Raw genomic sequence first — 144,179 nt, forward strand, 5'->3', positions numbered from 1 at the left:
AGGACTCCTTTGATTGTCATCATCCTGAAAGACTCATGTGGCCTGCCAACGACATGGACCCCTACTACGTCTGCCAATTGGTATTGTTGTTGTTTATGTTTTATAGCATGTTTTTATTCACCCACAGGTTGATCCGAGCTGCTCGTTTCAGTCCGTGGCTGACTGAGCTCATTGAGCTCACCTGTGAGAAAGGAGGAGTCCCGCGCATTCAGCCGCAGCCAGCCGCCTGTGCAGATGAGCAGAGCGGAGAGGAACAGGGCCACTCCCGGAGCCAGTGTTTTGAGGAATGGATCGAGGTGCTGGGGTCGAGTTGAGGGGGTCCAGCTGAGGGGTTGAGCAGGGTCAAGCTGCGCAGGTTGGTGCGGCGGCAGTAGTTCTCTCCTGCTCCCCCGCTCCCCCGGTCTCAGTTCCTCAGACGCGCTCATCATCCCCTCTTCCTCCCTCACGCAGCATGACGGGTAAGCGGTGCAGAGCAGGGGACTAGAGCCCCGCTCCCACGGTGACCCAAAGCAGACCTGGACTGGGCCAGACTGGACTGGACACAATCAGAGGGGGGATAAGCAGCCAGCCAGCCAAACAAAGGGTTTCATTACATTTACTGGATGTATCCTGTATGGCCGCAGCAATCAGAATTTACGAGGACTCATGAGGAGTGATTTACGTGCAATGATTCCTGCCTAGACTGACACTCCGGCCAGTGTCTGGCGCCTGGCATCAGCCAAATGCGAAGCTGACTTAAAGAAGTAATAAGGTGGTGAATGGTGTGGAGCAGAGCTGTGCAGAGTTGGGGTAGAGGGTGCTGCCACACCGCCACCTGCCCTCAGCACATGAGAGACGCCCAATTGTGTGTCAGGCAGCAGGGGAAAAGGCTGCCCTTCATCGTCTTTAAACCCTTTTGAACCTCCTCCACGGCTGGTTTATACATCCTACCACTGGACTGTAACGCCCCGCAAACATACTGTAATTGGGACAAGCAACAGCTATCGGCCCAAGCCTGTGTCCATATGAAGGCCATTTGGTGGCAAGGAGGTCGAAGAGGCCTGCAAACGCAGGAGAGTGCTTGGTCCAGCTTACCCAGCTTTGCTTACCCATCAGCAAAGAGGGGAAAGGAAGGCCTTGCAAAATGCCACAATTGCCACAAGCGCCTCGGCTGGCGGTAAGTGAGAGCCCCTGACCTGGGGATCCGCCTGCCTGTGCCCTCCACCACCACGCCATACAGATGGTCTGCTTACAACTACAGCTAGTCTGCCACCTTCACTGGTGTAAGCAATCATTGGACAGAGTGCAGAGGTGTTGCTGACAGGGAAAGAGCAAGCTCCTGGCTGCTAATCTGCAAGCAGTACCTCCCATGTGCTTTATGGAGGGGCAAGTCACAATGCCACTAAGGAAACTTCCCCGGAGAAAGGGTACCCGCCCTTCGAGCTGTATCCCCTGGGGAGGCTCCACAACAGTCGCCGTCACTGCAAGACAAACTATCATACCCAGGTGGCCAACTTTCACAAGCACAAACACGGATCAGTGAGTTTTTCAGTAAGGCCACTTCTCAAACTGTCCCTGCCCCTACCACGACATCGCAGTGCGATGTGGAAGGCCAGGACCATGACCTGCTTTCCTCCCACAGCCCCAGTCATATCAAACGATCACTTTCTGAGAGTCCTTGCTTGTGCTCACCTGAGTCTCAGGTTTCACCTGAGAATCACCAGCCGTACAGACCTTTCCAGGAGGATGTCATCACGATCCAGGACACTTTTATTGACTCACTAAGAGTTCACCCCGTCGGCACTGGAAACCTTTCTGCACCAGACCCTGGCTCAGACTTTACAAAAACTACTGCAACAACTACTGCAGTCAAAGTACAAGTTCAAGTTCAAGTTCAAGTCCATGACGACACCTTGTCATCCCCTTTAAATCTTCATTAAAGCAGCGGAGACCTGGCAGCAGCTCACTCATCATCTAAGTCCGCTCCCTGCTGCAGTCCGGATACAAATCAAATTGAGCCCAATGATTCCTCATCTCTAAGGAAGGGCCCAATGTATGAAAGCCTCTTTGGTGTCTAAAAACCTATCCAATCGATTCTTGGCCTCCCTAGAAGCCCAAATTGAGGCTTCCCTAGCGTATACACCGGGCTTCAGCCCTCATTATAATTCTTCCAGTATTGTGCAAGAAGACAAGGTACCACCTGTGCCCACGCCCTTGGGGCCTACAATTCCTTTCTCAAACTCGTTGTCGTCCCTTCATGTAAAACAAGACTCAATTGCAACAGCTCTGGTATTGCAATCCCAGAAAATTGAACTACAGATTGACTTAATTCAAACTTTGGCTTCAACATTGTCTGACCTGGTCTCCAGGCTATGTTCTCTCGAAAGGTCCATAGGGCCTTCCAAAAGCTCGAACTCTTGTTCCTGATTTCCATTAATTAACAAACTTTCATCTTTTCCAGAAATTCTGGGCTCCCTTATGGACAGTGTGAATCTCACTACCAACAGCAACGGGAAACCGAAATCTACTCCAGCGGCTCAAACAGGTTCTCCCTCTGTAGAGTTCTTGTGCCTAGCAACATTGGATTCTTTATCACCAACGAGAAGAACTATCTCCCCACCCTTGGAATCAGACCTCAAAAATTCAACTTTCTCGCCTTGGCTGTCATTGGCGATCGGCTCAAGTGATCGCAAAGCTGGCTTGGAGACCACTAACATCTGCAGTCTAATTACCATCCCATTAGCAATTACGCAGTCTGATCTCATTGACCCAGCCTCTTCAAACGTCACCCACCTGCCTTTTAATCTCCCCACAAAACCAACATTGTCTAGGAGGGAGAGAAAGAAACTTAAAAAACAAACCAAAAAAACCACGTCTTCCAAACGGAGATCGGGGCTTGATGGGACAGGGGCCACGAAGTATGCCACCTTCTGAAGCAAGGGGGCTCTCCCACTTCCCCATTTTTAACCAGGCCTCAAAGCTCAAAATGAAAACCCCATAGACTAGAATGTCTCTCACTGACAACAATGACCCCATCGATAACCTACGGTCACTAACACAGGAAGCACCTAAGGGGACCCCCCGGCCTCTGGAGCCACTGAACTATACTCTACAATCACAAAGCATGGATCTTTGTCAACAAAAATCAAGGGGACAGCCTCTCAAGGCCAAAGCCTGGGCAGGCAAGACAGCTTAGCTCAGGCCCTAGCGGAAGTCCCAAACACATGGAACGACCCAAACAAGTGCTCGGAAAATGCAAAACAAACCAACGTCGTTTTCCAAATTATAACAGACGGTGTACTGAGGGGTCCTTCTTCATGTTACTCATTAGGTGACCTGGCTAAAACTCTTCGGGACTACCCTGTACAAATGAAGAGGCCTTCTCTGTCTCAATTGTTACATGCCTCTGGAGGGCAAAGCCAATTGGTGGGTAATCGTCTATCTAAAGTTACACTCCAACATCTTACGGTCCCTTTGCCTCCGCCTGAAAAAGCTGGGAGACAAAAATACCAAAGTCCTAGAAAAGATGCAGAACTTGTTTTTTTTCCTCACTTTGCACACAAGGGCATGCACGACATTCTTAATATAAACAACCTCATCCGCCTATTCAAACATGTCCCAGTGCTTTCTGGGGTTACTTCTTCTGACCTTACATCATTCAAGTTTGCCTCAATACCAGGCAAAGTGGCTTCAGAAGCAACTGTTAAAACATGGTCACAAGAATCTCCAAGGGATTCCATTTTTGGGGAAGCCAGCCTCTTTGAAGACTGGGGTATAGAACTTTGCCCCCCCTCCCCGCACAACAAAAATATCCCCACGTTCTTCTTCAGGATGATCCAGTGAGCCTGTACACCAGCGTACTGAAGGGGACTCGGGGTTCAACCCATGTTTGGCTGCCAGACGCTTCTAAAGCGGATAACCTCATAAAAACTTCATGTAATAACAGTCAATGTTTGGTGAGCTGTAAACCCAGTCTCTCTGCCTCCCATAATACTTACAGCTGCCATAGGTACTCCCATCGAGAGCCTCTAACCGTCTGCTACCAGCAGTATTCTTCCTAACGGCTCAGCCAAACGGTCAGATTCCAAACTGACCATTTTTTCTTGGAACACGGCTGGGTTAAAGTCAACCCTTTCATCCAAATTAGCAGTGGAATATCTAAGCAAAAGTGACATTATTTGTTTTCAAGAGACCTGGGGCCCGATGTAGGTAAATCTTTTTTACCACTTCTTAAATACCGATTCATACCGAATCGGTATTTAGGAAGTGGTAAAAAAGAGGAGGGCAGATGTAGGTAATTGTATTTTTACAATTACCGATTCGGTAAATACCGAATCGTCGGTAATGCCCATTGATTCCTATGGGCATTGAAGCCCATAGGAATCAATGGGCATTACTGAATCGGTATTTACTGAATCGGTAAATACCGAATTTTGCAAGGGTGCAGGGGGTGTCACTTTGACACCCTCTGGCACCCCAATTACAGGCATGTGTGCCATGTGGCACACAGACATGCCCTAAGGGCATGTCTGTGTGTCACATGGCACAGGTGTGCATGCACAGATGTGCATGCACACCTGGATTCGGTATTTCACCACCCAATTGGATTGGGTGGTAAAATACCGAATCTAAAAGGCCTATAGCACTGGAAACAGTGCTACCTACATCAGGAATTTTCCGATTCGGAAAAGTTACCGATTCGGTATTTTACTGAATCCGTAAATTTACCGAATCGGTCAATTTACGGATTCTGTCAAATATAGCCCCCTACATCTCAATGACCCATTTACCGGTCGGTAACGGCCGAATTCGGCCGTTACCGACCGGTAATGGCCACCTACATCGGGCCCCTGGTCTCTATTTCCATCGGCTCTCCACTGTTATTATGTACTCTTTCAATCAGCCTCCCAGTCTAATTCATTTCATTTCATTTCAATCTTTATTTCGATCAACTTTAGATCATAAAAGATGTACAGAGCATATTCATTTTAAAATAACAAGAACAACCAAACATGATTAGGCTACATTTAAAAAGGTATAAACAACATTGTCTGGGTATTACAGTTTCCTAAAATCAAAAAATTAGAATTATGCCGACTCTTGGTCCAATTTTAAAAAGCGATTACGGATATACCACATCGCAGTTAAAAATGTTGCCACCCCGAATACAATAATAGGTGAAAGGTCCGTTTTTAATATCCTGTAAGCTGGGAGGTAACGAGTAAAACCCAGTTGTTTAAAAAGGGGGACAAGCCAGTTTTTCCTCGGTCTTCGATAGGCCTTACAGAAAAATATAATATGAAGATCGTTCTCCAGATGGTACTTGCATGACGGGCAGTGCTCTCTCGATGCTGACTGGGCCCAGTGTTTTGTAAAAGCCCTAGTAGGGAGTGTACCATAGCGCCATTGTAAAAAGATTTTCCTTGTAAGGACTGGGAAGATGTCATCTAATACACGCTCGAGTGAGTACACTTCTTTAAACTTAGAAACAATTCTGACAAATACCCCTCCCACAATTTTCCCATTGTAGCGAGGAGATTCATCTCATGAAAGGCTCTCACTAAGAGTTTACGTGGGATCCGCGTACATTAATTAACTGGGTCTAGCCATAGTTCTGGTCTACCTAATTTCTCACATGTTGATTTGATGTACTTTAACCATGGAATTTGTCTTGATTTAGGTAGACAAAGAATCTCTTGGAGCTCGCTCCTATAGCTCATAAGTTCTGGCGTGCTCCAGATACGGCCCCAGAAGGTGATTGGTCTTAGTCCCAGTTCCTCATCAATGGGCCCCAAGCCTAAATCAAGTCTCAACGGGATGAGGGGAGTACTGACAGGTAAAGCCGCCATCTGCCTAATAAAATTGTTTTCAATGATTTGTAGTTTGTGGTTAGGACAATGACCCCACAGTTCACCGCCGTATAAAACCGTATGGCCTGCATTTTGTAAATTTCAAGGGCAGCATTAAAAGGTTTGTAGGTCGATCTACTTATCATCCTGGAAATACCTCCAGTTAATTGGACCCATTTCATATGGGCCTTTGCCCGGTGCGAGTCCCACGTCATGTCCTGGTTAATTGTTACCCCCAGGTATTCAAATGTAAAAACCCTCTCTAATCTTGTTGAGCCAATAGTGGGATTGGGACGTGTTAAAGGGGGGGGGTTGAGAATCATGAATTTGGTTTTTAACGCGTTGATCTCAAGCCCCCGTTCCACACAAAACGCTGAAAACCCGTCCAGGACTCTTTGTATTCCCATTGGGGATTTGGACAGCAGCAGGGTTTCGTCAGCAAACATAATTGCAGGCACCCTGCTGCCGTTCAACTTGGGAGCATCGATGTCATTGATCCTGGTCAGGTGATCTATTACCCCGTTGACAAAGAGGCAGAACAGGGTCGGTGCGAGCACACAGCCCTGTCTCACCCCCCTGTCAACGGAGAACCTGTCGGAAAGTGCCCCTTTTCTACCACACCTGACTCGTGCAAAGGTTTCCTGGTGCAACCTTATAAGGATAGATAAAATATCCCCTGGAATACCCAACTCGGACAGTACAATCCAGAGTCTTTCTCTGGGTACTAGATCGAAGGCAGCACGCAAGTCCACAAATACTGTGTACATGCTACCGCCCTCGAGTACCGCTATCTTCCAGTAAATGAGGTTCAGACGGAATATCTGATCCATAGTGGAAACCCCTTTTCTAAATCCCGCCTGGTAAGGACTAAGAATGGAATTTTCTTCCATCCAATTTTCGAGGCGATCCAAAACCAGCCTGCCAAATAGCTTCTGGGAAACATCTATGAGGCTAATAGGCCTGTAGTTAGCTGGGAGCAGAGGTGATCCCTTCTTGAATATGGGAACAATCTCTGTGCCCAGCCAAGTACTAGGAACCTCCATGTCCGCAAGGACAGCATTGAATATCACAGCCAAGTATGGTGCCCATACATCGGGCTCTTGCTTGAATAGGTCGCCCGGCATACCATCCAGACCCGGCACTTTGCCTGTTGCCAGGCCAGTGATGGCTGCTCGGACTTCCGTCTCTGTAAAAGGTTCACCCTTAATTACTGCATCAATGTTAGGTAGGGTGTCCTCATTAGCGTCATCGAGGGCCTTGTATAATGAGTAAAAGTGATCCTGCCATGTCTTAGCCGAGATGTTGGGCTCAATTGCCGAAACCAGCTCCTCGGACCCCGTATTAACAATACACCAAAATTTACGGGAATCCCTAATGGATAGTGTTCTTAAAAGATTTTTCCACTTTTCATGCTCCCATTCTCTTTTGGCATTAGTAGTCAGATGTTGTAATCCCTTCAAAGTGCCTGAACAACCTGTCTATCTGAACCATCCTTAATGGATGTCAGAAAGTCCTGTTTTGCCTTCCGGCAAGCCTGGTTGTACCAGTTGGGACGATCATAATGCCGGCTCTTTGCTGTGGTAAAGAGAACCTCTGCCACAGACTCAGTGAGGTTCTCGTGTGCCCTCCCTAGCTCCTTGTTTGTTTCCTGGGGCACGGGGGATTCCATTATCATGGACACTTTTTCAAGAGTCGGTATGAGCCGGGAGTAAAGTTCCCCAATCTTCTCTGGGTTGGAAGCCAGCTTCTCCCACCTCACTCGCCGTCTGTTGTTTGTCAGTTTCAACCCTGGGGCAGCCTCATCTATTTTACCCCCTCGGTCCTCCAAATCACGGACCGCATATACTAGTTCTAGGGAGTTGTGATCACTATCCTCCCGTAATGTTACATGGAAGTCTATGATATTCGGCCACATGGAGAGGTGAACCATAATGTAGTCCAATCTGGACTCCCTACCCTCTCTATGATAGGTACATTTTGATGGTATATCTGAGCCTACGTGTCCGTTGCATACCCGAATGCCCCACCTCAAGGTAAGGGCCGTAATTTGAAGGGCTAATGGTGTCCTGGCTCTAGGAGGAGGGGATACCGAAGGAGGTATCAGCCAAATCGCATCCTCCTCCTGGGATAGTCCATCCAGTATGCCTGGAAGGGGCTCAAATTGACTATTAAAGTCGCCGCCCACCAAAAATGGTATACCCTGTGGGATGTTATTTAGAAAAACCGAGAGTTGGTCAATGGTATCAGACTCAGTTGTGATGTTTACTGGTCTAGAGTAAATGTTTATCACAATCAGCCTACTCTCGTTTGGCCACTCCAACAAAACCGCAAGGATGTCACTGGAAACTGAGGGAATAAGGGATGCCTTGCATCCCAGGTCAACCGCCACCCAAGTCGCAAGGCCTCCCGAGGGACGACCCTTCCCTCCCCATTTAGCCGGAGTCGAGAAAACAGCAAAGCCTGTTGGAGGTACTGCTTCTCTGGACCACGTTTCCTGGAATAAGCATACATCCTTTGCCTCAACGAATAAACTCCAGTCAGGGCAGTTCAATTTATTCCCTAGACCAGCGACATTCCAGGACAGTAAATTAAGTGAGGATGGTCTAGAGTGGGAAGTAGTTGTATTGGATGTCAGCGTAGCCCTTCTGATCACCTGTGAAGACACACTAGAGGATTCATCCCAAACCTCAGTTCTAGAATCTTCTGGGTTTGGAGGAGGGCCCGTGCTATTTAAGAAGATTCCCGTGATCTTATTATCTACCTCATCCCGGGCGTTTGTCTCCAGTGAACTAACAGAGCTTATAGTCGGAAGATAGCTGTTCCCTTCGGTGTAGACACCCTTACAATCACCCATCTCCCCTCTCTTGCCCTGGTTGAGACAGTCCACCATATCCAGACTGCTATATCTATTAGATGACAACAAAAAATGGTCAGGTTGATGCTGCCGAAATTGTATAGGATAGTGGAAATCAGTCCTAGCTCTATCAACCCAGCCTCTTCCCCTCCTCTGAACAGTCAACCAGCCCTCTTCCTCACATTGGTTGTGCACTGGTGGATAGAAGAAGGAAAGGGGTAGTGATTGGATTACTGTTCCCTGATCACGCAGTCGCCAACTACAAATATGAGCGACTGTCCTGGGGTCTCTAAAATTGACTATGACACAGTCACCTTCAATCGATTTGTTTGTGTGGCCCAGCCATGGAATTCTCCTAGCCGTAAGGACCGCGCTAGTGGTTCCGTCGGGAAGGGGTCTATTCATGGAGAGCCAACTGATGACCTTGTTCCTGAGGGCCAATGCCGACTCTTTTGAATCCGGCCTTAGCTCAGGGACACCGGCCAAGATGACTGTGTAAGGGCAGGACTCTGGCGGCAGGTTCACAGGCCTATTTCTTTTTGAAGCAGCGCAAGCGTCTTGTTTAGCCGCAACCCCCATCGGTGAGCAATTGGGCCTTGGTTTACCGTCATGCCCCTGTGCGGGGGCAGTTTGTGCTAACAGCGATGGGGTTTGCGGAACATGATCGGTAATGGCAATATTCGCTAAAGAAGTTGGTATTGGTACTTTATCTGTTACTGTCACTAGGTCCTTAGCAGGGGGCTTAGATATAGCCTTCTTACCTCTAGGCTCAGCTCCACCTTTCGCTATAATGGTGTTTAACTTTTTAGCCTCTGCAAGAGGTAAGGATGTTTGTTCTATGGAGGCTAACCTGCCTTCAATCCTTGTTAGGCGTGTGACTAAAGGGCTTATATGTGTCTTAAGAAGTGCTCCCATCCTAGCTAGAAGCAAATCATGGGCTTCTAGATTTTATGACAGGGGTGGGATTACCACAGTTGGTGTCAATGATAACGGCGAGACAGTGATAGGAGGCAAAAGTGTGTCTGTGGGAGTGAGCCCCTTTTTACTTTGGCCTGATTTACGTCTCTCTAAAATTTCGTTGGGTTTGGGGATTTTCGCTTTTCGTCCTCTGCTTTTCTGTGCCCCTCTCTTCCGTTTTGGTATCGCACCTTCCCTTTCCCCCTGCGTAAGGCAGTCTATGGTATCAATAATCACATCTGTGTTAGGTGTGATGTTAATGGGGGAGGGGGAGGGCTGTGGTAATTGGGTATGTGGTAACGGTAGGGTTAAGAGGCTAAGATCATCCGTTGCACTTGTATCGTTGTCGGTATTAAGCATAATTGAATTGCTTAAATTGGGTAGGGATGACATCCCACCCGTCACATTTTCCCCAATTTCTGAGACGGCATGATTCAATCTGTTCTCCGGGGTCTTTGCGAGCGCTAAGGGTCCTATCGAAGATCTCCGGACCCAATCGATTTCCTGTGATATACGTCTTTCTTGAAGAGTTATTTCATCAATCAAGAGGGATCCTGCTTTGACAAAGTAATTGTCTATAGTACCTTTTGCTGCTCCTGCAGCCAACGTGCTCTTGTTCCGGGTTTCTCTGGTCGCCATGGTTCGTTATCCCAGCGGGGCTAAGGAGCCAGGAACGAAATCCAAAAGGAAATGGTGTAGCCCAGTCCCGGTCTCGACCGTTCTCGAACGGCCTCAAACGGCCCGCCCTTTGCCCGGGCTTCGTCCCGCGCGCGTCCCGCAGGAGAGAGGCGTGTTATATAGGGTGGAGCAAGGAGCAGGGGGCGGGAAGAGACACCAGCTGCGCTCAGTTGATGGATGCGCGATGCTCGCTGGGTCTCGCAGTCCCGGCCCCTGCAGGCGGTAAAATTCTGCCTCTGGCTCGGAGTTAGTTCCAATTCCCAATGTCCAGTATCAGGGAAAGTGTGGGCTCCGTGGTACATTTCCCCAGCAGTGAGAATCCGGCAGTAGCGGCTTGCGAGCGGCTCCCGCGGAGCGGGGGCCGCGAGCCGTAAATAGGAGCAGGGAGCAGGGGGCGGGAAGAGACACCAGCTGCGCTCAGTTGATGGATGCGCGATGCTCGCTAGGTCTCGCAGTTCCGGCCCCTGCAGGCGGTACAATTCTGCCTCTGGCTCTGAGTTAGTTTCAATTCCCAATGTCCAGTGTCAGGGAAAGTGTGGGCTCCGTGGTAGATTTCCCCAGCAGTGAGAATCCGGCAGTAGCGGCTTGCGAGCGGCTCCCGCGGAGCGGGGGCCGCGAGCTGTAAATAGGAGCAGGGAGCAGGGGGCGGGAAGAGACACCAGCTGCGCTCAGTGATGGATGCGCGATGCTTGCTGGGTCTCGCAGTCCCGGCCCCTGCAGGTGGTAAAATTCTGCCTCTGGCTCGGAGTTAGTTCCAATTCCCAATGTCCAGTATCAGGGAAAGTGTGGGCTCTGTGGTAGATTTCCCCAGCAGTGAGAATCCGGCAGTAGCGGTTTGCGAGTCTAATTCATTTGGAAGACCTTATGGGGGCCTCTCCATTTTCACCAAACACAGGAGCAAGATTGCAGCTACCACCTTCTATCAGAACTTAACTGCAGGGAAAATTGTACTAATCATCAGTCTTTCAACTTCAATCAGGGCCTTTCCTTTACTTTTAATAAACTGTTACCACAACATTGCTAAAACATCAAAATCACTGGCAACAGTCCTATTGGTCAAACATCTGGAAGAACTTTCATTGGAATTCACTTCTGCGGAAGTACTGTTATTAGGCGACTTTAACATCAGAGACCTGGGATCCAACACCCATTCTTTTACCAAAACTATAGAGCAAGAAGTCATGACCACTTTTTTAACCAATAACAATTTACGTTCTGCGAAGCAAATTGCATTGGAACAGGATCCTGGTGCCCATCTGCCTCCAACATTTAAGAATCTTTCGACCATGGACTACATTTTTTTATCTCCATCTCTGGCAAGCAAATTAATCATGATGGAAATCCCCACTTGTACCGAGAGCGACCATAACCCCTTAACTGAAACAATGGACCTGCAAGTGCCTGTTGCTGTCGTAATAACTGAAGTGGGGCATTCAACGCAGGTCGAACTCCACACTCTAGTCAGACAAATTAAATGGGACGCTTTCAGCGCCGATAAGGTGGGCACTTGGTTCATGGGAAAAACTCCACATTTTACTCACAATCCTCCCACAGACTTCCATCACCAGTAGGACTACGCCATTGCCAAATGACAAGACCTTTTAATAGGCCCTGAAGCCCGCCACAGATTCCCAGGCCTCGCCCGCAGCGGATTTTTGACCCGGTGCTAGCCATCCAAAGAAGAGCTCTAAGGAGAGCTGTGCACCTGCACAAATCAAAAGGCACAGAGCATTCTACTAATAATATGGCCTCACTGTGTAAAGCCTATAAAAAAATCAACATGGGAAGCCAAGAAACAAAAAGAACAGAATGACTGGCTAAAAATATTTGCCCTGTTAAAGGAAAAAGCCTGACCCAATTTTGGAACCACATAAACATGCTTCGTTCCTCCAATAAGAGCAGGGGGAACGTCGTCCGTGAAAAAGTCTGGTCCTAGTAGGTGATTCAACAATACTACAGTGATACCCTGGATCATGAGGAGGGTGAAATTTGAGATCCAGCCAATACTACGCAGATGGAAACCCATGAGATGACTACTCCGGCTGAGGTCTGCAAGTATTTGAAATCCATGAAAAACGATGGCGCTCCTGGGCCCATCGGCCTTCCATCTGCGTTATTCAACTGTGCGCTGGAAGATTGGGCTAAGCTGTTAGCCCCCTTATACAACTAGGCGTTTACTACCTATCGGTTACCATACTAATGGAAAGGCTCAATCGTATGCCCAATTTTTAAGAAAGGAGATCCCTCTCTTCCAGCTAATTACCGACTCATTGCCCTATTAGATCTTGAGGCTACGGTATATGCCTGGTCGCTAGAATAAAGGGTAGTGGAAAATAACATTCTATCATACTTTCAAACAGGGTTTCGATCCTCGGCCTCCACAATAGACAACAACACCACCTTAGCCATCTTGAGTCAACAAGCAGCACAAAAAATTCATCTCCCCTCTATTGCTGCTTTATAGACTACAGCGCTACCTTTGACAAAGTGTCTCACACCACCTTATGGAGGAAACTGGACAAGTGGGGGATCCCTCAGAGTCTGCTAGGAGTCCTTATCTCCTTGCATAAGAACACATGGGTACGAGTCAGAACTGGCCCAATGACAGTCTCTGCAAAAATTACAACCTCAGACAGCCTAAAGCAAGGATGTGTTCTTGCTCCCCTCTTGTTCAACCTTTACATCACAGATCTGGGGAGATTCCTGAGAAAAGCAGTCTCCGTCTGCCAAAACTGGGTATCCCAACAATGAACCAGCACATTCTGCAATACGCTGATGATATTTATATAATGGACCAAGCAAAATCTGGGCTCCAAAGAGCCTTGAGCACGCTCCACAAATATACTACTGCTAACGTTCTAAAAATGAACCAGGATAAAACCAAGGTCTTGATTTTTGGCTGTTGCAAGAAAAAGAAAAGTTTAACGTGGAACATAGGGCCCGCAAAAATCAAAATAACATCAAAATACAATAACCTGGGGGTCTGGTTTAGCGAGTCTTCCAGATCATCAGTCCACTTGGCCACCTTGAAAAAGAGAGCAGAAGCAATAACATACTGCCTGACCCAACTCAACCTGTCCCTGAGTAGTCCTTCTGCCGAACCCATTATGAAGGTGATTAAAGCCACTCTACTCCCCACCTTAATTATGGGCATAAGGCCTTTCCTGGCGCATGCTCGGCCAGTCTTACCATGTCCAGGTTTCCATTTATAAAAAAATCTTCCATCTCCCGAATTACATCCACAGGGCAAGACTACGACTGGAGCTGGGCCTTCAAAGACAATCTATTTTCTGTGAGGCTGATACCCTGAAAAATGTTGTAAGGACATTAAAAGACGCAGACAACACCCTTAAAGCCCGGTTAGAAAAAACTCTTGCCAGCTCTGGGAATCCGTGGAACCGTAATTGTAAAGACCATAAGAACGCTACACATTGACGAATCATTACTAACCACAGACACTATTCCATACACAGTCTGCAAAAGGGTTCTCAACAAGCAGGTCAGACACATTTCCTACCAGATGGACATTCAGGTCCTAAAAACAACAATTATCCAATTTCCCTTGCATAACTCATACCTCCCTGGGGTACCTCAATCTTACCTCCTGGAAAGTCTGAACGCAGTGGCCCGGATGAATATAATGTTCATGCATCTCTTAGGTTTGCCCTCCACTGCCTTCAACCGATGGGCTCCAACAAGTGAGGAGGGGGCCTGCAGACTGTGCAACTACAGGTCTGAATCATGGTTGCATCTTCTGTGCTGTTGTCCCACCCTTGACGCTCCCAGAAGACTTCTTTTAAAACCCTTATATTTAAAAAGGGACATCAGTACATGTTGGGGGGCATCAGCCCTCTGCTTTACTTCCCTAGATACTCAAGTGCTTGCAAGGTCTGGAAAATATGTGAGCCTCTTGGACAATCTGTTTTTACCCCTTCCTGCCCCCGCCCTTCCAGTTCCTCCCCCCAAAAAGTTATCACAGACTTTTTTTGCCCCCTGTCCTAGTATCCCTGTACCAAATTATTTTATCCTTGGCTTTGGAAACCTGTCACATTGTTATAATAGCAACTACAAGACTGCCTCGTCAGTAATATGTATATGAACTTAAATTTGATGGTTTTCTTTGTTTTTGCGTTTAACGTGGTAACAGCGCAATGATAACATTTTTTGCAATGGTTTTAATTAACTGTGCTAATTTAATAATCTAAGAAACTAAACTTATCCACCCACGCCCATACACCATCTATACTCAAGACCATCCTGACCCGCTAGATATAGGAGAAGCAAAGCTTTTCTTTTTAGAACCACCGCCACATTCCACTTTAACACTTAATCATGATGAAGGTGGTTAGCCTCAATGTGCGGAACTACACTACACTGACACCAACACAGTACAGGCGGGCATGGCTTGAATAGGTATTTTGTTTATTTGAATTATCAGTGTATATTGTTGGTTATTGTCCTCCCCTATAGTTTCTCGCACCCCCCTTTTTCTTTCTTATTTTTCTATCTCCACCGACCATTGATTGTTGGTTGTAGGCGGAAGATTTGTATAATTTTTTTTATTCACTGTCTTAAAATTAATAAAAATTGTTACAATCCGAAAATATACACATAGGAAACAAGATATAAAAGTTCACTGGTTATGTATTTACAATGAAAAACACATGTGTATGTCCCATCAAAACTTGTGGAACAATTACTTTTCTAAACAACCAAGAGAAACCATTTTTGACATTTCGACCCCTGGTGAATCTCTGGTCTCCTCAGGACAATAGTTGTCTGACTTATTACCAGGAGATTTCTATACACTGGTCAAGGCGTGGGTCAGTCTGGGGACTCATCTAGCTATTCTGCTTAATTTCTCAGTGGAATACTACTTTCAAGGGGTGATGCCAATGTAACCACCAATACTGTTGGGCATGTCTCAGTTTGCCTGTGTGTTCTTCCAAACTTTACCCGTTCTTCCAAGTCCTGGCGAAGCAGAAACACGTAGTACATTTATTTTGATAGTTTGAAAAATACGGACACAATATTTGAAGACTCCATCTCTGTTCCTAGCCAGTATACAACTGGACCACTTGGTTTTTAGAAATATTACATTAAATAGAGGCTGCTCCAAACTGATGCAAGATGGTTGCCAATAGTAGTCTGAAAAGAGTCCCACGGTGGACACTGTTTTGCTTATGACCTCACACATGACATCACTCATGACATGGTCAGTGACATCACACATGACAACTCAAAGGACATCCCTGATCACATCATCCAGTGACTGTGAGCATTTAAAAAACGTTTATGAGTGTTAAATATACATTCCAAGGTTTAGTGATGAATTAGTGGGTGTATAAGTGCATGTATGGATGATTCAGTGGGTGCATGGCTGACTGTATAAGTTAGTGATTAGGTGTCTCAGTGAATGTATGGGTGAGTGACTAGGTTGTGAGAATGTCTATATCAGTCTATAAGTTGGGGTCTAAGAGGCTGTATGGGTTGGTGAGTGGATATGTGAGTGGCTTTATGGGTGATTGGTTGGTTGTCTGAGTACCTGTATGGGTGTATGAATGTCTGTGTGGGTGGTTGAGGGGGTGTGTGACTGCCTTCATGGATGAGCGAGTGGGTGGGTCAGTAGCTGTATGGGTTAGTGAGTACATCTGTGAGGGGCTGTATGGGTGACGGAGTGTGTGCATGGCAATGTCAGTGAGTGAATGGATGTGTTAGTGGTATATGGGTGAGTAGGTGCATATGTAAAAGGCAGTATAGATAAGTGTTGGAGTATACAAGTGACTGTATGTGTGTGTAAGTGATTGTGAGAGTGGCTGTATGGGTGAGTGTGTTTGTGTCAGTGACTATATAGGTGACCAAGTTTGTTGTTTAAGTTAAAAATATATATATTTCCTAACTATAATGTCCCTGTAATCTTTGGTTTTTCAGTGAATTTCTAAGTTTTTTAAAAATGCTAACTCTTAACTGTAATGTCCCTGTACCCTTTGTTTTTTCAGTTTCTAAAGTTTTTAAAAATTCTATTTCTTAATTGTAACATTCATTTTTTTTAAGTGAACCTCTAAGACTTTCGTATTTTCTTGCTATAATTGGATATTGTGTATTTAATTTATATTATATTCCTCTCATTTTTTGATTTTGTATGTGTTTATCAGAAAGTACATCGATAACTGGTTTTATTTTTAACAATTTTTTGAGTCGACACAAGATTGTCGCATTTACTGCGGAGAATCAGTGACCAGTAAATGTGTTTCCCATACTGAAAAATACAGTCCACAAGAAAGGAAGGTGCACTCTGATTGGAATCAAACAGGAAACACGCTAGTAATTCAAAAAAGTTCTTCTTTTTATTCAATGTTGTTTGGTTAAAACCGGCACACAGCCATTGCTTTTCGTTCCCCAGTGCCACGGGAACTTCACCAGGGCAGTAACAATTATATAAAAAATCTTTTTACACATAGATACACATATATATATATACACACATTAAAATTAGACAATGAATAAAATGATAAACAATACAACATATTGAGAATACAATGAAAAATTGTAAAAAATGAAAAAAGGTGAGGGAGAAATTGGAAATGAGAAAAAGAAATAGAAAGAGAAAATGACCCAAAATCAATATTTAAATAGAACAACAAGGCAGCAGAAAACAACCGCAACAAAACAATATAAATATAGTCTGCATGGGTAGTGCCTGAGTGAATGGATGAGAGCATTCATTGTTCCTGAGTGAATGGATGAAAGCATGGATAGTGCCTGGGTCAATGGATGAGTGCATGGGTAGTGCTCAAGTGATTGGATATGAGCATGGTTAGCATCTGGGTGATTGCATAGTGCATGGGTAGTGGATAAGTGAATTAATGAGAGCAAAAGTAGTGCCTGGGTGATCATATGAGTGCATGGATAGCACCTCATTGAATGGATGAGTGCATGGGTAATGTTTGGTTGAATGCATGACTGCATGGGCAGTGCCTGAGTAAATGGATGGGTTTATGGGTGCTGCTTGGGTGATTGGATTAGCACATGGGTAGTGCCTGGTTCATTGTATGAGTGCATGGGTAGTGCTTGGGTAACTGAGTGTGTGCAAAAAGACCACCTGGGTGATTGGATGAGTCCATAAGTAGTGCCTTATTGAATGGATGAGTGCATCCAAAGTGCCTGTGTGATTGGATGAGTGCATGTATAGTTTGTGTCTGATTGCGTGAGTGCATGGTTAGTGCCTAGGTGATTGGATGAGTGCATGGGTAGTACCTCAGTGAATGGATGAGTGCATGGGTAGTGGCTGAGTCGTGGGATGAGCACAAGGGTAGTGCCTGAGTGAATGGATGAGCACATGTGTAGTGCCTAAGTGAATGGATGAGTGCATGGGTAGTGCCTCAGTGAATGGAGGAGTGCAAGGGTAGTGCCTGAGTAAATGTATGAGTGGAAGGATAATGGTTACGTGAACGAATAAGTGCATGGGTAGTGCATGGGTGATTTGATGAGTGCATGGGTAGTGCCTGGGTGAATAGATGAGTGCATGGATAGTGTCTGGGTGAATGGAAGAGTAGAAGGGTATTGTTTGGGTGTTTGGATGTGTACATAGTTAGCATCTGGGTGATTGCATAGTGCAAGTGTAATGGATGAGTGCATGGATTCTGAACACTGCCCTGCATATGTTACTATACACATACTTTGCAAAGCATGTTTAAACTCATATTTTTGTACTAAGTTTCTTCGGAAACTATCTTTCAGAACTATTTTCTGTTTTTGCGGTTATTCAGGACGTTGCAACATCACAGCTAACTGCGAGAGTTACACCTTTTCCATAAAGTGAAAACACATATATACACATATCTTACAGTATTGTACACACTAGGGGTTTATTACGGTTCACTTCAAACTCATGTTTTTGTAGTGTATTTCTAAAACAACCCTATGAAACCTATTTTCTGATTTCTCAGTGAGGCCGGAGATTACGATGACTTTGGTCATTATGATCCCTGCGGTTACTTCACGACAGTGGAAAGCAAAAGCAGGAATTCAATAGCCACCACCACATTAAAGACTGATAACTATATAATTAATTCTAACCATCACAGTACTATATAAATAACTCTATAAAAACATTTATCAAAATCTTGATATCTCTATAAAAATGTGTATTCATGATTCACTGATATTTTTTATATTCCCACCAATATTCGCGAGATAGTTGCGATGTCTCTGCAAAGGTACACAGGTGGGGTTCACTGGCAGTCGAGTCGGCACCATAAATATTGCACATGATTAAACAAATACATTTTGGACACATAACTTGTGTCACTATCACCCCCATTTTTCAAACATGGGGTCAGAGTACATCTACTCTGACCCCTTCTGTTTGTTTTCACACAAATGTACAACCCATGGGACCATTCCCGATAGATAAAACAGTGGCCACAACTTTCTGTTCAGGTGTTGTCCAGCCAATCAGAGCATTCCCATTGGTGCATGCATTTGCAATTACTCGCAAAATCACCACAAAATATCCACGGCCGAAGATATCACTATAGGTTTTGGCTTAAATTTGGGAAAAATCACGGAACAGATTTACACCTACTTTGCTATAAGTCTATTCAGCGGTTCGAGCAGTAGGTGTGGCTAAAGCTTTCTATGGGAATTAACATTATAAACACACCCTTACTTCGTGACCACAATTCTTTTCCCCACTGCATGGATCAAACCCAAACATTCCATGACAATCAGAACTTACCTTGACATTTTTTTGTAAAATTTTGGGATGGCACCAAAGTTATAGGCACGTCCAAAAATGCTTTTCCCTTGGAAACACGGTTCAAAAGATAACTATATACTGGCGTATATATATATACAATGTTGTAATTAATGTTATGCTGGCATAATCTTACACAATCTCTGGAATTACGCTTTTGTAATTATACAGCTCGGCATGGACAGCACTGTGTTAGTCCTGTGCTTAATGACTTTGCTGTAAAAAGGCAAAAGAATGTGTCCCTTTCTATCTTGGCGTGGATGGCATTGTGCTAATCCTATTGCTTAAAGATTGATGGAAAAGCAGACATTTGAGGTAATGCAGATAAATAATCAGTTTATTGATTGTGACAAACTTCCCCGCAGGCAGCAGCAAGACAAAGACATCCATTCTTCTAGCAGCCAAATGCGTTTTGTCAATGGCATTCTGTTAACTTTAGGCAGCTTCTCAGGCACACGTATAGATTCCAAGTGCGTTCCCCGGTAGGCGTGGCCTTTGCAATGGCCTATGGTACTTGAAGTGCCAGTTTCGTGAGTCCGTCTTAAAAACAGTAGTGAAAGTCTATTAAAACCCAAGTGAGTTGATGCAATGTTTTGCTGAAACTGACTGTTCTGCTTCGTTGTTGTCAACCTCGGAGCGCTGCCTCCCGTGATTCAGATGGCCCCATCTTGGCGCCATTAGACAGGACAGCTTTCTTGCGGTGGGCTCCTTCAGCGGCTGAGCTTTGCCGCTAAACATCCAACATAACAGGTAGCCCAGAAAGAAGAAGCCAGCAGGCAGGTAAATAATCTGTTTATTGATGGTGACAAACTCACCTGCAGGCAGCAGCAAGACAAAGACATTCGTTCTTCTAGCAGCCAAACGCGTTTCGGGAATCCGTTCCCTTTGTCAATGACATTCTGTTAACTTTAGGCAGCTTCTCAGGCACACTTATAGATTGCAAGTTCGTTCCCCTGTGGGCGTGGCCTTTGCAATGGCCTTATGGTACTTGTAGTGCCAGTTTTGTGAGTCCGTCTAAAAAACAGTAGCAAAAGTCTATTAAAACCCAAGTGGGTTGATGCAATGTTTTGCTGAAACTGACTGTTCTGCTTCGTTGTTGTCAACCTTGCAGCTCTGCCTCCCGTGATTCAGATGGCCCCATCTTGGCGCCATTAGACGGGCCCACTTTCTTGTGGTGGACTCCTTCAGGGGCTGAGCTTTGCCGCTAAACATCCAATGTAACAGGTAGCCCTGAAAGAGGAAGCCAGCAGGCAGGTAAATAATCAATTTATTGATGGTGACTAACTTGCCAGTGATCACCTGTAGGTAGTTATAGTTAGGACCTTGTTTCTAATCAAAAAGCATTTTTTCTTTTCCCAATAACTTTGGTGCCGGTTGACAAAATTTCCAAAAATAGTGGGGCGCTCCGGTCAGCTCCTATCTTTAAAGTTTCGGGGTGATTCGGCAAGCGGGGTCAGAGAAAAAAGGGGGGGTCCCAAAACGTGTTTTCTCCATGTTAATTTCCATAGGAAACTTTAGACACGGATACAGCCTGAACTGCTGAACGGAATTACACCAAATTTGGCAAAAAGGTAGCCCTTGGTTCAGAAAGAGACCTTTCTTTTAATGGTGTAAATCCTTTCAGTAGTTCCTGAGAAATTCAAAAAATAGAGGTCGGAAAATCAATTTCCCATAGAAAACTTTAGACACGGTTACAGCCACAACTTCTCAACGGAATTACACCAAATTTGGCACAAAGGTAGCCCTTGGTTCAGAAAGAGACCTTTTTTCAAATGGTGTAAATCCGTTCAGTAGTTTCTATGAAATTAAAAAAAATATAGGTCGGAAAATCAATTTCTCATAGGAAAATTTAGACACGGTTACAGCAGAAACTGCTTAACAGAATTACACCAAATTTGGCACAACGGTAGCCCTTGGTTCAGAAAGAGACCTTTTTTTTAAATGGGGTAAATACGTTCAGTGGTTGCTGAGAAAATAAAAAAATAAAAGTTTCGATATTTAGAGGCACGGAGGATCCGCGCACCCTCCCGACCATGAGCCTTATGCTAATTGGCTGTCAACGCTCCAAACCAGGAAGTGTTGGCAGCCATCTTGCGCCTTGTAACCAAGGCATAAGAAAAGCAAAAAACAAAGTCCGGCCGAAAAAAATAACCCAAAGCGCGGGCTCCCACGCTTTGTTGGATTGAAGCCCCCGGGTTGACCAGGTCCAGGGGCAGTAAAAAAATAAGTGTAGGGGGCCCCATTCCCACCTCACTGCCCCGGGAACCGCCACCTCCCCGGGGCTTGGTTAAGTAGTTGCGGAGTTGCAGAGAGGTGTAAAAAGGGGCGTGGCCTCGGACCACCTCTCTGCAACGCAGCTCTGTGGTGTTTACTGGAGGTATATGGTGGGCTAGCTGGTCCCCAGGGACCCTCAGGATTCAAAGGGACTTAATCACCCAACTGAAAATGTGCCACTGGGCGCGTTTGCACAGTGGTAAAGGGAGGGGGTGGGGCCTGAGGTGACGTGTGCAAACATGCGCTCTGGCACATTTTAAGTTGGGGAAATTAATTCCCCTTCAATCCTGAGGGCCCCTGGGAGCCAACTAGCCCACTAGGTACTTCCAGTAAGCGCCATAGGTCTGCGTTGCAGAGTGGTGGCCCAGGCCACGCCCCTTTTTACACCTCTCTGAAACACAGCTCTGTGGCGCTTACTGGAGGTACCTGATGGGCTACTTGAACCCCAGGGACCCTCATGATTCAAGGGGACTCAATCCAGTCCAACTTACAACGTGCCAGGGGTCGCATTTGCCGAGTGGTGGAGAAAGGGGGCATGGCCTTTGTCTACGTCTCACTAATCCCATTGCGTGGGGCTTACTGGAGGTAAAAGGTAGGCTAGTTGGCCCCTAAAGGACCTCCAGCAGTGAAGGGGCCTGCAATCCCCATCCAAGAGCTTGCCAGGGAGCGCGTTTGTAAAGTGGTGGGCAAATTGGGCGTGGCCTGGTATGAATACTTACCAATGCTGCTGTGTGGAACTGACTGGAGGTAATAGTTTGGGAAGTTGGCCCCCAAGGATGTCCTTGGGGGGCAACTACCCCTCTTGTTACCTCCAGTAAGTCCCACAGAGTGAGATGGCTAAGACGTCTTTGGAGGCCATGGTCTGCTTTCTCTACCACTCTGCAAACGTGCCTCGTGGCAGACTATGGGAAGGGGATGAAGTCCAATTTAGTCCTGAGGGAGTGTGGGGGCCAAGAATCCCTCCTGGTACCTCCTTTAAGTCCTACGCAGTGGAATTCCTGAGAGTTGGTTGGACACCCAGCACCCTTTCTCCACCACTCTGCAAGCGCGACTACTAGTTAAAGTAGCATATTTCTGCACCTCTGACTTAGAGGTAGGTTTAATCCTCCTTCTCTATTATGTACTAGGGCCTTACAGAGGAGGTCATGTTAATCACAGGGGTACCCCAACGCATAGTTTTCCCTAGTATATGTAGATGTTTTCCCTGTATTCTAAGTGTCTTTTAGCACAGTACTGGCTCTAGGCCTGGTTAGTAAGAGTCAATTACCACCAGTACCTGTCTGAAAAAGTTGGAGGCACAGGATGATTTTGCAACAAGGCCTCTTTCTGCTTCTCTGTTGGTTCATTCTGCACATGTCTTGCTTCGTCCTGCACTTTTCTTCGTCTTTGTGGACTTCTGTTGCTTCTTTCTGCATTTTTTTGCTTCTTTCTGTGCGTTGTTTCTTCTTTCATCACATATCCTACCTCTGTAGGCATAGTTTGAAACTAGCATTTAAAAAACCTATGAAATTCAGCTTAAAAACCATAGGTTTCAGGCACGTTATAGTTAGAAATTAGCATTTAAAAAAACCTTTGAAGTTCACTGAAAAACTGTAGGTTTCAGACACGTTATAGTTAGAAATTAGCATTTAAAAAACCTTTGAAATTCACTGGAAAAAACATAGGTTTCAGGGACGTTATAGTTAGAAATTAGCCTTTAAAAAACCTTAGAAATTCACTGAAAGAACCATAGGTTTCAGGAGTGTTATAGTTAGCTAGACATTTCACTTGTACAAAACCATAGAAATTCCTCTGTTATAGTTAGTTCTGCTAACTATAACTCGCGCACCCGCAATGCACTGCTGATGATGTCACATATTACATCATTCATGACATGGTCAGTGACATCACTGATGACATCACTGATGATATCTCAGGAACAAAATAACTGTCTCAAGCATGACCAGTCCTTTAATGTGTACACAGTTAGAAAAACTTAAAAATTCATTTCCAGGTATTTTTTTTTTTACCTGAGTGTACTGCTTAGGTAATCTGTGAGTGCAAAATACATTTATATTTACAAAGGAGGTATCATAAGGTTAGGGTACTGTACATATGATATCAATGTGTTCTTCCTATTATGTAAACACTTTGCTTTGTTATGCCCTTGGTCATTTTGGATTTAAATTTTGGAGGGGCAGCATCACTCTTCCTTTTCCTGCAATCTCTGTTGCTTTGTCAGACCTTAGAATACTACTGTTTTGAAAAAATCTAGAAAGTTCAGTGCAGTTCATTGCAAAATGCAGATGTCTCTCAGCACTACAGTGATTGCATTCATGGCTGAGAGCAGTGAATTCAAAATCAAATGATCCAATCAGAAAACTGAATAGTCACAGGAAACTCAATGGCAACTAGCGGACAGGTTTAGCATTGTTTCATGCAGCGCGCCACCTTGTTGCGCTGCATGAAAGGGAAGGGGAAAGGGCAGGAATGTATCGTATTTACCATTTTTGTCCTTTCCTACTGCTGGCGCACTTTTGGCTACCTAGCACCAATGTAGACACCCCTGTATCATGGTGCTGCATTGTAGGGACACCTCCCTTCACAAAAACTATCCTTAGAGTCAATTTCCTCTTTCTATGTGTGGTGCAGAATGCAGCACATGTAGAAAGAGGAAAGAATGAGGAGAAATTAAGATATTTGTTCTCGTTACATCTGACCTGGGAAGGCGCAGCATTTTGACACATTTCCAGGTCTACCACTAATGGTAAATCTGAGAACGCAACAAAATAAATGAGTGGATGCTTGAGAACAACCAGATTCAATCCATAAAATGCCTCCCTCCCATCCCGCAGAGTAACACAAGGCAGTGATGTGCACTGCTTTGCTTTACTTTAGATCTATCAATCTATTCAGGGCCATGCAAGGTGGCCTTGCGTTGCTTGATAAATCTCACCTAGGTCTAACGTCACCCTTTCACCCCTTTCAGGGGTGCAAGGGCAATGCAAAACTTTGATAAATGTTGCCGTTCAACTTCAGAAGGTAGGAGCAGAGAAAGAAGTTGAGCTTCCTGCAGAGAAGGTTGCTTTGACTCTCTTCCATCGAATATATTGTCTTCACTAGTATTCATTATCTCTGAAGAGATATCTCTAAGCCCCCCATCAGATGATCTTGACTTGGTTGAAACTCTGACCCCACCATGAGAGAAAAGGGAAAAGGAAGGTTGCTGAAAGCCCTGGAAGCAAAAAGGATCAACCTGTTATTGCTCATGGCAGAGTGTAAGTGCTTAAAAATAAGTGTGACTCATTACCCAATTACTGTCATAATTTCTAGTAATATGCAAGTCAAAGTATGAGATTAAAATACAACTCATAAACACAAGAAACACCACCTGAGAAATTGTTTACCTGTTCTTTTTATAAGTGATTGTTCATCCTAAGCCTATCTCTGTACACACACAAAAATGTGTCTAGATGTCCTCACACACCACCAGGTGTCATGCTTCATCATAGGAATCCCCTCACTCTTCAGAAGCCCCACTTAATGAAGAGCTGGACTACACTTTACAGTAAAGGAGGCACTTCTACCTAACCCTTGAACGTGATGTGAGTATGCTAAAAACCAATGTGATACATCAAACTACCTCTTATTCTAAGTGAGATATCACTTGGTGTTAAGAACCAGTGTGGAAACTAGGGGAACCAATACCCCATCACCCCTCAAATTATCAACATGCTTCTGCCTCTTGGCTCAAAAGAGTCAGCAGCATTTGTCAGGAAGGAACATGGAATCATTTTGTGGCATACACTCCTGTCCATGACACTATAAATAATGGCTGACCATTGTCATCCCTCACAATTCTTAGGTCCCTAGATCGCCATAGTGTTTCAAGGTACAAGGCGTTGCTCTCTTTTAAAGTCGGAAAGATTTACTTGCAGTGGTGACTGGCACGGATCAGAGGTGGTGTGGCGGGGGGGGGAACAAAATACACTTACCTTTTCACCACATCTCTCCTCCGTAATTTATCTCTGTCTCTTCCGTCCGGAACGGAAGCAGACAGTGGGATCCTGTGCATGTTCTCCACCCAGGCTGTGCATTACAACCGAAGGAGAACATGCAAAGTGCGCATAACTGTTTGGCCGGCCCAAGACGGCCTTCCAAGCTATCATACACCCTGACATGGTGCACTCACCACTCCTTCCCCTGCTCTGTGGGCAGATCAGTAAACTTAGAAAGTAGGGGGCTCCTGTATACAAGATGAACTAGCCACTAACAAGGAAAACATAAACAGGGGCAAGAAATCTAGGCAAATCACATTCAATCTGTATGTGCAGGCAGAAAAATCTAGAGAATGTATAATGCAATTACATGTATGCTAAGGCATATATACAACGTGACATGTGTTATTATTGTTGAGTTGTTTATTCGTCATTTTTTTTAGTAAAAGATTTTAATTTTTTTATGATAAATATATGTACATTTATTATTGATATTTTGTTTAAATATTTGAAAATAAATGTTTACAATATTTTTTCAAGTGGCCAAATTCACAGTGAATACATAGATAATTGCATGTATACTACATTGAACAATCTTATCAGTTCTCTCTTACTTTTACATCACATCATTGTGTGAACCATAAATGCTCTTTATATACAGTGCTTAATGCGAATGGCTAAACGATGGACACAAGCTGGCAGTTTGTTGACACTACGCGCATTTCGGCTGAGCCTTCATCAGGAATCCATCGTAGTGAACACTATTATAATGATGATTCAACTGGAGAAAAAGGTATAGAAATTGGGTAAAATGTTGTAATGTAACTAGAACATTCCTTGCGTGTTGCATAGTAAATATCAGGGAACTGAATGTTGTAGCCTTGCCTCATAAAATGATTAATGCAGATACACCATGTATATATTGGCGTCTCTGAGGATACAGCACTATTGTGGGAAAAATGGCAACATATGTCCAGGACGCAGAGGGTTTTCGTGGGATCACTATATGTCACTGTCAAATTGCATGGTGTGCATATCAAAACATCTGGGGATCTTATACAATACTGCATTATTCGCAGTTCTGTTATGCTTAAAACGATTGGGACACGATCTGATGTGGAGAATTAAGCAGTCAGCACCGGAAACTATACTGATGCTTGCAAAGTAGCCCAGCCCCGACACGCCCTGCAAAACTACTTCAGCAGCAAAAAATAAAATGATAATGGGCCATATGTGTCAAACTCTGATTTTGCGAATCTCAAATTGCGATTTTTTTGCGAATCGCAATCTGAGAATCGCAAAACCCAATGTAAATAAAAGTTTGCTAATATTTAGCAATTCCCAAATATTCACATAAAATTAATGTGAATACCTAAATTGCGATTCATTACTTGCAAAATCGCAAATCTGCTAATCGGAAAGTCAGGTGCAGCTTGATGACATCACAACCAGGAAGTGTTACTGCCCATGCTGCACCTGATTCCCAGAAGTAGAGTGAAAGGCTGGGAGGAGAGCTGAGGCACTAGTGCACTGCTACTGAGTGAGGAGACATGGACACACAGGACAAGCAGCAAGTGGAGAATGCCAGGAAGAGAAAATAAAAGTGTAGTGAAATGGAGCAGGAGGTGCTCATACAAGAGATGGTGGTGAGCCATGAGATTCTCTTTGGCAAACAATCCTTGCGTGTGCCCGAGGCACGCAAATGGAAAATCTGGGCAGACATCCAGGAGAAGGTCAACGCCATTGGTGTTACCCACCACAACGTGATTTCGCAAGTTGAGAACTCATTAATTGCAATTTTTGCAATTGGTTTGTCACAGATTGCAAGTTCACAAATATATTTGCAGAATCATTGCCTCGCAAAATAGCTAATTACCCCACTGTCCCCACATGGTCAACTTTACCAGGATTAGAATGAGATCATGGTGCTCATACAAGAGATGGTGGTGAGCCATGAGCTTCTCTTTGGCAAACAATCCCTGCGTGTGCCCGAGGCACGCAAATGGAAAATCTGGGCAGACATCCAGGAGAAGGTCAACGCCATTGGTGTTACCCACCACACCGTAGAAGACATCAGGAAAGGCTAAAAAAAGGTGGCTGCAAGGCAGGCTGAGGCTAGAAAGACCGGTGGTGGGACGTCCACTGCCATTGATTTTTATGCCTTTGGAGGAGTTGGTTGAGGGCACCCTGCTGCTGGAGAGTGTGAGTGGCGTGGCTGACCTTGACAGCTCCGACCCCCAAAACCCCAGACAAGGTAAGAAGCATGCCATCACACCCCTGATACATCACCACATCACCCACACACCCAGGAAAGACCCAGGCACCAAAGAGGAATGCAACTCCAGTGCATGCACACAAGCACACACAGCAATGCATTATGGGAGATGTAGTCACATGCACCAAACAGTGGAGCTGTGACACCCAGCAAGGTACAATCAGTATGTGTGTATCAGGACTGGCAAAATACAGACAGATAGGACCCATGTAACTTCAAACTGTTAAATTTATTGCATGACCAATGCGAGGCAGGACACCAAATTAATGTGTGGATTTACATTCACAGCACCACCAGAAACACAGGAACACATGACAGGAGGGGAGGATGCATCACACAGCGCGGAAAAGTCAGGGCAAGAGAAGTAGGACGAAGGCAGCCCAGTGATCCCAGCTAAACACAGACGGCGCCTAGCAGTATCACCACTGCTACCACTGGAGGTAGATTCCACTGGACACAGGTGTGGAGGAGCAGCAAGTCCAGGGCCAGTGTGCCTCACTCCACACAGCACAGTCCCCTGCACGTCACACTCCAGGAATGTCATTCAGGCACAGGGCACAGCCGTCAATACTAAATAGAAGGGGGACCCCCAGTCAATTCAATGCAGGTAGGCGGGGAAAAGAAGCAAAAGACAATAGGAACAGAGAATACCTGCCAGTAATAATCTAGAGTAGGCCTAAAAGGTCCTTATATAATTATACTAACCTTGAACCACAAGTAAATATCTCACTGCATGATTACAAAGATATAAAGGTTTTATTACATAGAGGAACAAACTTCATCAGTACATAATTATAAAGTCACAAGGCACAGCCATCCACAAGCTCAGCTGACACAGGTGAGGACACAGTATTTGGAGGGCTTGAGAGCAACATGCTGGAGGTACAGCACCTGCAGGCAAAGATAATTAAATCAACGCAGCACCAAACGAGGGCAGGCATCATGGGCCTGACTGGTGCACTGGAGGCACTGTGCATTGAGATGCGGGAAGTCCGTGCAGCCAGGCGCAGAGAGAGACAGTGCCGCCACACTCGCCTGGACATTTATACTAGGGCTGTAAACCGGCTGTCCTCTGCCACATCAGTGCTGGCACGTCGCTGTATCAGCATGCAGAATGAGTTAGCACACTGCTGCAAGGATGTAGCCAGGGGACTAGTGCAAGGCACATGTGCGGTGGACCAGCTGCGGGCAGCAGCCACTTGTGGCAGAGGACCCCTCAGTTCACTGGAGGAGGATGGGCAATCGAGCAGGAGCAGCAACACTCCACCCATCCCACAGGACAGGGGTCATAGTGCGCGTCAGGGCAGAGCTACCGATGCCTCAGGAGAAGGCAGTGGGAAACCTGAGCGAGGGGCAACGAGCCATGCACGCAGATGGTGAAGAGCCCTGAGTGACAAATGGCAATAGGTGAGTTAACCTATTGCACACTGACTCATGTTTGTGAAGACGTATTGCACTGTGTGTTCAACATGTGCGAGACATTTAGACTAACATAGTGTGCACGTCAGGTTGTGTGATGGTAACTTTCCTACTCTTAAAGAAATAAAAACACAGTTTTGCATCAATCTGTAGCATTGTGTCATCATTACTCACCTAGAAATAGTTCTGTGTGATCTCATCTTGCCTCTGGCTCCTGGCAGCCACACCAATAACACCGACTTTCCTGCATCTTGGAGCTGGCCCCTCCTCATCTGATGAGTCTGAATCTGTGAGCTCCACTAGACTGCCTTTCCTGGTGGTGATGTTGTGTAGCATGGCACACGGAACCACGATTTTGCAACAGGTCTCGGGGCTGTATTTTAGTGCTCATCAACTCTTATGTAGGCAGCGAAAACGGCTCTTGAGTATTCCAAATGTCCTCACAATGGAACAGCGGGTGGCTGTGTGGGCACTGTTGTACCTCCACTCCCCAGCGGTGGCTGGAGTCAGGTACAGAGTCAGGATGAAGTCACGGACAGCATATGCGCTGTCACCTGCAGGGTGAGAAGAATCAGGTTACATACTGTCCTGCCACTTCTGTGCTTTACTGGTGTGTCCTCGTGACCAATGCATTTACCTAGTAGGTAGCCCTCACCAAACTCCTCATTTGTGAATTGTCGGTGAATACCACTGTGGCGAAAGATGAATGAGTCATGGGTGCTGCCTGGGTATTTCGCAACTATGTCAGTGATGATATGTTTGGCATTGCACACTACCTGTATGTTCAGGGAATGGTAGGACTTGCGATTCCCAAACACATACTCATTCTGTGAGGGGAGAAGTAGCGACATGGGTCCCATCTATGCAGCCAATTATGTGGGGGTATTGTGCTATCTGGTAGAACTCCTGCTTCGTCTGGTCTAGTGCCTGTTGTGTGTTGGGGAATTGGATGTGGTGATGCAGCCTCTGTACCATTGCATCAAGGAATGCATGGAAGAAGCACAACAGTGCACTCTGAGAGACCCCTCCTGCTGTGGCTATCACCCCCTAAAAACTCCCTGATGCCAGTAAGTGCAGTGAGCACAAGTCCTGTGGGTGGGGATGGTGTGTGTCTTGCATGTGGGGTGTTCAAGTATGGGTTTGATCTCTGCTATTAGGTTCAGGATGCTGTCTTCATCCACCCTGTAGTTCACATGGATCTCCTCCACAATCCGCTGGAACAACGTAATGTGCGCTCAGAATATCCTTTCCTGGCGTCTCCTTCTCTGTGCAGCAGCTCTGATTTGCAGCCTCCTGGCTATCACATACAGCCCAGCCATTGTGGAAAAGGTCTGTGGCATTGTGGGCCTCTTTAAATAGGTTGCACCTGGTTACCACCTGCTCAGATTTGGTGGTAATTGCAATTACCAAAATTGCGAATTTCGAGAAATCGCAATTAGCAATTTTTTCATACATTTCATTTTGCGATTTCGCAATTTGAGAACTCCTTAATTGCGATATTTGCAATTGGTGTGTCACAGATTACAAGTTAGCAAATATATTTGCAGATTCATTGCCTCGCAAAATAGCTAATCGCTAATTTTGCGATTAGCAATTTTGCACTCACGATAGCTCTCATACATAGGGATTCTCTGTTTTGCGATCGCATAGACCATTTTTTGGTGATTCGCAGTGTTTGCGATCGCAATTCAGCTTCATACATATGGCCCAAAAACATTGGGTTATTACCATTTTATCTTTCTTTTTTTACACTGCTGAAAAGCAGTGGGACGAGGCTCCTCCAACTTAGTGGAGGAGCCATCACTGTTCACTTGGCCACAACATTATACAGAGGAGATACAAATCTAAGGTACAATCCAATTTGGACATGCTGATGATTAGTTGATGGTCGACTTAGATCTTGAACCTGGTAAAGAACTGTTTAACTATTTAAAAAACTGTTTATACATGGGTAAATGTACTATTCACCCCACTGTCCCAACGTGGTCAAATAGCTTTATGGCCATCAGCCTCATGGCACTTTTATATATTATTAATAAATACATGAGCAATGCACAGTGAACATGGTTAACACAGCTGAGAATCAGTTTGTCTTTGCAATTTTCTTGACTGTATAACTCTGTTCATTTATGAAGTGAGAAGGTGATTCATTGTATGCATTTCCTATAGTGTTTTGTGTTATGTCAATTTTCCGTCTGTTTATATATTGGTTTTAAAGTATGCATATAATCTATGTGTTTTTTAGCCTTGAAGAGGTCCAGTTGGGACGAAACGCATTGGCTATGACAAAATAAAAGAAGACTTTTCTGAAAAATTAGAAGGTCATGAATAAAGAAGTCAACATTTTAAGAAAATCTATCTGAGTCTGTGCGCTGTATGATTAAGTTGTGGTTTAATCTCATAATTTGAATTGACTTGTATAATATTAGAAATCAAGTGGGTGCTGAGTTTTTCCTGTGTCCTGTGTGGAAGATTATGATGACTGGTCTTCCAGACTCATGCACAACTGTATTAGTAGCATAACCACAAGCCACTACAGCGATATGTGTGATTTTATTTTGCCTCAGTCTCTCATTATAAATCACTTAGAAAGTAAGTGCTGATCATTTTATTCAACCAGCTCCAAATCATTTACCTCAACCAACACCACCTGCTTCCATCTTTTAAAGAATCCCACGACTTGCAGCAACCACCATCCCTACTGAAATTAACACAACTGTCTAGTTCCACCACAAGTTGTTGGGAATTTTGCTGCATAAGGAAGATCTGCTCTCAGGTTTGGCACGCCTTGATGTTTAGGCAACATGACAAGCACATGGAAGATTGCACAATTTGCCATAAACTAGTGCAGGTGGGCATTACAGTACATGGGGCCAATTGGTCCATTTGAAAAACCAACTTGTTTTTTGTGAGAAGAACACCTCAAAAGAATAGCTGCTGCTGAGAAAGAAGCCATCCATCAGATAGAAGGAGGTGGTGGTGAGGAAGAAGAAGATCTCCCCATCATATGAAGAGGCCATGACGCTCCTAGTGTGAAGTCATCACCTGCAGCAACTTTGGCACAGCATACGAGAATGAGAGATATAGTCACCCTAAAGCATCCATGCAGCCTATCTGTTCCCTCTAGGTCACTTGAGTTGGTAGCCTCATGAATAAAACAAATGAGTCATTTACCTCTTGGCTTGGGAAAAATCAACACTGGACAGTACTCAGTAGGCTGGCAATAAAGTATCTATTATGTCCTGTAGCCAGTATGTCCGGTCCACTGAGTGGGTGTTTAGTGCAGCTGTAGCAATTGTTATAGTCAGAAGGAAAATGATCTCCCTTCAAAATGTGGTGAGAGTAACAATATTTAATATGAAAAAATATCCCTAATTACAGGACTCCTCAAGACACATCCATTCATGAGGTTAATTTCTTGGACATCACAAGCATGGTGAGTGATTATCTTCAGACAACCTCCTGGTATTTGAAGAGGAGATGTACTTTTTTGGTTTCGATTTCTTTTATTCGATTTCAAGTAAACAAAACAACATACAATGCCATCGAGCATTATGTTCAGCAGGGTACAATACGGTAACCGGATTATGGCTGTGGCAGAGCATACAGAACATGACAACAGAAATGAAACAGAAACCTTCCCCTCCCACCCCTCTCCTCCTCCAAAAGAAAAAACATGATAAGGTATGTTTACTCTAGGCCTCCTGTCCCAGCAAGAGGCTGCATAAGAAAGCAAGGTCTTTGTTGTAGCTGGATCAGTCAAGGCTGACTGTACAGGTGGGTCCGCAAGTCTCAGAAGTTGAAAATATTTGGGGCATGTGAGTTCTGTGAAGTCAGTAGATAACAAAGTAAGCAAGGGTTCCCACAGGTCGTGAAAGGAGGCGCCAGGGTGAGTAAGTGATAGCCAAATATTTTCTAATCCCCAAAGTACCCCAGAGTCTGTGGAGCCATCCCAGCAGGGTAGAAGTCATCGAAGTACCCCAATGGGAGAGTATATTTTGCATGCTACCCCTAAGACTTGGGCCAACTGTTTACCCCTCCGGGATTTAAGAGGGAAAATGATAGGGTTCGGGAGGCCCATAAGGACATACGCTGGAAATTGAGGGATTTGTGTGTTAAAGTGAGAATCAATGTAATCTAAAATCTGCGTCCAATAACTTGTGAAGGAGGAACAGTCCCATAATAAATGGGTGAGTGTGACCAGTGAACCACGGGCTCTCCAGCATTGGGGACTGCTAGAGGGGTTGCTTCTGTGGAGCCGGGGATGGGTAAGATACCAATACGTAACTATTTTGGTGGCTGTGTCGATGGAGGCAACATTGCGTGACAAATGTCCCGCCCTGAAGAAAACATTCTTTCTGTGTTAGTGTTCGACCTAGTTCCCCTTCCCACCTTATCTGTCCCGGAGTTTTCCCAGTGTTGTGAAAGTGATTGATAAATTTGTACAGATCGAAAGTCAAGTGGGAGTCAGTGTGTCGTGTAAGTAGCCACTTCTCAGATGTAGTAAGGTGCCTCTCAGCCCCCTCCCACACCCCAGTGTTCAGCACCCAATGGCGAATCTGTAGGTCATGATACCGTTCAGTCTCTGGAAGATCAGGGTCCTTGTGGAAGTCGGAGAAGGCTCGGGGTCCTGTGCTATCAAAAAAATGCCCTATGGAGCGATGCCCCCCTAGTCCAATGCCCGACCCCCACTTGATCCAATCCTGGGGCAAAGTCTCAGTTGTTAACTATAGGCATAATCAGTGACGGGAATGTCGCGAGGTAGCAACCTTATCTAAGCTAAAAGAGTAGGATGGGTAACCTTAGACAAGTACAAGTTCCGGGGTGGCGCATGTTGAGAAAAGAAGAGGACAACCCACAGTGGCTGTCCAGCCGGGACGATCCATAAAAAGCCTGTGTTTTTTGGACTCTGGGCGGGACCATTCGACCAGGGCTCTCCATTGTGTCGCCCACCAGTAGGTCTTCAGATTCGGGACCCCCAATACGCCCTCCACTGGGCTCCTGTATGCTGAGCCCCTAAGTAGTGAAGCTCTCTGATCTCGCCAAATGAATCATTCTATATCTCTCTGTAGGGAAAGTATGACTCCCGTCGGTGGCACTAGAGGGAGGGTTTGGAAAATGTAGATTATCTTAGGGAGAATCATCCTCTTTATGGCTCAATGCGGCCCAGCCATGACAACAAGTGCGGCCTCCAGTGCCGAAGACAGTCCCGAGCCTGTCGCAGGAGTAATGTGTAATTTGTTATGTTAGTGACCTGTAGATTGTCAGACAGTTGCAGTCCCAGGTAGGGGACGGAGGCTGGGGTCCAGTGAATGCGGTAAGACCGCTGCAGGAGATCTAACGCCGCGGGATCAAGTGAGAGATTAAGAGCTTGTGACTTATTCACATTGTTCTCAAAGCCCGAAACAAAGGCAAACCTATCTAATTCTGCCAGCAGGGCAGGAAGAGACTCCCTAGGCTGCTCCAGCAAATCTACCACGTCATCCGCGTAAAGACAAAGTTTGTGCGCCGACCCTCCAAATTGCACCCCTGTTATGCAGGGTTGTCTCAGACCCTTGAGCCATAGGCTCCATATAGAGGGCAAATAAATGCAGAGACTGGGGACACCTCTGCTGCATGCCTCGCTGTATGGAAAACGGCTGTGAAACAGTCCCATTAACGCATACTGAGGCATTGGGGTTGGTATAAATACTAAATATGCAATCAATAAATTGGGAGGGTATGCCGAAATAAGATAGCGTTTCCTTAAGATACGGCCAATTGAACCCTGTTGAAGGCTTTCTCAGAGTCAACAGAGAATATCATTCGCTCAGCAGGGAATCAGTTTGACCTGTCCACAAGATGAAGGAGTCATTTCGATTTGTCAGAGCACTAACGGCCGGGGACGAACCCTGATTGGTCCAGGTCAATCAGCCCGGGAAGATGAGGAGAGAGTTTCTCCACCAATATTCCCATAAACATTTAAAAATCCACGTTCAAGAGGGAAATGGGGCAAAAAGATGCACACATCCTGTTATCTTTGCCTGGTTCCGGTATAACCGTGATCAGCACGTCCAGCACTGAGGGCGAGAGAGTGATAGAGGGCCTAATTGAGTTATAGACCCTTACCATTAGTGGGGCCAGAATATTGCAGAAGGTTTTATAGAATACAGAGAGGAATCCATCCGCACCATGTGAATTGTGGGGCTTTAATTTTGAGATGGCGGAGATAAACTATTCCAATCTTAAGGGGCAGCAAGCTCCTCAGATTGGCAAGGGAGCAGTTAGGCTGTGGATATGCCCTGTACATACTGGTCTGGGCCTTCCTCCGGTAACGTCTGGGCTTCGCACAGAGCTGAATAGAATTGTTGAAACACGTCCGCAATTCCTTGATTGGTAGTGCGCCTTTCTGATCTGCCTCAAGGGGAATAAGGGTTGCTTGCCTTTGCGCCAGCAATCTGTTGGCAAGAGCTTCCCGCATCTATCACTACCAACAAAAACAGCATGCTTAAGCTGGAGGGCGACATACTCAGCTCTATCAACATCTAATGCCACTAGTTGGGCCCTGGCCATTTTACGCACTTTCCATACTCTAGGGGCACCTGTCCTCTGGTGTATGTCTTCTAATTCAACAACCTCTCCGGTTAATTGTTCCCTCTCCTCCCTCCTGAGCCTATTGTCCGCTGCTGCTATTCCTAAAAACTTCCCCGTAACCATTGCTTTTAATGCATCCCACAGAATAGCTGCTGAGATGTCCGAGGAGTCATTTATGTCAAAATAGTCAGAAATGGTGTTAGTGATTTGCTTTATCACAGATGGACATTGTAAAATCGTCTCCCGCAGTCTCCAAAAACAACGTGAAGGTCATTGACAGCTCAAGGACAGGGAAACCTGCACCTCAGAATGGTCAGATATGGGGCATGGGACTATCACCGCCGCCCGTATCTACTGTGTGAAGGTGTATGTTGTCAATATATACTCAATCCTGGCATTAGTTTTATGGGAGTGGGAGTAAAAGGTGTATTCTCTGGACCGCGGGTGACACAGTCTCCAGACATCGGTGACACCGGCCTCGGCCAGCAGACGAGTCCCTGTTCTGGAAAGGGCCCCAGTCAGTCCTAAACGCTGCACAGATCTGTCCAGGTCATTATCAAATGCGAAATTGAAATCCCCCCCAGGAGCAGAGATTTATCTGGCATACACAACAGTTCTTGAATCACTTCTCTGATAAACCCCTCCTGCCCTTCATTTGGGACTTAGGCAGTAGCTACTGTGAAGGCATGCTGCCCCAGTGTGAAGGAGTAGGCTAGGAGTCTGCCTCTTATATCGGCCTGCTTAGAACCGGTCTGTCTCCTAAACCCTGCAGAGACCAGTATAGCCACCCGCGCCATTTCAGAGGGCCGAGAGGAAAACATTTGGTAAGGGAACGTTCTGGACCGCAATATGTGGGTGTCTTGTGCCAGGAGATGCGTCTCCTGGAGGAGGCATATCTGAACGTCTACATTTTCTTAAAAAGACAAAACAGCGTGCCACTTAATCAGTTTATTAAGGCCCTTGACATTAAGGGGTAGGATCTTGATGTCAGTGATCATTATAGTGGAGAGAAAGGTGCAATAGAGGAAGTGGCAAGCCCAGGGTGGATACTAACCCAATATGTCACCTAAACGCGCACCTGCCTGCAGTAACAAAAAAATCAATACTACCTACAAATCCTAATGTATGTCCCTGAAGGAGGAGGAGAGGACCCCTTTAACATTAGCGAAATTAGAACGAATAACAACAATTCAAGATGTCCAACTATGTCCTGGGCTATTAGCCCCATGGTGAGACCTGAGATGTTCAGTAGGAATCTCCCACCGCCCCGCCCCGCCCAGCACCCAGCTCCACAAGGTATAAGTGTGCCCATTAGCAAAATGTCCCCAGTTTACTGGATCCACATGCCTTCAGTCCTCATCTGTGGTGCACTCCACCAGAGTATCAAGAACAGCTTTGCGCTCCTTTGCCATCGTCGCTGGATCTGGGACATGGGCGGCTCCATCGTGCTGTTCTGGACTGCCGGCCTTCAGAGCCACCCATATCCGGGGAACACTGCTTCTCCTCCGGTAAGTTAAGAAGCGATGTGGCGTCCTGCAGCGATTTAATCTGGTAGAGCCTGCCTTCCCACTTAAAGATGAGTCTGAAAGGGTGACCCCAAGAATAGGAGATGTCCTTTGAGCGCAGGAATGCTGTGACCGCCCTGAAGTCCCACCGTTTCTGTAATGTTGAGGCAGCAAGGTCCTGAAATAGGAGGGGCCAAGTTGAGCAAAATTCGAGGGGGTGCTTGGCTCGCAACTCCCAGAGGATCCGTTCCTTAAGCTGGAATTCATGTACGCAAGTTAAGATGTCCGGGGGTGCAGTGGCCGATCTCTTAGGCCCTACCTGATGTGTCTGACCCAGCTTGATCTTCTGCTCCAAAGGGGTGTCCAAGATATGGTGGAAAAGTTCCTCAATAAATGATGCACTGTCATGTCCCTCAAGGCCCTGAGGAACTGCCCGGATTCTAATGTTGTTCCACCGTGAATGGTTCTCGAGTTCTTCTGCCTGAGCCTGGAGGTCCATTTGGTGATCCTGGAGGCGAAGGACTACCTGATGAAGCTGATGGATCTCCTCATCCCATGATGACTTGTGGGTCTCCAGAGCATCCACTCTCTCACCAATTGAGTCTATGTCTCTATGCATCTCACGGAGCTCCGAGGTGATTTATTTTTTCATGGCGTGGAATTCTCCGGTCAGAGAAGCAAATAGAGACTCAAGGACGCTATGGGTGACTGGGTCCTCTGCCTTTGTGGGATCTCGTTCTGCTGAGGGTCCCCCAAATGTCCGCGCCGTTTCAGCCCCACCAGTGCCAATCTTGTGGAGGAGGTCCTTCACTGACCGTTCCTTCTTGGGCTTATTGGAAGCCATGGTGGGGCACGAGGGGACCGATTAAGGTCCATGTAGCAAGAAGGCTCAATGGGTGAGTAGAAGGTGCTTGGCCAAAAGGGGGAAGGAAGACGCTTGCCAATCAAATCCCCTGCTGTGCATGCTGCCCCTGGTGAAAGTCTTCCAAATGCTATCCGTGCCCCTCCTCGATCCCTGCAGAGGTCAAGTAGGCCCAAAAACTCCTCTGGGGAAGGCAGGCGCCAATCCAAGAACTTGCGCCCATCAGACCCGGATCTCCCTTTTTCACTCCCCCTTCCTGGGGTACAGGTTGCTAATAGTGACACCTCCACACCACCGTGCAGACCAGGTTAACTATCCCAGAGGCACTGTCCCTGATGGCCCCCACAGTAGCCACCCCGTGGCCGCTGCCTCTCTCGCCCACTGCAGGGACGGATCCCCTCATTGTAGTATGTTGCGAATGCGGGGGCAGCTGCAGAAAGTTTAAAATGATGAGGGTACCCGGCCACCCGGCAGTGTGGTCCCACAGTACCAGTAGAAACAGCGTCCTCGGCTGTCCCGTCGTTGTTGAGGCCCATGTCTCAAGTCTCACTCCATGCTCCCGGTCCAGACCCAAGTAGCGAACTTCACCGCTCCCCAGAAGCGCTCAGCACGTGGCTCGGAGAATGCTCTGATGCTAAGGGCCGGAGCGGCTAGCAGGCACATCCTACTTGGCTGCCATCTTGACCACTGAGATATACTTTTTGAATTAATAAAAGAAGCGGGAACACAGCAGTAATGTCTGCTATGAAAACGCCAAAAATAAAAATCACTGCACTGGTAGAGAATATGGGAAGATAAAACTATTTTAGCCTGGTGACAAAGTGGGGAGGAGGTGATACAGAAAGAAACAAAATAATTCTTAGGGTCAACCATACCATTTGCAGTGAGGTATCTAGATCGGCAGTGTAAGCCTCCAGGCCATTTCCTACAAAAACAAAATGTATTCCTTCCATGCTAACCTTGCATTCCCATGCTCAGCTATAACTGAAAATGCACTGAACTGCACAGCTTATATATGTCATTTCTGTGGGAAAACAGAGATGTCTATATAGGTAACCAGTCACCAAACATGGAACAGGTAGCTTGCATCAATGAATGTCAAATGATTTAGCAATGTGAATCCTTTATCGCAAGAAACTGTTCAGATCGAGTCCAGAACAGACATAAGGGCAGCTCCAGCTAATAAATCTCAGTCCGGAGATATTCTTAATACGATCTTAGAGGGAATAAGGGAGTTGAAAAATGCACAAGAAAAGGCCCATAGGGAAGTTACAAATCAACAGGATACCATCAACGACAAAATCTTGCAAATAAACCATAGACTGACGCTTGCAGAAAAGAGCATATCGGATTTCGAAGATGCCCAGATAAACTTTGAGTTATTTCGAGCAAAGCATTGCCAGGATATGTCTGAAACTTAGAAAAAGCTAGATGAGTTTGAGAATCGCTCTAGATGGTCAAATGTAAGCTTTATATGTATACTGAAAGGCCATGAGGTGGGACAAGATCCCATAAAATGTATCTCGGGCCTAATCCAGGATCACGTCCTTCCAGGTGATGCACTTAGCAAAGACTGCCATGCGATCATGAGGGCCCCCCGAGTCCCATTTCATCAACAGTAAATGCGAAATATCCACGCACATTTCAGGTTAATTTTGGCGATTTTGAAATAAAGGAATCAATTTTAGCATCAACCATCAAGCTAAAGAGTTTTTAAACACCAGACAAGTTTCGATTTAACATGTTTTCGGACATGTCAGCAAAATGTCCGTGAGAGTTCAAGTCAATGTTATTACACTTTAGGAAACAGGGAATACAGGCGGCCATGGTGCAACAATCAAAATTAAAAGTGCTGGTAAGGGGACACTTCCATATCTTGAATTTGATCCAACAGGTGAAGTAACTTTAGCAGCAGCCAAATCATGACAGGTAACTGATGGCATGGAAATATAGGGAAGCAGGATTTTATTATTAACAAATATTCCATCTCAGAGTCTAAAGAAAAGTGATTAAATCCATAGTGTTTTTATTCTTTTTGGCTAAGCAGCGGGTAACACCAGAGAGTAGACCGCTAGTGCCACACCAAGGCACAAAAGAAAATAAACAATGAGTGGGAGGGGAGTTAGGCTGACAATCCCCTCTACCGGAAAGGGGTGTTTTCCAAGCGAGCACTGGGGTTCCTGAGGCTGGGTGCGCAGGGTTGAGAGGGGTGCCCTTTGGCAAAAAGAAAAAAGAGCAGAATATATTGAATAGAAACAGTACCAGTAATAAATAGGACAAGCTTAACTATGTTTTTGAATAGTGGAGTCGAACTAAGGCAAATTCTTCTTGGTATGGGGGTCAAATGGGGATTTGAAAGGAACCCACATGATGTCTTCTCTTAAAAGGTTGGAGTTTGAGATTCTCACGGGCATTGTCAATGGTATAACCAACAAACGTAAATATGGTAGCCTAATGAGGCGGCTCTCATCTTTTTCGCCTGTAGTTATTTTCTTACAAGAGACCGACCTCAAGAGCAATATCCAAAAGATGTCTATTACTCATAAATATTCATATGTATTTTTTGCGGTCGCACAGGCGGCGGTAAGAGGAGTCGCAATATTTTTAGGACGAGGCATTGATTGGTAGGTACGAGGGTTGATCCCTGATCCTCAAGGAAGACGGTTGTGGGTAAAAGCAGAGGTCAATGGGAGGGGCCTAAATTTAATCAACTACGATGGCATTATCAGTGATGCTATTGACTGTCTTTCCCAGAACTACGATATTGCCTTGGGGGCCGAAGGACCATTGATTTGTGGAGGTGATTTCAGCTTCATTCAAGATTTGTCCAAGGATATATCAAATAGGACAAGAACAAGTAAAAACCTAGAACTACGGAATTACAGAAGTGTTTAAGTCTAGCTATCACCTGATAGGTCCCTGGATAGAAGGTCACCCAGATTTTACACATTACACTTTTTTCTCACTGTGTTTTAAAACTGCCTTAAATCATTAAGTAGGGGTGGACCAATACTTGGGCCAATGCTTTCTTGGACTAATCTTTGGTCTCTGTAGTAATAGATCCTGGCTAAATTATCAGGGATAGGCCTAGGTGGCAGCTAGATAGCGCTTTGTTGTCAAATCCCCAGTGGGTAGCAGGGTCCAAGAGTTTTTTCCATCAATAGTAAAACGGCCTCATTGTTTGCAATATGGGAGGCCTTTAAAGCAACATTAAGAGGAAAGATCATTGCTTTTAAAGCATATCAAACAAAAGGACGTACCCAGCAGATAATGGGCCTAAAGGCAGCATTAAGCAATGCCAGAAAAGTGAGGGAGCATAACAATGGAATAGAGCTAGATTGAGGGCTATTAGCTGCACCAAGTCAGAACCTCAGAGAGTTTCACATGCTCAATGAGATTAATAAGTCTAACATCTATAAGCAACAAATGTACGAATGTAGGAAAGTTTTTAGCCTGGTCGACTAGAATAAAGAATGAAAAGGCAATATTAAAATCTGTAGAGAATCCCCTCACTGGAAAAATAGTATCTAAGCAGATGCCAACACAGCGGCAAGCAACCTCCACCAATGGATCGCCAACTGCACCAACTCTCCCACCCCCTCGAGAACACCACGGGGCGACACAACAAAAAATCCAACTGGTTCACCACAACTCTCCAAGAATCCAAGCGCTTCTGCCAATGACTGGGAAAGACATGGAGAAATAGCAAAACCCAGGAAGCATACTCCACCTAAAAAACAGCCATAACAGCACACCACCTACTCATCAAATCCACAAAGAAGAATTTCCTCCAAGACAGAATCCTCTCCAACCCCCACAACTCCAAACAACTGTACGCGAAACCCAACAGCATAACAACTGATGTCCCTCCCTCCCAAGACCTCTGCAACAGACCCAGGTCCTTCTTTCACCTCAAGATCAAGATGCTCTATGACAACTTTGACAACCAAGATCCATGCACCAACACAACCCCCACCCCTAACAATGCCACCCAACAGACCCTTTTACCCTGGACCCCTCTCATGACAGAAGACATCCAAAGACCATAAAGAGCATATTCTCCAGAACCCCAACGGACCTCTGCCAACCACACATCTTCCACAGGGCCACCACTGCCATCGCGTCAGAGCAACATCAAACTATCAACTGCTCCCTTGAGACAGCCACATTCCCCGACAACTGGAAGCACGCCAAAGTCAACCCCCTCGTAAAAAAGCCCTCCACAGACCCGACGGACCTCAAGAACTTCAGGACCATCTCACTGCTTCCATTGCAACTAAAGTCATCGAAATTGCCACCAACACCCAGCTAGCACACTTCATGGAAACCAAAAACATCCTAGACACTTCTCAGGCACAACACAGAGAATATGACTCTCAAAACCGACAGAGATCAGGTGCGGAGTACCCCAAGGATTCTCCCTCAGCCCCACATTCTTCAAAATCTACATGGCCCCCCTCGCAACCATCATCAGAAACCACAGGCTCTACATCGTCTCCTACACCGATGTCACCAAGGTCATCGTCTTCCTCACCAAGGAACCCAAAATCACCATGCACATTTCCCAAGAAGGGATGAAAGACATCGCCACCTGGATGAAGAACAGCAGCCTGAAACTCAACTGGGAGAAAGCAGAAGTACTCATCCTCGGCTCCACCCTTACTGCATGGGATGACACCTGGTGGCTGATAACATGCAACAACAATAGTAAGTACAACGCACACAGGAATGCACAATAGAATAAGTGCAGTGAGTTGCTGGTGAACTCCACAGACTGCCAGTCCAGTAGAGAAGAAACAAAACTGGCCCCTACCACACCCTGCCCCACTCATACCATCAAATAACCAAAAGAAGCAGAGGTGAAGTAAAATGAGGACCTGAAAGTCAAGGTGGCGCCGAAGACTAGGAGGAAGTACCTGGGTGTGCCTCACCAGATTGAAAAGTCATAGGAGTAGTAGACAGGTAGTTGTTCAATTGTCGGCAAGGGTGGAAATGGGACAGTCTCCCTTGGAAGTGAGCCTGGACCGTCAAAAGCCAACCCAGCTCAACGCAGAACTTCTGAGATTGGGACCATGGCCTCCCCCCCCCCCCACCATGGTGGGGCAGCGCCTGAGACCGCTCCAGTGGGTCTTCAGATCGGAGCAGTTCGGGAATGGCCGTTGCCGCAGCAGTCGCAGTTTCATCGCCCATTCCCAGGCCTGATCCAGCGTGTCAAAGAAAAGAGTTTTCGATTGAAAGATGACTTTGAGGCAGGCTGGGAAGAGCAGCATGTAGCGCAAGTTAAGTGCACAGAGCTTTTGTTTCACCTTGGCAGATGAGCGTGGTCGCTGCTGCACCACTGTGGTGTAATCAGGAGAAATAAGCACTTTAGAGTAAGAGAACTGCTACTCCGGTCGAGAGACGGGCCTCCTGTAGGATCACGGCCGATCCTTAAAGTTAAGAAGATGCAGGATCACAAGTCGATGGGAGCTCCAGATGAAGCCTTTGGCACCATCGAGTGGTGTGCTCTCTCTACGACAAGGAAAGTGGACAGCTTGCCCTCAGGAACCCAATGTTTTTAAACCAGTCCTTCAGTGCCCCGGCTAGGCCCCGCTGCTCCATGGACTCCAGGAGAACAATGAGTCGGAGGTTGTTACTCCGTGATCTATTTTCAGCATCTTCCACTTTATAAATTAGTGTTGACACCGAGGTGGAAAATTTAGAAACCTGGCTATTAAGGGAGGCGATCTCATCCTCTGCAGTGGACACCCATGTCTCAATTTTAGTCATTCTGTCCACCACATTGCGTAGATCTTGGCACAGCAGGGAGAGACCCACGTGAAGGCCATCAACCTTAGTTTCAGCGGAGTCCCTAAGGTCTTGTATGGCCCTAAGAATCACCTCCAGGTCCGCTGTTTCCTGCTGGGGTGGAGTGGACACTCTGGCCGACGGGCCCTCCACATCCTCCCGGTACTCTGATGGTGGGACTATGAATTGGTCCATCTTGGTCTGGACCGGGGTCAGAAGAGGAATCTTCCCAAGACATATCCTAACAGGACCAGGAGCCCACTAGTGAAGGAAATGGCCCGATTAGGGTCACCCGGGTCACTCAGGACCACCTCTCAGCCTTCCATACCAAATGAAGAGTCGGTCAGGTGGTATAGAGAATACAAACCATTAACAGTTTATTCAGATACACTCAGAGCGGAGCCCTGTCTGCCAAGTCGCTAGGCGTACTGCAGAGGGACTGACATCAGCAAGCATAACAATACGAATCACTGACAGAATATCGACCTACAGAAACATCGACGCTGGAATATCGAAGGTAAGTATAACGACATCCTATCTGCAACAAGGTAAGTACAAAAATATCAAAACTAAATATCGATGTTAAAAATATCGTCGTTAAAAAATTAGTTTTTTTTCAGTTAAAAATAAATGTGTAAAATAAAGGATATAATACTAATAAATAAAATAAACATAGTTAAAAATATGTATTAATGTTTAAAATTAATAAATGATACATATATAATAATAAAACATTAATTAAACATATACATAAACTATATAATATATACTTACTTAATAATAACTTTTAATAATTATTTTAATTACTTATAAATTATTTATAAATACTATAAATTACAAATAAATTACAAATGCATCTACACACATAAAATAATAACAAATAAAAAGTATAATTATTTAATAAATTAAAAAATTAAATATACCTTCAAAATATTCAAAATTAACTAAATACTACATTATCTAAAATAATACAAAAATATTAAATAAAAAATGAATAAAACTACTATTTAAAGTCCAAAAAACTACAGTAATTAAAATATTGGATAGCATAGAAAGTAAAATTACTATATAGTGTAGGGGTAAAAATTACTATTCCCACTCCAGTGAGTGCAACAGTAGGGAAAGCGTTGGATAGCGGGTGGGTAAAAATTACTATTCCAACTCCAGAGTGTGAAACAGTAGGGAAAGCGTTGGATAACGTAGCAGTAAAAATTACTATTCCCACTCCAGAAAGTGCAACAGTAGGGAAAGCGTTGGATAGCGGATGGGTCAAAATTACTGTTCCCACTCCAGTGAGTGGAACAGTAGGGAAAGCGTTTGATAGCATAGGGGTAAAAATTACTATTCCAGCGCCAGAGAGTGCAACAGTGTAGTGTAGTTCCTATTATCCCAATAGGCTCTGCGCATTGGAATAATATCTTCAATAGTATAGACGTAGGACTGTGGTTAACTAGGTCTTCTACTGACGATATTAGACTTAAAGTTATGTGTGCCAGCTAGCTCAGAGTTCACTAGAAACTTTCTCGAATAGGCAAGGAGGAGTTTAACCTCCCTGGATAGACAAGAAGGGATTTAGTTTCTGACAACCATAGAACATGACAACTTTGCTCTCCCCTAATCAAGAGTATATCTCTAGAGTCGTGTGAAAACAAAAGACAACTATTTTACTCAGTCAGTACGTGCATTCTTAGTTTCACCAGTTTGTAGAGAAATAAGAGATGGGCGTGGTTCAATAAAAAGATGTTATTTATTGATCAGTCTCTTTTCTCAAACAAGAGAAATGAATCGCTAGTATTGCAATACTTATAGTTAAGTAAAGTGCATACAGTAAAAGCAGAATTATAAAATAATACTGTAAAAGCATTTATATGGTTTCTTAGCCATATGATACTTTAAAATGGATAAAAGATATACATACATATATACATTGACTAATCGTACTCAACTGGTGCTTCTAACTACGCCTACCCCGGTGTACCTGACCTAAGCCTAATACTTGGGAGGGAGTAAGTAAGAAGCAGTTTAAGTTAAGTTTGTTTTGCCAAGAATCTGACTCAAGAATTCTCTGTAAGGGGTTAGTCAGTTCAGTACCTGGGATTTAGAAGGCTGGAGGGTTGGTATCTCTGTCTCAGGACTCGATATCCCAGTTACCCGCGAGGGCGGCTGGAAATGCCGGAGGCTGGATTTCTCGGCAAGAGAAAAGGCAGCGTCTCTCTCTCAGCGCGTCAAAAGGGAGGGGCAGCGTCCGTGTGCTTTTCTGCATCAGCTGGGCTCTCCGGCAAGTAGTGCTGCTCCAAGCTCGTCACCACCGTGTCTTAGCTTAGGGCTGCGTCAGTATATTTATACCTGAAAGGTGCCGTGTTTGACGTAAGGATGGACATAAGACGTCAGCAAGAATGTCATAAGGACTGGTCGTTCTTACATTCTTTGCAGGAGTTCTCGAGTGAAATCAAAACAATAACTGCGGGGGATTTCCCAGGTCTGTTGGAGGTTTGATTTGTTTTGAGAACTCTGTGTGCTTTCTAGGGGGCTGAAGGGATAGTGCTTGCTTAATGTGACAGCATGCGCTATGACCTAATCCGAAAACGGGTTTCTGTGCCGGTGTATGGACATTAATGAATTAATAACCGGACAAGGGTCAGAAATAAGAGTATCAATATAGGTACCTAGATAAACACACTACACCCACTCCACGATTTTATGTACATATTTACTAGCCTAAGCAATAATAAACATAACTAACAGTGCATGTGTATACCGAACCACCCCAAAAAACTTTTTTTTTTTTTTTAAAATGGCGTATGCAAAATGCACGAAATGAGTATAGGTACTGTATACAGTCAAGCAGTATAATCATTCAAAAGGAGATGCACATTTTATATTGGCATGAATGATTTGCGAAATTACACATGAAATGGCTCTTGATACAGAAAAAAAAATTGCGAGACCATCTCATCACATATAAACACAATTAATTGCATATAAACTAGAGGTTGAGGTAATGTAACGTCTCTAGTATCCCTAAGAATAGAAGTTCTGTTCTCTAAGAATAGTTTTACTTTAAGCAGAAGATAAGTGCCAAAAAATGTAAATATTTTGGAATTGGAAAAAAGTTTTCGCTATTCAGGGGAGAAGAGAAAAAATAGTTCACAGTCACTTTGTTTTCAAAAGACTGAAGGCCAAATTCAGAGTTCAGGGAACGCCGTGTGCAAGTTTGTTTAAAATCATTCTCTCTGTTCCGGTGAAAACATCATTTCAGACAGATTCTCGAAAAAACAGTCTACAGCTTCTGGTGAGGGTTCGACTAGGTTAGAAAATGTCGATACCATGCAGTCATGCGCATGATTGCTTTCACTGATGGTTTGATCAGAACTGCTTACAGAAGGTCGTACCTGGTCGATGCTGCTTTCATCTTGTACTTCACTACCCTTCAATCGTAGTGGTGAAGTCTCCACGAATGCCGTCATCAGGATAGGTAGCCGCTGGGGACAGCACAATGCATGAGCCTTTACTGGACCCAACAAAGTATCTGCATCCAATGGTACGTCTGATTGTAGTGTAAGACAGGTGTCCAACACGCATTCATCGCCGCATAGCATGCACCTTAATACAGGCATGACACAATTCTGCCAGATGGGTCTGAATGAAAGAAACCAGGTCATATTCAGATCTCGTAGCCGGGCTAAGCCAAGGACTTTAGTTATGCGGTCCCGGTAGCGGATAGCTAGGATCATTTCTTCCATTGTTGCTGGAGTCTTGTCTGTGACATGGCTTGCCATAACGAAGCAAGAGTAGCAAGAATAAAATGCCTGCTTCGAGTCCCAACAGGAGTGGAAGTCCGCCAAAGATGGAATGGACGAAATTTGGAAAAATACCCAGGATCGCTTTGAATGGTGTTAAAGCGCCTGAAAAAACTGTCTTAAATACACTCGCGATACCACTTGTATCAGAAATATTTAAGATTTCGTTCAGCATTTCTGCGAAGTGTAGGGGGCAATTTGTTGATAACATTGAATGAATCTCTGCCGTTGTTCTTGCAACTTGGAGATCATATGTTTCTTTTCATGACGTCAACTGGGTTGGCGTCTGTAGGAGCACTGTCTTCATTCTGCTTAAAGTATCAATTCGAATAGAAGAGATTTGTAAACTGGGCCATAACCTTCCCTCCCTGTCTGGAGCATCATTCGGGAACAATACTCTTTCACAGCACATGACCCTGGAAGTCACGCTTACGAGATAAGGTTTTCCTGGCAGCAAGCCACAACATCTGTGATCTACAATTAGAATGTAACTCCCGTTCGAAAGTCTTCTAAAGAATGGTTCTATTTGTGTTGCAGGTGTGCCTAACTGGTGACATGAAAGGTTATTTGAAGTCCCTTCACAGGCCCCATCCAAACTAATACCCTGACACAGAAGTATGCCACTTAGTGATTTTTCACAATTATCACCACTAAGAAATACACTCTGTCCGTTATTACTGACACATGTGTGTGTATAGGGCAAGTTCCATGTGGACTTAATGTATTCTTTACCCAACCTTTCATACTGGCCTGCCTGTATATATTTTTGGCAGTATTGAAACTGGAAAGTTGTTATCGGAATATTTATTATCCCATGTATTATCCATTCAATGACAGGTCGTTCTGACATTGTCAATGGTAATCTCTCAAGTTTTTCAATGCTCAGAATTGTATAGTCAGCACCCTTTTGTGCCAAACTGATTTGTTTATCAGTAAGGTTAAAGATATTAAATAGTGACGTTGTGTTGATTAAACGCCAAGGCACATAGCCTGAACGCAGATTTTGTAACGTCCAGCCAAGCTGTACAATAGAAAGTAATTGAGACTGACCGTGTTGCAACATCAGTAAGTCTTGTTCCATTATATCGATTGCAGAAGATACAATACTGTCCAGTGAATATATTCTGGAAGACAGAGTCATTAACCCATTGTCCACAACAGAAAGTGATTTTTCCAAATTAACACGGTCAATTTCCCGTATTTTTTTTGCTGTCTCAATTTGAGTTACTTTCCAAGCTTCGTTGTAAGCTGCATATATAGAGTCCGCTATGAAACGTTTCTGACGCTGTTTGCGTGGTCCCATGATGAAATCACGCAAGTCAGCACCTTCTTTAAGTAAAGTTAAGTGTTGCTTAATTTCTGACAGTGTGGATGTATGTAGCCATTGAAGGCAGAGTTTCCCCACACTATAAGTAGTTACAATCCCTGGATGTTGTCTCTGGGAGTATCTTGGGTCTGGCCTGGTCAATGTGAACCCCTGTATTTTGTTCAGGAATCTGTCTTGACAGTTATTTGTGTCTGTGGGCCAGATCAACCATTGTTTCCAATCAGTATGTGTTCTGTTTTGGTTTAAAATATAGGATATGTCTATCTCAACATCCGTAGTGCTATTACTGGTAGGTGTTGGTTTTGGAATAGACGGGTTATTCAAGTCTTTAATTTTGGCTAGGCCAAGACAGGATGTTTGTTGAATTGTATCATTCAAAAATATAACTTGTTCTGGGATCATGCAGGCTCTGAATAATGATTCTATACCTTGCACTTGCCAATCTTTTGTGCCCCAGATCGTTTTCGTTTCAATGTTATTGTTCCAGAAATCAAAACCGAATGTATTCATTTTTTCAAAAAATGAGTCTGAATATATCAATTTTGTGTTTGTAAGCATGGTTTTCACTCCTGTCTTATTTAACAATTTGAAATAAAATGATTCTGCATTACTTGTGTTGAACCCTGAAAAGTATGAATATTTATCAAAATATGTCTTTGAACTGCCTTTTGGTGGAGTTGCACAATGTTCCCATTGGTTAAATTTTAAAACATGTCTATGTTGAGTAGATTTATGCAGATAATGGTTATAAAAAAACATTTGATCGTAATTAGATGAACCTTGCAAATAATCATGTTCTGTAAATTTAGCTAACATTACTAGATCAGACATCATATCATTAATACTTTCAAAGTCCCAATCATCAGCAAATGTGCTTGGTTTTACAAAGTCACTTAATGAAATCTTGAATTGATGAGGATACTTCAGGAGTTCAACCGGACCATATATTTCGTAATCAGTTTTGTCCCGTGCTACCCCGCCGGGTATAGGATTGGCTGTGAAGTTTACTGAAGAAAGTTCTCTTTTCTCTATGTGTGAAGACTTGTGTGGTTTCAGGACCAAGTTGATTTTCTGACTTGCTGTTTCTATTGTAGCATATTTAACCTCAATGAAACGTCCCAAGCATAGTACCATGATGAGCCAAAGTATAAGAATGAATACTCCTAGTGCCACCCAAAGTTCAATCCATGGAGAAATCAGATAGGTTTCTTTTAGTTGATGAAAGAGTTCCTTTGTTTTATCCTTAAAAGTTTTTGTTGTCCGCTGTTCCTCTGGTTCACTCAGATCTTCAGAAAAATCATCGAAGTTGATGAAGTAGCCTGATGCTGTTCTGTCAATTGTTTCAATTGCTTCTGGATTCCTTTTTGTTTTTGGAATTTTCTTTGTTTCATTAGCATAGTCTGTGGTTACATCATTGTAGACTGGTGTTTCTTGATTTAAGATTTTAATTTGGGTTTCAAGAGGTTTAAGTTCCATGGCCTTGTTGCATAGTCCTTGTTTTACTGTAGATTTATCAATTGTGATTAGTCTTTCAGTTTGAACCTCTGTGTTTGTAGCAAACTTTGGTGTTCTGCTACTTCTTGGGAGTCCACTTGGCCTACTACTTGTTATCGGCCACATGATTGTGGTTTAACCAGGTCGATGGATACAACTCGGTTCTCCTTTTTACCAGCAAGGGGCGGTAGTACTACTGATCTTGTCCGGTTGACAGACAAGACAGGAACTGCTTTTCTGTAAGAAGGCCCAAATTCCTTCTTCACCGCGATCTTTTCTCTGACCAGATCCCCGATTTTTGGAATCCAGACAGGCCTTGCTGGGACAGGTGGTTTCTCTTCAGTGGTTATTGGCTGCTGTTTCAACTTTATGTTGCTCAGGTCTTTTCTTGCTTCGTTTAAGTCCTGTAAAATAGCCAAACGGTCTTTGATATCAAAGCATTTTTCTTTAACCACTGAAGTTTGACTATCAAGGTCCTGGATTAACATTCTAGTCCCAAACAATAGTTCGTACGGACTGAGACCTCTCAGAGAATTTCTTGGCAGATTATTAAGACTACGTTGGACACTTATTAAATGTTTGACCCACCCAGCTCCTGAACCTAATACCTTTGCTGTTATAGATTGCTTTATGTCACGGTTTTTTCTTTCCACAATTCCGTTTCCCTCAGGATGAAAGGGACAAGAGTACCGCAATGCAATGCCCATGCAGGTCATGGCCTCCTTGTAAGCCCGAGAGCTAAACGCAGGACCCTGGTCAGAATGTAGCATGCCAATTGCGTGCCGATAAAGACTCGCAAATCTTTTATAACAGTTCTGGCGTCAGCCGATCGCTGGGGCCACATCCATATGAATCTCGTGCATGAATCCACTGCGACCATGATATATTTATAGTTGCCGTCCCTTTGTAAGGGACCGCAGTGGTCCAGGTAAACACAGGCTAATGGTTTATCTGAGATTAGAAGGGGCGTCTGGGCTGGTCATTTCACTGTTGATACCTTCATTCTTTGACATATTTCACATTCTAGAACATAATTCCTAGTTTGTCTCCTCATTCGTGGCTACCAGTATCTCTGTTTTAATAATGATACTGTGGCTGAAACGCCAGCATGTACAGAAGCAAGCCCTTCGTGTGCCGCTATAATGAGTCCTAACCTATGTTCCATGTTCGGAATTGCCCTATCCCCCACTCCAGGGATTCGAGCAAATGGAACGTTATTAGCATCAGTTATGTATGAGTACTTTACTGGAAAGCCTTTCGGGAGTGTTTCTATCGCATCTTTTACCGTAGCGCAGACAGCCTGTAATATTTCGCTGTCTATTTTTGTTTTTGACCGGGTGATGGCAGCTACGGAAGCCGTTCGCACAGCTGCCTTCGCGGCCTCATCAGCCAATGAATTCCCTGCAACGTGAACGCCATCACGTTGATGACTCAGTGTATGTATCACGTGAGTCTTTTGTAGTTCTTTTTGTAAAAGAACCACTTGTTCTCAAAGCATTTTATGCTTGATTGTGCCACCTTTTGCATCTTTAAAACCGTTCTGAACCCAGATCTGCAAGTATTCATTGTAAGACTGAACGCAATAATATGAATCGCACACTATTAGTGTGGGGAATTCGCGATCGGTATTTTCAAGCGCCATCTTAAATGCTAGTGGTTCAGCTCGCTGAGCTGTACAATCTCCTAGAGACTGCGTTTTAGTGACCAGTGGTTTAAATTTTCCTTCGTGCCAGCGACCTTTAACAATCGCGCACGCAGCACTGTAAGCTTGTTTACCCCCAACTGCAGGCTGTGCTGATCCGTCCGTATATATTATACAGCCGTAGCGTTCTAGAGGCAGGATTTCAGTCGGCAGAGGACATTCGAATTCGTATTGGAGAAATTCTTGTGTTTTTAAATTAGGGTCAAATTCATATACCACGTCTGTTGCAGCAAGGGAATTAGCCCACTGTATCCATCTCGGATGTAGTGCTTTAGCATTCGGAATGCTTGCCTTTGTTACCGCCTCCAGGGCTGGTATTGGTGTCACGATGATTATTCGTTTACCTTGTGCCAGAGCTCTTTCTTTCGCTACAGCAGTCTGTACCGCGGTTAGAATTTTTTCCGTTGGGCTAAATTTCATTTCAGCTTTTGTGTACAAATGTGATTTGTATGCTATTGGTACCGTTTCTCCCTCATTAGAGGTTAGGTATGTGAATCCGCATCTTCCTGGGATGACTCGAATCACAAGGTTGCGTGTGTTATCGCGTGTTTGCAGTTTTGTTTTAACTAACATGTCTGTTTGTAAAGATCTCGAAATTTCTGTGTGTTTTTGAGTCCAATTGATTCTTTTAAAATCTGGTTTTATTAGATCATAGAGAGGTTTAACCCTCTCTGCATAGTTTATAATGTAAGTTCTTCCGAAATTCAGGAAACCTAGAATTGATTGCAAGTTTCTCAGTGTTCTAGGTGCTTGGATTACAGCACATTTCTCTAGGAAATTGTCAGCCAGGCTTTTGCCTTCACTTGATAATTCATATCCTAAAAATAGGACAGTCAGATGGGCAATTGTTGACTTCTTGAAGTTGAATTTATAACCCTCTGCTGCGAACCCAAGTATTATGGTGTTCACTCTTTTCAAGTGAGTATCCAAGTCATCATCTGTTAGATAGATGTCATCGACATAAGATAATGCCTCATCATCATATATTTGTAGTGACTCTGTTACTCTCGCTGAGAATAATCCCGGGCTGTTCTTGAACCCTTGGGGCAAACGACAGAAATTTCCTGCGAGCCATTTATTGAGAAAGCGGTCAAATATCTGCTTTCCGGTGCTATATTTTGACAAAAGAATCCATTAGAGATGTCTAATGTTGTTTTGTATTTTTTGCGCACTATGCTATTCATTAGTGCTGCACTGTGTGAGTTTTGTACTGCAAATGTTTTGCAGCATGAGTTAAGGTGTCTGTAGTACAAAACTAGACGATATGAATCATCTGGTTTGGAGACAGGAAACAAAGGATTGTTCATTTGTGAGGTGCATGTTTCAATCACCCCCTGGTATTCAAGTTGATCTAAGATCTCCCTGACCTGTTTTTTAGCTTCTTGCTTAATTGGGTACTGCCTTTGTGCAGTTGGTTGAGATTTTACCTGGATCTTGTGAGGAGGAGAGTCCTCATCCCATCCCACATGATTTTTATATAATGCAGGAGCCTGGGCTACTTCCCACTTTCTTGCAAGTGTATATTTTTTATGAATTGGAATATGATTTGAGAAGGCAGGCATAATCATTTCTTCGCCATGAAGGCACTCCCTTACAAACTCCGGTGGCCAGTCTTTTTCAGCTAGGAGGATGTCATAGCCCTTGGAGAGATTATCCCAAAATAGACCCTTATTTTTCTAGTCTTATCTCCCTCTATACGTAAAGTTATTTCATATATTTTATGAGGTATGCTAACTCTGGTATCTGCAGTTTCCACCTGAATGTATTAATTCGTGTCCACTGTCTCCAGATGATTCATCAGGATCTTGCGAGCTATGCTCACTTCTGCTGCGCTGTCTAGCATTGTCTGAGCCCACTCTCCGTTTTTCAGCTGAGTCCTCAGGATCCTCTGCATGTTTGATTATTTTAATGCTGGCTACCTTCTTCTTTGGAAATTGTAACTTTTTACTTTGATGAGCAGGTTCTTTGTCTTTGGACTTGACGTGCTCTTCCCTGTGCTCTGATCGTCCTCTTCTTTCCGATTTCTGCGAGGAAGTCTGAAAAGATCGAGAGTGACGTGTATCAATATCTTGATATCTATCAGGTTTTTTCAAATTATCCCTATTTCTAAGGTTGTATTTTTTTCTCAGAGGGCTCCCTCTGGGGAGACTTATTTCCTTGGTCCGGAGATCTTTCTCTCCGCTGAGGAGACCTTCCTCTGGACTGGAATCTTTTTTCTTTGGAAGTGGATTGTTTATTTCCATCCCAGTTCTTTTTTAAAGTGTTTAGATTATTTTTAATAAATACCTTTTCAGGATTTTCTATTAGTTGGGGTTTCACTGGTTTCCCACCCAAACTATCTCTTCCTAGTTCTTCATAGGATTTTTCTATGATTCTGGCAAGTTCAAATGGTTGGTCTGCTATATCTGTTTCCTTCAATCTTTGGCGGATCGCCACATTTGCTGCTTCCCCTTTTATGTTTGCTAGTAATATTACCGAGACCTGCTTGAAGTCTTTCAGTAATTTCATACCCAGAGTTAAAGCAGGTTCTGGACCGTATTCATTTTGAATCTGTTTTAGCACCTCTGGTATTACCACCATGGACGGAACACCATGTGTTTTTGTGTAAATGGAAGCAAAGACTGTACCCCAAGTATCACAGTCCTCCACATGTGGTGCGATCCCCATTGGGAGACAGATAGTCAGAATTCTGTGTTTCTCCACAGGGGTGGTATCTGGAAATACCGCCTCTGTTTGAGTTATTTTTTGAGCTAACCAGAATGGAATTTGTTCCCGTTTAATGGGTACTTTACCTAGACAGGACTGTATGTTCTGTGGTGTGATTTTATTTGTGTTCCCCTGATGAGGGGTCAGATGTGGAATTTTAATAGCTGGTTGGACTGTTGAAGTCCGCATTACATATTGGACTAGTTGTCTGTGTATTTTAATCAGTTGTTTTAACTGTGTTAACAGTTCTGGTATTGACATTTTTTCAATGTCTGGATGTGGTGTGTATCCGGCTAGAACCGGCCACGTTGCTCCTGGTCTACCTAGTGGACCGAGCCTGGTGATGTGATCATTATGTTTTAGGGCGCCTTTAAACCAGGGCAGGTGCTCTTGGTATTTCAGTGGTATTTCCACTTTCTCGAAAGGGGTGTACTCATCCGGAGGTTCCTCTATCTTGTAATAATGGAACTCCTTTGTTACAGCGTTTGCTGCTGGAAAATTTATCCATGAATAGAATACCTCTGTCTGCCGATATTCGTGTGCCTCAATTACGAATATGACTGTACCACCTCTCGGTGTTAGTCCATTTTCTATAAGTTTTATAGTTATAGTTTTTCTTATGCTGACCGGGATGAGTATTGCATCCGGGTCTTGCTGCAGGAGACTTGTGTCGTCCTCTAGGAGTTGAGCTGCTATTCTAGCTGCCTCCCTATCTTCTTCAGTTTCTGACATTTTTACTGTCAAGAAGGGTTTTTGTTGCAGATCAGGTTTTCAAGGAAACAAAGATTAGATGCACAATATTTTGGAACACTGTATCCTTCAACGTTGAATAAACCAAAAACCATACATAGGAGTCTCCTCCTACTAAGTTTGGCGGATTTAACCTTTTACCCACTCCAGACGTCTTTGGAGTTTTATGGGAAAAAAGGGGTCTGTGTGAAAAAGCACGACTGAGTTACTCTAATGTCTTGCGTTAGATTTATCGCCTATCCAAACCGTTGGGCGCCATGTAGTGTAGTTCCTATTATCCCAATAGGCTCTGCGCATTGGAATAATATCTTCAATAGTATAGACGTAGGACTGTGGTTAACTAGGTCTTCTACTGACGATATTAGACTTAAAGTTATGTGTGCCAGCTAGCTCAGAGTTCACTAGAAACTTTCTCGAATAGGCAAGGAGGAGTTTAACCTCCCTGGATAGACAAGAAGGGATTTAGTTTCTGACAGCCATAGAACATGACAACTTTGCTCTCCCCTAATCAAGAGTATATCTCTAGAGTCGTGTGAAAACAAAAGACAACTATTTTACTCAGTCAGTACGTGCATTCTTAGTTTCACCAGTTTGTAGAGAAATAAGAGATGGGCGTGGTTCAATAAAAAGATGTTATTTATTGATCAGTCTCTTTTCTCATACAAGAGAAATGAATCGCTATTATTGCAATACTTATAGTTAAGTAAAGTGCATACAGTAAAAGCAGAATTATAAAATAATACTGTAAAAGCATTTATATGGTTTCTTAGCCATATGATACTTTAAAATGGATAAAAGATATACATACATATATACATTGACTAATCGTACTCAACTGGTGCTTCTAACTACGCCTACCCCGGTGTACCTGACCTAAGCCTAATACTTGGGAGGGAGTAAGTAAGTAGCAGTTTAAGTTAAGTTTGTTTTGCCAAGAATCTGACTCAAGAATTCTCTGTAAGGGGTTAGTCAGTTCAGTACCTGGGATTTAGAAGGCTGGAGGGTTGGTATCTCTGTCTCAGGACTCGATATCCCTGTTACCCGCGAGGGCGGCTGGAAACACCGGAGGCAGATTTCTCGGCAGGAGAAAAGGCAGCGTCTCTCTCTCAGCGCGTCAAAAGGGAGGGGCAGCGTCTGTGGGCTTTTCTGCATCAGCTGGGCTCTCCGGCAAGTAGCGCTGCTCCAAGCTCGTCACCACCGTGTCTTAGCTTAGGGCTGCGTCGGTATATTTATACCTGAAAGGTGCCGTGTTTGACGTAAGGATGGACATAAGACGTCAGCAAGAATGTCATAAGGACTGGTCGTTCTTACATTCTTTGCAGGAGTTCTCGAGTGAAATCAAAACAATAACTGCGGGGGATTTCCCAGGTCTGTTGGAGGTTTGATTTGTTTTGAGAACTCTGTGTGCTTTCTAGGGGGATGAAGGAATAGTGCTTGCTTAATGTGACAGCATGCGCTATGACCTAATCCGAAAACGGGTTTCTGTGCCGGTGTATGGACATTAATGAATTAATAACCGGAGAAGGGTCAGAAATAGGAGTATCAATATAGGTACCTAGATAAACACACTACAACAGTAGAGAAAGCGTTGGATAGCGGGTGAGTAAAAATTACTATTCCCACTCCAGTGAGTGCAACAGTAGGGAAAGTGTTGGATAGTGTAGGGCTAAAAACTACTATTCCCACTCCAAAGAGTGCAACAATAGGGAAAGCGTTGGATAGCGGGAAGGTAAAAATTACTATTCCCACTCCAGAGAGTGCAACAGTAGGGAAAGTGTTGTATAGCGTAGGGGTAAAAATTACTATTCCCACTCCAGAGAGTGCAAGAGTAGGGAAAGAGTTGGATAGCGGGTGAGTAAAAATTACTATCACAACTCCAGAGTGTGAAACAGTAGGGAAAGCGTTGGATAGCGTAGGGGTAAAAATTACTATTCCCACTCCAAAGAGTGCAACAGTAGGGAAAGCGTTTGATAGCGGGTGGGAAAAATTACTATTCCCACTCCAGTGAGTGCAACAGTAGAGAAAGCGTTGGATAGCGTAGGGGTAAAAATTACTATTCCCACTCCAAAGAGTGCAACAGTAGGGAAAGCGCTGGATAGCAAGAAGGTAAAAATTACTATTCCCACTCCAGAGAGTGCAACAGTAGGGAAAGTGCTGGATAGCGTAGGGGTAAAAATTACTATTCCCACTCCAGAGAGTGCAAGAGTAGGGAAAGCGTTGGATAGCGGGTGAGTAAAAATTACTATCACAACTCCAGAGTGGGAAACAGTAGGGAAATCGTTGGATAGCGTAGGGGTAAAAATTACTATTCCCACTCCAAAGAGTGCAACAGTAGGGAAAGCGTTTGATAGCGGTGGGTAAAAATTACTATTCCCACTCCAGTGATTGCAACAGTAGAGAAAGCATTGGATAGCGTAGGGGTAAAAATTACTATTCCCACTCCAAGGAGTGCAACAGTAGGGAAAGCGTTGGATAGCAAGAAGGTAAAAATTACTATTCCCACTCCAGAAAGTGCAACAGTAGGGAAAGCGTTGGATAGCGTAGGGGTAAAAATTACTATTCCCACTCCTGTGAGTGTAACAGGAGGGAAAGCATTGGATAGCGGGTGGGTTAAAATTACTATTCCAAATCCTGAGAGTAAAACAGTAGGGAAAACGTTGAATAGCATTGGGGTTAAAATCACTATTCCCACTCTAGAGAGTGCAACAGTAGGGAAAATGTTGGATAGCATAGGGGTAAAAATTACTATTCTCACTCCAGAGAGAGCAACAGTAGGGAAAATGTTGGATAGCATAGAAATTAAATATAAAATACTTATAAATAATGTTTGTATTTAAAATAATTAATAATGTAAATTTGAAACCAACATCATTTAGAAATACCCATTAATAATTATTAAAAACATAATTACAATTGAATAATTTATTAACAATAAATTAACAATAAATACCAATAAATATTAATTAATCAATATTAGTTACCAAATAATAAATATTGAACAATGAAATATTTTTCAAAACAAAACACATATTTATTATAAAAAATTGATTAGCAATTAAAAAACTTTAGACAAGAAAACTATTTTTATACCAAAAAATACTTTTTATAAATCATTAATTACCAATTATTAAAAAATAGTTTCCAATTAAAATAAATGACTTACAATTAAAAAAATTAATTACCAATTACAAACATTAATTACCAATTACAAACATTAATGATCAATTAAAAAAATTAATTACCAATTAAAATTAATTACCAATTACAAACATTAATTACAAATTAAAAAATGTATTACCAATTACAATCATTAATTACCAATTAAAATGTTTTTTACCAATTACATACATAAATCACCAATTAAAAAATGAATTACCAATTACAAATATTAATTACCAATTTTTTTTTGCAATTACAAAAATTAATTACCAATTACAAACATTATTTACCAATTTAAAAAATAAATTAACAATTAAAATAATGAATTGCCAATTAATTAATTAAAAATGAATTTATTATCAATACCAATAAATTTAAATACATAATTATTTAATTACAATTTAAATACTTCCCACCCAATTCCCCTATAAACCCAGTACCCGCTACAAAACTTAAATGCAAAAATTCATTAAAATTAATTTATAATTCCTAAAAAATATAAATTAATTTAATATATTTACATTAATTCCCACCTTATTCCCCTATAAACCCAAAACCCGCTCCAGTACTAAAAATTTAATTAACTTTAAAATATCATTATTAATATATAAAAACAGTACAAATGTAATTTAAAACAAGTAAAATACTTAACAAAAAACATATAACACATACATATTAAATACATAATAAAATACATAATAGTAATATAAATATCGATATTAGTAACATCGAAATTAGTAACATTGATATATTTGATATCAATATTACTGACTTCAATATTACTTACATCGATATAAATAAATTCGATATTACTTACCTTAGTGTTGATATTCTGTCCAACGATATTCTTGACCTCGATATACTTTACCTTTGATATTTCAGACTCGATATTTCGGTAGGTCGATATTACAAACTCGATATTTAGACTGTGTACCTAACAATACATTATGTACACTTCGAAACCAATGAAAAAACGCCCACCATGGAATTTTCCAAGGAGATGCAGCTGGACAGTAAATTACAAAGAAGTTAGTTTTGATTCTGTGGTCGGGCACACATTTTCTACTATTAAAGGTCACTTGGCCAGTACCCACCACTAGACAAGTGGGGGACGGCCTACGTCTAAAGGAAATGTATGCCCTAATGAGAACAGTGTTTCCATTAGTGTAGCAAAACTCGGCTTCAAAGAAACATAACCTAGAGAAGGCAGTTTCCCGGAAATGGCAAAGAATTAGTTTTGATTGTGATACAAATTGCTGTCCTTATACAAAATGATGAAGTGAATGCTAACTTACATAAAACAATTCTAATGCATATTTTTCTATTCTAACACTGGTCCATCCAAAGGAAAAGGGGAGAGCGGCTCTAACCCCACTTGAGGCCCTCCAGCTAAGTAAATCCGCTAGTGGTAAAGGGACAGAGCCAGGGCAAGTGGGCAGCAAGGTACAAAACACCAGTGTCTGAGAGGGTACACTGCACCCCGCACACCAAGGCGGGCCCTCGTCTATCGGTGCATCACCCTGCCTCACCGCAACAGGCGACGACAGGGGGCCAGGGTCCCAGTAGCGAAAGCCACCCCGCAGGGCAGTCAGGCACTGCGCAAGCAGTGTTTCAGCCCACTCCGCCCAGAATCTCATGCACCCACTTAGGCACCACCTCCAAGGGACCCGAGACCCAAAAAGCAAAAAGGGACTCACCACCACAGACCCGAGTTGACCGGCCCCTTCACTTCCTACAGGCCCCAGGGGCGTCCCCAGGGTCTTGCACCGGTCCTCGGTGCAGCAGCTGGTGTCTCCTGGCAACCTCCAAATATGTAGGTGGGACGAATACCTTGGCTCCCCGCCACAGTACCAGGTCCACCTCTTCATAGGGTCTAACTCACCAGAGTAGCACTGCCAGTCTCCTTTCGCCAGCTCCCCATGGCATCTACTTGACTCGTTATGTCAAGGCCACAGCAGGCCCACCGCCGCAGCCACAAGGTCGAAGAACATAGGCCAATGCCCCAGGTTCCAGAAGTGGCAACAGGACTCCACCAAGCTGCCACTGTGCCAGCACTCTACTGGTAGTGAAGGATTGCCCCTGGGGCTGGCAGAAATCAGCCAAACAGTTGTGGCATAGATGAGTGTCATTGCTAAGTAGGATTAGGCCTTGGCCATGCCCCCCGCACCCCATTCTCAATTTTTTAAATGTTGTTGTTGTGAGGTTATAATACCAAGGGAAGATTGACTTCACTGTCCATCAGACAGGGGAAATTAAGTGATCTGCTGATTTTAGGGGAAACTGTCGAGCAGTGGGTTTTGCGGATATTGTATAGAAAATTATATGATGATCTTAAGTTGTTTTATAAATTATGTTTGATAGCATATTTAAGAATTGAGAGCTAATGCGCATTTCATTAACAAATTATTAATCACAGACATTTCAGAAGGTTCAAATACTCATTGCAAGTTTAGGGACACCTGGTTTGTAAAGGAGCTTAAGGAAATTCAGAACATTCTAAGCTGAGTGTAGTGGTGATTCTTCCAATGAAATACACAGTTCGGGGGGTGAAAACCAGGTAACAGTTTATTATTAACGAAGTTGATAAGCACTGGACCCTATCCATAAGCATCCTTCCAGCTCAGCTGCATACTGCTCACTGCCAAACTGGCAACCATATTGTGTTGGCAGGACAGCAGAACATGGAATGACACATAAGAAGCACATGGCAAACACATGCGTGTGTGTCACTTGTTTACAATAAAGCGCGAGCAACAACGCAAGCAAGCACTTTCATAAGAATACAACTTCTCCTCCCTTTACAATAACAAGAACAATGTCGCGTACTGTTATCCTCTCCCAAAGATGAATGAGCTGTTGTCCACATTGGAAGGGGCAAGGTGTTCAGTAACATGAGAAAAGTTAGTACCTGAGGCAAGAGGGTTCCTTTTTCTTCCAAGTTTATTTCTAGAACGCAGGGGCTCATGGGAGTGCACACTCTTCCTCTGCATTCTGTCTGCAACTGCCTGAGCAGTGACATTCAGAACTCACAGAGAGAGTGAGCAGTCCCGGGCCATATATTGAACAACAACAAAATTGCAGCTTGTATAACTGTAATGTCAAAACATAACAATACTATAGCATGTGCAAGTTAGACAGTGACAAGTAATAAAGGAAGGACTAATCATATGTACACATCTTTCCATCTTCTTTCCCCATACAAAACTAAAGTACCTCATATGGTAAGCAGATCTTTAAGTGGGATGAAAAAACTGGTGGGTCTCTCAAAGGGGCGTGGCCAATGTAATTAAGGGCGTGGCCTAGCAATACATAAGCTTAAAATCTGTGTTTAGCATAGTGTGCCGCCCGACTTGTATTTTGCTGTTTATGTCACTGCATCTAGATATATGATACAACAAGTAACATCACACCTACATCATACCTACAAGAAGTCAGGACTACTGGCTTTGTCAATGGTTGTTAGTTGCATAAGATTAAAAAGCAGCAACTATGGCTTGTATATAATATTGAAAAAGCTTCCACTTAAAGGTCTGTTGGCACCACGACAATGTTGCTGCTCCTGAGTTTCAGAAAGAGATGGGAAACCCAGGAAGAAAATGACACTCTTTAAAGGATTTTCCTTCCCCCTACAGCTCACCTGGCATGACGTCATGCCGTCACTTACCCCCTAGAGTATAGAGAGAAGTGAGCAGTGATGTGCCTGCTGTCACGGAAGTCCAGAAAAAAAGGACCACGTGCGCCTGTTTCCAAAGTTACACCCCTATAACTACCGAAAACTGGGGCTTCTTGTACCTTTACATCAGGACCACCAGGAGGTGATGGTGTACAACCCACAGTAGCATTGTCAGTGTCCACACAGCTTTCCACTTCTCAGACCCTTCCCCCATCAGAGCAGCCAGCGGAACCTAGAGAACAGTCTGTATTATTGCTGGCTCAATTATTTGTTAAGTTGGCAACACCAGTGGAGCAGGTGAATCCTCCTCCTTTGTCAACCACCCCCTGGGCTCCTTCCAATAAAAAGATGGTAGCGATCGCTGATCTAAGAAAGCAGGTGGAGGCTATGGGGCGACACAGGTTGGCGCAGTTGGCAGTGCTAACACTGCTGTAACAGCCGACGCTCAGACATCACTGACGAGTAGGGTGACCAACTGGCATTGGTGCAAATTCAGGACGGTGAGAGTAAAAATTCAGGACAAAGGGTCAAAATTCAGGACACAAATTCAGGACAGGAGGTCAAAATTCAGGACAAAACTTCAGGACAATAGGTACGTTTTACAGACACATCAGAGGTCGCGCAATAGTATATAAGTAAGCCCAGCCATTTCCAAACATATTCAACCATTTGCAAACCTATCCATCATGTATCCTTCCATCTATCATTTCACTCATCCATCCCTTCATCCATCCCCTCATCCATCCTTTCACTCATCCTCCATTATCCATCCACCCTTTCACCCTATCCATCTGTACACTTATCCATCCACTCTTCATCCCATCCATCCATTCACTCATCCATTCAGCCATTTACCCTTTCACCAATCCAGCCATCCTTTCACTTACTAATCCTTCCACCCATCCACTATTTTAGTCATCCATCCATCCTCCCTTTCTCTCTCCATTGATCCTTTCACTTAGCCATCCTTCCTTCCATCCATCCACCCACCCATCCATCCATCCACTCATCCACTCATGAATCCATCCATTGACCCTATCACTCATCCATCTATCATTTCACTCCTTCACTCATCTATTCATCCTTTTGTCCATCTACCCTCCCTTTCACTCACTCATCCATCCTTACATCCACCCTTTCACTCATACGTCCATTCATTCACCCTTGCACTTATCAATCCATCAATCCATCCATCATTTCACTCATCCACCTACTCACCCATCATCCACCCAACCATCCACCCACCCACCATCCACCCACTCATCCATCCTTTCACCCACCCACCATCCAATCCACTGTTCCATCCTTTCACCCACCCACTCATCCATCCATCCATCCTTTCACCCACCCACTCATCATCCATCCATCCTTTCACCCACCCACCCATCTTCCATCCATCCGTCCTTCCCCTCATCATCCATCCATCCTTCCCCTCATCATCCATCCATCCTTTTCCCTCATCATCCATCCACCCATCCTTCTACCCACCCACTCATCATCCATACATCCTTCCCCTCATCATCCATCCATCCTTCCCCTCATCATCCATCAATCAATCAATCAATCAAAACACTTGTATAGCATGCTACTCACCCGGGAGGGTCTCAAGGCACTTGGGGGAAGGGGTCCGCTACTGCTCGAACAGCCAGGTCTTGAGTTGCTTCCTGAAGGAGAGGTGGTCTTGGGTCAGGCGGAGGTGGATGGGGAGGGAGTTCCAAGTCTTGGCCGCCAGGTAGGAGAAGGATCTGCCTCCGGCGGTGGCTCTTCGGATGCGTGGCACGGCGGCGAGGGCGAGGCTAGTAGATCGTAGCTGGCGGGTGGGAGTGTAGAAGGTCAGGCGGTCGTTGAGGTACTTGGGGCCCAGGTCGTGGAGAGACTTGTGTGCGTGGGTGAGGAGCCTGAACGTGATCCTCTTGTTCACGGGGAGCCAGTGCAGGTCCCTCAGGTGACCGGAGATGTGGCAGCGTCGGGGGATGTCCAGGATGAGTCGGGTGGAGGCGTTCTGGATGCGTTGGAGTCTTCTCTGTAGCTTGGCTGTGGTTCCGGCGTAGAGGGTGCATCCTTTCACCCACCCCCTCATCATCCATCCATTCCCTCATCATCCATCCATCCATCCTTCCACCCACCCCCTCATCATCCATCCATCCACCCTTCTCCTCATCATCCATCCATCCACCCTTCCCCTCATCATCCATCCATCCACCCTTCCCCTCATCATCCATCCTTTCACCCACCCCCTCATCATCCATCCATCCATCCATCCCCTCATCATCCATCCATCCATCCTTCCCCTCATCATCCATCCTTCCCCTCATCATCCATCCATCCATCCTTTCCCCCACCCATCCATCCATCCTTCCCCTCTATCCATCACCTCATCCATCCATCCATCCCCTCATCCATCCATCCATCCATCCATCCCCTCACCAATCCATCCTTCCTTCCCCTCATCCATCCATCCTTCCCCTCATCCATCCATCCTTCCCCTCATCCATCCTTCCTTTCATCCATCATCCATGCTTCCCCTCACCTATCCATCCATCCCATCCATGTATCCTTCCCCTCATCCATCCATCCATCCATCCATCCTTCTCCTCATCCATCCATCCTTCCCCTTCATCCATCCATCCATCCTTCCCCTCATCCATCCATCCTTCCCCTCCATCCATCCATCCTTCTCCTCATCCATCATCCTTCCCCTCATCCATCATCCTTCCCCTCATCCATCATCCAGCTACCCTTCCACCCATACATCCAGCTATTTACATTTTCTCTTCATCCTTCCCCTCACTCATCAATCCATCCATCCTCTCTCATTATCCATTTATTCAATCTTTCATTCATCCATTCACCCTTTCACTAATTCATCCAGCCATTCACCCATCCCTTCACTTACTTACTCGCCCACCTTTCCATATTAATTTTGAGCTGAGTCCTTTTGAGAAGAGGCCCATCAAGAACTTCACCCTCGCTGCAGGGGCCGTTCCAGGACTGGGACAGAAGCCACCCAGGGCGGAGACTGGATCCACCACAGGGGGGGACAAGAGCCATCACAGGTGGGGGTGGACTGGAGCCACAACATGGGGGGACTGGAGCCATCACTGAGGGGAGGGCAGGAGCCATCACAGGGGAGGGAACAGGATCCACTAGGGTGGGCACAGGGGTGGGCATGCAGTATTCTAGTATCATGTTGGGCTCCTCGCCCCCTCCTGCACAAGACAAGGAGAAGACAGGCTCTCTGTCCAAAATGCCATCCCCCACTGTGATGTACAGTACTTACAGGAGATATTCTAAGAGAACTGATTGTCCTCCATACTTTGTTAATCAGTGTGGGTGCGATTCTGCCATTTCTTTATTTTCTTACATTATAGGCTGCATGTTTGAAGAACGTAGGTTTGCTTACAATTTAGTGACAGTAATTACCTCTGTGAAGAGAACCACGTGCTGCCTCGGTGTAATCAGGGGTGTAATCTGGCCGAGTCTCGGATGTTTGGGGCCCTGGGTAGAAATGGAATGTGTGAGCCCCCCTCTAAATAGTAGAGACATGACACATTCAGGGCTGTTTGCATGTGAATAGATGTCGCTGCTCCTGAACCTGCAGCCCCTCCCTCTCAGTCACCTTCGAAGCACCTCTTAACAGCTCATCAAGGGCTGGAGGTGTGAGGGTTGCCATCCCGCTGTGCCTCTCCATTGCTGCTGAGTATCTGAGGAGCTTTGGTGCAGCATCATAGTGAAGAAGGGAGGTGGGTGCAAGCTGTGCTGGCTTTAGGGTGAGGCAACCGGTGCCCTGTTAAAATGACGGACAAATGGCGTCCGTTAAAGAATCCTTCACGGACAACGGACAGACGGCCGAAATTACGGACTGTCCGTGAAATTTACGGATGGTTGGTCACCCTACTGACGAGAGAACCTCCCAGTGAGGACACAGATAAGAAAGCTGAGGGCGCAGCATCTACCACTGTGGGGAAACAGGAAACTTTGTTATCGAGACCGCAGAAGATGGCTTTGCATGTTCCACCGGATGTTAAAGAAAAGATATGGAGAGGGGAATTTGTAGATATATTCTCTTGATAAGGGCAAAGAGAAGAGAATGCAACCAGAATGATAAGGAGAGTAAGGATAACTTATCTAAAGACAAGAGGCCTAAGGTTGAGAAGATTATAACGAATTGGCTCTTTGGGTTTAATGTCAGTTATGTTGGAAAAGAAAGCTGATGTTGCGTCCTCTATGATATTTTGCTCCAACGAGATATTGAAAGCACACCATATTTACAGGGTTACTGCTTGATTGGATTACGACCGGGACCTCAGGTGGACAAGAGTCGAGGATCCAGACATTGGGTGGGATCAGACAGAAGTGAATGTATGTTTGGAGAATGTAAATAGCAAGACTCCCTTACAGCTGCTTTTTTGTCGGTAATAGTCAGGTGAGAAAAAAGGATTCTGCTGGGCCTTCAATAGGAAAGTTTGCACACGTCCAGCTGGACCCTGCATATTTAGGCATAATTGCTCCTTTTGCGGCCACCCATCCCATCCAGGGTTCAAGTGCAATAAGAAGAACAAAGAAAAAGGGAAAGAGGGAGCAAAATCTTCCAATTAGTTGCGGGCTTCCCCCTCCAGTTAAGATTTTCAGGCTGATTCCATTGTTGTATACATACCCAAGCAGAGATACGGCCAAGTTACCGTGCCTGGGATTCTCTACAGGTTTCAGGAACCCGGCATCTTCGGTACTGCCCATCTTTTACTACGACAATTTATTGTCAGCACGCACACATCGTGAGGTGGTGCATAAGAAACTGGTGAAAGAGAGTGTGTTGGGCAGGATAGCTGGTCACTTCTCCGCCCCTCCTTTTGGGGACTTTGTGTGTTCCCTATTAGGGGTGGTACCTAAGAAAGAGCAAGATCAATTCAGATTGATCCACAACCTGTCAGACCCCAAAGGTTCTTCAGTGAATGAGGCCATTGACCCTCAGTTGTGTTCAGTAAGCTATGCGTCACTGGAGCATGCCCTGGCAATGCTGCGCAGTTTAGGTTTAGGGGTACTGATGCCAAAGACGGACATAGAGTCTGCCTTCCATCTTTTCCCGGTCCACCCCAATAACAACCATCTTTTCAGGTTTCAGTTTGAGGGTGCTTTCTACCATGATAAGTGTATGCCAATGGGATGCAGTGTGTCTTGCACATATTTTGAACAGTTTAACTCCTTGTAACAATGGATATTCTCTTCGAGCATGGGCCACAAGGATGTGATCCACTACTTAAATGAGTTCCTAGTTTTAGGGCCGCCAGACTCAGGCATTTGTGCAGAGGCACTAGAAGTGTTGATTTCCTTATTCAGGGACATTGGGGTCCCAATTGCGCAGGACAAGACTGTGGATACTTCACCATGTATTACATTATTGGGGTTTGAAATTGACCCTCTGGCTGGGGAGTGCCGTCTTCCTGTAGAGAAGGTCCAGGATTTTAGGCAGTCCATTGACACTGCACTGGTGTCCAAGAAAGTAACACTCCATCAGCTGCAGGTGTTGGTGGGTCAACTGAATTTTGCATTTCGATTTATCCCCATGGAGCGCGCCTTCTCTCGGTCTATTGCTAGTTCAATGGCTGGTATCAAAGAGAAGCAACACCACACTAGGCTATCTAGTGACGTTAAAGATGACTTGAGAATACGGCGCGCCTTCTTGCAGCAGGTTAAATGGAGCAAATTGTGGCCCCAATACCCAACTTCTTGTTGTGACCTCGGCCTCTTTACTGATGCCTCGGGCAGCATAGGTTTCGGAGCGATATTGGGCTCTGAAGGTGTAAGGGGAATGGCCTATGGCATGGCATGATAGTGGTATCACAAGGAATATTGCCTTTCTTGAGCTGTTCCCCATCGTGGTGGCAGTAACCATTTGGGTGGACGAATGTTATTTTCTGGTCAAAAAATATGGCAGTGGTTGAAGCGATCAATAAGCAAGGGGCTACGTGAAGATGTGTCCTGTGATTACTTAAACATCTGGTCCTCTTGTGTTTGAAAGCTAACATTTCATTTCAAACTAATCATGTACCTGGTATTCGTAGTATTTCTGCTGATGTCTTATCTCGCCCAAGTTGCAGGAATTTCTGGACTTCCACCCACAAGCAGCAGACGAGATGGCGGTGTTCCCTTCATATCTGTGGGAAATTAGAGTCCCACCTCACCGGATCTAGTGGCAGCCTCACTTGGGAATCGCACCGAAGTGTCTTATGAAAAATGTTTTGCGATGTATTGCTCCTTATAGCACAGGCAGAATATATCTAGCATGTTTAGTCCGAGCGCTATCTGTTTGTTTCTAGATCACTTAAGAAAACTGGGCAAGATGGTGTCTTGCGCCAGAGCCCACATCTCAGCCATAAGTTTCTTTGTTAAAATGCAAGGCGCCACTGACCTCAACATTTCTTTCCTCATTCAGAAAGCACTGGCTGGGTGGGGCGGTCTAGAGGGTTCAGAGAAGGACACCAGGTGCCCGCTCAACACTCATTTCTGGGCTGCCTGCTAGCTTTTCTGCCTCAATTGTGCAAGTCCCCTTTTGAAACAACACTCTTTGCCGCAGCATTTACTGTGGCTTTTTATGGCGCATTTAGTGTTAACGAAATAGGTGGGTCGTAATGATTCAGCGGGGGGCCTTCAGTGGGCAGATGTGCAGTTAGACGGCTTGACGATTAAGTTGAGAAGGTCCAAAACAGATCAGGTGGGTAAGGGGGCCGTGATTAAACTCAAGGCAGCCCCAAGCTCACATATCTGCTGCCCTATAGCTAGAGTGCGGTCGTATCTGGCAATTCGTCCGGATACGGCATCTCCAGCTTTATTCCTTCACATGAATGTGGAATGCCTCTCCTGTTATCAGTTCACCGCTGTTCTATCGGCAGCCCTTAGAGAGGCTGGTATTAATCCTGAGGGTTTCTCGTCACACTCCTTTAGAATAGGTGCAGCCAGAGAGGTGGCGGGGACAGGCATGTCAGCCAAATATGTTAAAAGGTTGGGTCATTGGCATCACAGTCATACAAGCGTTATATTCGCCCTGATTTACAATTAAACTGGCACATGGTCTGTTTTCTTTTTCTATGCATATTAATTTGTGTTTTTTCTTTGTTCTTTTAGAAGGACGCCTCACAAAGTTGTGTGGGTGGTTGGTCATTCCTTTATCCATTGGGCGGCCTACAGGTTGCAACTGCTAAGTGGACCAAAGCCTTCCGCCCTGCGTGACATGGAATTCCAGTGGTGTGGGATTGGTGGCCTACATATCTCACATCTACAGACGGTGGAGAAGTGTGGCTCAATGGTTAGAGTGGCAGACCCTGATGCAGAGGTCTGGCCCGGGACCAGGGTTCAATTCCCGTTTCAACGGGTCTTGGGCTCAATTTCCTCTGACCTGATAATTCTTGCCTCGGTGCCTATTCAAATCATGGGTCCCACTCTGCAACTCTGGGCAACAGCTTGCTTAATCTCCACAACGGCCCCAACAGTGCTGGGATGCCTGGCTTCACCTTGGGGGTGCCCAGGAGTGGGCATTTCACAGGGAAAAGCCAGTAAGGATTCCACAGCGGTATGCTTACAGCGCCAAGACACCTCAGGGTATAAGTGCACTATACAAGTACAAATTCATTTCATTTCATTACAGCGTTTGGTTCAAGTTGCCAGGGGTTGTGATGGACTCCAGTCCACGGATCTCATTGTAGTACATCTTTCTGGTAATGAATTGATGAGGTTGGGCCGTAAGGGCCTCAGGGAGGCAATTTTGACTGAAATCGCAAAATTGGGCAAGACTTTTCCTGAGGTGGCTATTGCATGGTCTCACATGCTGCCACCCCGGATCTGGGGGAAGAATATAAAGTCCAGAGTGATTAATGTGTTGGACGGAGATTGAACTCCGAAATGTCTAGGCTGTGTCTGGGACCAGGCCGCCTCTGGAATATCCCCCACAAACTTCTCAAGGGCAACAACATGTTCCATGAGGATGGTGTTCATCTTTCGGATTCAGCAACTGATTTGTTTATTAGCGACATTTGGGCATTTGCACAGCAAATGTTTTGTAGTGGAGAAGGCGAAGGACCTTGGGGCACTGGTCGACCTTGTGGCGGGGTCTAGAATTCTAGTCACCCCTAGTTAGCAGGGGGCGGTACTCCAGAAGCAGTCCCCCCCACCAGGACAGCACTGAGGTTCTGCAGTCCTGAGTCAACGAGAGGATATACACCAGCTTCTGGGCTAGGGTGCACAGATAGATCATTGGGGGTGGGCATGGGGTGCACTACTCCTGCCCACCTTGCCGCAGCCCCTGGGGAGCTTGGTGTTTAGGAGGCAGTGCCCATAGCAAGGACAAGGGTACAGTGTAAATGTAAATGTGTTGTATTTGTAAAGCGCACGGCTGCCCACGCGACGGGGCGTCCAGGCGCTGCACCCATACCGCTGTGGAACCCTTCCTGGCTTTTCCATGTGAAATGTCCACTCCTGGGCACCCCCAAGGTGAAGCCAGGCATCCAAGGAGATTAAGCAAGCTATTGCCCAGAGTCACAAAGTGGGAGCCATGATTAGACTAGGCACCGAGGCGAGAATTATCAGGTCCGGGGAGATTGAGTCCAAGAGCCGCCGAGGCGGGAATTGAACTGGTCCTGGGCAAGACATTTGCATCAGGGTCTGCCGCTCTAACCATTGGGCCACGCTTCTCCAGTGTGGGACCACCCCTCACCGATGCAGGTGGTTGCACCTGTGTGGTCCAATGGCGTTCAGGATTGTGAGCTGGCCCTTGGTGCGTTGGGGGTACTTCATGATGTTGAGGAATGTTCCCCTTCCAATAATGTTTCGCACATGTTCTACTGACACTTTCTTTCTTCACGGTTTGGAGACCGTTATGTGTTCCAAGTGTATTTTTCACATTGAAATTACTTATGACCTTTTCACTTCCACAAAGGTGATATACTAATTTTGATTAAACTGATCCACAACAACAAAGCGTCTCTGTAGATTTGTTGGTACCTCGTTTGGGTGATTGGGGGTTTGACCCGGACTAGAGGTCTCTGGGCCCTAATTTTACCATGCTTTCTGTGACACAATAAGTGTTTTCTCTTGTCAGTGGTGTGATGGTAATAAAATGGAATTTGAACCTTTTACTATAGTAATAACTAGAAATGTATGTTTACTAATAAACCTTTTTCAAATAAAGTGCTTCTGGGTAACACTGACATGTCATAAACGTGTAGAACTTGACAAACCCCCAAAGACCACAGCTAAGTACAGGCGGATCAGAATATACTTCCAGTTGCAATGCAAGCATTTCATTTCCCAGTACCTACTGAGCGATTATCATATAAATATTTGCTCCCAGTGCTTGGAGCCCCTTAACTCTGTCTGCCGGCGGCACGGGGGTGATTCACGGCAGTAACTTTGTGCATGCATTTGACTGTCTCTCCCACCGGGGCCGTTGGCGCCTCTTCTGCATATCAAGCGTGACTGAGGGCCTCTGAGTGAACCTCCCTTCTCATGCGGTGCTAAAGGCCCCCGCCCCCTCCCGTGTGTGGGTAACGCCTTCTGAAAACTCTTCTGCACGCGCCGAGCTTTAGCATTCCACGCACTAACTTTCCACGGGTAGCAGCAACAAGCACAGAATTTATAGAAGCCTTTAAGTGGCGGACGTATAAAAATACCCGAGGAATGGTCTTTGAGATTTTATGCACTCGTAAACTTTTGCTGATTGCTTCTGGGAAGTTGTCAGACATTTAACACTGCATTTATCTTACAGTGCAATGAAAACACATCTGCCCTGCGTCTCGTTACCTCGTTTAATTGTAAGGCAGCCATCCATCGGCGAGCCACGCCTCACCATCGAGACGGCGGGTCTCGCGTGAAATGGGGGTGACGGGGCGTGTTGCGTTTCGAAAGAACCGATGAGTGATCGATAAAGCTGCCACTAAGAGTTTCACACTGCAAGTGCAGGCTGGGCGAAGTGCGTCCTGGGCGCAGCCTGCTCGGGGCGGGGCCAGCGCTTCCTGGCACTTAAGCTCTGCCCTGTTTTCAGTGATTTGTTGTCACGGTCTTCTTCCTTCGCTGTTCAGGTCATAAAAACCAAAAAGGCAGGCGGCAATCACCCCACAGTCAATGTTATAACACATGGATTCAATCCGTACGTGCTTTAGTTTCTGACTTCACTGGGCTCCATCCGATGTGTTTGTTAATTGTTATTCGCCAGTAGCCCATTTGAAAAGGGAGAGTTTGTTAAAGACAACTCAGCGGGTTAGTCGTTTACTGCAGAGATCTGTTTGCGCCCTGCTTGTCAGACCAGTGGCCGGAAGTCCTTTAACAAAAGTCCCACGTTGGCAGTGTGAGTGTGGGGCTGTGTTAACTGTCAGCGGCTTCATAGGAGTATGAACTTAAGGAACAAGCAGACGAATATATTTCATTAATGCGAACTTAACGCATTAATAGCTCCTTAAAACGTGTACGTACAGATGTCTGAATCTTTTTGAAATCTAGTGCAATGCCGTTCCTTTTGAAATGCGGACTATAATGAAGAAACAATGAACGAAAAAATACGTATTGGTGACGTTTTGCAAGTATTCAATAAAGTGCATGTGGATTGGTCCCGTCTGGGCGGAGCACACGTGTGTCTTCAGTGTGCTGCCTGTAGTAGTGTATTCATCCCGTAGGCAGGTGTAGGTCGGGCACTTGGGCGGAGGCGTGGAAATGATGCTGGTGTCCGAGGAAGTGTAAGGGGAGTTGGCGGTTGTTCCAGACAATGCTCTCCACCTTAAAAGAGTGTTTCTATTTCCCTGTTGGTACACTATTTATACTGTTTGTACCGACAGGGCATTGCGCACAACGCCATTTACTAAATAATACACTCATTTATTTAATCTCGGCGGAAAATGCAGCTTTTCGCTCAGGTATCATTCGCAATTTCATTGTTTCAGCTCACTTCAGCCCGAAGACGTTCCTGGCCGTTCAGTGGCCCAAACGATAACTTCAGATGTTTTCTTGTAGGGAATTGTGCCGTTTACCAGCTGCAACTATTCCTTCTATGTTTATTAAATCATACCGTTTTTTTAAAACCGAAATTATGAAAACTAAACGGAGGCACCTGCACTGACTGCACGAAGGGAGGGGCTCGTCCATCTATTTTTGCTAGTTCCTGAAATATTTTACCCGACTGGGCGAAGTTCCAAATTGGAATGTCTGAGTACTTTGTTCGTGAAGGAGAGATCCAAACAGCCCGCGACAGTAAGGGAAGATTACAATTTCAGCCTGCTCCCCTATGGTGTATCTCTTTAATGAAAAGCATTTAAAGTGTACCCCCAGCCACCCACCAAAAAGAATCTCACACCCACTACTTTAAAAACTCAGGAGAGTTCACCGGGCAGGAGACGGGCCGTACTGCCCTGTTTATACATCTGTCAAATGATGTACAGGGAGGCCAGTGGAGGCTTCCACACGTGTTGTCAACGAAGGAAACTGTTGCCTTTGTTTGTACACTTCCCTCGGCTCGTGGTGCGCAATGCCAATCCCTTATTAATCTGCATTAGAGCCGCCAGTCAATAATTGGGCCTTGCGATGTGCCGTGCAACTTTCCTCAAGCCTCCTGCTAATTGGATAATTTCCTCAATATGCCAGAGGCGCACCATCCTGCCCCCTGTCGGGGCTCCTGGGCGGGAGGCAACCGCGGAACCTCCTATTTATGCACAACAAATTGAACCTCGTCGCTGAAATTAGGGTATCCAAGGATACGAGGACATATTGGGCAAATACTTGTTTGTGTAATTATCAGGGTAACACGCTAGGTTATTTTACAGTTCATGTACTTGCGCGTGTTCTGAATCCAGAATGGGCAGAAGTGGCGATCAATTTAACCGTGGTTTCTAGTGGATCAAAGTGGTAGCAGCGTTTTATTTTGGACTTTAATGAAGTGGAATAAAAAAGATCGGGTTAAATTAAACTGAATCAGTGAAATAGTAGTCACTATTTATTAGAGTATATTTGTTTCTCTTATACCGATTATTCTGTGTGTGTATATATATATATATATATATATATATATCTATATGTAGATATATATATTTATAATAGACACAAGTAGCAAGCAGTCCGCACGTTTCAATTAGTGCCAGTGTAAACCATTTGCAATTGGCTAATTGGAATTTCAAGGGAGGTTTTCAGTTTTCTAATTCGGAGATACACTCGACATTTGAAGTTCTTTACTTTTTAAAAATGGGTTTCAAAAGATAGTTTTTTAGCTGCTTATTTTCTTCTTTGGAAACTGCTTCGAAGTGCGTAGTTGTAAATGCCGTAGCGGTATTTTTTATGCCTTTGTCCCGGGTTCTAAACGTTAGATAAGAGCCCGCTAGACTGTCCTTGCGCTCGAGAACGCGCGTGAAAGTTGCCTCGAAACTGCATATAATTACCGTACTTAGTATAATTAAAAATAAATAAATAAGAACAGTGACTTTCGGTAGTCTGACTTGAGCGGAACAATCCACCATCAAATACTTTACAAAACAAATAGTAACCCCTCCAAACGCTAGCAATGGACACAATGCACTAAACCTGGATATTCGAGTTACTTCTGATAATGTTTGCGCCCGGTGCGATTAAACATCAGCTTCACCTACATATCTACTTCAAAAAGCCCTTCAAACAATCATTAAAATCACAAGACCGCCATCTGCTGGCCAACAGTAGTTTAGCTTCAGCGAGCAGTCTGACCGCATAACAAGTGAGACGTTCGCAGTTCTTCAAGCGTGTACGTTTCCGAGCAGTTTAAACACCTGTCAGGAAATCCGTGTTCCTTGTCAAGTGAAGATTAAACCCTGTACTATTTTATAAACAAGACATGCCTTCGTTGAAAAATGTGTTTCTGGCTGCGGAAGAAGTGTGCTGTAGTCAAACGAACAGAGAAACATGGCTCTACCAACAATTGATGAGACTCGCTGGATATCTTCAACCATATTCTAAATACTTCCCTACAAATCAAAACCAGTGTAACCATAAATAGAAACAATGTAGAATTCCCGCTCACAAGTGTGCGTTTAAATTCTATAAAAGCAACGGAGGAGAATATTATTGTTGAACCTGCCCTTCTCTAAAGGGTCACCCACAAATGTTTTGCCGAATACTTTTTGTTGACTTTAAGACTCTGTGGGGCTTATTTACAAGCCCCTCGCATCACAATTGCGTCATTTTTAACATTCAATCAATCAATTAAATCAAAACATTTATAGAGCATGCTACTCACCCGTGAGGGTCTCAAGGCGCTGAAAGGGGGGGGGAGGTGCTACTACTGCTCGAAAAGCCAGGTCTTGAGGTGTTTCCTGAAGGAGAGGTGGTCCTGGGTCGTTCGTAGGTGTGCAGGGAGAGAGTTCCATGATTTGGCCGCCAGGTAGGAGAACGATCTTCCTCCGGTGGTGGTTCTGCGAATCCGTGGGACGGTGGCGAGGGCGAGGCTGGCGGAGCGGAGCTGGCGGTTGGGGGTGTAGAACGAGAGGCGGCTGTTGAGGTATTCGGGGCCCATGTCGGGGAGAGCTTTGTGTGCGTGGGTGAGGAGCCTGAATGTGATCCTCTTGTTGACGGGGAGCCAGTGCAGGTTTCTAAGGTGGGCGGATATGTGGCTGTGGCGAAGGATGTTGAGGATGAGTCGTGCGGAGGTGTTCTGTATGCGTTGTAGTAGTTTCTGAAGTTTGGCGGTGGTTCCGGCGTATAAGGCATTTCCATAGTCCAGTCGGCTTGTGACGAGGGCCTGGGTGACCGTCTTTCTGATTTCGGTGGGGATCCACCGGAAGATCTTTCGGAGCATGCGTAGGGTGTTGAAGCACGATGACGAGAGAGCGTTGACTTGCTTGGTCATTGTGAGGGAGGAGTCCAGGATGAATCCCAGGTTGCGTGCGTGGTCCTAGGGTGTCGGCGCGGAGCCCAGTGCTGAGGGCCATCAGGAGTCGTCCCAGGCGGAAGGGGATTGTCCGAGGATGAGGACCTCTGTCTTGTCTGAGTTCAGCTTCAGGCAGCTGAGCTTCATCCATTCTGCAACGTCTTTCATTCCTTCCTGTAGGTTGGTATTGGCGGTGGCTGGGTCTTTGGTGAGGGAGAGTATCAGCTGGGTGTCATCGGCATAGGAGATGATGTTGATGTTGTGTTTGCGTGCGATGGCGGCGAGGGGGCTCATTTAGATATTGAAGAGGGTTGGGCTGAGCGAGGATCCTTGGGGTACGCCGCAGATAATCTTGGTGGCTTCTGAGCGGAAGGGAGGGAGGCGGACTCTCTGGGTTCTGTCGGAGAGGAACGAGGTGATCCAGTCCAGGGCCTTTCCTTGGATCTCTGTGGTGAAGAGGCGGGTTATTAGGGTGCGATGGCATATGGTATCGAAGGCTGCTGAGAGGTCCAGGAGGATGAGGGCGGTTGTTTCTCCGTTGTCCATCAGGGTCCTGATGTCGTCGGTGACTGCGATGAGGGCGGTTTTGGTGCTGTGGTTGGCTCGAAATCCGGACTGGGATGGGCCGAGTGAGTTGTTTGCCTCAAGGAAAGCAGTCAGCTGTTTATTGACGGTTTTCTCAATGACTTTGTCCGGGAAGGGAAGAAGAGAGATGGGGCGGAAGTTCTTGTGGTCTTTGGGGTCCGCTGTGGGTTTCTTCAGAAGGGTGTGGATTTCTGCGTGCTTCCAGCTCTCGGGGAAGGTGGCTGACGTGAACGAGATGTTTATGACATTCCGGAGATGGGGTGCGATGATGGTGTCGGCTTTGTTGAAGATGTGAAGGGGGCAGCGGTCCGAGGGGCAGCCGGAGTGGATGGAGTACATGACCTTGGTGGTGTCTTCAGAGCTGATGGGGGTCCAGGCGCTGAGGGTGGTGGTTGGGGTCGCTGGTTCGGTGACTGGAGGCGGAGTCTGGGGTCCGAAGCTGTCTTGTATATCTGCGATCTTTCGGTGGAAGAATGTGGCGAGGGAGTTGCAGAGTTCTTGTGACGGTGTGATGTCGTTGTTGCTGGCGCTGGGGATGGAGAGCTCTTTGACGATGTTGAAGAGTTCCTTGCTGTTGTGGGTGTTGTTGTCTAGTCGCTCTTTGAATGATGTCCTTTTGGGGGTGCGGATCAGCTGGTGGTGTTTGCGGGTGGCGATCTTGAGGGTTGTCATGTTTTCTGTAGTTTGTTCGTGGCGCCACGTTTTTTCGAGGGTTCGGCCGGATTTCTTTGAATCTTTGAGGGTGTCTGTGAACCGTGAAGTTTTCCTGTTGCTGGTTATGCCTGAGGGGTTCTTTAGTGGTTCAAGGTTGTCGGCACAGTTGGTGATCCACTGTGTGAGGTTGTGGGCTGCGTTGTTGGTGTCAGCGGTGTTGGCTGGTGGGTTCTGGCTCAGCGATGAGAGGAGCTGGTCTGTGGTGATTTTGCTCCAGCATCTGCAGGGGATTTGTTGTGTGCGATGGTGGGAAGTGTTCTTTTTGAAGGTGAAGTGGATGCATCTGTGGTCAGTCCAGTGTAGTCCGGAGGAGTGGCTGACGGAGACGTGGTTGCTGGCGGAGAAGATGGGGTTGAGTGTGTGGCCAGCGTTGTGGGTGGGGGTGTTCACCAGTTGCTTGAGTCCGAGGTTGGCGAGGTTGTCGAGCAGGGTGGTGGTGTTGTTGTCGCTGTGTTTCTCCAGGTGGAAGTTCAGGTCCCCGAGGAGGATGTATTCTGGTGAGGCTAGGGCGTGCAGGCTGATGAAGTCGGCGATGGTTTCGCTGAATTGTGTGCGGGGGCCCGGGGGTCTGTAGATGAGCGTTCCTCTAAGGGTGGTCTTGGGGTCGGTGTGAATCTGGAAGTGTAGGTGTTCGGCGGCGGAGAGTGTGTCTTCGGTGATGGTCGTGATGTTGATGGTGTTCCTGTCGATGATGGCGATTCCTCCTCCGGTTTGGTTGACGCGGTCCTTCCGGGTGATCTTGTAGCCATCCGGGACAGCTATGGCGATGTCTGGGGCAGAGAAAGCGTTCATCCAGGTTTCCGTGAGGAAGGCGACGTCTGGTGCTGTTGTGTCCAGGAGGTCCCACAGTTCGACGGCGTGCTTGTGGACAGAGCGTGTGTTGAGGAGGATGCACTTGAGGTGGTTGCTGTTGTTGCGAGGTACGGTGGGTGGTCTGCAGGTTCGGAGGTATGTGTATTTGCAGGCTTGACAGGTGAAGGGTCCATGGGTTTGCTTCGGGGTGGCTCAGTAGCAGGCGGTTGTTCGTCCGGTGTTGAGTGCGTTGAGGGTGGTGGAGTCGTATCTCAGTCGGGTGCTTTGGGTGCAGACGCGGACGGGCGCAGACGGGCTTGGCTTTGGCGTGCCAGCGGCGTGTGTCCGCTGCGTTCCGCGCGGCTTCCTCCATAAGAGGCTAAGTGGGAGGGAGGAGCAGCTGGGAGGCGGGAGCGGGGTGGCCAATGGGCGAGGGAAGGCTTACAGAAGGCAAAAGCGGGTGGGGCCGCAGGGGAGCAGCGGCGGGAAGCATGGGGCGGGGGGGGTCAAGGGGTGCAAGGCGATGCCAAGGGAATCAGGGAAAGAACAACAGAGATCAGCACAATGAACCAAACAAAAATAATGCCACAAACAATTTACAAGAATACCAGTCCCAGGGACACACCAGCGGTGGGCTCCAGGCAGCAGGAGGGAGTCACGGACGCACAGGGGGAGCTGTGCGGCGTGTGGGGTGACCAGAGGTCTGGTCATCACTGGAAAAATGACGCAAAAGTGGCGCAAGGGGCTTGTAAATGAGCCCCAGTGTACTTTACCACAGCTAACCAGTGCTAAAGGACCTATGTTCTTTCCTTTGAACTCGGTAAAACTTACACCCAATCAACACATTTAATTTACTTATAAGTCCCTAGTAAAATGATACTACAGATACCCAAATGCTACTGGTGGGCCTGCAGCACTGATTATGAGGAGGGTTAACGGTGTGAGGTTAGCGAACAATCATGTTCTCGCTGGGATTACTGGAATTGTACACCTATTGTACACCTGACCCTGGCAACGCCACATCAAAATGATTTCTACTCATTCCACTGCAATGTATCATCTGCAGTTTGCCTGTATGTAATCATCCTGGTGGATGTTCTGTGGTTGTGCCCAGAAGCCAATGAGTCTGTGGCAGAATTAATTAATAAGACTGCACACTTGGTCCATGGGACTGTTAGGTGCAAAGGCAACATTTTCCCAGAGATTTTTTATAGCAAGGAGAGTGGAATGGGTGAGGAAGATGCACAAATAATTTAATAGGGACTGCATTATTGCCACTTTAAGGGATCCTAGGGTTGCTGGTGATCTTATCTGCAAATGACACACAATTAATGGACGGAATGCAAAACAAATCAAAACATTCACCCCAAGTCAAGAGATCTGGGTTAAATCCATCATTCTTTTGCTCACCATGCCACCCGAGTTTAGACCTGGCCATATGCAAATCAGTCTTGACCCTGTGCCTCATGGGAACAGTCCAGCCCGAACTGCCAAGCCAGGTCCTCCCCGACTGGAAACCAGCATTCTAGGAGCAATTTCGGGGTTGCACCCATCTTTAGCCAGGATAGCTTGATTCCAGTGGCACAGCGAGTCTAGGACCCCCGTCTGGGCATACCTGGCGCACTTAGGGCGAGAAAGAATGGAAAAAGACACTCAATTGATGGACAGAATGCAGAACAAATCAAAACATTCATCCCCAGTCAAGAGATCTGGGTTAAACCCATCATTATTTTGCTCACCATGCCACCCCAGTTTAGACCTAGCCATATGCAAATCAGTCTTGACCCTGTGTCTCATGGGAACAGTCCATCCCGAACTGCCAAGCCAGGTCCTCCCTGGACTGGAAACAAGCACCCTAGGTCCGGTTTCGGGGTTTCACCCCTCATCAGCCAGGATAGCTTGATTCCAGTGGCACAGTGAGCCCAGGACCCACGTCGGGGCATATCTGGCACACTTAATGGCGAGAAAGCAAAAGACACACAATTGATGGACGGAATGCAGAACAAATCAAAACATTCATCCCAAGTCAAGAGATCTGGGTTAAATCCATCATTCTTTTGCTTGAGAAAGCAAAAGACACACTATTGATGGACGGAATGCAGAACAAATCAAAACATTCACCGCAGGTCAAGAGATGTGGGCTAAATCCATCATTGTTTTGCAGAAACGGGTCCTATGATGCTTATTTCCAGTCCAGGCAGGACCTGGTCTGGCAGTTCGGGCTGGACTGTTCCCATTGGGCGCAGGGTCAAGACTGATTTGCATATGGCTGGGTCCAAACTGGAATGGCATGGTGAGCAAAAAAACAATGGATTTAGGCCCATATATTTGTACTGGGGTGAATGTATGACATTGTTCTGCATTCTGTCCATCAATTGTTCTTTTTGCGGTGATCTTATCTGGGCCTCTAGACCAGGGTATGCCAACTCCAGCAAAGTTGAGATAGTCCCCCTGGGCTACTTTTACGTATATCTGGCTATGAGCCCCAATGGAACGGAGAGACCTCTTCTACCCAAGCCTGTGCAGCCCTCCATATATAGCCTACCAGTCCAAAATCGTTTTTCTCACTTAGATCATTTGTCAGAAAATGATTGACTGTCTACCCATTATGTGGCTAAGTACTGACCTGTTGAGGAATTTAGTAGAAAAGAGTCCTTACCAGGACACAAAACCAGCTCTGTGCAAAAATTGATGGCTAATGGTAGCCAGATAGTGAATAACTTCCACAGTTTCCTCCAAACTGGAATAAAGGAAATCCTTTGATACCAGATAGATAGATACATGTTTATTGTTTTAGTTAATTAAAACCATAACAATTTGTCCCCTGTGTCAGAAGAATCAACAAATATGTTTTATATTTCCTTAAAACCATACATTTTTTAAATCAATTATTAATATTCTAGTGTATACAATGTGTGTAATAAACAATTAATAGGTCCTAAGCATTAGTTAGTTCATGTTCCACTGTATAATCAAAATATTATATTGCAGACATAATTCTAAATTGACAGAAGATCTCTTTAGAGTTCCGGCCAACCTTTTTCCATCATTACAGGGCACTTGGTAGTTGTTCACTTTTTAATGCCCACTCGTGTGAGTTAAGGAACTTTATCAATTGACAGTTCATTAAAGTGTCAGTCGGGTCCAGCCTTGCTATTTTAGCAGATCTGCAGGTCCTTATTCTTCTGGTGTTCATTACATTCCTCAATAAAGTGACTCGTGCTTTTAAAAGTTTGAGACATACACAGACTAAGTGGATGAAGTCCTCTTTATTGCTTCCACATAGTCAGCATTCTTTCAGCCCGTTGTGGACCCAGGTTGGCTGATCCGCAATGTAAGGTAATTTGCCGAAACGAAGGGCGATCCGTTGTAGCTTTCTATAGACCGAGAATGTAATGTTTAGGTATGGTGCTGGCTCAAGAGTCTATAATTGTTGATTACCATCCTAGCATGCTTTCTCCTACTAAAAATGTTTTTGCCCATTAACAAAGAATTGAATTTTGCAGTTTTATTCATAGCTTGTTTGAATGATGGGCCGGTCAGGATGGTGTTCCAAAGCTCTCCTGTTCAAGTTGTAAATAATGCTTTCTGGAGATATTGGTTGTATGGAGATTTTTTTCCTTTTCTTATTCCACGCACAAAGCTTTGTCCAATTCTGAGTCAGCTGTATTTTGTTTCAGTCTGTACTATTGCTTAATGGTTGCGTACATCCTCCCAGTGTTTCGTTGGTAACGCCAAATTCTAGTCTCAGCTGAGCTGGAGATGTGGATTGATGAATCTGGAAGACCCTTTTATTTGTTGAATCTTGCAGTTTGTTTAGGAGGTCAGAGTCTTTCCCATGTAGCGCAATACTGCCCTATGTTAATGTTGGTAGCATTTTGGCGGTTACTACTGCTAACAAGGGTTTGAACGATGGCCCCTTCAGTTTTTTTGCTAGAGTCCTGAAGGCAAACAATAGGGCATTTGTTCTCTGCAGCATGTATGCTTTTTGATCTCGATGGTTCTGCCTGTTGTCTATATAAAAATCCAGGTATTTATAGTTGGAGACTTCCTCTAGCAGGTTGCCCTCTAATATGTTCTGTTTGGCCGTTGGGTAACTACTGTTTAGCATTGTCTTGCTTTTCGATGTATTTATTTCTAGCCTATTGTCTGTATAGTCCAACATACCTGTGAGTGACCTATGAAGGCTGATCTTGGTTAGGCTCATCAGGACTACATCTTCCGCATATGATAGGTGAAATAAGGATAACGTTCCCAACAGGGGTGGATGGGAATTGATCGTATTGAGCTTGTGTGCCAGGTCTGCCATAAAAAGAATAAAAAGGTGAGGTGATCATGTTCCTTTATAATCTTGAGCCATCTCCCAGCTTTGCTCTCATCCATGTGTTGGAGTAAAGTTACAGTATTCCTCTGAATATTTTCTAAGGAATGTCCCAAACTTGCAGCTTTCCCATAGTATGTGACGATCCACACTGTTGAATGCCGCCTAAAGGTCTTTGCAATGGAGGTACAGTTGTTGTTTCCTCCGTTTGTACTTACCAGCAATTAGAGAAAGTGATAAAATATTTGTAATTGTCCCGTTATGATACCAGTTATACATTCCCACGTCATTACGGCTCCCATCTGGAAAATTGCTGGACTAGTCAGTAAAATGGACTACGAGAGATGGGTCAATCTTATTCACTGCTTTGATATCATATTTCTCCAGTAGACTTGGATGACCGAAAATCTTTGCTTAGAAGGTATAGCCCTTTTTCTGTCCCTGCATTGCCATCACTGTTGGGCAGAGCTAGGGCTAGCCTAATGTCATGGATTAAAGTCACCCTGTATTGTAGAATCAGTTTGATCCCTTCTGCTTGCACTCCTTTTTATGTGGCCTATTTATATAAATATAGTTTTAAAACATTTTTATAATGGGTTTCTATAGTTCGACAATTTAACACATATTAACAAGTTCAATGATTGTAATGTGGACTTGAAAGTCAAACTTGCTTATTTGCACAAAGGGTGTGATATTATTTTAGGTGGGGATTTTAATGCTAAATTGAGGTTGACACAGATGGGAGAGGACCACAACTTGGGCCCTAAGAAAGACCTAGGACACGGCTCTCTGAAAAGAGACCGCAGAGGCCTAGCCTTCCTCCAAGTGACTAAAATATTTTGATCTGGTTAATGCGAATGGAGCCCACAACCCTACTTACTTAGACATATCAGCCTTTGAAAGGGGCAAATATTCTTCTGTTATTGATTATATTTTAGTTTCTCGAGAATTGTTGGCTAGGGTTGCAGGGCACTAATTGTTCCCAGTATTTTAAAGACAATACTCCCCTAAGTCTAGATCTTAGAGAGTCAATTACAACGAATTCCCAGGGCTTACGCTTGGCATGGAGAAATGCTGATATGAGGTGGTCTTTTATTAGCCTTGGAACTTACACTTGAAGAAGTCTTGGAGACAATTAACAAAAGGCCACCCAATAAGGTACTGGGCCCAGATGGTTGCCCTATGGACCTGTATAAATCGTCACCAGATCTCTGGGCCCAGCTCCTTTGTAACACTTTCAATGCTGTTCGTAACATGGGTCTCCCACAAACCTGGCACAGTGCAGTAATTGTGCCAATTTTTAAGAAGGGTAACCTGCAATCGCCCGGGTGCTATCGGCCAATATCCCTGCTGGATTCAACAGTAAAGCTGGTGGAGGTATTCATGCTAGAGCCCCATCTCATTTGGTTTAAGATCACGGACGCGCTGTTGGAGGCACAATATGGGTTCCATGAGAGACTCGGCACGATGGAACAATGCCCAAATCTACACCAGCTGGTCAATAAATATACAGTTGCAAGGCAGGGCACTGTCTGCCTGGCCTTCATGGATCTTTCATACGTCTTCAACAGTGTCGTCAGGTTGAAATTATGGGGGATTTTGTCTGACATGTCGGTGGAGAGCGATCTGGTGCAGTTCTTGAGAGCTTGCCCTTCACTATGACTTGCCAGCCTCAGTGAGGTTTGGCCTGTCAGGTGCATGGACAGACAGTTTTAAACTAGGGAGACAGGGCTGTGTCCTGGCTCCTATACTGTTTATCCTGTACATTAATGGCCTTAGCACACCCCTCTCAAGAACAGTATTGGATGCCCCCTCAACTGGCAGGAAAAATGTCCCAGTTTGATTATATCCAGATGATGTGGTTTACTATCTAGAACCTTCAATGGTCTTAATGTTTTATTTCAAGAATTTGTATCTTTTACGGAGGCACTGGGCTTGGTTAGTATCAAAGATTTTTATTATGGTTTTGCAAGCTCAGAAGGCCCAAGATGAGGGACATTTATCTGCATGGTCATCCTGTGGTGTTTTCCTACTTGGGAGTAGCCATAGATGTTAGGAGTGACTGAGGACCATGTGTAGCCAAGGTGTGGCAGAAATGTTTAAGCATGAAGACCTTGACCTTGGTGAGACCTTGACCTCGGTCACAGGCCTGCACTCCCCCGACAGCTCCTGTGATCCGTTGCTGCGATCCGTTGCGGCCTCTGGTCTCCTGCCTCGTGGGTTTGAGGCTGCTGTGAGCTACTGCTAATTCTTTGTTCTGATTATTGTATTGTATTGCTCAGATTATGGTTGTGTGCCCCGTATTTTTCCTGAATACATGCCTGCCTGCTTCTTGCCTTATTTCTGCTATTTTCTTTTACCCCATTTGTTTCCCCTGGTGTTTTGTCCCCCTCGCCGTCCACACCCTTCGCTTCCCACCTCTGTTCTCTCGGCCCCTCCCCTCTCCTTGCGCCCGTTCTCCCACCCGTTTTCCCGCCTCCTAGCTGAGCCTCCCTCCCCTCCCCTACAAATGCAGACTGCTGCGTGGTCGTGCGCAGCGGGCACGCCGCTGGCGGGTGGAAGGCGTGACAAAGGCAAGCCTGTCTGCGCCCGTCCATGCCTGGACTGCGCCCAGTGCCAGGACCCCTGGACCCCACACATGCCACGACCACGATGCCCGCCTCTGCTATGACTCCAGAACCCTCCACGCGCTCAACATCAGACGATCACGCACCTGCTGCCTGTCCGCCCCACAAGCGCACCTCCTCAACACCCGCACCGCCCGAAAACACGCCATCGAACTCTGGGACCTTCTCGACTCTACCTCCCCAGACATCGCCTTCCTGACGGAGACCTGGCTGAACCCCTCCTCAGCTCCCGACATCGCCATAGCCATCCCGGAAGGCTACAAGATCACCCGCAGGGACCGTACCAATGGCATAGGAGGAGGAATCGCCATCGTCCACAGGAACACCCTCAGAGTCTCCACCAACACTGACGACACCCTCAGCACCGCCAAACACATGCACTTCCAGATCCACACCTACCCCAACACCACCGTCAGAGGAACCCTCGTTGACAGACCCATCGGACCCCGACCTCAGTTCAGCGACTCCATTGCCGACTATATCTGTGCACACGCCCTTGCCTCCACGGACTACATCCTCCTCAGGGATCTGAACTTCCACCTCGAGAACAACAACAATGCTAACTCCACCACCCTGATTGATAACCTTGCCAACCTCGGACTCAGACATCTCGTTAAAACATCCACCCACTCCGCCGGCCACACGCTCGACCCCATCTTCACCGCAAGCCCCCACGTCACCTTCAACCACACCACCAAACCCCACTGGACCGACCACCACTGCATCCACTTCACCTTCAGGAAGCCCACCACGCACCACTGCACCCAACAGATGCCTCGACACTGCTGGAGCAAACTCACCGCAGACTAACTAACCACCTACCCCTACCGAAGCCCAACCGCCGACCCCACTGACCCAGACTCTGCCGCCCACCACCTCAGAAAATGAATCGACGATTGCGCCAACACCCTCACCCCACTCAAGACATCCTCCAACAGCCACACCAGCAAGAAAGCCACCTGGTTCACCGAAGGCCTCCAAACGAACATGCCGAAAACTGGAGAAGAACTAGCTCCGTGAACCAACACCGGACAGCCATGCAGCCCACAAGAATGCCACCCGCAGACACCATCAACTCATCAGAGCCACCAAGAGGGCCTCATTCAAAGACCGCCTAGATAACAACGCACACAACAGCAAAGTACTTTTCAACATCGTGAAGGAACTCTCCAACCCCAGCTCTAACACCAACAACACCCCGCCCTTGCAAGACCTGTGCGACTCACTGGCCACCTTCTTCCATCGCAAGATCGCCAATACCCTCGACAGCTCCAACACCACAACAGCCCCGACAGCCACAGCCCCCACAACCACCACCTGCACCAACCGCCTGCTCTTCTGGACTAGCATCAACGACGAGGACACCAGCGAGATCATGAACTCCATCCACTCCGGATCACCATTAGACCCATGCCCTCACCACATTTTCAACAAAGCCTGCACAGCCATCGCACCCCATCTCCAGAAAAAAATCAACATCTCCTTCGAGACAGCAACCTTTCCGGAAAGCTGTAAGCACGCCGAGATCAACGCGTTGCTCAAGAAACTCAAGGCGGACCACAAAGACCTCAAGAACTAACAACACATCTCCCTGCTCCCATTCCCGGTGAAGGTCACTGAGAAAATCGTCTACAAACAACTGACCCACTACCTCGAAGAGAAAAGCACACTGGACCCGTCCCAGTCCGGGTTCCGCAGCAACCACAGGACCGAAACCGCCCTCATTGCCACCACCGACAATATCAGAACCCTGCTCGACAATGGAGAAACAGCGGCCCTCATCCTCCTGGACCTATCAGCCGCCTTCGACACGGCTGCCACCACACACTGCAAACACGCCTACACAATGCATCTGAGGGTAGGCCCTGGACTGGACCACATCCTTCCTCTCCGGTAGAACTCAGAGCGTCTGCCTCCCCCCTTCCACTCCAACGCCACCGATATCATCTGCGGCCTACCCCAGGGCTCTTCCCTCAGCCTGACACCGTTTAACATCTACATGGCACCCCTCGCCAGCGTCACCCGACAGCACGACCTCAACATCACCTCCTATGCCGACGAGACCCAGCTGAACCTCTCCCTCACCAAAGACCCTCACACCACCAAAACAAACCTCCATGACGGATTGAAGGCCGTTGCCGAATGGATGAGGAACAGCCAACTTAAGCTGAACTCGGACAAGACGGAAGTCCTCATCCTCGGCTCCACCCCTTTAGCCTGGGACAGCTCCTGGTGGCCGACAATGCTAGGAAAAGCCCCGACGTCCACCAACCACGCAAGCAACCTAGGGTTCGTCCTCGATTCCAACCTCTCCATGACCAAGCAGGTCAATGCCGTCATCTCATCCTGCTTCAACACCCTCCAAATGATCTACAGGATTTTCAAGTGGATCCCCACCGAAACGAGAAAAGCAGTCACCCAGGCCCTCGTCACCAGCAAGCTGGACTACGGAAACGCCCTCTATGCAGGAACATCGGCCAAACTCCTGAGATGACTGCAACGCATCCAGAACGCCATGGCACGTCTGATCCTCGACATCCCCTGCCTCTGCCACATCACACCCCACTTGTAAGACCTGCACTGGCTCGCCGTCAACAAGAGGGTAACCTTCAAGCTCCTCACCCACGCACACAAAGCTCTCCACAACACCGGCCCAGCATACCTTAACAGATGACTCAGCTTCTACACCGCCGCCAACCAGCTCCGCTCCACTGGCCTCGCACTCGCCACAGTCCCCCGCATCCGAAGAATGACCACCGGTGGCAGATCTTTCTCCCACCTCCGCCAAGAACTGGTACACCCTCCCCACCAACCTACAGCAGACCCAAGACCTACTAGCCTTCACACCTGACCTGGCTCTTCGATCAGTAGCAGCAACCCCCCCCAGCGCCTTGCGACCCTCACAGGTATGTAGTGCGCTTTACAAGTGCCTTAAGTGATTGATTGGAGGGCCAAATCTGCAATATGGCTGAACACTTTGGGAGAAAACCCGTAGCCCCTTTATTGGAAGTCTACAAAACGAAGTGCCTTCCAATCCTCACCTATGGATCAGAAATTTTGGGAGATTCAAACATAAGCCCACTCCAAGTGGAGCAAAATAGGGTGCTTTGGTGACTCCTGGGTGTTCCACCTGCATGTTTTACCTCTATTGTACATCTGAAGCTTGGCATGGAGTATGCTGAGGATACCATCAAGTTGTCTCCCTTGCTTTTGTGGTGTTCTTTCTGGACTAATACACACGCTTCATTAAAAAGAGCAATCATTAATGATTTCCTTGTGTGTGTGAGAGTCCTGAAAATCCCCTGGTTTGATCATATCAAAACAGAACTAATGAAGCTGGGTAGGCCATCCCTTTTCACCAACCCTTCCACAATGTGAAACACAGATACATTGTGGGTAAATCCGCATTCAAAGAAATGTCGAGAGCTCAGCGGGAGGACCATGAATACAGTACATGGTCCATTAAAGAGTATGTGAAGATTCACCGTTCCCCTTTCCTGGAGTCTTACCTGGAGTGCATTGATGGCTCCTGCGACAGGTTACCGGTCATTAGCTTCAGGTTAGGATTTGTGAGTTGGTACCTTGGTTTTCCCTATGGCCAATGTGAGCTCTTAAACGTTTTGTTATGTCCATAGGATGAATCCTTTCCACAAAGCCTTTTGCAATGTACTTTCTTTTGCAGGTTTTTTATTGACCTCACAAAAAGTTTTAAATTCCGATTATACGAAAGTGGGGGAATTAGAACCTCAAGATGAGCCCTTTAGTATCTGCAACAACTAGATTATAGTTGTAATTATTAATATTTGGTCTTTTATAAAATGCACAGTCAGAAGAAGGAAAGCATTAATGTTTTAACTGGAAGGTCTTATTTTTTGATGAGTCATGTACTTTAATGAACTCTCTCTGTGATCTTGGCACTATGCTCTGCATTTTATATGTATCCATCCGTAATGCAAGATAACAGTGTGCAATTTACTGTTTATTTCAATTAATTCATGTATTGCTGAGTGTTGTTCGCTGCTGTTTTTCTATCTAAACTGTATTTTAACTTTTTTTATATATATTTTTTCAAAAGCAATGAGTTGTTATGTTTATTATGTGTGCTTTCATGGTCAAATTAGTGCCTGAAATAAAGTGAATTTGATTTAATTTAATGTAATTGTGCCAACCACTTAAGTAGCCTTTTTAACCATGCCTCAGGCATGCTGTTGGCACCTCTAAGCATTTTTAAACTGTCATTTTGACCTGGCAAACAAGCCATTTGCCAGGCCTAAATCTTCCTTTTTAATACATATGTATCACCTGTAGAGAAGGCCTTAAACAGCCCATGTGGCAATGCGGTGAGGCCTGACTGGTGCATATAATAACATTGGCTTGCCTCATTACATTTAATTAGTGATAACTTTTGTTTAGGAGGAGGTAGGAATTTCATGTTTGGTGTTTAAGGAATTTTAATTTAAAACCCTCTTTATTTGTAAAGTTGGATTTTAATTCACAACTCTTAATTTGCCACTTTTAGAATGTTGGCATTTCCTTGTCCTTACCATTTGCAGCATGCAGCCTGTTATGGGGTTACATGACTAGGTGTAGCTGACAATTGGCATTTGTGTTTTCTTTAGAGACAGTCAGTTACGCAATAGAGGGACTGGGTGTTGGCAAGATGGGCAATCCTGACTTGATTGGTGGGGCAGGGCTGTCACCTGTCATACTTCCCCTTCAAAGACACTGCCTCAGCACACACGCAAAAAACTTTGCACTGGCCTTTTGTGACCCTGGACCCAGTGAAGCCAGGGCAGGGAGGCAGGAAATTCCACACCCACACGTGGAGGGAAGTCTAGAAGTTTCTCCCACTTGAACGCTAGCACCAGGTATAAATATTGGACCTTCAGAGTAACTTTTCAAATCAATTCTGGACATGTGGAAGACTCAAAAGGACAGCTCTGTTGCCCTGCTAATGGAAGGATTGCCTTGCTGCCCTGGTTTAAGAAGGACTGTGTTTCTGCACTGCTACATGAAGAAGGAAGACTGAACCTGCTCCTTTAACTCAGAACCACCAAAGTAACTCCAAGGGTTAGCTGACTTGCCTTGTCTTAACACGCTTGAGAGACCTGCTGTGCATCTGCCCAGCTGCCCATACATAATTGGACTGGCCTTTGCTCTGCTGTTAGGCTCTGATGAAGGGATTCCTGATCCCCAAGATGTGCACCCCAGGTCTTAGACCCTTGGGTAGTATCAGAGTGTACTCCTTCTGGAGCAACTGTAGGCTTCTCCAGAATCAAAGCAGTGCAATGCAACTGGACACAGAGACATGCAGGACCTCACAGCACCTCATAGCACCCCAATGGTGGCCTCAACAGAACAGACATAGTATGATGCAACTCAACACAGGATCCCACTCCGTGACTATTTTAACTGTTCATGAGCACAAGTATGCATGAAATGAAAGGTTCCCAGCAAGACCTTTTTTGTCATAGTTGTGGTTACAGCACTCCATCACGATGTGTTGCAATTGTTTGGACACGCTTTGCAGCAGAGTGTTGTTCACACTACCCACCTGATGACAGACATGTGGGCCAGTTGTTAAGCCACTGATTACATGTGTATCACTGCACACTGGATCTCTTTAAAGGGGATTAGGAAACAGCTATCTGTAGGTTTTGGCACTGAAGAAAATTTTGAGAGGGGCATTTGATGACATGCAACAGTAGCCATGTTCACCATGTAGAAACACCACACTGCTAAAAACATCTTGGAGAATTTAATAGCAAGTTTTCTGAATGACTGCAACCCAGGGGTTTCACAATTGAATTTGTTGCCACAGACAATGGCAGTAATATAGTCAAGGCCATGGCAGATGGTGGCTATTTCAGGGTATGTTTGGCCCACTGCATCCACCTCATTGAGCAGGACTTTCTCTAAAAAGAAGATACAGCCAGCAACATATTGACCACCTGCAGAAGAACCTGTACTAATTTCAGCCATTCTTTTAAAGCCCGGAAGCAGCTGAGGATCATTTAGTGTGCTAATAGAGTACCAGATAAAGCCCTCACAGAAAGAGGTACCAACACATTGGAACTCCACATACTGATCAAGGAGTATGTCATTCAAAGAGGATGGGATAAAACTGTGAAAAACATGCCCATTGTGTTGGGAAAATGGGTGATAGAGATGCTACTTCCCTTTGAGGTTTTCATATGCAAAGTCAGTAAAGGGGACAGTTCCATGGGACAATCTATCCAGTTGTTGCATCTGCTACAGGACCAATTAAAAATGGTGGCTGAAAGCTTCACAAGTGTAAATGAAGATGTACATAATTTGGTTAGGAGCTTAATGCTTGGCTTGGCTGATAATTGAAGGCTACAAAGAGACATTGTTCCATTCAAAGAGTACCTCTGTACCACAATACTTGATCCACTGTACAAAAAATACTGCCCACTTTTATTCCTTTTTCATAAGGAGAATGTTTCAGAAAGCAAGACGTGGTTTGTTTAGTGAGCCAGACACCTGGAAAAAGAACAGCTAGAAATTAGAGTTCCACATCTGGGAACAAGATGATCTAGGGTGCCACCTTCAACTTCCAGAGAGGGCAGCCCTGTTGTCTCACAGCAGCCAACACCAGTAACAATAATATTGGCAGTATCAACCTAAACAGCAGGAATTGAACAATAGGCCAGAACCTCTGCATTGGGTTGGTTAAAATTTGCAGGTCTTAAGTCCAGTGCAGAGGCAAAGTCAAAAGAGATCGAGCAAATGGCAGCACCAATGACCATTCAGAGGATTTTCCAGGACTATCTGGATTACCCAAGAGAGGTCTATGTGGATCAAAACTCATTGGTGTATTGTTATGGGTAGATGTGCCAATGCTCAGAGCTCAGAAGTCTGGCAATAACATAGCTGGCTTGTCCAATAGCCAGTGTGTTTGCTGACTGTGTGTTCGGTGCAGCTGGTATAATCATCACTGTGAGAAGGACCAGTATCTTGCCTTGAAATATAGAGAGATTGACCATGATCAAAATGAACCAATGCTTTATGCCACACAATTATACTATTTCTGAAATACCACAGGAGTAGATTGGTCAGACTCAAGTGTGTTATCTGACCAAATTCTGGGGAACCACCTAAGTTTGAGGATGATCTCTACTTCTTTGACTGAGAGTAGGCCACCACAGAACATTTTCATTATTTATTTTTAAACGTCTTTGATCATCAAAAAGGCTAGTGGAACATTATGATTGTATCTGACTTATGCAACCCCAAAACATTTAGGTACACGTATGGCCGGATTGTGTTTGGACCAGTGTTAATTGAAGAAGGCTTCCCATTCCCTTCAAGAACATTGGAGACAGTGCATGCTTCCCTCCCATGCCTCCCTCCGATGCCTATCCTTTTTTCATCCCCTAGCAGGACAGCCCCTGGTAAGATAATTTACAAGACTACCAAATTCCAATGTGTTGCTTGCATCAAAGATGAGATACAATTATGTGCCTATCCCCATGCTTGGATTGGAACAGTTAACTAACTATTGTACCAATGAGTGATATATTGTTGAGGGATTGTGAGTGACGATTGATGATTCATGTGGTGGCAAACAGTAAGGAAGGGTGTTCATCTAATAATTTGCAAACCTGATTTTGAAGATTGGCAATGTTCGGGCCTCATGGGTCATCATTTGTACTGCAGGTGGTTGGCCCTTTCACACTTAGCAAGATTTGCATGCGGGGTCCACTCCTTTTTTTGATTCTTCAGAGGCCAGAATTGTCACTTTAGGACAAATACACAAAGTTACATAAAATACTGAAATCTGTTTCTCTTCTTGTTTTTCAACAGCAGTGCACTACCAGTCTCAGGACTGAGTTGAACTGATTTGTTACTCAGAGTCAGGAAGAGAATGGAAGGACTCAGACCCAGACTACCTCAACATAGCCAGAAGAAGGAAAGTTTTGAGCCTATCATATCGAGTTCAAAGAGAAACAAACATGATGGTGACTCTGAGGCCTACTCAACTCTCTGGACTGAATAGAGGTGCATTGATTTGAGAAATGCTGCTGAGTGTGTGTACTGGCTCAAATGTGAAACTGCTCTTATGTGGTTGTGGTTGGGGGGCTGTTGCTTGTAACCGGAGAATGAGCGGAGAGGCAACAGCATTATCATCATCACATGATTGATGCACGCACTCTGCTAAATGTTATGATGACAGCTGTGAGATTGATCAGCCCGCAACATGCAGCGATTTTCCTGTGATTGGTTGTAATTACTCTCACTTCTCAGTTAATCGATCTGCCATGAGTTATAAAATAAATGATTGCAGAAGCCAATGCTCTGGCTCTGGCTCTGCCTCTACGTATTGGTAGTTGGTACAATTTCATGAAGCTTACCTTTTGTCCTTCTCCTTGACCCTACAATACTCTAATCTATTCTAAAAGCACTTTTAAAGCGTGTACTTACCCATAGGCATTCCAGCGCTGATAGTATGACACAGAGGAATTCACTGGTCATACAGAGATTTTACAAAGATCTGTTCCACAAGAGCCACATTTGTAGAAGTTTCCTGCAGGGAAGTTCTTTTTAACAGAGCAAATAGAAAGCAGAAGGCTATTCCACAGCTTAGCAACCTTAAATGAAATAGCACACCCTTCCTGTGTAGCTCTCTCCATAGCAGGGACTTTAGTAAGAAAAGAATTAGTGGAGCTTGGTGATCACGCAGGAGTGTTGAAACACAACAGGGAGTGGGTGATCAAAGGTCCTTTATCACGGAGAGCCCTCTGGGCAATACAAAGTGACTTGGATTTAATCCTCTCAGCCACAGGAAGCTAATGGAGAGAGCACAGAGCTTTTCAGGCAGAAAGATGTCTCAGAATATGATTCAGTGTCCAAGCAGTCACATTCTGAACTATCTGCAGTCTCTATATCATTACTTTAGGTGATGCCAGTAAAAGTGAATTGTCATAGTCCAGGGGAGAATGAATACGTTGTATGACAACCACCCTTTTGGAGGTGGGTGTCAGAAGAGGAATAACTTTGCACAGCAGCTTAAGCATCCTGTAGCAGCAGATGGCGTACAGTTTGACAACTTGGAAATAAAATTTAGGAGAGAGGCATCCAGCCACATTCCCAAGCTCTTTCTACCCAGTTTGGGAGCTGGAGGAGAACCTAGGAAGCTTGACCAATCCAGATTGAAGGGTGGCTTTAAGTTATTGCCCAGTGTTAGATCTGGGGGTCTCTAGTTGGCAATGGTTATCTCCTTTGTCCAAATAGGGACCCTTACTTCTAAGTCAGGACAAGGGGATTACTCTCCTTAGTAACCCCTGCTCACCCCCTTGGTAGCTTGGCATGAGCAGACAGGCTTATCTCAGAGGCAGTGTGTTAAGCATTTGTGAATATACACAGTAATAAAGTGATAGCACTACAGATGGACACAACACAGGTTTTATAAAAATAAGTATTCTTTATATAGACTTAAACAAAAGACCACAAACGACAAAAATCCACAATACTCTACTAAAGGTTACTTAAAGGATGATAAAAGTCTCTTAGTTCAAGTTGTTGGTAAATGCGACAAAGTTCTCAACAAAGTTCTTGGATGCGGCACGCAAAGTAAAACAAAAGGCTCGCAGAAGGGGCGATGCGTTGGTTCCGTGACCCGGGGAACGGTTGCGTCTTCCTCAATGCTTGCACAGAGTAGGGGACTCGTCGTGAGCCTTACCGGTGCAGAGGTGATGCGTAGATTCTCGACCAGTTGCAATGCGGAAGATGGCGCCTTGATGCGATGCGATGATGATGCGATTATCCAGTTGCGATGCGAGAAGATGGCGCCCTTGATGCGGCGATGCGATGACGCCGTGGCAGCCTTGCGGCGACTCTGTACTTTGGAACTGCGACAGGCCCTGCGATGCGCTTCTCCGGTGATGCGATGACAGCTCTCTAGATGCGTTGCGCTTCTCCGGCGATGCGACAGCAGACAGCTTCGATGAACACACGCTACCAGGGAGATGCGACGAACTCTCGCTTCTCCGGAGTTGCGATGATTTCAGCTGCGGCAGCGACACGCTTCTTCTCGATGCGTCGCGCTTCCAGCTCCCAGCGGCACGCAAGTGACTGGAGTCGGAATTCCCAGCAGGGAAATTCAGGAGGGAGCTGGGGGTGACGTCTTTTGGCCCTGAGACTTCAGCAGGAGGCATGCACAGTTCAAGCCCTTGGAGAATATTCTGTAGATGAAAGTCCTTAAAAAGTTCCTTCTCCTTTCCCCTGGCAATGAAGTAACCACTGCAGGCCAACCCAGCAAACAGCACACTGGAAGAGGGGCAGTCAAAACTCCTGCAGCTTCCTTGGTTCTTCTCCTTGGCAGAAAGGTTTCTTGTTCCAGAAGTGATCTAAAGTCTGTGGGACTGAGTCCCAATATATATACCAAAAAACCCTTTGTACTCTGAAGGCAGAGAGGCCTCTGCCTAGTTCAAACCAGTTCCTGAACACTGTGTTTACACAACTCTTCTCTTCCTTTCACTGTGCAGGGCAGAAACATCAGACGCCCCACAGGAGGTGGAGCCAGCACAGGGGAGGGAAGATGCAGCTCTGGAACACTCTGGTGACAGGATTCCCCTTCTCCTTTCACTGTGTAGGGCAGAGACATCAGACAAGCCACAGGGGGTGGAGCCAGCATTGTGGAGGGAAGGCCCAGCCCTATTCAGGTCCCAGGTGCACTCTCCCCCTCCCATCTGGAGGTAAATCTCCCTATTCACCACTGGGCTGTCCCAGACTGTCTCCTGGAATTTCCCCAGCCCTGTCACACACAAACCCAGACAAGGAATACACAAGTCAGCAGAGGCGGGCTCAAATGGTTAGGCAAGCAAATACCTACTTTCTAAAAGTGGTATTTGCAAACACAGAATATTAAAATAAACTTCACTAAAAGATGTATTTTCTTATTCTGAGTTCAGGCATACTGAACTCGAATTTCTACCATGTTCCCTGAGTCAGTTAGGATTGTAGGGATGTAACAGTCTTCACTGCTATTCTAGTCTATGAGAACAGGTAGCCTTCAATAGTGAAAAACGAAAATGCTGTAATTCACTACTAGAACATGCTACACACGCCAGAGCATGTCCTACCGTATACTTACAATGCACCCTGCCCTTGGGCCTACCATAGGGGTGTCTAATATGAAGCAACAGGAAGGTTTAGGGACTGGCAAGTGGGTGCACTTGGCCAAGTCGACATGGTAGTCACAGACTACACACAGGCCTAGCAATGGCAGGCCTGAGACGCACTTTACAAGCTCCTTCTGTGAGTGGCACAACCAGTGCTGCAAGCCCACCAGCAGCATTTGCTCTACAAGCCCTGGGCACACATGGTGCACTGTACTAGGGGCTGACAGTAGATCAAATAAGCCAATCATGAAATCCAATCAGTATATCAATTTAACATAGGGAGCACTTGCACTGTGGCACTGATTAGCAGTGGCACAGGGCCCAAAACATACAACCAGCAAAAATATGTCAAAACAGAGGAGGCAATCCGTCAAAAATGGAAGGGAGACTCACGCCAATGATGTCAGGTCTAACACCCAGGATCATCAGCTCCATTTTGTCTTTATTAAGTTTAAGACAGGAGCTCTTCATCCCATTAGTGGCTGACTCTAAACAAGGGCCAGGGACTGAGAGACGGAAATATAGTTTTGAGAAAAAGAAAAGACCAATTGCGTATCATCAGCGTATGATATTCTCAAGATCCCAGAAAGGAGGATGATGTCAGGCATAGGTCTCATGGAAATATTAAACAGAGTAGGGCTCAAAGAAGAGCCCTGAGGTAATCCACATTTGAGGGAGGAACTGATTGATGTGCAGTCACCCTAGAAGGTCTGGAAAGTTCTATCTTCCAGGAAGGACCTAAGCCAAGCTAGAGGGATTCAGCCAGTGCCATATTTCTGCAGTCTAGCCAGCAAAATATTGTGATTTACAGTATCAAAAGTAGAGCTAAGATCAAGAAGGATTATTGCTGCACAGCCTTCATGATTTAGGAGCTGTTTAGCTTCTTCTACAACTGCCAGAAGAGCAGTCTCTGTATCATGACCAGGATGTGCCTTTCGAGTAAGTATTTTACTAATCCCTGGCAGAAGGCACACTGGGAAAAAAGTTCTGAGATTGCCAAATTCGAGATTGGGCTTTTTGTAGATGGCTTTGACCATGGCACATTCCCATGCCACTGGAACAATTTCCGTGGTTAACAAGAGACGCATGTTCCTTGGAGTCACGAGTTTCAGATATAGGGGGCACTTGGAACATGTCATAAATGGATTGGATTTTCCTCTGGAAAAAGTTAGCTAGGTCATTGCACCTGGCATGAGAGGCTTCCGGAGTAGAGATGAAAGAGGACAGCTGCAGGAGAGATTTCCTAACAAAGACAATTTTTCATGGATATTTGGTAGCATCGTTAATTCTTCCCTCATAGTATATGGCTTGAGCTTTTTGATTCCCGCATAGTAGGCTCTGATAGAGTTCTGATAGCATTGTTTGGATATTTCTTCATAGTCTCTCCTCCGGGTCCTTTCTGCTTTTTTTGCTGACTTGCTTAGGTTTCTGGAGGTGGGGAGTGTACCATGGAGAAGATTTATCCTTTGCTCTCCAAGTGTGGGTAGCAATCAGGATAAAAAGGTAGAGAGACGACAGTATCCACTGAGAAAACCTATCATTCGTGAGGATGGATCTGGTCCTAAAGCTGCCCTGGACTTCCCAAGTGCATGTTTCCACTGCTCCAAAGGGAGTTTTGACCAGGTACAATCTTTCCAACTGTTAGGTTGTAATTCAGGAGACGCCTGAAGGGAGTCCAAGATAAATATGATAAAAAAATGGTCTGACCAAATGACAGGATGTGAATCTGCCACCTTTAACATATTATCGGAAGAAAATATGAAGGACACATAGGTGGTTCTTCTCATGGGTGGGTCCAAGCACTTTTTGAGTAATTTGCATACATGTTAGATCCTGTAAAAGGCCTGAGACTTGAGCATTGGAAAACCCTTCCAGATGGATATTAAAATCTCCTAAAATGGAGAAAATCACTCAAGTACTAGTCAGGGTATCACATACTTCTAGGAGAGAGTGGAAAAAACAAGCACTAGGTCCAGATGGTCTATTTAGTAAGATCCCCAAGAACTTGGTTGTGGGCAAAAAGCAATATCAAAGGCCATATTCTCACAATAGGGGATCTGTACAACATCAATATGGCAATTATATTCTGCTTTATGGATAATTGCTACCCCACCACCTTTCCTGTTTTCATGGACTTTGAGTAGGATGTAGTATCTAGAGGGCAGAGTCTGAGATAAACCAGAGCCAGAGTTGGCCTGAAGCCATGTTTCCATCCGGAATATTGCATGCAATGTAATTTAAAATAGATTTATAAAGCACAATATCACCCCAAGGCTATCCTGAAGCTATGATTACCCTACTTTCCACTGTGCAAATGAACAAACATACCAAACAAAATTATTCATGGCGATGGCTGGGCTCCAATTATTATGATTACTTGATTACTTTTGTATTGCAAGGCCCTCGCACCAGGTGAACTCGAGGTTACACTTTACACTGTGTAAGGTTATCCTTTTGCTATTGACTCACAGCACCTCTAGGACAGGAGGAGGACACCTCGAAGTCCCACAAATTTGTTTACAAGTACCTAGGTCTACTTTTTAATACCACGGAGTGTAGCGGTGCCTTTTTCTTCTTGGGCTCCAATTATGCCCTAGGGAAAAGCCACATTTTGAGGTTTTTTATAAAGTGCAAAAGACCCTCTATTTGCCTGAGCATCTGGGAGTTTATTCCACAGCCGCGCAGCTGCAGAGCTGAACGCCCTGCCTCCGATCCTGGTTTTTCTAAATCTAGATATGCTCACCAGCATTGCTGTTGATGAGCGAAGGTTTCTGGGTGGAGTATACCAAGTACATTTACTCTGCAATGATCTAGGTCCCATTCCTTGTGCTGCCTTGAAGACGATGCAAAGTGATTTCAACTGTATTCTGTGCATAATCGGTAGCCAATGGAGATCTTTAAGGGACAAAGAAGCAGAAGACATACGCTGTCTCTTTAAAGCTAATTTGGCAGATATTGTTTGAATTCTTTGAATCTTCTTTATCAGAGACTTCGGTGCGCCAAGTAGCAGAGCATTACAGTAGTGTAGCCGACTCAAGATGATACTTCTCACCACCTGCGCCCTGGCAGAAATTGCAACAGCGGAAGTATTTTCCGTAGTGCTCTAATCAGTGACAGACAGGTACCAACTGCTTTATTCACTTGAGAGTCTAGCTGTAAACTATGATCAAACATCAACCCCAGATTACGCACTGTCTTAGATGGAGTTAGTGGTTTTACTGTTGGGGTAGGCCAGAAATTGGCTGGGAGTAGACAAGGAATTTTGTTAGCTGTAGAGTACACAATTTCTGTCTTATCTCCAATAAATTGCATCGGGTTTGTTTTCCTCAATAATTGGGAAGAGATCAAATGTATGGGCTGGAAGCTAGCTACATTTGATTGTCAGCAAAAACCAACTAGTTTTAAGGTTGTGGTGCTTCCTTGAGTCCCCCAGCTCAGAAAAAGACAGCGAGCAATTTTTACATGAAGTGTCTCCAGCCCACAAATCGACAGAGTGGATACAGCTTTCATTAGGATTTGCACGTAGAGCAATTAGTTGCCCTGAGGAGAACACTAACTTACTTGATGATGATAAACTAGGGCTACTGGACCCTGGACCTGTCCAAACGTGGACAGGGGCAGACTGGATTGCCTAGGCACGCCAGCAGTGCACCTGCTGTGTGTGTCTACTGTGAATCTTTGCTTCTCCCATCATTTTGTAGAGTGAAAAACAAAGAGGCTAGAGCGCTGACCAAAATGGCACCTCCACAGCCGACTCAAGTGCCAAAAGTAACAAAAGGTATAACCAGTCTTTTTTTTAAAAAAAAGCAGAGTAAAAATTAGGTAAAAGCACAAGAACAAGAGAGGTAAAAACAGTTCTCCTTGTTCTCCCCCCACTAGCAGCAGAAGCAGCGTCAATCACCTGTGCACATCTCTAGCACCACATCTTTTCACCCGCCCTTTATTTTATAGAGGGAAAAAGAAAGGCTGGAGAGCTGACTGAAATGACGCCTCCACAGCCAACTCAAGTGCTGAAACCATCAAAAGGAAAAACCAGTCTTTTTTAAAAAGCATTGTAAAAATGTGATAAAAGGACAAAAACAAGAGAAATAAAAATGCTTCTCTCAATCCCCCCACTAGCAATAGCAATGTCAAACCCCTGCATGCGTCTATCTGCAAGATCATTTCAGTTTTACAATCTGCCTGCCTTTTCTTCTCCAGCACAGAAGGCGAAAGCTTCATAACACTCCTGATTATCTTACCGGACTGGTTCCGCCAGGCACCATAGATGGGCATTCCAAGAAGAATGCAGATGCACCGCCAAATTTGGCAATACACTATCATTTTTAACCCCTTGCCTGATCATGACAGAACCACACCGTCATGAGCCACCGGCGCCGTGTGCTCATGATGGCGTGGTTCCATCATGAGCAGGCCGCTCCGCCCAGATGGCACTGATTCCCCGCCAGTGCGGGTGAATGAGTGTGTGGGCGGGGCCGTGATGGAACCACGGCATCATGAGCACACGAAGCCTGTGGCTCTGGACGGCGTGGTTCCATCACGGGCGTGGAAGCGCCGCACTCACCCCCAACCCCGCGGCCAAGGGGTTAAACCTATCATAATTTTTAGAACTCTGTGGATTTACTAATCACTGAAGGAGCTTGGCTGGCCAACATTTGGTCAGGGTTGTACAGTACACTTTAGCAGGGACTTTCTGACTGCCCCCTCACTGTGTGACCAGGATCCCCATACCCCTGTGTCTCTGACTCCTTTTTTAACCTCTCAGTACCGCCATCTCATTGCCACTCACATTTTTCTACATGGAACCCTAACTTTGATTGTGCACCAACCTATTTTCAAGCCTTTAAGTGACCACAAACAAATACCCTTCCTATTTGCCTTCCATTTGCATTCTCTCAGTAACCAAGGTGCTTCTGTCACTGTCTCAAGTGGCCTGTAGGATGCACATAGCTCAGGTATTCAGGTACTCACCACTCTGTACAGCCCCACACAGCACACCCAGACTACACTTCTTTTCACTCCTCTATAATTTGTATTTTTCAAACCTAGATGACAAATCATTTAGATAATATAATAACTGGGTTCTCTGCAGCTGAAGGACTGTTTGCAACGGATTTAGCTGAACTGTGTCTTATACATTCCTTCATTTCCTTTCTCAACAGATTGATGTTGATGTACTTCTCATGATCGCCCTGATAAATATTGTTGTTGTGCAGTGTTTTTGTCACACCTTTCTCCAAATCCTCTTTCCCATCCATCCATTTATCAAACCCCTTACCCTCTTCCTTCGGGCTGTGTGATTTATTGAGATAACTTGATTTACTCTATAAATGGATCACACACTTGGTGGGGTGGATGTGGTGAAAGCGACACAAACTCAATATGTGGATCTTGTATTACGTGAGCAATAGCCGACACCAGTCTCACTTATCCCCTCCCCCAAGAGCGATTTAGATATAGAACGTCATTTGTCAACATCATCATTCAGGCCTTGTATTGCATAAATGCTTAACCTTGTTAACTCAGCTCCTGGCTCTGTCCACTTCTGCTACTTGAGGATTTCATAATTTTAGTTTTGATTAAATAAATCCCCATTTATTAGAGATAGTTACTTTTGCTGGTTTTTGTTATAACGTCAGATATGCTTTTCTTTGTTGTGTCATGGTTGTAGTAGTCTGGCCTCAGTCTTTGTTAAGCTATGATATAAATAAATAACCCACTAATTCTGTGTTTTTCATTCAACTTAGTTGCCTGTGATGGATACTCCTTTTGATTAATCCAGCAGTTGGAGATGACCTAGGTGGGATTGGGACCTAGCTTGTGATGCCTTCCCTGTTAGCATACTAGCATGCTATTACTACCACCAGCATTAAGAAGGCACAAACCATGCAGTAAGGCTTGGAAGAAAGTGAGAGGTAGCAGCCATCGCTTCATATTCTCAGGGAAGAGAACTATGAAGTCAAGTGAACTAGTTTAGTTAGTAAGTAACCAGCTTCTACTACAGATTTGAATTTCCTTCCTTGTTTATCTAGGTTGTTGTAGGCAATGCTGGCAATGACAGCATACCCTAGCCCCTAACCCCCTTATGGTCAATAATATAGTTATTACAGAGGGAAGTCTAACATGGGTATAAATAAAAATAACTAAATGGTATGCTTACACTTTGATTAGCTAGCAGATTACAAAACAAGCTGAACAAAAATGCTGTAGTGCAAAGTAAGAGTAAAACACAAAAAACTACAATAAAATAGAATATGTTTTCCCTTTAATTTGTTTTAATAATTAAAAACCCACCCTTTCCCCCACAAAAGGCCCACTCCTCTCGCCAAACAAATCACCCCGTCTCCAGTCAATGTCTAGAGAAAACTCAAAAATTGTCCAAAGTCACTCCCAACTCCCTTCCCAATTCCCACCCTCCCCACCCACAAACAATGTCCCTCCTGTAAAAACAAAAAATTAAAAAAGGGATAGATGAAGGCTTTCTCCATGCTGGTCCAGAGCGCCTCCTGGGTTTGCTCCAGGCATGCCATCTAACAGGCCAAGTGCACCAGACGCTGCAGGATACATTGCTGAAATTGGCTGTGTGAGCAGGAGGGGGCAGCAGTGGTAGATGGCAGACTGGCGACTGCCAGCTGCCTGCAGTGCTGGCGAAGTTGTTGACAGGAGGCCAGAGGTGCTGGCAGCTGGTTGCTTGCTGGAGGAACTGGTGCCCGGAGCAACTGCAGATGCTTCAAACCCATCCTCTTCCAGAGTCACCAGCCATTGATATTCTACCCGGATTGCCACCAATCTCTACCGCCACTGCCCGGCTGCTGTCTCCTGGCATGTAGGTAGACGCGCAGGAGTAGCTAAATCAGGAAAGAAAAAAAAGACAAATTGTAACCAGTGCTTAATTACATAGTGGCAGAGGAGTGCTATATTGTTGGTCCCCTAGGGCCATTGGAATTTGATAAGATTACTAGTGACAGGGCCATTTTGTACCCACAGATGCCGCACATAAAAGCACAGACTACCAAAAGGAATTAAGCAAGAATACCACCACAGCAAATTAAAAAAACTGTTATTTTGTTTTCTTTTAAATGATTTCCAAGTAAAAAACAGACACTTTGAGTATAAAAATACAAATACATTACCTCTCAATAATGAGTAAGGCATCATGCACTATGGAGTACAAGTATACTTTTTGGGCTAAATTAATGGACGCATGCTAGCTGGCGCGTCAACTACTTTGCTTCTAACTGCAGTCTGCAGCTGGGGCAGCTGTAATAGAAAATTATCTTACTTTATTTCCAATGTCCCTGCTCTTTGAATTCTATCCTCACTCCAAAGAGGCAGATGAATGATAATGATAGCATATCACAACGTCACATATAAAATATGGGTAGCCTGCCTTCCGTAAGTAGACGGTGGGAAAAACGATGCACTGCAGTAGACCGAATGACACAGGATATATAGATTTCATTTTGCACATCCGTCACAGAGTTTCCCACCACCAAAACTCAAAATCAGGCATTTAGTCCCACACTACTCCCTGACCTCACCCTTCACCACAAATTATTTCCAACAAATAAATTTGCTTGGCAGCATGGAAAGGAAACGTAACTTACGTTACTGCGGGGTAAGTTAGAGGGTTTAGGCCGGCTGGATAGAATAGTGGGGTGTCACTGTTCATCATCATGTGCCTAAGCGTTGGCTTATTCACTGTAGTTGCCATATGTCGACAGGGAAACATTTGAAAATGCCTAAATCTGTTTTAGAAAGCATGAAATATATGAATCATTTGGCCAGAAAAATTTAATTCTTGTGATAGGCTGGTAGGTGAGAATAAAGGAGTGAAGTAATAGGAGGTGACTGAGTGGGCACTAGAAGGTAAGGGAAACACAGCATGTTTTCAGTTTGCAATGCACTGAACACTTTGTAAATGCAACATCAACTGAAGCACATGTAATTTGCACAGCCAACACTAGTGCCAAATTGTTCTATTCACAATTTGATAACCACCATTTAAGTTGTACATTCTCTCATCCAGTTTTTTATCATTCTAATCTATCCATCCATTAATCCATCCATAAATCCACTCATTCATTTATCCATCTATCCATTCACTTATCTACCCTTTCAGCCATCCTTTCACCATCCATCCATTTACCCACCCACTCATTCTTTCACCTATCCACCCTTTCCCTCATGCAGGCATCCTTTCACCCATAGAGCCTTTCATCCATCCTTTCACCCACCCATGCATCCTATCTTCCACGCATTCTTTCAACCACCCACACATCCTTTCCCTTATATACAATTTCTTTCATCCTTTTTTTAACCTTCCATCCTTCTTTCACTTGTCCATCAACCCATCATTTTTAGCATTCATTATGAGCTTTTGTCTGCTGATTTGAAGTTAGAAGAGCCCATAAAGAACTCACCCCCAGCTGTAGCTGGTAAAGTGGGGGGTATTTGCCATTGTCAATTGTCAATTAGCAAGTAAAGCTAGTACGGTGGCTTACCATCACCCATCTCCTCCACTGCTGGGGCTTCCCCTCCAAACGCCGCTGCATCTGCTGCATTGACGCTGCTGCTGGCCCCAACACTGGTGGTCTGTGTGGCTGGAAAAAGCATTCCAAAATTTAGATGCCAGATATACCTTCTCTTATTATCTTTTTTGAACAAAACATAACCGTAAAACATCACTACAATTTTATCTTCTATCAAAAATATCACTTTGGGCATTTTGTTGAATGACAGTGTTAGAAGAGGCAGGGAGTCAAGCAAGGCAAAAATAGTTTTGTAATGGAAGAACATAGCTATGATGACTCTGAGTGATTGAGGTGCAATGAAGGAGTGGAATAATTGCTTTGTGAGCGACATATGTTCTTGGTGGTTAGATGCAAATGGACCATCCTCATACTACTTTTCAGCCATGCTGTACTGTCATCAAAACTGCTGGTATACTACTGTATAAATGAATGATAATATATACAAGAACAACATTGGAGAATTCCACCATAATCATTGCCACTCTCTTGCTTTACCATTTGAGCACGAACAAGAAAAAGAAAGCCTCCTTAACAAACATGCAAATAATATCTTACATGGGCATGCAATCTTTTATTTTTTTTATTTTATTTTAACTCTTTAACTTGTTTTTATTGAACATATGCTCCATACAGCATAAAGTAGAGAGTGAGTCAACATTTATTATCCTTCTATACATTTTTGGTTCTGTACATTTCAGGATAAACATTTCCATCAATGCAAAAGTGGGTCTTTTATGGCCCATTATCATTTGGAATGCACACATAAGCCTGAAGTGCTTCAGCCCACTCCTCATTGTCAAGGTCTCCTAAGTCCCCCCTATGGAGCAGGTCCCAGCTGCAATTATCAAAAGTGCTCAGTCTGCTAGAGTGTATTCTTGGCTTACATCTTCAATTCAGATAATGGTGTGGTGGGCATGCAATAGTCACAGTAGAGTAACTGTCCTAAAATCTGTTCTCTTAGCATTACTTTACCAGTCCACAAAATGATTAAGGGGTGAGGGAAAGCTTACTAACAAAGCAGAAGAAAGCTATAGACTAGTACGGACAGGATGAAGTCAGCTACATAAACATGAAATATAGAAAAAAAACTCAGATACTACAGGAATAACAAGAAATTAACATATCTTAGATTGAACAAAGAAAATCAGGAAAAAACCGAGATAGGGACAGTAAAAAAAAGAAAAACATATTTGAAATGGGAAGAGGTAAAAGTTAGGGAAACTACAATAACATTAACAGAAGGACTTACTGGGCCAGCAGATCCATCAGCCGCGTTGCTGACGGTGGCACCCCTAGTTCTCTGACCCGCCTCCGAAGCTCTCTTCTTGGCCTTCGGTCCAGAGGTAAGAAATAAATAAGGTACAAAAATAGATCAGTGGTACATTTAATCTCCCCAAAAATATTTTAACTGGTAGTAGCAAATGCAGTAACATTGTACTTTTCTAAATTAGATCGCCTATAGTACTAGTATTGAGTTGAACTATTCCTAAGTGCCTAAACCTAAGTCCTATTCCAAATTTACTAAACCTAAACTACATTTGGAACTACTAATGCATTGCAACAAATGATCTTTTGCACTCATCACATTCTCAACCCCTTTTGATAGACCAACTCAGTCTCCCTTTTTTGCAATGCATAGATGCATACTACACATTACTGGGAGATTGCTTGGGACTGTACGACCTACATAAAGAAAAGCACAGAAAACGCAAACTCACTGATATTAATACTACCACTTTATTAGCTGACTAGATCAAATAATATTTGTAACGTAAACTTAACTTAACTTACCTTTGAGTATCAGTGGCATGCTATTTGAAAACAAAATATTAGCATTGGACAAAACAACAAATAAATAATTACTCACTGATCCGGAGACCTGGATGTCCAGTAGGTCGAGCACATCCTGCTCCCGGTACAGTATGTCTGCCTAGAGTCATGTCAACTGCTGCTGGGTGCGTTGGACCACAGTGTGCCGGCACACTCACCAGTACACCCTCCCCAACAGCAGCTGATGCTCCACAGGGCTCACTCACTCCCAGGCCTGCCCCCTGCTACCAGCATGTAGGGGAGGCGGCACTTTACATAATAAGCAAGTGTTGCCACCTCCACCTCTGAAAAAATGGTGCGGGTCGTATCCCTTGTCTGAACCAGCAACTGCAAGGTGTGCAGCTAGCTGCCCCACTGGCACCACCACTTCCTGTCTCACCTTTCTTCACCATGGCGCTGGATGGGAACAAATGATGTAATAGGAACAGGAAGGAATTATTAGAAGAAAAAAAGAACTAAGGAAGCAAAGGGAAAACAAAAAAAACTAAAATAAATCCACAGAAAAGAAAAAAAGCTAAAACATGAATCACACAAACACACTGACACACATTAAATAAAGTAAACATAAATGAGGTGTGGATGAGTGGGTTGAGGTAGGATTGCAAAGAGTTATTTAGGATAGAAAAATCAGGGACAGAACATGCACAGAACAGGAAAACCGGTAAAGCAAAATGTGTGCGCCTATGCTGAACCTGTGGTGCTAGTTGCTCTAATTTTGCAGCCGGAATCGTGCATGACAATACTGCCATGTAAAAAAGCAGTGTGAGCAGACGGACAAGCACTTTCACCCACTCGGGGAGAATCTCACAGAATGTTATTGAGTCCACAAGTTCTTCCCAGGCCTACAAAAAGGAAATTTTCATGAGGGCTCAATTTTAGATGGGTTTTATACGGTCTGCAGTACCCAAATGTCCACATACAATTTCTGCTTCTATTGTAGAAACAGTGTGAGTCAGCCAGCCAGGTTACCCATAGAAAAAAGGACAAATGGTGAAACCCCTACCATTATTTGGATGAGCTATCCATTATGGATGTATGACGTTACAACTCATACTTTTACAACGCATGCCATTACAACAAATTTTTTACAACGCAAAAACTTTTACAACGCATGTATTTACAACGCATGTTTTTACAACGCAGGTACCTTTACAACGCATACCATTACAACGTAAGTATTGGTAAGTATATATTATTTTTTTTTAATTTAAAATAATTGAAAAAAATACAATTTAATTTAATTTAATTTAATTTAATTTAATTTAATTTAATTTAATTTAATTTTATTTAATTGATTTAATTTAAATTTAATTTTATTTAATTTTTACCTTATACCCCTGTACCCCAAAAACCCAAAACTGACCCTGAACCCTAAAAATACCCCTGTACCCCAAAAACCCAAAACTGACCCTGAACCCTAAAAATACCCCTGTACCCCAAAAACCCAAAACTGACCCTGAACCCTAAAAATACCCCTTTACCCAAAAACCCAAAACTGACCCTGAACCCTAAAAATACCCCTGTACCCCAAAAACCCAAAACTGACCCTGAACCCTAAAAATACCCCTTTACCCAAAAACCCAAAACTGACCCTGAACCCTAAAAATACCCCTTTACCCAAAAACTGAAAACTGACCCTGAACCCTAAAAATACCCCTTTACCCAAAAACTGAAAACTGACCCTGAACCCTAAAAATACCCCTTTACCCAAAAACTGAAAACTGACCCTGAACCCTATAAATACCCCTTTACCCAAAACTAAAAACTGACCCTGAACCCTAAAAATACCCCTTTACCCAAAAACTGAAAACTGACCCTGAACCCTAAAAAATACCCCTTTACCCAAAAACTGAAAACTGACCCTGAACCCTAAAAATACCCCTTTACCCAAAAACTGAAAACTGACCCTGAACCCTAAAAATGCCCCTTTACCCAAAAACTGAAAACTGACCCTGAACCCTAAAAATACTCCTTTACCCAAAAACTGAAAACTGACCCTGAACCCTAAAATACCCCTTTACCCAAAAACTGAAAACTGACCCTGAACCCTAAAAATACCCCTTTACCCAAAAACTGAAAACTGACCCTGAACCCTAAAAATGCCCCTTTACCCAAAAACTGAAAACTGACCCTAAACCCTAAAAATACCCCTTAAAAAACCCAAACATATAAAATTTAAAATATAATTATATACTTACCAATACTTACGTTGTAATGGTATGCGTTGTAAAGGTACTTGCGTTGTAAAAACATGCGTTGTAAATACATGCGTTGTAATGGTTTTTGCGTTGTAAAAGTTTCGTTGTAATGGTAGTGCGTTGTAAAAGTTGCGTTGTAATGGTTGTTTCCCATCCATTATACTCTGATTAAGGCCTCTCTATGTGTCGACCTTTGTTGAAAGAAAAGGATCTTTCACCCCCAGCCACTGTATGAGCCTCCCTTGCAAAATCTTCAGAGGAAGTGAATGAACTCTGAGCAGAGATGGACAAGTGATCTTGACCTTGTCCTGCCTTAGGGAAAACCTTGTTGGTAAAAATCCCCTAATGGTCTGTTGTGCTTTATCTAAAGCGGGAAATGCCTACATCTATACCCACATGTATATACATCTTCTACAAATGTATTCCCCAAAAAAAGGCTCATAGCCTCTGGAACTTTTTCAGCCACATCCATTCATTTGTTTCAATTTTCCTCAAGAGAGACCTACGGTGTTACCTTAAATCATCAGAATTGGCATTACTGAGCAATCACACTACTGCCTGGCTCCCCCTCTTGGATCACAAAAGTGATAGAATATTAATTGGTTGCCCATTCACAACCACTTCTTCAATTAATAATACAAAAATCTGGGTCAAAAGATTGAGAGTATCTTATAATTTTCACTATTGTTTTCAGGATCTTTGCCTTTCTTAGCCTTAAAGGCTATAATTTGACATAGAATCAACCACAAACATATTGTGATACCAACATATCATAGCGAAACCTCAGAAAACCAAAATATCGAATTTCCTAAATTAACCATAATATTTAATATAAAAATATTATAAAAAATGAAAAAACTTGAAAAATATCAAATACCTAAATTTGTGATACCAAAATACTATGACATTATGGAAAACATTGTGAGCAACAAGATGTGTGTCTCCAAGATGACAATCAGCACAGACGTGCAGTGCTGAGCTCCCTGAGGCCTACCATGCCTCAGGCAAGAATCCTGAACTCCTAGCCATCCTCCACATCTGCTTTGAAGGGGTGATAAGGCTGGCAGCTCCTAAAGAGGCAATATTGCCTGGGGGGCTTTGAACGTCTTCACTCCCATCCATGGCAACCGAGGCTTGACTGGGAGGTTGCGACAGCCTGAAGCCATGTACTTGGCACACCAGTGGCCTGCTTTGAAGAGGAGGTGATCAGTGACCTCCAATGCAGCAATACCAACTGCATGGACCTACTACTGGATGCACCTGATACAGACTGGAAGAGAGGAGCATGGCTAGAGAGACCCTTGGCCGGGCAAACTCGAGGGACAGAGATACCGTGCCTGAGTCTGAGGCCTGCTACAGCAGAAAATGTGAGCGGAAGCAGAGCACTGGAGCAAAGACTGTGGATCCACCCATGCTGTGAATGACAACCATGCCGGGAAGCCTGGAGGTCTCGGGGGCCCAAGGTGCACAAGAACCACTGGGGCCTGGACACTGGAGGAGGTCCTACCAGAGCTAACACCACCCCGATTTAAACAGAGGCCCAGAATTCCACAGCGACTTACTTCATGGAGCCGAATTGGGCCCAACAGATGCTTGGAGTAAGGAACCAAAGGCTTACACTGTGTGTCTCCATGGTGGGGTCACCATCAAGGTGCATGCTTTTGGGCACCCACTTAGCTAGTAGCAAGCAAAGTAAGTTAACATTCGATTGGCAGCCTGCAGTCATGTAGGTCCCATTATCACAGCTCTGTGGGGGGCTCAGTCATATGACTATTTGGATGCACACACTGGCAAGTTTGATGCTATCATGCACACTATCCAGTATTCCACCACATCGCTCGAGGCCAAAATTGACTCAGTGGTGCTAGACATCACACTCCTAAGAGCAGACCACAGAAAGTTATCTGACAGAGGGGAAAGGCCAAGTCCACATTAACCACGTTGTACCCAATGGTCCTGGTGTTGCAAGTCCAACTGAAAAGACTGCAAGAAGAGGTTGCCATGCTGCACATATAGGCTTAAGACGCAGAGGGGTGTTAAAAGTGCATTAGTAGAAGTACAGTTGGTAGAAGGCCCCAGTACTGAACTATTTGTTGAAAACTGGCTGTCCCATGAGGTGTAGCAAGGAAAAGCCTTGAAATGTTTCTCTGTGGAGATGGTCCACAGAGTACAGAGACGCTCAACCCTGCCTCGGGCACCCCTGAGGCTGATTATGGCTCGCCTCTTCATAGAGAGAGAGACCTCCTACTAAAATAGGCCCGCAGCCAGTTACAGTCGGCATGGCTTGCAGGTGGGGGGCGGACATGGGGTCTCGTGGTGGAAGGTCACGTTGGGGGGGGGGGTCATAATTAAAAAAGTAAAATGGTAAAACTTACCTTGAGGCCAAGTACCGCGTCTTCTCAGCTCCTGGTCTCCTGCTTCCAAAAGGAACAGGAAGCAGGTAGCCAGACTCCCTCCCCTTAGCCAATCACAACACTGCAAGCAGCATTGTGATTGGTCTGGAGCACCATTTCATGGCACTCATCCAGGGGCTAGAGGGGTGGGCATGTGCCCCATGCAGCCTGCATGGAGTAGGGAAAAGTGCGCATGACTGGTTTGGGCAGCCCCCCAGAGGGCCAACAAACAGTCTTTGTGCACTAAAGAGTGGGCACACCACTCCTCCCCTGCCCTGCTCGGAGAGCAGAGCAGTCCCGTCCACAGGCCCGCCCGCCCGCAACGCAAACATAAAATGGTAATAACTGAAAGTTATCACCATTTTATGTTTTTGCTTCTTGCACTACGAGAAAGCAGTGGGGCAGCGCTCCTCCACCATAGTGGAGGAGCTGCCCCTGCCCACAGCAAAGCTCTAGATCCTGAAAAAACATGAGATCAGAGTCTACCCTGACTTTATGACTGCCGTCCAACGTCAGTGCTCGCACTTCACCGAAATATAAAAATGTACCTCAGGACACTGAAGATCTGGTATGCCTGATGTACCCAGCCAAACTGCAGATTATGAAAAATGTTAAATCCCACCTTTTCACCAGGCCCATGGACGCATGGGGCTAGTTGCAAAAAAAAAGGAGGGAATTGGAATCTGGAGCCTGGGAACAACGCCGTTCCCAGAAATGTCACCCAAAGAGACCAGGAGGCTGCCCGACAATGGAAGAGGCAGTGCAGGCAAGCGTTTAGGTGGTGGCGGTGGTGGATATCCTGAAGCAGACTATCTACCTGGCTGGGTCTCAGTCCCCTGAGCGAAGGGGCTCGGAGAGTGTTCCGGATGCCTCAGAAATAAACTCACAGGGCCTGGAAAGCCTCAGCAGCCTAATGTTGACCCCGAGAGCACCGGAGGGTCTTATTTGATGCTTGCTGAAGAATACGAGCTCTGGAGGTTGTCATCTCCCACATTGCTGCCAAGGAACATGCAAAATTGTAGAACGCAAGATGGCTGGATGAACACTGGGAGGGGTGATGGGCCTGGGATCTGGCCTGTACAGGAGATCCTTAAGAGGCTCCCTCCGTCACTGTCTGATGGACCACTGTTTGTTCCACAACATATGTGAATCAAGTGCAGTTTGCGCACTACCTCTTCAATCTTATACAATCATCTCGATTTTTTTTGGCTTGAATTTCTCAATTTTAGGGTGCTCCCCCGGTGGCGTCTTCCGTCCTGGAGATGTCTATCATATGAATACATCGTTCTCCCAAACTACCTTGGTTGCATCGCCATGGGCACTCCTGTGTTCCTTCTAATAGGATTCCAAAATACGTCACAACAGCAAATTATTTTCAATGTTGTTAATTTATTCAATTGTTAATTCTTTGAAATTATCTTCTGTTCACTTAATTCATCAGGCTTTTAGATTTCTTTTTTATATGTCATCTCGCCTTGGTAGCATTTAACTGATCTTACGTTCTACATAGAAACGCTGTAGAACGCAAGATCGGTTAAACGCGCACTAAAGAAACAGCGGAGAATCTATGTGCTACGGAGCAGGAAGCAAGAAAGCACGCTGAACTTCTGATGCTCGCTGAAGAAGGCCAAGTAGCCCGAAATGCATAGGAGCTACCAGCTCTCCTGGTAACAGTACCTTGAACATTTTTTTCTGATTGCACTCTATGCTATCAGACCTTATTTGGGGGTGGGGGCAAAGTAAAGAGAGTGGCACTTGCCAACATGCAACTTCCCCTCAAAGAGGGTGACTTGGGCATCCTGAATTATATGTGTTATTATGCATTGGTGTAACTTTCATGGACAATGTGAAGGCTTCAGGCACCAAGTGGACCAGAAACTCAGGCACTCGCTCATACTATCGGGCATAACTGAATAACTGAGTGCTGTTCACACCTGAAATGCCAGAAGTGAGGTTGCCCAGAATTTTCAAGTTTCCAAATATTTTTGGACAAAGGGCAGCACATGCCTACTCTTCTTCTGCGATGGGCACTGATGGAGCAAAACCCAATCACCTAACCGACCATAGCCACAATCTGGAATCACACAGGTGAGCGATATATATATATATGGAGGGCAGGTTGTTTATGTTCCAACAAGTAACAGAACACTTTGAAAGAGTTCCAGGTCAATTCATGATGCTTGGTGCGCTGATACAAGTTGTGAATGCATTGAGGGACCCATCAGAACCAAATGCAGATGCCACATTACAATGTTTACTATCACATGGCTGTGGAAGGTAAACCATCACATATTTTTACATTGACTTTCAGGTGCAGATCGCAGACCCTGTGAGTATGTGAGGGCTAAGTGGTCATAATGTCTCAACTGTGAGATTCCAAACAAGAAACGGGCCGCCATTAAGGGGTACATCAAATAGGCCTTGCACAACTCCAGCTTTAAGTTTTCACAATTTAACTTTCTACACAAAACTTACTTGTCTCATAGATGCATAGTCCATGTGATCCCTGGACTGTCCCTGGTGTACCCAGGTGTGATATGCCTGGGCACAAGTTTACCACATGTAAATGCCCAGCAATGCCCAGCAATTGCAAAGGCCTTGGTAGAAATTATTGCCTGCCTAGCGGCACTAGTAGGCAAGGAACTAGATGCTCTGCCTGGGCCCTGTCTGTTGGGCTGGATGCCCAGATCAAACAAGGCAAGAAAGCACGCTGAACGCTGAACTTCTGATGCTCGCTGAAGAAGGGCAAGTAGCCCTAAATGCATAGGAGCTACCAGCTCTCCTGGTAACAGTACCTTGAACATTTATTTCTGATTGCACTCTAATTAGAATGCTGTTTGATAGACCTGGCATTGATGTTAAATAAAAGTCGCATATCAGTGGCATGGAAGGAGTCAGAGAACCCACCTGTGTTGGTCTGGCTGAGGCACTTGAAAAAATGGCCAGTGGCAGTTCAGTCTACCATGAACACACTCAGTCATAAAATGGGGCGGGTAATGGGAATCATGGTGTGCGATGCATTAAATTGAAGTCAAGATGACAAACTGACTTGAGAATGCAGATAATGTGAACTTCCTAACCTAATGCACAATGTGATCTATGGAGGGGACACAATTCAAGGCTACAGATAAAAGTGGGCCAAACAAATATAGAGCAGTTGGGCAAACAGTGATCTTGTTGGGTTGGACATCAGAGAAGTCTGATCACTGGTCAAAAGGGATACAATAGGACGAACCAGGGTCAACACTGTTTTTGGTTCAATTGCAAAGTTATTGCTTAGAGCTTTGCTTACTCCCCAAGTTGAGTTGGTATAACAATTAGGGATGGGCAGAACTTGTGGCATGTGACTCCATGGAATTTCATGGAGTTACATGAACATTCTGCGAGATTTGGTGTAGTTCTGCCAACAGGCAGAAAATATGTAGGTTGTGCTGCTTATGTTTAAGCCTAACCGTAGTTCACAGAGTTTTGCTACGCGGAACACCGCAAAGTGACAAAAAACACAGCAAAGTTCCACAAGTGGTGTAGTGCAGTGTGAAGAGAACTGCCATTCATGCTGATCTTCCTGCCGCTCGGATAGAAATTCTAACAAGTGGCAGCTCGTGCTCGCCAAAATACCATGGGCGAATTCGATTGGGGAAAAAGCTCCATTGCACTATGTGGAGCGGAGTTTTCTGCACTCTACCAGCTACGCAGAGCTCGGAGTGCAGAAAACTCTGCAAACTCCGTGAACGAAGTGAAGTTCACCGTCCAGGCCTACTCATATTGCGATTTAGCACTAGTAGCATGAGCAACACTGAAAAATCTTAATGAACAGCACCATGCACTACTCAGGAACACACATTTGATTAAATCTACTCAAGCAGCAGTACCACTCCGCTTGTGGAGTTTGCAGATTTTTTCCCATTCCACGCTCCGCATAGTGAGCAGAGTTCTGCAAAAACTCCATGGAGCCGAATATTTTCCTCGCTACTGCTCACCAATGTTAATTTTTTTTTTTTTTTTAAATCTCTTTATTTGCATCAGATTGGTCCATATAAGCATACAATCACATGGCGTGTAAATTACATCAGAAACTTCGTTAGTAATAATACAAAACAAGCATCTGCAAGACGTGACCAATAATATGACGAACGGTGTTACGCATTCTAGAAACCTCATTTTCCGTTTTCCAGTTCTGTCAGCGGTTCGCACACATGCGAGGATGATGCAAAGAGATAAACATAATTCAAAACACATCAAAAAGAAAAATGCCAATGAGAGAGAGAGAGCGACAATCAACACATCAATCATGACAAGGTGGTGATAGCGGTTGCATAGGAGGTCGTAGGACGCCGGTGTGATATGTGAATAAATGCAAGTAGAACAATCTTGTCATTCGGAGACTAGTAAGCAAAGAGACAGGGAACCACACACCCCGTCGCCAGGCATCATCAACAATGGAATCTATAGCACCCCTCCACATTCCTGCCACAGCGCAGAAAAACAACAAAACAATCCAGACTCAGCAGACAATACACCCATGCCGGGTGATCAGTATCTATCCCACCCCTTCCGGGACAATAGAACTCGCAGCCTGAGACTGTGCAGCCTGTGTTAGCTTGCTGATGTATTTTCTGTATGGGCCCCAGATATCGACAGGGCGCGAGGCCGTCGGGATCTGCGCGGAGTATTCCACACTGTTAATATTACAATGGGCCAGGCTGCGGAGCCATGCTTTGGAGGTGGGAAGTCTTCTGGAACCCCAAAGCATAGCAATTTCCCGCTTCGCGAGCAAAAAGCCAATGGCAGCGAGTTTCCGCGTGGTACGGGGAAATTCAACAACATATCCCAGCAGCGCAATCTCAGGTATGGGCCGTAGGACACATTCTAGAATGTCACCCAATATGCGGTGCACCTGCAGCCAGTAGTCATGTAGTTTGGGGCATTCCAGGTAAGGTGTGCAAAGTCGGCATGTGGGGCCCTGCATTTGGGGCAGCAATGTGGCCTCGCTGGGTCGAGTTTGTGAGCCAAGGCCGGTGTGAAATACAGCCGCCGCAAAAACTTGAAATGTATTAATTTATGTCTGCTATTGACAGAGACGTCTTTGGTGGCCTGGCAGCAAGCGGACCATTATTAACAATGTTAAGTTGGTGAGCTCAAGGGAGGAATATCTAACTCCAGACCACTTCCGAGAGAGATTTCTAAACGCGGGCGGTTACCAATTGCCGTTTCCTAAAAATAATACATTGGTAGTAATTATTTTCATATTTATTTAACACCAATCATTTTTTTGTCTCTTTAATTATGTTTTGCATGATCATCAGCATCCAGGGGCAAGAACCCAAGGTCTTCTGAGGTGGGTGCGGGAGCTGGAGTTGCCTTCCAGGGCAAGGAATGCTCCTCATCAGATGGCTCTGCTTATCCCAGTAAGTCCTCCTGTTATTAATAATAATAGAAATTTTCCTAACTTTTGCCGCTCCTTATTTTGAACTATAATTATTTCTGTTTTCTATTTCTATTTTTCCCCAAATCCTCTTCAATCTATCTATTTTAAAGTCTTATTATCCCTGCATTACCTACTAACTTAGGGGCATATGTAGGTAGGTGTTTTGCGATCGCGAACACTGCGATTCGCAGAATTCCAGGTGTATCCGATGTAGGTAAGTATTTCGCCTCGCAAAAATGCGAATCGCAAACTTAGTGATTAGCAATTTTGCGTGGCACGGAGTCTGCGAATGAAATTGTGAATTTGCAAGGTGCATTTCAGTAGTTGCAAAACTCGCACATATTGTTTACGCAAATTGCGAATTCGCAATTTGAGATGTAGCAAAAATTCGCTATTAGCGATTTCACGAAATTTGCAATTTTGCACTTCTCTAATACCACCAACTCTGACCACGTGGTAACCAGGTGCAATCTATTTAAACAGGCCCATAATGCCAATTGGCTTCTCACAATGGTTGGCCTGTATGTGATAGCCAGGAGGCTGTGAATCCGAGAGGCTAAACAGAGAAGGAGACGCCAGGAGAGGATCGACAGAGCATGCATGACCCTTTTCCAGCGGACCGAGGAGGACATCCATGTGCACTACAGGCTGCACCCAGACAGTATCCTGGAGTTGATAGAGGAGCTGACACCCATACTTGAGCACCCCACATACAGGGCACACACCATTCCCACCCATGTACAGGTGTTGTGCTCACCGCACCTCCTAGCATCAGGGAGTTTTCAGGGGGTAATAGCCGCAGCAGGAGGGGTCTCCTAGAGTGCATGTTTGCCTTTCCTCCATGCATTCCTTGATGCTATGATTAAGAGGATGCATCACCACATCCAATTCCCAAACACACAGCAGGCACTTGACCAGACCAAACAAGATTTTTACCAAATAGCACAATTCCCCCACGTGATTGGCTGTGTAGACGGAACCCATGTTGCACTGTCCATTTATTTTCCGACACTGTGGTTTACATCACAGACTCACAAATGGTGAGCTTGGAGAGGGATACCTGCTAGGTAATTGCATGGCACAAACACACACAAGTAGGAAAGGTATGAACTGGCAGGACAGTACTTAAGATCAACCTACTTTTGCCCTGCAGGTGACAGTGCATATGCTGTGCGTGACTACATCCTCACACCCTACCTCAATCCAGCCACAGCAGCAGAGCGGAGGTACAACAGTGCCCACAGAGTCACAAGATGCACCATTGAGAGGACCTTAAGAATCCTAAAGAGCCGTTTCCAGTGCCTCCATAAGAGTGGAGGTACCCTACACTACAGCCCTGAGACGTGTTGCAAAATTGTGGTGGCCTGCGCAATACTAAACAACATCACTACCAAGAAGGGCACCCCAGTGGATCTGACAGATGATGATACATCAGATGAGGAGGATCCAGCTCCTCAACGCAGATGTGCAGGTGGAGACGGGGTAGCTGCCGGGCACATGAGACGTGATGACATCATACAGAACTACTTCTAGGTGAGAAATGAGGACACAATGCCAAATGATGATGCTCCAAAAATATGTTTATTCCCGTAACAGCAGGATTACTAATTTCACACAGCGTGACTGTAATGAAGTTGGTTGCACGTGTTGATGTCAGAGTGCTATCATTGTTCAGAGTCACTTAGTCCATATGGCATGTGTTGCCTCACAAATTGCCATAAGTGCATGCTGCCCCTTCATCTCCTGCGTGCACGCCCTGTTGCCCATCGTTCGAGATGCGCATTGGCCTCACTGCTGTCTTCCCCTGCTCTGCCCTGAATCCCACTCCGGCGTCTTTCAGCAGGAATTGGAGGAGTTGGGGTGCTCCTGCTTGACTGGCCATCAGTGTCCAAGCTGCCCAGTGTCCCAATGCCACCGGTGGCTACAGCACACATTTGGTCAACCGCATGCGTGACCTGCACCAGGCCCCTACCCACATCCTGGCAGCAGTGTGCCATTTAATGTTGCATGCTAACACATCTCCTACCTAGCAGGGAGATGGCGGTGGATTGGCAGTTCACAGCCTTAGTGAAGAGGTCCAGCCAGGTGTTTAGGCGGTGTTGTTCCCTGCGCCTGGCCAACCTGTCTCTCCTGATCTCCCTACATAGAGTCTCCATAGATCCAGACATGGTATTCACACTGATCCACAACTCTGCCATGTGACGGTTGTGTGTGGCTAGTTGACGCTGTATTGACAAAATGCCTTTGCCTTGCAGGCGCTGTGGTCGCAACATGCTGCCCTCCAGGCCAACAAACACTGTGTCTGTTTTGGAGGAGGCGTTGCTGGTGGTGGCCCTTGCTCTGCATCTTGCACCACTGCCGTTTGCTCTTTGTGCACTGGACTGTGGTGTGTTCTGCCTTGAGACTTGGCTTGGACCAGTCTGTGACTCCTCAACGGCATCTGTTGACTCTGACGCCATCAGTGTTAGTGGTGGAACGATTTTGCGCCGTTTGGGTGGCGCTGGTTGTGTTTCTCTTGATGCACCCTGCTCCTCCTGCCCTGCCGCATCCACATTTGTAGCTGTCTCCACCACTTCAGCCACTGTATCCTGTGTGTTGGTGGTGCTGTAAAATTAAATGCACACATTAGTTGTGTGTCATGGTTTTTGTTTTCTGCATTAAATATTGTTATACAACTAATCACATGACTACTACTTGTCTGTTTTGCACATTGCAAGAATGGCTCTTCCCTTTGTACTCTTTGTATGTGTCACAGGACCAAGTATCACTGCATGGGACTACATTTCCCATAATGCAATTCTAGGTGAGCTTGTAGACATGTACTGGATTTCTTCTCAGGCATGGCTGTTTGGGGCTGTGAGTGGGATGGGTATGTTTTGTGGATATTGGCATGCATCTTACCTTGTCTGGTGTCTGTATTTTCAGAGCTGTCCAGATCAGCCACGCCAGTCACAGAATTAGGCATAAGTGTGCCCTCCACCAACTCCTCCAGGGGCGTCTGCTCTGGTGCAGTTGAGGTCCCACCTCCAGTCGTTTTTGCCTCTGCTAATCTGGTGGCCACCCTCTCCTTGGATCTTTGCCTCACGTCATACCACCGCTTGCGTAAATCATCAATTGAGCGGTGGGTTACGCCAATCGCGTTAACTTTCTCTTGTATGTCATTCCAGATTCTCCTCTTCCTTGCCTCTGGAACACGGCGTGAGCTCTTCCCAAAAAGGAAGTCATGTTGCCTCACTACCTTCTCTGTTAGCACCTCAAGCTCCCTCTCAGAGAACCTTATTTCCTTTTTCTGCTGTGTTCCTCTAGCTGCTTCTCACCCCCCTGAGAATCCATTTCGGCTTCTTGAACATGCAGAGTCAAAAGCACACTCCCTCCTCACAGTCTCTCAGGCAGCAAATGAGTCAGACACTAGTGCTGGCAATCAGGTGCAAAATGGGCAGTCACACTTCCTGGTTGTGATGTCATCAATCTGCACCTGAATTGCTATTTTACGTTTTTGTAATACCGTATTAGCGATTTTGCTATTAAGGAATCGCTATTGGAGTAATCGCTTTTTAATTCTACGAATTTTTGGTAATCACTATTTTTTAGCGATTTTTTTACCGACATCATGTTTTGCGAATCCGAAAATGCGATTTGCAGAAAATCGCATTTTCGGAATCGCAAAAAATAGTTTACCTACATATACCCCTTAGTTATTTATATTTCTAGTGTCTGTTTTTTTTTTACCACAAACTGCCTCTGACTCTGTATTAGTCTATCTGTAGCTTACTTTCCTCTAGTTTTTCAGTCAGCTTTCATTCACCCGTTATATATTTTGCGAACTGCCTAGTGGTGGTACTGTAAAGACTCAGAGAACACATAGGTCCTTACTAGTACTAGTAGTACTACTATTCTGCTATGCAGATTGCATGCCCAAGGAAGGTATTCTATGCATGTTTGTTGAGATGAGAAGCCTTTCTTTTACTTTCTCATGTTGAATCATTAAATTATGGTTACGTTGGACACCCCAAAATTGTGTCCTATTCTCGTCTAAGCCTAGTATTATTATTATAAGCAGTTGTTAATGAAATGATTGCCGTGCACCGTGGCCCGAAGGAAGTATGAGGAGGAGAGGGAGGAGGACAGCATCATTACATTTTCCAGCCAAGAAGACCTTATCTCCGATTGTCTGCACAGTTGGCCACTCTTTTTCTTTACAAAAACTCAGATTCACCAATATCTCTAGCCACTGAGTCCAGTCCTTTGGGTTGTCCTCTTCTTGAGAGGCTTTTCAAAAATTACCACCAACAAAATGCCCAACCAGATATTTTATTATTTTTGATAGAACGTACTGTCTACTGTATTCTGTATACCTGAATTGTAGTGATGTGTGTGGTGAATGTATTGCATTTTCAATCTTGTTAGTGAAAAAAAAGGGGGAGGCACACATGGCATTTAAAAAATGTGTGATGTTTTTTCTAGGTGTACCAACCACTAGTGGTGGGGCCAGCGGGGAAGGTGACGCTAGCCAGGAGGGAGCAGATGCGGCAGCTGCAGGGGGTGAGCCAGCAGCAGTGGCGGGTGGCGGTATGTCTATTCCTTGCTTATTGACAATTGAATGAATACACTGCCTGCAAGGGTGAACACTGCACACTGTACTGTTGAGACTAAGTTGTCAACAGTTGAAGAAGACACCCTTTACTTAACATTAGCAGGAGTTGAGTAACTAATGGCCTCTTCTGTTCAATGCAGAAGAGAAAGTTTTATGAAGAAGACTAATAGTCAGACCTTGATGGGTTAATGGACAAGGGAAAGCAGGATGGAAGAAGGAAGGATGGGTGAAATGTAATATATATGATTGGCAGAGAAGAATGCGTGGGCGAAGGGGGCCCGGGATGCATATAGGTGGCTGATAGGATGCTTGGGTGGTTGAAGGATGGGTGAAAGGTGAAAGAAAGGATACCTGCCTGAGTGGGTGAAACTGTATGGGTGAAAGGAATCCTTTGGGGGGGTTGTTGTGTCAAACTCAAAGGCAAGCAAGGACACATTGGTGGTTAAATGACAAATGTATGTTGATGAAAGGTTTGTTGAGAATAATAGCCATGCTTGGATGGATGGATACCTGGATGGTATTCAATCATAGATGAAGACTGGACGGGGAGAATGCAATAGAAAATGAAACCATGCCAAAGTAGCAAAGCTAAGGGTGAAGAATAAAAATATTGCCAGAAGAACAATGCAATGATAAATGGAAAAATCCCTGAGAAGAATAAACAAGAAATGTTTCTTTTTTTTCAAGGTTTTTGATTCAAAGGTTTGAGGTTGGATTTCAGACTACTCCCTTGACTCACAGTAGTTTCCAAGCACAACATGTATATTGTACCCACCCATTGTCAATTGCCTCCCTCTGACTCCGAAGCCCACCCCCTCCCTACCCATGTCATTTAGACAGTGTCAGCCATGGGTGGCCTATCGGCTGCATGGTTACAATAGTAGTACCTCATGTCATGTTATGTTGTATCTTATATCATTATTCAAATTAGTAATTAATCATATTATCTGCCTTGTAGTAGTCAGGGTGAATGTGAAATTGAGCATTTGCCATTGATGTAACTGAGTATGGCCATAATAATAGAAAAATAGATCACTGTGTGGTGCAGCTGCGCCACCTGCAGACAGTAGTAAAGTAACACAAGTCTACGAAACGAGTATGTCTGTCTTGGGCTCAAGCTGAGCTGGCATGCCTACAAGATTAATTTAGCTAAACAAGAGAGAGAAGAAGAATACTTGTCTACTCCATTGTGCCTAATGCCTGAAACTCTAATCACACCCAAATATTAGGCACAGAGGAATCGATGATACAACAAATGTTATGTACTGCTAGTGCTACTGTGCCACTATAATTTTATGTGTATAATTTTATGTGTTACTGTTTTGCTAAGAGCATTAGTTACAATTGTCTTTTTTATTTCTTGATATGGCTACTCCTTCCCAACTCAACAGGCAGGAGATAGCAGCCAAGACCCGGCAACAGAAGCTGGAGACCATCAGGGCAGAATATTGGAAGCTGGTGGCTCTGGTAGAGGAGGAGGAGGTGGAGGCAGCAGCTGCAGCCTCCACTGCCCCAGGCCCCAGCCAAGGCCCCCAATGACTCAAGTGGTACGGCGCCACAGTCTGGCATCTGCTTGCTGCAAGTCATTTGCTGCTGCCCCCGTTCATGTAAAGCCTTTCAGCGCCGCATGCTCCTCTGGATGGCACGCCTAGAGTCTAGGATGGAGGCGCATTCTACCAGCATGAGCGAAAGATCTGTCTCCTAGCCCACCGCTAGATGATGAACTGCTCTTGCCCCATTTTTAATCTTTATTTAGTGAGTGGGACTTGTTTGGGACAGGGTGGGAGTGTGGGTGTTGGGGAAAACCTGGGTGTTCTTTTTTATGGACAGTTGAATTTTTATGGACAATTTGACTTTTTACTGGACATTGGTTGGAGTTAGGGAGAGGGGTGGATCAGGTGTTGTGGCTTTCTTTCATTCTAGTTTATTTGTTAGGGGGAAAAAGTTATAGTTTTACATATGATGTAAATATTTTTATGGGGGCTACTCTTTTACTTCGCTGCTTCCCTTGATGCAAGGCCACAGCCAGTTTTTGAATATCTGCTGATAGTGTAACACACCAACAGAGCGATGCGGTTGCCCTCAGTTGTCCTACTACTGTCAGTCTCTCTTCCTAGTCTATGCAGTTTGCAACTAACCCCAATGGATTTGGAAGGGGTGAGGGTGTGTGAATTAATATCGATAGTATAGAGATTATTGCATCTTGAATGAATCTCCCATACTTCTTTTCTCTTACCTGTGATTAGGTGAAGTGATGGCTGCATGCTTGGTTTCCTAATGTGCCATGGTGGTGCTAGTAGTAGACAGTAGGATCATGCTAGCAGACTAGTCGAATACAAGAAGCACCGGATTCTGCAGCGAGGTTCCACTCCCGCCTAGCCAAAGTCAAATTGTAGGATGAGGAATATTCATTGCAGGGAACTAAATAATTAAATATACAAAATTAGTTAATGCCGTTTGATATGCAAGCTTTACAAAAACCTTGAGGAAGTCACCCGAGGAAGACTAGATAGACTGAGTAGAGTACGACTAGCAGTACACAAGAAGAAAATTGGCAAACAAGAAAAAACATGATAAGCAGCACTAAAGTAAAATTAAATAAAAAAATAAAAAAATGGTGGGCTAGTACAAGTTACCAACTGAAGTCGACTCGAGCTATGAAGTGGAGTGGACAAGTGAATCCTTTAGTGCTGGAAGGATGATGATGCTGGCAATTATGATGAATTATGATTCTCTGAAAAAAATTGTATTATTGAATCATGTCTGTGCATGGGTGGGCAATCTAATGTATATTTTGCCAGTGTTTGCTATAGTTATACTTAGAGCAGAACTTAAGATCCTCGCCCTGCCTTTAGTTGGTGTTGCTTTCACCATGTCCGCCCCACCAAGTGTGTGATCAATTAAGGGAGTACATTTAATTTAGTCACGCCAATAAATCACACAGCTCGGGGGAAGAGGCTTAGGGGTTTGATGAATGGATTGGAGGGGGGATTTGAGGGAAAGGTTTGACAAAGACAAACTCTACTTAATTAGGACACATGTTCATCTTGGTGGCCGACCATCATAAATCTGTTATGGAAGGAAAATGAAATGTATGCATGATGATGAGTACTAGACTAGTACAGGTAAATTAATTTTCTGTCTGCTCCAGAGGGACCCAAGTTACATTATGTTCTTGTAGTGGGCTTTGAAAGATAGCAAATAAAATTTAAATATCTATAGGAGTCAAAAACAAACATAAACGACACACGCTGTTATAATGATTGAAAAGAAAAAATGATATTGTATTGCCAAATTGGGACTCATAGTTGAATTTCGGCACTGCATTCCTCTTGGACTGTCATTAATCTCGGGTGCCTGTCGGATGCGGTTCGGTAAGGTATGTGTTAGTTGTTTTTCCAGTATGGCGCAGAGTAAGGGCTTGTAGATGGAAAAAATTATATTGAAGAATCAAGGGGATAGTTTAACTGCATAAAGGAGTGCAACAAAAGTACTTTGTTTCTGAGGCAGCATTGCTAAATGTCTGTTTCTGACATGTCCTCCTAGAACAGGCCCCCACCCATCCTCCACTTAGCTTCAAATGTAATCCAGATAGCACTGATCACAGACACACACAGCAAACATAGGATTTTCCCAATTAAGTAAAAAATCAATGCAATCAATCACACCACACTCACAACCACCATTACACAGACATATGTAGGTCTGGTGGTGTTGTTGTTTACCTTTAGGCCACTTCAAAGTCATCATCATCCAAATCGGTTGGTTTCAGTGAATATGAAAATGTACATCTTCTTTTGGTGGCAGTTCTCTAAGTAGTCACGCTCACACCCATGCCCATGCCCTGAGTAATTCCATCATCTCTGATCTTCGTGAGTCTGATTCTGACTCTGAGTATGGTGTCCAACTCTGTACTAACAGTGTCCTGCGTGAGTCCCGACTCCATGCAATGGATCAGCCTGTAGTAGTACTATCTTGTTATTGAACAACCAGAAGGGAAAGACTGACTTAATGGAGTCACTTTTTGTGTGTAGAGTAGACTAGAGTAGAGTCGACTAGATTGGTGTTTGCAAGCTTTGCATTGACTAGTCAGGTCTGATTTTTTGAGGAGCTTAAGTTAGCAAAACATATATTTTTTAAAAAGCAGTATGGTGTGGACCCTGTGAAGTAATCTCGTTATCCAATCATTCAAAGGGGAAGGAAAAAAAATAACCTTCAGAGGAAAATTATTGATCAGCCGTCTGTAGGACACCACAAGATTGTGAACCTCAATCATCATCATCATTAAAACATTAAGCGTAAGAAATACCCACCCAGTCTCTTACTGCCTGCTGCCATCTGTGATATGTTTCCTATGGGAACTGTATCGATATTCCTATTTCTGACCCTTGTCCGGTTAATAATTCACTAATGGCCATACAACGGCACAGAAACCCGTTTTCTGATTAGGTCATAGCGCATGCTACCATGTTAGGCAAGCACTATTCCTCCAGCCCCCATAGAAAGCATACCGAGTTCTCAAAACAAATCAAACCTCCAGCAACCTGGGAAATCCCCCGCAGCTATTGTTTTGATTTAACCAAGAACTCCAGTAAAGAATGTACGAACGACCAGTTCTTATGACATCCTTATTGACGTATTTATGTCCATCCTTACCTCAATCTCGCCACCTTTCAGGTATAAATATTACCGACATTGCCCTAAGCAAACACACGGTGGTGGTGACGAGATTGGAGCAGCGATACTTGCCGAGGAGCCCAGCTGATGCAGGAAGCCCACGGACGCTGCCCCTCCCTTTTGACGCGCTGAGAGAGAGACGCTGCCTTTTCTCTTGCCGAGAAATCCAGCTCCGGCGTTCCTAGCCGCCCTTGCGGGCAACTGGGATATCGAATCCTGAGATAGAGATACCAGCCCTCCAGCCTTCTAAATCCCAGGTACTGAACTGAATAACCCCTCACAGAGAATTCTTGAATCAGATCCTTGGCAAAGCAAACTTAACTAAAACTGCTACTTATCTACTCCCGCCCACGTATTAGGCTTAGGTCAGGTACACCGGGGTAGGCGTAGTTAGAAGCACCAGTTGAGTACGATTAGTCAATGTATATATGTATATAACTTTTATCCATTTTAAGTATTATATGGCTAAGAAACCATATCAATGCTTTTACAGTATTATTTTATAATTCTGTTTTTACTGTATGCACTTTACTTAACTTTAAGTATTGCAATGATAGCAATTCATTTCTCTTGTACGAAAAAAAGAGACTGATCAATAAATAACACCTTTTTGTTGAACACGCCCGTCTCTTCCTTTTCTCTACAATCTGGTGAAACTAAGAATGCATGTACTGACTGAGTAAAATAAGTTGTCTTTTGTTTTCACACGACTCTAGAGATATACTCTTGATTAGGGGAGAGCAAAGTTGTCATGTTCTATGGTTGTCAGAAACTAAATCCCTTCTTGTCTATCCAGGGAGGTTAAACTCCTCCTTGCCTATTCGAGAAAGTTTCTAGTGAACTCTGAGCTAGCTGGCACACACATAACTTTAAGTCTAATATCATCAGTAGAAGACCTAGTTAACCACAGTCCTACGTCTATACTATTGAAGATATTATTCCAATGCGCAGAGCCTATTGGGAAAATAGGAACTACACTACATGGTGCCCAACGGTTTGGATAGGCGATAAATCTAACGTAAGACATTAGAGTAACTCAGTCGTGCTTTTTCACACAGACCCCTTTTTCCCATAATACTCCAAAGACGTCTGGAGTGGGTAAAAGGTTAAATCCGCCAAACTTCGTAGGAGGAGACTCCTATGTATGGTTCTTGGTTTATTCAACGTTGAAGGATACACTGTTCCAAAATATTGTGCATCTAATCTTTGTTTCCATAGAACCCTGATCTGCAAATAAACAAAATAACCTTCCTGACAGTAAAATGTCAGAAACTGAAGAAGAAAGGGAGACAGCTAGAATAGCAGCTCAACTCCTAGCGAATGACAGAAGTCTCCTACAGGAAGACCCGGAGGCAATACTCATCCCGGTCAACATAAGAAAAACTATAACCTTAAAACTTATAGAAAATGGACTAACACCGAGAGGTGGTACAGTCATATTCGTAATTGAGGCACATGAATATCGGCAGACAGAGGTATTCTACTCATGGATAAACTTTCCAGCAGCAAACGCTGTAACAAAAGAGTTCCACTATTATAAAATAGAGGAACCACCGGATATCTACACTCCTTTCGAGGAAGTGGTGATACCACTCAAATACCAAGAGCACCTGCTCTGGTTTAATGGCGCCCTAAAACATAATAATAACATCACCAGGCTCGGTCCACTAGGTAGAGCAGGAGCAACGTGGCCGGTCCTAGCCGGATACACACCACATCCAGACATTGAAGAAATGTCTGCACCAGATCTTTTAGCACAGCTAAAACAACTAATTAAAATACACAGACAATTAGTCCAATATATAATGCGGACTTCAACAGTCCAACCAGCTATTAAAATTCCACAGCTGACCCCTCATCAGGGGAACACAAATAAAATTACACCACAGAACATACAGTCCTGTCTAGGTAAAGTACCCGCAAAACGGGAACAAATTCCATTCTGGTTAGCACAAAAAATCACTCAAATAGAGGCGGTATTTCCGGATACCACCGCTCTTGAGAAACACAGGATTCTGACTATCTGTCTTCCAATGGGAATCGCACCACATATGGAGGACTGTGACACTTGGGGTACAGTCTTTGCTTCCGTTTACACAAAAACACATGGTGTTCCATCCATGTCAGTAATACCAGATGTGCTAAAACAAATTCAAGATGAATACGGTCCAGAACCTGCTTTAACTCTTGGTATGAAATTACTAAAAGACTTCAAGCAGGTCTCGGCAATATTACTAGCCAATATAAAGGGAGAAGCAGCAAATGTGGCAATCCGCCAGAGGTTGAATGAGACAGATATAGCAGACCAACCATTTGAAATTGCCAGAATCATAGAAAAATCCTATGAAGAACTAGGAAGAGATAGTTTGGGTGGAATACCTGTGAAACCCCAACTAATTGAAAATCCTGAAAAGGTATTTATTAAAAATAATCTAAACACTCAAAAAAAGAGCTGGGATGGAAATAAACAATCCACCCCTAAAGAAAAAAGATTCCAAACCAGAGGAAGGTCTCCTCGGCGGAGAGAAAGATCTCCGGACCAAGGACGCAAGTCTCCCCAAAGGGAGCCCTCTGTGAAAAAATACAACCTTAGAAATAGGGATAATATAAAGAAACCTGACAGATATCAAGATATTGATACACGTCCCTCTCAATCTTTTCAGACTTCCTCGCAGAAATCGGAAAGAAGAGGACGATCAGAACACAGGGAAGAGCACGTCAAGTCCAAAGACAAGGAACCTGCTCATCAAAATAAAAAAATTACAATTTCCAAAGAAGAAGGTAGCCAGTATTAAAGTAATCAACCATGCCGAGAATACTGAGGACACAGCTGAAAAACGGAGAATGGGCTCAGACAATGCTAGACAGAGCAGCAGAAGTGAGCATAGCTCGCAAGATCCTGATGAATCATCTGGAGACAGTGGACACGAATGAATACATTCAGGTGGAAACTGCAGATACTAGAGTTAGCAAACCTCATAAAATATATGAAATAACATTGCGTATAGAGGGGTATAAGACTAGGAAAATAAGGGGTCTATTTTGGGATAATCTCTCTAAAGGCTATGACATCCTTCTAGCTGAAAAAGACTGGCCACCAGAGTTTGTCAGGGAGTGCCCTCATGGCGAAGAAATGATTATGCCTGCCTTCTCTAATCATATTCAAATACATAAAAAGTATACACTTGCAAGAAAGTGGGCAGTAGCCCAAGCTCCTGCATTATATAAAAATCATGTGGGATGGGATGAGGACTCTCCTCCTCACAAAATCCAGTTAAAATCACAACCTGCTGCACCGAGGCAGTACTCAATTAAGCAAGAAGCTAAAAAACAGGTAAAAGAGATCCTAGATCAACTTGAATACCAGAGGGTGATTGAAACTTGCACCTCACAAATGAACAATCCTTTGTTTCCTGTCTCCAAACCAGATGATTCATATCGTCTTGTTTTGGACTACAGACACTTGAACTCATGTTGCAAAACTTTTGCAGTGCAAAACTCACACAGTGCAGCACTAATGAATAACATAGTGCGCAAAAAATACAAAACAACATTAGACATCTCTAACGGATTCTTTTGTCAAAATATAGCACCAGAAAGCAGATATTTGACCGCGTTCTCAATAAATGGCTCGCAAAAAAAATTCTGTCGTTTGCCACAGGGGTTCAAGAATAGCCCAGGATTATTCTCAGCGAGAGTAACAGAGTTACTACAAATATATGATGACGAGGCATTATCTTATGTCGATGACATCTATCTAACAGATGATGACTTGGATACTCACTTGAAAAGAGTGAACACCATAATACTTGGGTTCGCAGCAGGGGGTTACAAATTCAACTTTAAAAAGTCAAGAATTGCCCATCTAACTGTCCTATTTTTAGGATATGAATTATCAAGTGAAGGCAAAAGCCTGGCTGACAATTTCCTAGAGAAATGTGCTGTAATCCAAGCACCAAGAACACTAAAAAACTTACAATCAATTCTAGGTTTCCTAAATTTCGGAAGAACTTACATTATAAATTATGCAGAGAGGGTTAAACCCCTCTATGATTTAATAAAACCAGATTTTAAAAGAATCAACTGGACTCAAAAACACACAGAAATTTTGAGATCTTTACAAACAGACATGTTAGTTAAAACAAAACTACAAACACTTGACAACACACGTAATCTTGTGATTCGAGTCATCCCAGGAAGATGCGGATTCACATACCTGACCTCTAATGAGGGAGAAAAGGTACCAATAGCATACAAATCACACTTGTACACAGAAGCTGAAAAGAGGTTCAGCTTTAAAGAAAACATTGTTCATACGGTTCAAACGGCTGTAGCAAGAGAAAAAGACCAAGCCGACGGTAGACGTATTACAGTCAGAACAGCAGAATCAGCTTTTGAGGCATTAACAACCCCATGTAATTTACCGACAACAGCATTGAATCCAGAATGGGTACAATGGTTAAATTCTATTGCTACAGACAAAATAAAATACTATTTTGATCCGGAATTGAATGAATTAAAATATCTAGAATATGAAAGAGAATATCCTCTGCCAATCGACATTCTGCCTTTACGACAGTACGCCTGTGTAATCTATACAGACGGACATGCTCAACCCTCAGTTTGGGGAGAGCAAGCATACAACGCCACATGCGAGATTATAAAAGACGTGTGGCGCGGAGGTAAACTGAGACCTCTATTTACAAAAACACACTCAGTAGAAAATAACTCAGAACAACAAACTGAAATAATAGCGTTAAAAATGGCGCTAGATAATGCCGATCGCGAATTCCCGACACTTATAGTGTGCGACTCGTATTACTGCGTCAAATCATACAATAACGATTTACAGAAATGGCTTCAAAACGGTTACAAAGATGACACAGGTGCAACAATAAAGCAAAAATCGCTTTGGGAACAAGTAGTTCTTTTACAGAAAGAACTACCAAAAACTCATGTGATACATTCACTGAGTCATCAACGTGATGGCGTTCACGTTGCAGGGAATTCATTGGCTGAGACAGCCACAGCGGTAGCAACTAAATCGGCTTCCGTAGCTACAAAAAAGCGTTCAGTAAAATACATTGACGGTGAAACAGTGCTGGCGGTGAAAACGTCATCAAAAGGCGACTGCTCAGCGTTACCGATCAACTATCCACTCAATTATACATACCTAATCGATGCAAACTCCGTTCCTTTCGCTCGAATCCCTGGAGTGGGGGATAGAGTGATTCCAAACATGAAAAGGAGAGTCTTGTTAATAGTAGACTCACATATTGGCGAGGGTCTTAGACATCGCACAATTAAGGATTCTCTAGCAGAATTACAATCAACATACTGGTGGCCAGGAATGAGTCTGGACCAACACCTATTCGCGAGAAACTGTTCAAACTGCAACAGAGATCGCAGTGGTGAACGAAACGGTGTATTGCCACGGCTTTTTGCTCAATAAGGAATAGGCTAACAACATAAACTCACCCAGTATGAATAATGCGTCTTATTAACATGTAGAGACTATTTTCTCTTGTAATGTAGACCCCAACTTTCGGCTGACGTCTGAACTGTTATAAAAGATTTGCGAGTCTATAATGGCATATACGGTAGAAGCATGCTACGTCCTGACCAAAATCTTTCCTTTAGCTCTAAAAGCATGTGGGGGGGTGCTTGGCCAGAATGAGCATTGCATTGCGGGACTCTTCTCACTTCCTTCCTGAGGGAAACGGGATGGTGTAAAGAAAAAACCAAGGCATAGAGCAATCGATAACAGCAAAGGTATTAGGTTCGGGAGCTGGGTGGGTCAAACATCTAATAAGTGTCCAACGTAGTCTAAACAATCTGCCAAGAAATTCTCTGAGAGGTCTCAGTCCGTACGAACTATTGTTTGGGACTAGAATGTTAGTCCAGGACTTAGATAGTCAGACTTCAGTGGTTAAAGAAAAATGCTTTGATATCAAAGATCGCTTGGCTATTTTACAGGACTTAAATGAAACAAGAAGAGACCTGAGCAACATAAAGTTGAAACAACAGCCAACAACCACTGAAGAGAAACCACCTGTCCCAGCAAGGCCTGTCTGGATTCCAAAAATCGGGGATCTGGTCAGAGAGAAGATCGCGGTAAAGAAGGAATTTGGGCCTTCTTACAGAAAAGCAGTTCCTGTCTTGTCTGTCAACGGGACGAGATCAGTAGTATTACCGCCCCTTGCTGGTAAAAAGGAGAACCGAGTTGTATCCATCGACCTGGTTAAACCACAATCATGTGGCCGATAACAAGTAGTAGGCCAAGCGGACTCCCAAGAAGTAGCAGAACACCAAAGTTTGCTACAAATACAGAGGTTCAAACTGAAAGACTAATCACATTTGATAAACCTACAGTGAAACAACAAGGACTATGCAACAAAGCAATGGAACTTAAACCTCTTGAAACCCAAATCAAAGCTTTACATCAAGAAACTCCATTCTACAGTGATGTAACCACAGACTATGCTAATGAAACAAAGCAAATTCTAAAAGCAAAAAGTAATCCAGAAGCAATTGAAACAATTGACAGAACAGCATCCGGCTACTTCATCAACTTCGATGATTTTTCTGAGGATCTGAATGAACCTGACGATCATCCAACGAAAAGAACTTTTAAAGACAAAGCAAAGAAACTTTTTCATCAACTAAAAGAAACCTATCTGATTTCTCCATGGATTGAAATTTGGGTGGCATTTGTTGCATTTATCCTCATACTTTGGCTCATCATGGTACTATGCTTGGGACATTTCATTGAGGGAAAATATGCTAAAATGGACACAGCAAGCCAGAATATCAACTTGGTCCTTAAACCACACACATCTTCACACGTCGAGAAAAGAGAACTTTCGTCTGTAAACTTCACAGCCAATCCTATACCCGGCAGGGTAGCATGGGACAAAACTGAATATGAAATATATGGTCCGGTTGAACTCCTGAAGTATCCACACCAATTTAAGATTTCATTGAGTGACTTTGTAAAACCAAGCACATTTGCTGATGATTGGGACTTTGAAAGTATTAATAATATGATGTCTGATCTAGTGATGTCAGCTAAATTTACAGAACATGATTATTTACAAGGTTCATCTAATTACGATCAAATGTTTTGCTATAACCATTATGGTAACCATTATCTGCATAAATCTACTCAGCCTAGAAATGTTTTAAATTGTAACCAGTGGGAACATTGTGCAACTCCACCAAAAGGCAGTTCAAAAACATTTTTTGATAAATATTCATACTTTTCAGGGTTTAACACAAGTAATGCAGAAACATTCTATTTCAAATTGTTAAATAAGACAGGAGTGAAAACCATGCTTACAAACACAAAATTGATATATTCAGACTCATTTTTTGATAAAATGAATACATTTGGTTTTGATTTCTGGAACAATAACATTGAAACGAAAACGATCTGGGGCACAAAAGATTGGCAAGTGCAAGGTATAGAATCATTATTTAGAGCCTGCATGATCCCAGAACAAATTATATTTTTGAATGACACAATTCAGCAGACCACCTGTCTTGGTCTAGCCAAACTCAAAGACTTAAACAAACCGTCTATTCCAAAGCCAACAATGGATAGTAATAGCACCTCTGATGTTGAGATAGACATAACCAGTATTTTAAACCAAAACAGAACACATCCTGAATGGAAACAATGGTTGATCTGGCCCACAGACACAAATAACTGTCAAGACAGATTCCTGAACAAAATACAGGGGTTCACATTGACCAGGCCAGACCCAAGATACTCCCAGAGACAACATCCAGGGATAGTAACTACTTACAGTGTGGGAAAGCTCTGCCTTCAGTGGCTACATACATCCACACTGGCAGAAATTAAGCAACACCTAACTTTACTTAAAGAAGGTGCTGACTTGCGCGATTTCATTATGGGACCACGCAAACAGCGTCAAAAACGTTTCATTGCGGCCTCTATATATGCAGCTTATAACGAAGCTTGGAAAGAAACTCAAATTGAGACAGCAGAAAAAATACGGGAAATTGACCGTGTTAATTTGGAAAAATCACTTTCTGTTGTGGACAATGGGTTAATGACTCTGTCTTCCAGAATATATTCACTGGACAGTATTGTGTCTTCAGCAATCGATATAATAGAGCAAGACTTACTGATGTTACAACACGGTCAGTCTCAATTACGTTCTATTGTACAGCTTGGCTGGACGTTACAAAATCTGCGTTCAGGCTATGTGCCTTGGCGCTTAATCAACACAACGTCACTGTTTAATATCTTTAACCTTACTGATAAACAAATCAGTTCGGCACAGAAGGGTGCTGACTATAAAATTCTGAGCATTGAAAAATTTGAGAGATTACCATTGACAATGTCAGAACGACCTGTCATTGAATGGATAATACATGGGATAATAAATATTCCGATAACAACTTTCCAGTTTCAATACTGCCAAAAATATATACAGGCAGGCCAGTATGAAAGGTTGGGTAAAGGATACATTAAGTCGACATGGGACTTGCCCTATACACACACATGTGTTAGTAATAAAGGACAGAGTGTATTTCTTAGTGGCAATAATTGTGCAAAGTCACTAAGTGGTATACTTCTGTGTCAGGGTTTAAGTTTGCATGGGGCCTGTGAAGGGACTTCAAATAACCTTTCATGTCACCAGCTAGGCACACCTGCTACACGAATAGAACCATTCTTTAGGAGACTCTCGAACGGGAGTTACATTCTAATTGTAGATCGCAGATGTTGCAGCCTAATGCCCGGAAAACCTTATCTCATAAGCGTGACTACCAGGGTCATGTGCTGTGAAAGAGTATTGTTCCCGAACGATACTCCAGACAGGGAGGCAAGGTTATGGCCCAGTTTTAATTTCTCTTCTATTCGAATTGATACTTTAAGCAGAATGAAGACTGTGCTCCTACAGACGCCAACCAGGTTGACGTCATCAAAAGAAACGTATGATCTCCAAGTTGCAAGGACAACGGCAGAGATTCATTCACTGCTATCAACGAATAGCCCCCTACACTTCGCAGAAATACTAAACGAAATCTTAAATATTTCTGATACAAGTGGTATCGCAAGTGTATTTAAGACAGTTTTTTCAGGAGCTTTGACCCCATTCAAAGCCATCCTTGGTATTTTTCCAAACTTCGTCCATTCCCTCTTTGGCGGACTACCTCTCCTGTTGGGATTAGTAGCAGGCGTCCTATTTTTGCTACTTTTGCTTCGATATGGCAAACCGTGTCACAGACATGACTCCATCAACAATGGAAGAAACGATCCTAGCTATACGCTACCGGGACCGCATAACTAAAGTCCTTGGACTAGCACGGCTACGAGATTTAAATATGACCTGGTTTCTTTCATTCAGACCTTTGTGGCAGACTTGTGTTATGCCTGTATTAAGGTGCTTGCAATGCGGCGAAGAATGCGTGTTGGACACCTGTCTCACACTACAATCAGAAGTGCCATTGGATGCAGAGACTTTGTTGAGTCCAGTAAAGGCTCATGCATTGTGCTGTCCCCAGCGGCTACCAATCCTGATGACGGCATTCGTGGAGACTTCACCACTGCGATTGAAGGGTAGTGAAGTACAAGATGAAAGCAGCATCGATCAGGTACGACCATCTGTCAGCTGTGCTGATCAAACCATCAATGAAAGCAATTATGCTCATGAATGCATGGTAGCGTCATTTTCCAACCTTGTCGAACTCTCACCAGAAGCTGTTGACTGTTTTTTCGAACATCTCAATGATATGATGTTTTCACCGGAACAGAGAGAATGACTTTGAGCAAAAATTGCACACAGCGTTCCCTGAACTCTGAATTTGGCCTTCAATTTTGATAACGAAGCAACTAAGAATTTTTTTTCGAGTCTGCTCCTGCAAACAGGAACTTTTTTTCCAACATCCAAAATATTTACCTTTCAGGCACTTATCTTCTGCTTAAGGTGAACTATTCTTAGAGAACAGAAAATTCTATTTTAGATAACTCTAGGAAACATTGCCTCGACCTCTAGGTTATTTATACATACGAATGCATTTCTATGTGATGAAATGGTCTCGCACTTTTTCTTCTGTATTAAGAGCCATTTCATGTGTTATTTTCGCAAATCATTCATGCTGTTATAAGAAATATGCATCCCCTTCTTTGAATGATTTCACTGCTTACATGCATACAGTAACTATATTCATTGTACATGTATTACGCTAATATGCAAATTAATGTATTGTGGGGCGGTTTAAAGACACATACAAATGTTAGTTATGTTTACCATGCTTAGGTTAGTAAATATGGCCATAGATTCCGTGGAGTGGGTGTGATATGTTTCCTATGGGAACTGTATCGATATTCCTATTTCTGACCCATGTCCGGTTAATAATTCACTAATGGCCATACAACGGCACAGAAACCCGTTTTCTGATTAGGTCATAGCGCATGCTACCATGTTAGGCAAGCACTATTCCTCCAGCCCCCATAGAAAGCATACCGAGTTCTCAAAACAAATCAAACCTCCAGCAACCTGGGAAATCCCCCGCAGCTATTGTTTTGATTTACCAAGAACTCCAGTAAAGAATGTACGAACGACCAGTTCTTATGACATCCTTATTGACGTATTTATGTCCATCCTTACGTCAATCTCGCCACCTTTCAGGTATAAATATTACCGACATTGCCCTAAGCAAACACACGGTGGTGGTGACGAGATTGGAGCAGCGATACTTGCCGAGGAGCCCAGCTGATGCAGGAAGCCCACGGACGCTGCCCCTCCCTTTTGACGCGCTGAGAGAGAGACGCTGCCTTTTCTCTTGCCGAGAAATCCAGCTCCGGCGTTCCTAGCCGCCCTTGCGGGCAACTGGGATATCGAGTCCTGAGATAGAGATACCAGCCCTCCAGCCTTCTAAATCCCAGGTACTGAACTGAATAACCCCTCACAGAGAATTATTGAATCAGATCCTTGGCAAAGCAAACTTAACTAAAACTGCTACTTATCTACTCCCGCCCACGTATTAGGCTTAGGTCAGGTACACCGGGGTAGGCGTAGTTAGAAGCACCAGTTGAGTACGATTAGTCAATGTATATATGTATATAACTTTTATCCATTTTAAGTATTATATGGCTAAGAAACCATATCAATGCTTTTACAGTATTATTTTATAATTCTGTTTTTACTGTATGCACTTTCCTTAACTTTAAGTTTTGCAATGATAGCGATTCATTTCTCTTGTACGAGAAAAGAGACTGATCAATAAATAACACCTTTTTGTTGAACACGCCCGTCTCTTCCTTTTCTCTACAATCTGGTGAAACTAAGAATGCACGTACTGACTGAGTAAAATAAGTTGTCTTTTTTTTCACACGACTCTAGAGATATACTCTTGATTAGGGGAGAGCAAAGTTGTCATGTTCTATGGTTGTCAGAAACTAAATCCCTTCTTGTCTATCCAGGGAGGTTAAACTCCTCCTTGCCTATTCGAGAAAGTTTCTAGTGAACTCTGAGCTAGCTGGCACACACATAACTTTAAGTCTAATATCGTCAGTAGAAGACCTAGTTAACCACAGTCCTACGTCTATACTATTGAAGATATTATTCCAATGCGCAGAGCCTATTGGGAAAATAGGAACTACACTACAAGATTCATCTCTTCTTCTCAAGTATCTCAACTCAAGTTGACAGACACATTATTGATGCTGATGACATCTGGTCATTCACAAGTTGACATCACAACAATCACTCAGCGTGCAATGAATGCCATCGTGTACCTGTTCTTCTGGTGTGCTCACCGTAAGCGATTGGTGGCACATTGCAGAATGCCGGTCATCCATTACTTCGCTGTAAATCAAATTGTTAATAATCTCACATATGGGGCAGTCCCTACAGGCTAGGATGAAAGAATAGATAGATAGGGCCCAGAGGCAGGCACATATTTGTTTGTGTACTCCATCAAATGTCTGGTTTAAGGGAAATGGCTTTAGGCAAGTCTGGACTTCTTCACTGCAGACCATTGCAACTCCAATCCGGCAATAAAATGTGTCTAAGAGTGAAACGTTGGGGATGAATTGGTCAAGCAGCCACACACAAATAATAAAATAAATGATCATGTTCCTTAGCTATATCTAAAACTAAAGCCTAGTTGTCAGGGAGGTAGAGCTCATCCTCAAACTCTGGGGGTTCGCCCAGAAGTAGATCACCTAACACACTGCAGAAGTAGATCACCTAACACACTGCTTCCATGACTTCCATGAGTCATCATCTTCCTGCTGTGGTGCATCAGGTATGGTGTAATCCGGTAGTATAAAGGGCTGATTCATTTTGATCCTGGTTAACCTCTCCACATTTTGGGGTGAGAGACTGGTCCTTCTCACTGTCAGAATGGCTTCAGCAGCACTGAAAACACAGTTAGCAGAGACACTTGCTCCAGGGCAAGCCAGATGGTTTATCGCCAGTACTGGCCATTTGCGCCTTTTCCCATATCAATACAGCAATGGGTTTTGATCAAAGTAGACCACTGTTGGGTCATCCAGACAGGCCTGGACATCTGCTCAATGGTCATGGATGCTCCTCTCAGCCTCTTTTGCCTTGGCCTCAGCATTGTACTTAAGCCCTGCCAGTAGCAACAATTCCTTTGCTGATTTTGGGGCTGATGCTCATGTTCTTGTAGTTGATGATGTTTTTTAAAGTTGTTGGTGGCTTTGGCTGCTGTGAGCCAACTGCACTGACATCTGGCTCCAAAGTTGAACTTGAAGGCTGTCCTGCAGTACTTGCTGTACCCTGGAGAAATGGACCTCTAATTCCAGGCCGTTCTTTTTCAAGCTGACTGGCTTGCACAGCTATCCAAGTTTTGTAATTGGCAAGCATCCCTGTCTGAAAAAGGAATGAATGTGTCCAGTAAGTGTTTGTACTGTGGATCACGAATTGTGGCACAAATGTAATGGTTGGATGACACAATGCCTCTTTGCACCCTTGTAATTCAGATAAGTGAAGGATTAAGCTCTCTACTAACTCATGTGCTTCTTTTTTTATCTCCACACCTCCACACATTGCAGACAACTCCTTTAGCTTTTCCTGTAACATGTGCAACAATGGGATAGCTTGGCCCATTGTACAGTCCTCCTTGTTGACTTCACGTGTGAAGACCTCAAAAGGAAGCAACATCTCTCTCAGGCATTTAACTAAGCCCCATTGGTTCATCTCAATGACCATGTCTTTAACAGTTGCATCCCCTCGTTGCATGACATATTCATTGATTGGTCTGTACTGCTCAAACAGATGTTCAAGCATGTAATAAGTTGAGTTCCAAAGTGTTGGCACCTCCTGGATGAGTGGTTTAACTGGTATTCTATTATCATATTGAATGATCCTCAGCTGCTTCCGAGCTTTAAAAAAAAGGGCTGAACTGTGTGCAGATTCTTCTGTAGGTGGTCAGTAAGTTGATGACTCAGTCTTCTTCTTTCTGAAAGTCTTGAACAATGATGTTAATGCAATGCGCTAAACACAGGACCCTGAAATCACCACCATCGCCATGGCTTTAATTATATGACTGCCATTGTCCATGGCAACAACTCCAATGTTAAGCCCCCTTGGTCACAGCCATTCAAAGACCTTAGTGTTAAAGTCTTCCAAAATGTTTGCAACAGTATGGGATTTCTCCATGGCGAACATGGCTACTGTAGCATGCTTCCAAACGCCATTAAAATGTCATCAGTGTCAACACCTGCAGATGTATTTTCTCTAACCCCCACAAAAGAGATCCAGTGTGCAGTGATGCACATGTAATCACTGGCTTGGCAACTGATGACTGGCTCATCATCATCCTCTACTTCAACCTCTACCTCCAATACTCTAAGTCTTTCCTGGTGTTTAGATCATCAGTGGAGCTTGGAGAAGAAATCGATGGACTAACCCTCCTTTTCCTTGCTGGGGATCTGGAAGACATTAAATCTTCTGATAGAGGGGCTTGCTCTCCTTTCTCAGCATGAACCTTGATCTCCTAAACTGCCCCGACTTTGGAGGAACTACAACTATTGGTGGTGGTTGCAACTGTTGTTGCCCACTTATCTGAGTTTCCTGCATTGATTGGGTACTACTTTGCAATAATGATAAGTCAATTTCACTATCACTGCTCATCTGCGTTGTCATGATTAGACTGTCTGCCACTGCAACAGACATTGGCTTGGGCCTAGGTTGATGGGTGGGGCTGCTGATACGCTGGTGCTGCTCCCAGCTTGCACCTCAGACATTGTTGCTGCAGGCGCAATTTTTGCCTTCCCAAAAAAGTTACTGGGTAACATACCAGTGGTAACTTTGACTTTCTTGGTACTGGTACCTTTCTTTGGGCCCATATTGAAGCTGTGAGCACGCAGCAGCATTTGTTTTAGATCTACAAGTTGGCGTGATGTCTGTGGTCAAACATCTTGTGATATCTTGCGCAGGGCGATGGCCTTCTGTTTGGTAGTATAATGGGTGTTGTTGTCTCCTCCTCTTGTGCACCTAAAAAGCAAAGAAGCAAGAATAACATTAGTGACATGTGGCATTGTTGTAGTTCAATAATTACTAGTACAAACAAATATTATAGTATATAATTTAGTGTGTGGTCACACTTGTTAGTGTTAACTCAGTCATTAAAAAAATTAAGAATACATTGTAACCATTTGTGAGACTTTGGCAGCAACTAGGGTTTTCATGGTGTGCTGTACAGTCCAGTACGCTTAGGAAGGGCAGTAAAGAAGAAGAACAACAAAAATACAAATGTAACAGTTTGGCATTGTGCATCTCTTGTTAGGGGAAGGATGCAGCACTCAGGGAGCAGAAGCTGACAAATGACAATGGAATGGAACAAGCCCTAGACAATGAATACTGTTGTGGATGTCATATTGCAGACATGAGGTTAACATTAATGTTTCATTGATGCCAAATCATGTTACTTTGAAACTGAAATTAAAACAAATAATTTATAAACATGTAAAATATTTTTTTATTTAATTGAAAACATGAAAATACATATTTTTTAAAATTAAACAAATGGGAACACTTAAAACATGAAAATGAAAATTAAAATAAAGAAATAATTATAAACAATATAAAAAATAAAAAATAATTATTAATTATTAAGCTGCTTATCTATTTGATCAACCATCCATGCAAACATAAGGCAACGGTGCACACTGGCTGAACACACAAAATGGCTGCCAGCTACATTGCCAGGCCACAACAAGAAGCAATAAGCCCAGGGGAACAAAGGGAAGACATGCAGGCCTATGGCAAAAGCACACTGACTACCTTCACAAAATAGCCGCCAGCCACATGGTCACATCACAACAACAACAAGCAGGAGTACTGGAAAACAATGAACACAAGCAGGCCTAAGGAGGACACAGACTTAACAAAATGGCCCGCCACATGGCCCTGGGAAACCAAAGCAAATACATTGCTGGCCTACTTGCAAACACACTCACACACTGGCCAGACAAAGTCATGCTTGCTAAACAACACATCTTTAATGCAACAATGCCAAAAACGAAAATCCACAGGGCGAAAAAGGTTTGCAAGTTACAACCTCACACATCCAATAAAGGCATTTAATAAATGTAACACATGAAAATAAAGTGAAATACCACAAAAACATATTTCGTATTTTAATCAGATGCCATGAAAGGCCAATTGTTTTTAAAATTAAATAGACATCATGGAAATAGTTGTTTCATGCACCCATGAGTAGCTCAGGGCCTACCAGCTGGAAAACCCATTGGTAGACTAGGTCGCATTGTCACAAACCGTATTGCAACAGCTCCTCAGGACTGGAACGATTTGCAAAGATTCCACCTCCTGACCTCCCAACTCAGTTGGTATAAATACACAGAATAGTGAAGTGATAAAGTGAGGGAATATAACCTTTGAATACAGAAGGACATAATATGAGTATAGACACACTATAATGCTACTCTCAGTAAATGTCTCACTAAGGATACGAATATATACCTGGATTATATAGCAGGTGTTCTCAGGAACGGTGAAACCCTGAATTAAACAATCTGTGTATGGTTCCCTGCATATATCTAACAAGACAAGGCTAGAAAGATTATCAGCCTTCTTATGTGTGACAAAAATGCAAACCTAAGCAGTCATATAACCATCTCATTGCTCATACATACTCCCTGAAGATGTAAAGGAAAAAAGAAAGTTTAGAGGACAATAAATGAAATGGTGATCCTATGGAAATTGATCACAATAGTAAAATACAAATACCATGTAGCAATATCCCCTAAATAGTTAAGCTTGTTTCCCTTACACGTTTAATCGTTCACAATGAATGCTAATCCACCCAGAAAGCAAAGAGCAAAATCATAACAGTTAAACCAAGTCCCGGTTATTTCTTAATGAGACAATTCTTGCCCTAAGATGCAAAAATACAGAATAACAATGTACTGTAAATGAGAAGCAGCGCTTCTCCTCTTTAGGTGGGATACAGCCCCATGAACTCCTGTGCTAACACAGTGACTAAAGTACCTGAGGCCTTATCACACAAACGGTGGGAAAACTGGGTACTGCTTAGACTCTTGTCAAATCATGAGTGTACGCAGAGCCCTGCTACACTCCTGTAATCCTGATTTTGATGCGCCAAACCTCCTTCTCATCAACGATTCCTCCAACAACTTCAAACACGATCACCAGGAAACAAGAATTACTCACGCCAGCTGACGTGCGCGACATCCTAAAATACCCATGAGCCTGAACCTAACGCCTCATGGGATTTGTAGTTCCTGGTGGCGGTTCCTAACCTGGACGTGGTATGCACAGAGGCCGACCGTGCCTGACACTCATAGTGAATCAATTCAAATCAATATTGCAAATGTATCAAAAACATGGAGAAAATGTAGTGAACTGTGCTACATGTTTGCTGAAGAAAAGAAGAAATAATTGCATGCAAAACAACAACCAGAAAGAAAACATAGCCACCCCAAAAAAGGCATGCAAGCCTATGGCAGAAGCACACTGGTTGCCTTCACAAATGGCTGCCAGCCTCATGGCAAGGCCAGAACAAGAAGCAATAATAAGCCTACAAAGGGAAGACCATGCAGTCCTCTGGCAAAAACACATTGGCTGCCTTCAGAAAATGGCCGCCAGCCACATGGCCAGGCCACCACAAGAAGCAATAAGCCTTCAAAGGAAAGACAATGCAGGCCTATGGCAAAAGAACACTGGCTGAAATTCACAAAGAGACCACCAGCCAAATGACCAGGCTATGACAACAAGAAGCAATAAGCCAAGACGAACAAAGGGAAGACATGCAGGCTTGTGGCAAAAAAGCACACTGACTGCCTCAACAAAGTGGCCACCAGCCACGTGGTCACAACTACAAGCAGGAGGCCTGTAAAACAATGAACACAAGCAGAGCTATGTAAACAGACTTTACAAAATGGCTCCTGGCCACATGGGGAGCCACGGCAAATGCTGGGCCCACTATTACAAACACACTCACACACTGGCCAGACAAAGGAGGTATGCTAAACAACACATCTCATGAACAAAACGTGAAATACCACCAAAAAAACACACATTTTGTATTTCAATCCAGTGACATTCATGCCCTAAATGATGGTTTAATTCAACAGAAACCACAGAAAAGTTGTTAATTTCATGCACCCATGAGTAACTCTGGGTTTACTGGCTGAGAAAGGCATATTGCCAGACTGCTGGGCTACAAAGTGAATTTAAAAAATATTGAAAATTGATTTAAAAAACAAAACATGGAGAAAATGTAGTGAACTGTGCAACATGTTTCCGTTATAAACGAAGAAAAATTAGTTACAAGAAACAACTAGGCCCCTACTGAAACTACAGGCCACCCACCACAATAAATTGAAAGAAAACAATGAAAAGTACAAATAAATCCAGGTGCATAGCCCCAATCAAACAAAGAACACAATTTTTCCAACTCACTTGTGAAATCTGAAATTCAAAGTCCTCAAATCTAATGATATATTATGCAGCAGACACAAAGAGTGATCCTCCAAGCTCCAAATCCAAATGAAAAGTGCCCAGGCGATGGACAAAGCACTGGGAGCAGCCTGCTGGACAGGACCTGGAAGTTGGAGGCTCCGGGGCA

The sequence above is a fragment of the Lissotriton helveticus genome, chromosome 4_1, assembly GCF_964261635.1.
Source record: "Lissotriton helveticus chromosome 4_1, aLisHel1.1, whole genome shotgun sequence".
In the NCBI taxonomy this organism is placed as follows: domain Eukaryota; kingdom Metazoa; phylum Chordata; class Amphibia; order Caudata; family Salamandridae; genus Lissotriton; species Lissotriton helveticus.